Source organism: Nipponia nippon, unplaced genomic scaffold, assembly GCF_047370975.1.
Source record: "Nipponia nippon isolate SJK-2023a ecotype South Korea unplaced genomic scaffold, ASM4737097v1 scaffold_10, whole genome shotgun sequence".
In the NCBI taxonomy this organism is placed as follows: domain Eukaryota; kingdom Metazoa; phylum Chordata; class Aves; order Pelecaniformes; family Threskiornithidae; genus Nipponia; species Nipponia nippon.
Window position 1 is genome coordinate 17,325,205 of NW_028262291.1, and position 101,778 is coordinate 17,426,982.

At 48.8% G+C, this 101,778-nt stretch overlaps 3 protein-coding genes across 5 annotated transcripts; 2 read left to right on the forward strand and 1 right to left on the reverse strand.

Moving 5' to 3' along the window:
* Positions 1 to 4,794: 4,794 nt before the first annotated feature.
* On the reverse strand, positions 4,795 to 98,356 carry SLC67A1 (solute carrier family 67 member 1). Of its 3 annotated transcripts, XM_087745751.1 has the most exons (11): positions 98,247 to 98,356; positions 93,286 to 93,449; positions 76,043 to 76,140; positions 73,389 to 73,534; positions 72,516 to 72,648; positions 40,664 to 40,779; positions 40,063 to 40,173; positions 34,642 to 34,742; positions 24,784 to 24,885; positions 20,899 to 21,019; positions 15,480 to 15,768 (listed from the first exon to the last, which is right to left on the reverse strand). In XM_087745751.1, the coding sequence occupies exons 2-11, from the start codon at positions 93,316 to 93,318 to the stop codon at positions 15,581 to 15,583; spliced, it is 1,149 nt and encodes a 382-aa protein (XP_087601877.1). In that variant the 5' UTR covers positions 93,319 to 93,449; positions 98,247 to 98,356; the 3' UTR covers positions 15,480 to 15,580. The 3 variants fall into 3 exon arrangements, with proteins under 3 accessions (XP_087601876.1, XP_087601877.1, XP_009460859.1); XM_087745750.1 differs by lacking the exons at positions 15,480 to 15,768; positions 93,286 to 93,449; positions 98,247 to 98,356 and adding exons at positions 4,795 to 6,096; positions 78,176 to 78,695; XM_009462584.2 differs by lacking the exons at positions 93,286 to 93,449; positions 98,247 to 98,356 and adding an exon at positions 78,176 to 78,695.
* On the forward strand, positions 12,495 to 14,030 carry PHLDA2 (pleckstrin homology like domain family A member 2). Its single transcript, XM_087746746.1, has 2 exons — positions 12,495 to 13,071; positions 13,598 to 14,030. Exon 1 carries the CDS (start codon positions 12,638 to 12,640, stop codon positions 13,034 to 13,036), a length of 399 nt encoding a protein of 132 aa, XP_087602872.1. The 5' UTR covers positions 12,495 to 12,637; the 3' UTR covers positions 13,037 to 13,071; positions 13,598 to 14,030.
* Positions 97,923 to 99,744, forward strand: CDKN1C (cyclin dependent kinase inhibitor 1C). Its single transcript, XM_087745752.1, has 3 exons — positions 97,923 to 98,685; positions 98,765 to 98,891; positions 99,024 to 99,744. Exons 1-2 carry the CDS (start codon positions 98,232 to 98,234, stop codon positions 98,884 to 98,886), a joined length of 576 nt encoding a protein of 191 aa, XP_087601878.1. The 5' UTR covers positions 97,923 to 98,231; the 3' UTR covers positions 98,887 to 98,891; positions 99,024 to 99,744.
* The last annotated feature ends 2,034 nt before the right edge of the window (positions 99,745 to 101,778 follow it).

Here is a 101,778-nt window from a genome sequence, read left to right on the forward strand (position 1 = left end):
GTTTGGAGGGGCTCCCCCATCAACCCCCTGGGTGGACAGGGCTTTGCGGGGTCTCTGGGGTGACTGGTGGGAGCAGATCAAAGCCGGCTGCCTCCCGGCCACGCTGCTGGCACTTTCGGATCCTGCCCCGGCACCCCCGGGCAAGCTGCGATCGGCTTTTTTGGTGTCGGAGCCAGCACATCAAAGGAACAGTGAGCAGCTTAAAAAAACCTCAACCCCAAAAAAACCCTCCAAAGCCAAACCGAGCCTTCCCCACACACAGCACCAGTCAGAAACACCTCCTGGAAAAAATACTGGGTGGTTGTTGGCAGGGGGAGGAGCTGCTGCCGTGGGATGGGCGTCTGAAAGCAAAAGCAGAGCCACAATTAGGAGCTCAAAAAGTAATTATTTTATTTTATTTTATTTTATTTTATTTTATTTTATTTTATTTTATTTTATTTTATTATTTTATTTTATTTTATTATTTTATTTTATTTTATGCCAAGTAGTAGGCAGCCATATTCTGATAGAGACACCCTCCCCATGATCCCTCACAGCAAGCAACAAGGTGGGACTAATCCACCCAGCCCATGTGTGCACTTTTCCAGTAGGCACCACCTTGTCTGTCTGTCCTAATGCATGACCAGGGAGGGAAAAAATGGAGGCACGTGGTAGAAGTCTCCCTTGGGAAACAGGGATAATTGCAGGGGCCGAACTGCCAGCTTAGTCCCACGATGCCTCTGCATTTTATTGTGCTCTCTGGCAGCCTGGAGGCCAGAGGTTTGGCCTTGTCTCAGTCCCGTGTGCTCGGATGTCCTTCCTTCTCATGTTTCAATATGAAACGTAATTGCTTTACGACTTCCTCCCGCCAGAGATAAAAAAAGAAAAAAACCCGGCGTCTTTGCTGCTGCACCACACCCTTGGCATCTCCTCTGCTCCTGGCCGGTGCTGCTGGGCTTGCTCTCGGCTTGCAGGGGCAGGTGGCCCCAGGACCACCGAGCTGCCAGCCGGCTGCCCACGGCCCGGCTGGATGGCCAAGGCATGGCCACCCTGCAGAGCACCGGCCTCGGGCAGGCAGGGAGCCAGGGCTGCCGCCCGGCCGGTGCCACTCAAAGGAGTGCGGCTCCAGGGAGGGGAAGGGGGGGAGAAAAAAAGGAAAAAAAAAAAAAAAAAAAAAAAAAAAAGGGAAAGAAGGCAAGGTCCAAGTTCTTTCTGTGCAATGATTGATTCACCTGCTCGACAAATATAGCTGGGGCTGGATGGCAGGCTGCTGTGTGGGCGGGCTGAGTCACCCCACTGCTGCTGACAGACCGCCCCAGCCCTGTGCCAGATGGAAGAACAAGGCTGCCTTTAACCAGAGAGAAGTGAAACCTGCTTTTTTAAACACCCAGATGGGAGCAACATGCAAGAGCTGGGACGGGTTCATCAGTCAGCACTGAGCCAGCAGCCTCCTCCCTTTGAAGGTCGGGGCCGAGATCCCGCTCCAGGCTCCCTGCCAGCCCCCCACGGACACAAACCTCCTCCCTGCCTTCCCGCTCCCTTTGCCCCGGCGTCCCAGATGCGTGACAAAAACTCACCAGCCTCGACACCCTCAGCAATCATTGGTCACAGCCTGGCTTTGCAGAGGGGACTTTTTTGCGGTCGCCCACAACCTGTTGATGTCCCAGAGAAATGCAGTCCTGCTCCCGCAGGGATGGCTGCATCTCCATCAGTTCCCAGCTTTCTCACGAGGTTAAGGCCTTTTTCCCTCTTCACCCCTCTTTGCTGTCAGATGAGGAACCTCTTATGATTCAAGATGACTTGCAGCAACCATTTGTGGGGAATGAAGATAAAACCACCCTCCTGCATTTCAGGCTGGGGAGCAGGGTGCTGTGTGTTGGTGGCACTGAGCAGCTGCCCTCCCCTCAGGGCAGCCCCCTCCTCATCCTAATCCTCCTCCTCATCCTCACCCGTGCATGGCCATTATCTGTGACCGGTGTAGCGGAAGGTAGGCAAGGGGGTCCCAGGCTCCTGCCTTGGTACTCCATGTGCACAGTGCTGGTCTCTGCGCATATGCAATGTGTGCGTGCACAGAAATAAAAAAACCTTCGGGAGAAGACATGGCTGTAATAAACCTGGGGGGAAATATAAAATCTCCCCCCATTGCCCGTCATGGCGGCAGTGTGAGGCAGTGACTCACGGGGTATGCACCGCGCCTGGAAGAGTGTTTCTCCTCCATGGCAACACAACACCCCATACCTCCCGTGGGGCTGTGGTGCTCCTGAGCATCCCACCCCGACCTGGGGATCTCCCTTCCCTCCAGTGGAAAACACCCAAAGTTCCCAGCACCACACATCTGGGTGCTGTGTCTGGGTGTCCCCATTCCCAAACTGGGGGCAGCATGGGGATGAGGCACTGGACACCCGGAGATGCCTTTCGGGGGTTGGAAAAGATGCAATGACTTTGACCGCCTGAGACCTTGGTCACCTGGCGATGGCCTGTGGCATAAATAAGGGAGGATTTTTATTTTTAGTTAATAATAATGCCAATGCAATTGCCATTCAGTTCTGAGCAGGCGTAAAGCAAACTGTCCCATGGCACTCTTTACCTGTGACAGGAGCAGCAGAAGCAGCGAGCAAGGCACTGCAGGGCGATAAGCAATCGAATGACCGTGGCTAAAGGGGATTTCTGGGTGCAGGTGTGGTTGTGCTCCTCCTGCCCCGGTCAACACTTAAGAGCTTTCCCATGGAGGAGGCAACCAGCCCTTGACGTGCAAGTGAAGCAGGAGCAGCCATGAGTCATGAAAGATAAAGGCCAAGCTCCTTCTCTTATCAGCCACGGAAGAGGCCGGGCTGTGGGCTGGGCATACTGCAAAGAAATGTGCTCAGAGAGCAGCTGGAGCCAAAAATCCCAGCGCTGGGAAGATCTCCGCCAAGGGGACCAGCCCGGGTGATGCCAGGGGTGACCGCCTGGTTTTCTTCTTCCGTTGCCCGTTTCCCAGCAGCGTCCAATGATGATGATGGTTTTTGGTGGTGCTGTGAACTGAGTGGCGCCAACAGGGCGGTGAAATAAGCCGTGGGTGGTGAAGCACCCGTATGGCTCCCCACAGGGTGCTTGGCTGTTGTCACGCATTGCTGGAGTGGCTGCAGATAAGTCCCATCCCGAAGGGAAGGGAATGAGTGATCCTGGCAACGGCCGGGCAAACAATGGCCGGAGGAGAGGAAGGAAGAAAGGAGATGGACTCACTGAAATCAGACATTTCTGCTCCTGCTCTGACATAGCTTCGCACTTCAGGGTCTTGTAAGAAAGGCTAAGGATGGAGATGTGCCTGTGCGAGCCTGAAGAAGCTTTTAGAAAGATCTTGGCAATGAAACTGGGGTGGCAGTGTCCATGTCAGAAACTCCAGCCTCGTTTGCCACTATTTTGGCCAAATGCGTGATTTGCTGTTTCTGTTCATTGGTTTCTTTTTTGGAAAGCATGCACACTCACCGATGTGCATCTCCCTCCTGGAGCTGCCCTGCCCATGGCCCCACTGGCTGCTCACAGCCCACCACAGCTTTTGCTGCAGCCCTGGATCCCACGGTTCTGGCCAAGGGCTTCCAATTATGGGAAATATGTCCGGCTCCGTGACTTTGACTCCTGCTCCAGTAAGGCTGGAAGAATGACTTAGTCATCCCGGCTGCCTGCCAATGCATTTAACTCGTTTTGCTCCATTTGGAGGTTATTTCCTGGCTCCAAAGCTGGCTGGCCAGCAGGACTCAGTACTTTAAATATCCAATAGTCAATAAATAGATTGAGGAAACAAGGAATTTAAATCGTTTTATCCCTGCTGTAGCACCACCTCCAGAAAAGCTCAGATAAACCCATCCCAGGGTGGTAAATGTCAGTCAGTGCTACCTGTCTTTGCTTGCAGAAGGGACCCCTCTTCTAAAAGACACCAGTAATTTGGGGTTAATAGCTAAGCTTTTATGACATTTGGCCCAGTGAGCACTCAGCAATTACACCACAGTAAGGGGGTTTCTGTGTTTTCAGCTATTACACAGCATTAGGAGGGTTCCTGTGTTTTCACTTCAATGAAAATAACTTTTCCCCCCACAGCTGTTCCAGGCACCAGGCTGGAGCCCACTGAGCCAATGGAGGGCACGTGAAGGGGAAAGTGTTGGTGCCAGGCTCCCGAGGAAAGCTCCAGGAACGGGGGACAAAGCCACCCCCAGTAAAGCAGTGGAATGCCTTCAGGTGGGTGATACATCTCTGCCCCCTCTGATCCCCCGTGAGTGCCGTGGCTGCTCCCCCCCCCACGCTCGTCATGCAGGGACTTTAACCTGGGCGCTGGCTGCCCTGGATCCAGGGCAATTCATTTTTGGCTCGTCCCCAGGGAGCAGAGCCTGGCCAAGGTTACATGCTGAGTGCCCTTGTTTCCTCCCCTTAACTGCCTCCCTGCTTTATCACAAACTTTCTCACTTCATCTTTTTTTCCACTCATAAAAGCTGCAGTCACCGGTGCCTCCGGCAGCACCGGCACAGGCTGCCCCTGGGCCACCGGGCCACTGGACTGCCAGGCCACTGGGCTACCAGGCTCATGCCCATCTCCAAAAGTGCCAGCTTTTGCTCTCTGCACAACGCACACAGAGGTTTCTGCAAACCCATTTCTCCCTGCCACTGAAACGTAGTTTCTTTAACAGAGCGGAAAAAAAGCAAATCCTCAGCTTTTTATGACTTAGGATTTCACTTTCGCGCCTCCTGGTTCAGCCAAGCAACATGGGGACCGTCAGGAGGAGAATAACGGCATCACTGATGCTTGCTGCTTTCCCCAGCCTCAGCGCTCAGCCCAGCCCAAGTTACAGCGGGACAGCTGGGCTCGGCCACAGGACCCAAGGCTGGGACATGCCCTGAGCTACTTATTGCACATATTTGCTGAGGTGCGGCAGGGTGTTCGAACATGAGACAGGCTGAGTAACCGGCAGGAAAAAAGGAAGTTTGGCTTTTACTTGTTAGCCCCATCAGCAAATATTAACTCGGGCACTGCAGAGCAAATGGGCTGCCGCTATGCCCTGCTGTACGACGTAAAAGGCAAAGACAGGTACAAATTGCGTGGCACCTGGAGTTTATACACACCAAATTCTATGGCTCAGGGCTGTTGAACTCATGCCATACCGTTTTATTTGGTGGTTGGAGTGGGGAAATAAATCAGTGACAGGTTAGATTTGGGAAAGTAATTCAAAACACGAAAAATACACATTGCTGATTCCCCTTCTCCTTTTTATCCCATAGTTTTAGGATTTTTTTTTTTTGTTCCATGGTTTTTCGATTTCATTGAAGTACCTGAGGCTGATGTATGGAGAGTATTTTTGGGGTTTTTAATCCACTGTATCAGATAACCATTTCCTTCCAGCCTTCCTGGGCACTGCCAGCAAGGCAACGTGGCATCCTCAGCTCCCGCTGGTTGCAGCAGCGGAGCGCTCGCCACGGGCGTGGGTTTAGGGGGCAGCAGCAGGGTAATGGTAGCAGGTACAACAGTGGGAACATTGGCAAGGAGGCAGAAAGCCTCGGGAGAGGACAGCCAGTCCCAAAAACTGCTTCCCTTCACACCTGCCACAATGCGGTGTCCTGGCTTCAGAAAGAAAATTTGGCAACCAAAGGATGATGTGAAACACAACATCAGCACTACTGCCTGTCCTGCCACGCATGCCGGCTGCCCAGGAGGGAAAGGATGCTCTTCCCCTCCATCTCCTCCCCACAGCCTGGCCCTGGCTGCTGCAGGGAATGATGCGCTGGAGTTTTGTTTGTGATGGCTCTTCAGCCCACCTGGAGACAGGAAACGTCACAAATCTGGACAGTACCACGACCTCATCTTCCCCCCAGCTCCCTCAGGTTTGCTGATGTTGTGGTTAGGCAGTTCTGCAATGCCTTTCAGTGTTTACTCTTAAAGTTTACACACTATTAGTTAAGAAAAAAAAGGCGAAAAGCAGAAAGCAGGGCCAGGAGGATGCGCCAAGCAAGGAGCTCAATCATCTGCTGGCAGGACAGCCGGGATGGGATGCTGGGACACGCTCCATGTTGACGCCAGGCAGCACAGCCCAGTGATGTGCTCAGATGTGACGCAGGACGTCCCGCTCGTATGTGCTTGGCAGCGTTGGACCTGCCAGAATGTCCACACATAGATAAAAATGAGGAAAAGATAGTTAAAAGCCATTTTACTGATCTCTGCAGATTTCAAAAGGGCAGGTTATCCGGAGCGGTGACCTTCAGTTCGGCATGTGATGTCAGCATGTTACTACAAGGCCTGGCCCTTCATAATCTCTGGTAAATGTAGCACGCCAGAGTAATAAAAGGCTGGCTAGTAGCAGACAGGCAATGTCAAGATGAATGGCATGAGCTGTAATCACCGGAGACTTCATATGCAAAGAGCGCATCAGCATCAGTCAGGGCTGAGGTCTCAGACATTTATTACTGCTGCTGCAAAATAAAGATATCCCAAATATTTCTCCCAACAGACTTGGTTTGGGAAATTGAACGTATCGGAGGGGGAATGTCCATCATTTTAAAATCGTGAGCTGTAGCCTAAACCATCTCCTGAGTTCATTAGACATGAAAAAATGTTGATGGCATTCAAAGGGGCCAGTAAATAACCATGTAGTTCAGGGCAGCGCTTGGCAAGCTGCTGGTCTTCCCATGCTCTCGGCAGAAGTCTTTATTGAAGGGGAAGTACTGAGTCACCATGGGTCCCACGGCAGCCATGCGATGGGGCTCTCTCCTCCCCACTGACATAAGCCTCAAGGTATTCGTGGATCCCACCATGATGATCAGCAAGCCGTTTTGTGAAGACAATCATGAGAACAGGCTATATCCAGGTCTGCCAGTGTTTAGACAGCAGTCCTGGACCAAACCCAACCTGTTGGGTCAAAATCCTCCTTGCCCACATGAGGATGCATCCAGGCACCTCCGAGCAGGGAACCAAGCCGTGCCCAGCTACACACGGACCTTGCAGCAACTTTCTACCTCCTGGGGAAATATGGTAATTCTGCCATATGGACTTAAAATTTGGCCAAGAGGCTCAAAGATGTGTATATTAGGCGGGGGACCAGAGCAGGGAACTGCATGACCAACAGCTCAAAAGACCAGATAACACAAGCCTCTTTTTTCCTTCTTTTTTTTTTTGTAACCAAACTAAACACCTACACAATGTCCAAGAGTGGGGAACATACTACACACATGGTCATGCCCAGGCTGCTGGAGAGAGACAGAGCAAAACAGCCTCCCCCCCCCCTCCCCCAGTTTTTAATCCCAGTATTGAACTTAAGTGCCTGAAGTCCTTCTAAGCAGGTTTGGGTTGGCACATACCCGCCCTTATTTGGCTGTCTCCTTCAGAGCGCAACCAAGGACTGGCTTACTGGAAATGACTTTTTTTTTCCCCAGCCCCTTATGCCTGCGCCATGACTGTCTGCAGCAGTTTACAACATGTAATGGTAACACACTGAGTCAGTGGGATGAGACAATTCAAGCTTCTTAGGAAAAAAAGAGTCTTAGTCAGATAAATATTAGTAAATTGAGCAAGCAGGACTACGTGATATTGCTGATTAATGCATGGCTTGCGTACAGTACAAAAAAAATTCTCACAGATTGAGCAAAGATGTTTCCGCTGCTGCCCTTGTTTAAACTAACCCAAAAGCTCCAGCTTTGCTGTGTTTCATTTGCTGTAATCATTAAACAAACAACCTTGGTGGCCTTCATCTCCCTGGCTGAGACCTTTCTGAGTCAGCTGCCCCTAAAAGAAGAGCTTCTTCACCTGAACTTGGCCATATTGTAGTGAAGTACCTGAGCTCCATCTGCGCTCATGGAAAGACCTGAACACCCCCACAGTAAGACTGAGCCCCCTCACAGGGTGTCTCCATCTTGGGCAGCTGCTGCTGATGGGCTCCATGTCCCTCCAGGAGGTCCTGCCTGCCGAGGGACCGGCACCCACCACCTGACCAGTGGGGTTTGGGGGGACCCAATGGCACCAGTTTGTACCAGGACATTTCTGAAGGAGCAGAATAATAAGGAACTATACCAAAAACTTCCCAGAGATATTCTGTAATGGTCTAATAAAAAAAAATTATACATTTTAAAGAGTATGAAAATGTGAAAAAATGGAAAAAAAAATTTGAACAGCATGAAAAAACCCGCTGCTCCTCACAACCTTTCCGCAGTAGCAACCCACACCCTTCTCCTATGGCTATTCAGGGTTTGAGTACAAGTTTCCTAGGATACTCAGCGGTCACTATACTGAGCTCTAGCTATACGCACCTGTGGATACAGCTACGCCCTAATATAAGCTTGGAGGGCAACAATTTACAAAGCAAGAGCATGTGTTTCTCTGTTACTAATTGACTTCAGCTGGCAGGATTACAATATCAGTCCTGTAAACCAGCTTTTTTCCCTACAGATGTCATGTTTAAATCATTATAATAAAAGAAGTTATACGGCCTTGAGTCTCCACTTCCCTCTGCTGCTGAGGCGCCAGCGTAACATCAGAGAAATCAGGGATCCTTCTCCAGGGACAGACCCTTCAGAGACAAGATGCACATCTTCGGGATTACAGAACAACAACAGGAATAAAAACATGATGGCAGCAGGAACACCGGTACCCTGCAATGGCTGATAGCTGCAGCGTGAGCTCCCCCATCTCTTGGGAGGGAGATGTGATGTCGAGGCCAGCTGGAGACCTCGGCAGACTAAATACATTGCTAAACCCCTCAGGAAAGCTAGTAGGTCCCGCCGATGGGCACGTGGCACCTCCTCCCGCAGAGGAGGTAAATTGCCAAAACCCCATTTCTTTGCAGTTTTCCTCTGTGTGAGCCCTACCCATCCTCAGCCTTGACCTCAGACCATGGGCTCCTCCTGGCAGTGCCTGTGTGGCTCCTGTGCTGTTACCATGACTCACGTAGCTAAGGCAACCCGATGTTGCCAGCAGCATGGTACATGATGCCTCAGACTCCGGAATGACGATCAAATCCCTTCTCTGGAGCAGGCGCTCACTTAAGGGACATGTGCTGTGGCAGAGCAAGCAACCCACCCTCCAAAAGCTGGCACCACCAGCCCATCCATCTAGGCTGAGTGTAGCCGCCCCGTCCCACATCCATAAAAAAATGCAGCAGAGGGTGGTACTGGCATCCCCAGTGAGCACGGGAAGAGGGAGACGGCCACATGGGACGAGGCTCCAGTGAATGAATGTCAGTGCATTTTCCATCATCTCCCCCTGGTTAACACTCCCCACTGCGTTATTCCCCCCCCCCCCCTTCCTAAGAAGAGAGAAAAATGCCTAAATTTTCAAATTCCTGCAGATTTCTTGTATTCTGGGGGTAATGAAGGGCTGGTGCCTGATGACTTTTTTTAACGGCAGCCACAGTAATTGTATTTGGGAGCTCACACTCTGCCGAGGCACAGACATGGTGACGTAGTGCATTGCAAGAAAAAAAAAAAAAATCTCTTCTCTTGCTCTTGCTGGTAACACAACCAAATTAAACTAAACTGTCCCTTTAGGCAGCTACAGGTTTCTCCCAGCCACCAGTCCCAGCTTGGACAGAGACAGCAGCAGTCATCTGAACTGCAATCACCCAGAGCTCCTATTAGCTAAAGCTGGGTTGTGGCCCTTAATTATCAAAGCCACCCACTACCTACACGTACTCAAATTGCCCTGTGACACTCGGCCATCCCATGCTTGTTCGAAGCTTTGGTGCCAGGGTACAGTGCAGGGCTGCATCACATCTCTTACCCCTCTCCCCAAGCGCACTCTGCTGCCAGCTCTTCACCTAAGATATTAACCCTTATTATTTAAAAATATATCCATATTTTTTCTTTTTCTAAGCAAAGCTAGTGCTATATACTTGTAACAGTAGTGATCAGCTACCTTGGCATGCACTAAGATTAGGGCTGTGCTATTTACCTGTAAGCAATTGCCACATTTCCCAGGTCAGATTGCTCTGAGCTCCTTGAAGCTCTCTGTTCTTTCCCGAGATGCGTTCCCATAAGAGATTATGCATGATTTGACTTTGCTGCCCACTTTGGGGTCAGTTTACTCTCTCAGTAAAGGCAAATAGGCTTTAAAACCTACTTAATGGAATTTTTGTGTGGTCACAATGCCAGAGACCTAAAATTATGGTATTTTAATGCACTGGACTTTCCTTTTATGTGGTTATCCAATTAACAAGCCCATGCTACGTAAAAAAGTGGAGCCTTCTTACAATGGACATACACTGGAAACTAGGGTGCCAGTTCTGCAAGAACCTACCTTTTTCTATGCTGTGAGCAATTTTTTTCACATTCTTTACCTAATAATCCTATTTTTCTAGCAGTTTTCTAATTTGGCCAGTGCTAAGACAAGTTGACTGTGGTGAGAGCTGGGGGAGGCTTTGAATTTTTCAAAATGATGGATAAATGCATAAGAAAAATCACTCAGATGAAAGCAAAAGCAGGAAGACAGAGACCAAAGCAGGCTGCTGACCCCGCATCCACAGATGCAAGTTTCATTTAAAAGCGAATTCAGGGTTTTTTTACTGGACCTTTTGAAGCAAGGTGTGCACAAACATGCCAAGTCCTGCAGCCTTTCCACACCGGGAGCCTTCCTCCAGATGTTCCTTGTACGCTCCTGACTTGTTGCTTTGGTTTTTTTCTCTTTTTGAAGTGGTGTCCCATTTCCTGTGCACAAAGACTGTTCCGTGTTGTATTTTGGAGCCCAATTAAAAATATCATAATGATTTCTGCTTAAGATCCAGCTCTGCTCCTGGCTGGCTCCAGCTCCCTTATTCTTATGGGGCCTTTTGGGCAGGAACTTGCTGTTTTACAGAGCAGACCAGCATTTGTCCAGAAAATGTAGCTGTGCAGCCTGATGGTTACTCAATCAAAACAAACAATATCACACTAAAAAGTGAGCTATAGAGTTGACTTTCAGGGAAAAGTCTGCAGCTCTTCATGCCGGGACACAGCCACGTGTATGGTCCGCAGCCGCTCACCCACTCCATGAGCAGTGATGGCCCGCGTGGTCTTCCCAGAGCAGTCCCCAGCCCATCCCACCCTGAGAAGCTCAGCCGAACCATGCCCGGCTCATTCATCAACCCCAAGAGCATCGCACAGACCCCCATTTTGTTCTGGCCCTCCCCACAGATGTGCGCGCTGCCGTGAATTATCAAAGCACGGCCGTATACTCCAGCCAAGGAGTGATTTGCAGTGGAAACGGGTTTGGCTGTAGCTCTAATTTGTTCCTGGGGAATGGGATTCAGACCCTGCTGAAGTCCCTGGGAACGCTGCCAAACTCTTCAAAGGGGCCAGGCCTTGCTTTGTAAACTCACCTCTGGGGTTTGGCTTGCAAACACCTATAGAGGTGTTGGTCATTCAAGAAAAATGATGGAGGAGAACAGGACTCAAAGTCCAAAGGGTGATGCTGCATGAAGTACGTAGCCGAGCAAATACTGCTTTGGAAACAGCGTGCATAAGTTCATTAAGGCAGCCCTGCCCTTGGCTGCAGCATCAAGGCAACAGCTAGGAAGCTGGAGCAGCCTGGTGTCAGCTATCGTAAAAGGGTGACAAAATGAATGGCGTACAAGAGGAAGGGATGGCAGGCTTGCACATGCTTCTTAAATATCACCTCCAACCACCACAGCCTTTACTGATTTTCCCGTGGCGCTGGGCACTGGCCAGACTATAACAAACTGTGGTCCCCTTCCCTGGGGGAAGGCTGGAGGGGGAAGAAAATGGGATAAATCTGGTGATTGCAGGGGACAACAAAAAAGATAAGGGGGAGCAGTGTTAATGCAAAACTGGAGAGGTGGGGAAGGGCTGATGGTGATGGTGCAGAGCTGGCTGGATGCAGGGCCTCAAACGAAGCTGGTGGGCTTGGCCAGGTCCCGGCTGAGCCTCCTGGGGCAACCAGGGGCTGGGCCCCAAACCAAATGCCCATGGGGCGCCCGAGGGAGATGGCAGCGGCCTGCCACAGGCAGCGCACAGGCCCCTCTTCACCAGGTGGAGATGGTGCCAGGGCAGACCCAATGTGGCAGAGATGCCCGGCCCGGGACCACAGGGACCAATGTGGCAGAGATGCCCTGTGGTACACACAGAGACCTCGTGTACCCCAGAGTGGACCTGAGGTGCGGCAGGGAGTGCTCAGAGGGGCAAGATGGGGGTGCATCAGGTCACAGCAGCCCGCTCCTCACCGGGGGTCTGTCCCTGATGGACAGAGAAAACAAACGGGGGCGAAAGGGGGCAGAATTGGGGTCCCCTCCCGGGGCGGCCGCTGTCCCCCTGCCCACGGCGGCAGCTGAGATGGGGGCCCTCGGGGGGCACCCACCTCCCCACACCCAGCCCGCCGAGGCGGGGCAGCACCCAGCACCCTCTCCTTGGCCCCCGGGGTGCCCCCGCCGCGCCCCCTCCCCGCAGCCCCGCGCCGCCGGGCGGCGGCGGGCGGGGAGCGCGGCCCGGGGGGCGGGCGGGAGGCGGGGCGGCGAGGGGGCGGCGGGCCGGGCTCCCCGGGGGAGGCACCGGAAGGCGCCCGGCGCTGATTCATTGCAATAAATTGTTCCCGTCGCGGCGAGGCTCGGTCATCGCCGCCTGAGCCGGGGCTGGGGTCGCAGCTGGAGCCGCAGCGGAGCCGCCGCCGGAGCCACAGCCGCAGCCGGAGCCGCAGCCGGAGCCGCCCGGGAGGGAGGATGAAGATGCAAGCCGAGGTGATCCGCGAGGGCGAGCTGGAGAAGCGGAGCGACAGCCTTTTCCAGCTGTGGAAGAAGAAGCTGGTGGTGCTGACCAAGGACAGCCTCAGCCTCTTCCCCGACGGGCACAAGCGGGCCAAGGGCAAGGAGCTGGGCTTCGGCTCCATCCTCAAGGTGGACTGCGTGGAGCGCACGGGCAAGTACATCTACTTCACCATCGTCACCAAGGACCGCAAGGAGATTGACTTTCGGTGCCCGGACCAGAGCTGCTGGAACGCCTCCATCACCATGGCCCTCATCGACTTCCAGAACAAGCGGGCCATCCAGGACTTCAAGAGCCGCCAGGAGATGGAGCAGGCGGCGGGCGCCCAGGAGCGGCGGCTGGCCCGGGCGCCCTGAGCCGCCGCCGCCCGCCCCGGCCGGCCCGGCCCCAGGTGAGCCCCTCCGCGGCCCCCCGCCCGCTCCTGCCTGGGCTTTTAATTTTTTTTTTTTTTAATTTTTATTATTTCCCCCGCCCCCGCCTGCTTGGGGAAATCAGACGGGGAGGGGCGGCGGGGCTCCCCCGGCGCCGCTCACCCCCTTTTTTTTTTTTTCCCCGGAGGGACCCCGCGGCCGCCCCCCGCTCGCCGCCGGCCCGCGGGGGGCCCGGCCGCACCCCGAAAGCGGGGCGCGCTGCCCGGTCGCCTCTGCGCAGGAGCTTCGGGGCTCGCTCCCCCTTTCCCCGTGCGGCGCTGGGACTGTCTGGTGGGAGCCGGGCTCATGCAGGGCGCTGAGAACTGCGGCTATTGGGGAGGAAATAAGTGCTGGCACTTGGCAGTGCTTTCCTTACGGAATCTGCTAAAAATACGATAGCCGCGAAAATAAATGCTGAACGCTTATTCTCCCTTTAGAGCCCCCTCTTTTTTTTCTGCCTCGCTGTCCTGTTCGTTTAACTAACCTGCTTTCTCTTTCTGCCTTCAGAGCATACCACTGGATGATAAACCAGATCAAGTGTCTTGGACTGAAATGGGACAGGGTACCAATGAAGGAAAGCGAAGAAGAGAGCTGGAAGCAGCTTGGTTTTCTCCAAGCCGGTGGAGGCTGCTGAGCAAAGAGCCCTGAGCTTTGCCTGAGATGCATTTAAAGAAAAACCAAAGACTGTTCGTAAAGGACTTCTAGTGAAGCGGCCACGTGTTTTGAGTGGCACAGCTTTGCGAACGATTATCTTCTATTTATGAGACGCTAGGAAGATTCAACACTGACTGTGTTAAACACAATTTAAATTATTTGTAGTATCTATATTTGTATTTATTTTGATGAATGTCTTTCAGCAGTTACTGGTCTTAATATTGCTTTTGCATTAATATGTCCATTCCAAATAAATTACTTGAAATGTTCACTTTTTATTACTATACTCTGGGCTGCAGTAACTTTTGTTGATGCATGGTTGTGGAGCAGGCAGTGGCGTAGTGGCTTAAAAAGAGTGAGTGAGCTCAGCTTTTTGGTGCCCTGGACTGGGCAGTAGGAGGTGGAGAAAGCCCAGATAACCCATTTGCGTTTGACCTCGTCTCCCAGCCAGGGAGGGAAAGTGTGTTGAGGTCCAATTCTGGTCAGTGGTGGAAATAAAAAAGCCTGCTACGATTTGGATAAGCGCCGCTTTTGAAGCGCTTTCCCATATAATTGAGTAATGGGAGCTACAGAATGCACAAGAGCTCCCTGTGACTATAAAACGCTGCTGCCTGCTCGCGCCCCACATCCTTCCCCTGGCCCCCATAGCTCAGTGCTGTGCTAAGGCAGAAAACTGGATTCTTGATTTCGGAATAACCCAGTGCCAACGCTCCATGGGATTCCTCAGCTTTGCAACAAAGCAAGCTGAACTCCTCGCTCTCTCCTCTTCCTTCACCTCTGCAGTCTCTAGATCGAGTTAAATTTCTACAGGATAACTGGGAAGAACAGAGACAGTCTTTTTCTGATAACACCCGGACCAAGAAGCTTGGAGAAAAAAGCAGCTACTTTTCTTTGAATAAAACTACTGAAGTTTTATCTTGTGAGGCTCAATTATCACTAACTAACCTGGGCTTCCTCAAGAGCAATGCTGCAGCACATGAGTCAGCTCCGGCAGTCAGGACTACGAGCTTAGCAGGCAAAGTACTCGCTACTAATGCTCCAAACTTGGTAATTTCAATCAGGTAATTTCCTCCTCCTAATATCAGTGCAATTCCTGCAGGAGACTTTGTACTAGAGGAAGTTGCAAAGTATGTAATTACAGGCAGCCTATAGTAAGACCAAGACTCAGTACAGGGGGAAAAAAAACCTGGAAGGAGTGTTGGCCCCTGTTTCTGGAAGCAGCAGGCACTCTGGCACTGCAGCGTGCTACACCGCGGCTTTGCATCCTCCCTGCACGCTGCTGGCCGCCCGCCGGGCTCGTGCAGAGGCAGGGTTGCACATGATTGAGCTGTGGATGTAGCAAACGTTTGGCTGCAGCGTTCGAAAGCCTTTGGCCTCGATTCCCCTCTAGCACAAGAATGCCAGAGGTGCATTTAATGCAGCAAAATGACACTGAAAAGCAGATATGTTTTACCCTGATTTTCCTCGGTACCATTGCAGGGGGGTGAAATAAAAGGCCAAATCAGAGCAGAGGCACTAACTCCTAATCCCCTTAGTTTTGGTGAATCCAAGCAGGAACGCTGCCTGACAACAGCTGAGGATCTGGAGCTATTGCCTACAATGACAGCCACCGCTGTGGGGGGGAACCCAATAGCTCCCGGGGCCCCACAGCCGCCAGCTGCTCCAGCACGGCTCCAAGGCCTTTGCAAACCGATCTGTCCCTTACTCTAGATGCAAATGTTGACGAAAGGCAAGGTATTGTTCAAATGGTTTTATTCCAGGTTTATGGAATCAAAAATAAAACTCAAGAACATCTTTATTGCTATGGAAAAAGCGGGTTACTTTCTTGCAGCTGAATTATTGGCTTTTCATCTCTCTCAGCGGGATTTTACTCTTTAAGAGGTAAACAAACAAACCTATATTGACAATTAGCTGTAAATAGCCAAAGGAGGAGACTCCAAATTGTTTGTATAAGACTCCACCGATGGTGGGGCCCACTGTTCGGGTCAAGGGCTGCACCGAGGCGCAAATCCCGAGCATGGTACCTAGGAGAGATGGCAGAGACATGCAGATGGCAGGGTGAGAGCAAATCTTGGGATGGGAAAGCAGAGTAGAGTGTGCGGGAGCCCCTTCGTCCCTGGTGGCATTCCCCTGCAGTAGTAGCAAATCACTTCAAATAATTTTTTGCATTAATTTATAGAGGTCCAATTAGGGTTCGTTAAGGCTAAGGACTCCTGGAGGCATGGGGACTAGATTCCACCATGAGCCAGCTCAGCTCTTCACTGAGCGGTCCAGACAACCATAAACCTGCCCAAAAGGCAAGCCGGTGCTCACCACTGCCTTCACCAGGTTCCAAGGATGCCTTTGGCCCCAGAAGATGCTTCCGAATGTTGCACTCAACAGGGCTGGTAACTACTGCATGGGGTTAGGGATGGAGAGGTAATTTCTAGGGTTGTGTTCGAAGCTTCCAAGCAAATCACGGTTTCTTCCAATATCATAATTACCTGAGAGGGCCCCGTTCCACCCAAGCTGCTATTGCCATTTATTCTCTAGTGTGGGACAGAGGAACAGCTCTCTAGGGCTTAGCAGGAGTAAGACGCTTAGGTCTAACTAGGTCTTTAAGAATAAATAAATAAAGCCACAGATAAAGACTGAACCCCCTTGAGATACTCCCCCACCCCTCCTTGCAAAAAGAACGGATATTTCAATTTGGATGGAAATGCAAGCCCTTCACGTGGCTGGGCCAGTTCCCCCTCCAGCAGCTCTCCCATTTGCATCGTTAACAGGAACCTGGCGGACGGGGAAGCACCTCCAGTTTGGCAAAGGCAGGTTTTTTCCACGCGCAGACAGACGTCCAGGATGGCCCATGGGATGCAAAGACAGCCCCCATGCACCCGGCATGCTCTTTGACCTGCAGTCTTCGTGCAGAACAGCTATGATGCTCAGGGGAGCAGAAAATGCCTGGCCAGCCAGAAAATCATTAGCCCCCAACACTGGGAGGAAGGGCAAGCAGGCGATGTATGCATGAAACTTGTGCCCCGCTCTGAAATAATGTTTGCACATTTTTTTTTTAACATCGGTATGATTATTTGCGCTGTTGGCATCAATTTTCCACCAAGACATGCGTTGAGGCACCGCTGCTGCACAAGGCCAGCATTGTCTGGGAAGAGGAGGATGCTGTCCCACATGCAAGAAGATGTGGAGCCAAGCGCGATATTTAACGTGGGCAGCCACAGGGAAGCCATCCCCGGCTCAGGGAGAGAAGAGGCAGCCAGGTGTTCGCGTAATGCCGGCCAGTGACTGCTGGGCTTTTATCAGCATGCTTAAAATACTTGTGCAATGAGCCTGAGCCGAGGGCGTAGCTGTGCAGAGAGGGAAATCTCCCGGGAAGCGCTGCCGAGCGCTCCTCCCGCGCATGGGAACACAAAGGCGATGGGTGGGACCTCGCCTTGACCCTTTGCCAATGGGAACCATCCCACAACCACCAAACTTTCTGGGCAGGTTTTGCAATTATTTTTTCCCCTCTAGGTATTTGAATTAATCTAATTACTATGTACAATTGCCAAACTGGCTCTTATGATCGAGGAGGCGCTTTTTTTCCTTTCCTTTTTTTTTTTTTTTCTGGAGAAGAAATCCATCCTCTTAAAAGGCCAGGCTCTCCCTCTGCACTTCTGTAACATGTCGCTGAGAAAGATAATTTCTGTTTAATGGGCTTAAATTAGATCCCTCGTGTCAGACGCCCTCGAGCTTTGGGACCTTGTAAATCTCGGCTCTGCAGCATGGCCCTAGCTCTGTTGCAAAGCTGTACATCTGATGGATCTCATTTAAGGCAAGACCTTTAACTGGGACAGGTCACCACATCAGCAGAAAAATTCCTGCATCGCTTTGCACAGCTCTGCCAACGCACATGCTCACCTTCTTCGTCACGGCGATCTCGCTTTCTGAACCTTCCCTGCCATTTTTTCTCCCTCCCCAGCTTTTTTCCCCCCTTTTCCCATACCTGGCATGGCCCAGCCCGGCCAGGAGCCCATCCTCCCCTCTTGCCCCAGCCCTCCTCTCCTCCCGCAGGTTTCAGGGTTGGGTGCTTGAGGCTCCCCAAGCTGGGCGGCTCCATCCCTCCTCCCACCCTCTGCTGTGCCAGAGCGCCCCGGCTCGCCCTCCTTTCCAGCTCACATCCTGTTGCCGCGCTCAGATGATGGTGCTGGCCCGGATCAGCCACACGCCTGCGGGGCAATCGCAGGGCCTAATTTAACAATTAGGTCATCGCCACCAGCGGCCGCCTTCAAACCAGCAAAGCCCAAGCAAAGCTGGGGGGTTCAATGCGCCAAGCCCTGCCTGGCTGCAAGCTCTCCTCCTAAGGCTTCTTGTCAGACGAACAAATAAAATCAGAAAACGTGGGCCCGTTATGCAGGGAGGTTCTGCTGGGCTTCCTCCCTCCCTCCCCCAAGGGCGGAGGGCTCTGCGCAGAAACAAGACCTCCATTCTCGGGGAGGGACTGGGGTTGACAAGGAGTGCTTGTGCGGATGCAAGTCCCCCTGGGCTTGGGGCTGCCCTCCCACCAGCTCACACGCCCAGATGAACAGCGCATGCACGTGGGCCAGAATTTTCCCTTCCTGCCTTTGAAGATGAGGAGAGGGAAAAAAAAATATCAAAGGGAAATGAATGAAATCATTTCCGCTCTCTTTGCTTCCGTGCAAAGCCCCAGCCATAAGCAAAGAGCTAGTGGCAAACTCATCAGCCTTGGTAGGAAGTGACCTTGGATCGGTCCTGAAAGCAGGATGATGGGTGCAAGGGATGGTGCCATCCTACATCCCACTGTTCCCTTTCTGAGACACCTATTTAAAAGGCAAGGACGAGTGACTCAGTGCCTAGCAAGGGCGGACAGGTTATCCTCCTGCAACGCCCTATCCATTCCAGCCCTGCAATGAGATGGACACCTGAGCTCAGCCCAACCTCCAGCTCCTCAGAAAGCCTCTCCCTGGCCCAAAGAAAAATCTCCGTGGACTCTGCTGGCCCCAGGCTGTCAAAAACATCAGGAAAAGACAGCAGCAAGGCTCAAAAGTGATGTTTCCAAAGGCAAATTCCCAACATGTGATTTCCTTGCATTAACTAAAAGTTGTTGCAAGCTAGCACTCAGGTTTTTGACACGACGACAGCAAGGCTTTTTCATAAAGCCAGATTTCCATGCTTTTAGAAAAGTGGGGATTTCTAATGTGCCACCAAAATGGTTGCTTTGCAGAGCCGGTCTTGGGCTCACATAGGAAGGAGCGGCCTTTTAGCTGCCATACGGGTGGAGCAGCCGTCGTGGGGTGCCACCCACGGCCAGAGACGGGTGGCAGGCATTTTAATAGCCGCATTTCTCTGCAAGACACCCACGCCGTCACTGCCGCAGCTGCTACGGAGAGGCAGCTCGCCGGGACGTGGCTCTGCTGTGTCAGGCATTCCTGCCTTCGCCCCGGTCCTGGCCCGGGTGCGTCCAAAACAAGCACAAAACCATTAGATGCCTCTTCCCTTGGAAACACTCCAAGGAGGAAGCAGGGTTTGAAAGGCAAGGGCCAGGGTGGAGCAGTGGAGACAAGGTTTTCCCCCAGTACTGCAATCCTCTGTGCCAGCAGCATCCCTCCTTGGCATGCCCAGTTTGAGCCAGCTGTAACTCTGCAATTTGTAGTAGCACTTGGCATGGCATCAGCCCAGGATGGGCAGAAGAAAGCCCCGGATAGCCCGTGGCTCTCCCGACATCCCACGACCCCCTCCCAACTGTCCACGCCACCCCGCGGGCTGCCTCCGTCCTTCCTTGCCATCCTGCCCTGCCATGTGGACACTGTCCATCCCACTGAGGTGCAAGCTGACCTAACAACATACACAAGCAGGGAGCAGGGTGAGGCAACTAAACCCATTTTCCTCACTGACCGAAGCTTGCCTCCAGGCTTTAAAAGCCAAGCAATGTTCCAGTTTTCCTCACAAAGCCCCTTTGAGAAGAGCCTGGATGAATTCCAGCTTGGCTGTACATCCCAAAGCCACTTGGTGCCCTTCCCCCCCTGCTCTCCCTCCTTGCATGAACATCACTCCAACTCATGAAACAGCAGATTTTCTTCCCATCCGATCGCAGGGGCTGGGACATGCCCAGTCCTCACCTCCCCGGGAACTAAGTGGTCCTCCCAGGTAGAAGTATTGCACTCAGAAATTGTGGGCTCCCAGCATTGGTAGGAGATGCGGTGGTCAGCTCTACAAATAAACTACTGAAGTGACATTTGGGAAAGCTCTTCATCCAGAAGCATCTCAAAAGTGCTTTATAAACTTCACTAATGGGCTGCGCAAACTATAACTCCCATTCTCGGTAGGGTCTGTGCAGAGGTATCTGCTCAGAGGGCTGCTAGGGAAGACAAAGGGTGCAGGCTGGCATCCCAGAAAGGCTCAGCTAGAGCAGAGAAACTCTCAGGTACCTGGTGAACGCAGCTTGGGGAGCAAACCCTGAAAGAGCTTCAGCAAAAGACACCAAACTGGGTTAACCCAGCTCCATCCTGGGACAAACTCAGCAAGGCTCCCGTGACAATAATGTAGGTGTATTTCCTTTGTCGACAGAAGAAAAAAGCCCAGGTATAAAGATTTGTGTGTCTACCACTGCATTTCAGCCCCCTTATACAGAGAAATATAGTAACTCTTCGACTAAAACATGGCCAAAATGTAGAGCGGGGGGCAATTACTGCATCAGGCAAAACATGTTTCCAAAGAGCGATCCAGAATACCCTCCTGAGATGCCCTAAGTTAAAAGGCGTGAACAAACAGCCCCCTCAGTCACCCTCATGGTGGAAAAGGGGCTGTTTTTTTTTTTTCTTGAACATATCTTGCGTTCACATGGAAAGAAGAGTTTGGGAGAGGCTTCCCTTACTGCGTCTGGCACTATGGATGTCAGCAGGTGGCACAGGACCGGGAGCACTGGGTCGCAGGATGCTTGCTCAATGTTGTTCAAGCTCATCCTGTATTAGCCCCACCAGTCTCCATTCATCTGCTCTGCTGACACCCGCTGCACACAACTGCCAAGTCAGATTTGCTGGGGACCTGGACATTCGCCATGAATGTGCCCCAGCACTCGATAGCAGCGGTCTGAGCTGGGAAACACCTGATGGACTCAAAAATGAGAAAAGACTAGTCTGATCTTTTTTGATGAGTCTTACCAGTGTCAGAGGAGGGGACAGCCTTGGTGAGGATGCTGTCGGTGATGGTGCCCAGCATGCTGAAGGCGAACACCAGTGGCACCGCAACGATGCAGTAGTGCCACACGGTCCTCATCAGGGCCTAAGGGACAGACGACGGATCATTAAAGAACACAAGTGGTGACTTTGTGGCAAGAAACAACCTAGAAAAACATCACGAGCCAAACCTATGACTTAGGTAAATTGTGGGATCCACAACTGATACGTGATGGTGTGGCTTTGGCCATAGCAGGGTCTTTTATAGCCCACCATTTGTCTGCAGTGAATTATTCCAAGCACGCAACACAAGTAGCAAACGATACCCTACAATCTGGCAGCACGTTTCTCTGGCACTGCTGTCGGTATTTTTAGCGTCTGGGAATTAGTGACGTCCCTGCACCCTTCCCCCCTGTCTTCTGTCTCTTGTCCAACTCCCGAGGAAATGTTGAACAGCAGATGCATGTGGTGTACTTCAGGAAGCCTCCATTACTTATACAAAACAGCCTAGAGAAGGCATTTCAGTTCATTATCATAAATAATTAAAACTAAACTGGGCTTGTAAAAATAAATGAGCACAGTGCATTATGTAATGCCGTACCTTTGGGATTTCTAATCCTGTTCTGCTGCTTTCTTGCTAATAAATTCACTGAATTCAGTAATCTGGAATAGGTCTTCTGGCCATAAGTGCACATTAGTGAGCATAATTAGGGAGAGTAATGATTTTGTTATTGCACGTATTCTTAGTGGAGACATCCCTCCAGCTGTTTAATACTGAAACAAAAGCGGTGAAGCTCCCTAAGCCGTGGGGCTAGAGCAGCTCTTAGCTCATTCACAAGCCCTGCTGGTCAAATGAATGGATTTCTCTGGGGCATGGAAAGGAAATTCCCCCTTTCCTGCAAGTCTCCTGCCCTCACCCGTGTCTCAAGGTGTGTTATTGCGGCTAGAAAACATTTCTGTTGCTGGTTTAGCCAGAAGATTCTTTCTCTGGGGTTCTCTCTCCTAAGATCTGGTCCCTGCCTCTTGGCTACAGAAGATGGAGAAGCCCAGAGACATTGCTCACTAATCACTTGGAAATATTGAGGTTTATTCCTAGTTCCCCTTTAGACTCACACACAGGTTTCTCTCCTCGGAGGGGCTCTTTGCCTACGTTTTGGTTAAGATCTAGGCACTTTTGATTAAGGAACTGGAGAACAAAGACAGAGGAACAGGTATTTGGTACATAAACATTCAGATGGAGGAAGAATAATTCCTTGCTAGGGCAAATGTCATTGCAGGACAACATTGCAGAGCCCGTAGGAAAAAACAGCTTTAACCTTCCCCTGCCTTGTATGAATTCCCTCATGGGCCAAAGCAAGCCGTCAGAAAAGAGCTGAGCCACATCTGTGCCTCCTGTAAAACCAGGGAAAATGGCTCCTCGCTCCCCTGGGACTTGGAAAGGATGGAGCCAGACAGAGCCCGGTCTCTGTTACTCCTCAGCCAGGTAGGTAGCAGTCTTTTTGACCTAGGCAGATCTGAAGGCATTTTTCAGGTGAGAGGGGCAGAACCAGGAGTTTCAGCAGACAGGCTCAAAAAGCAAATGCCTGGGAAATGCAGGCAGCAAGGCAGGATGAGGCGCAGCCGTGCCTTCAGACAAAGAGAAAAACTTCCCCGTCGCAACCGCCAAGCCCTCCTACAGCCCTGCCCACGCGCTCCCGGCTTGTATCTGCAGATCAGACACCAGCTCTCCCCTCCTCTCCTTTTCCAGGTGTTATTGCTGAGCTCGCAGCCCACCCCACCCCTTCCCTTCTCCAGCTGCCGATTGCTGGGAACATCCTGCAGTCTCTTCCCAGCCTCACTGCCGTCTGTCTGTCTGCTGCCTCTGGTGCCCACCTTCCAAAAACACTTTAGCCCACCTCCCAGCGATATGAAGATGGGTTTCAGAGTGTCTTTTATTCACAGCTAGCTTTTCTCCTCACTTCCACCCTTTGGGTAGGGGATCTGCTTCGTTTGGAGGCCAGATACAGCAAGGGCACAGCAGGCAGGATGCTGCTCCACCAGCGGCTGTGCAGGATTAAAAGCTTCACGCATTAATCTCTGCATTCGGGGCCTGCCACTGTGACAGCACTCGTCCCCGCCAAGACGGAAAGCCACCCCAGAAACGGATGTTTTCTCGGCAGCCGCTCGAACAGAGCGCTTTTTAATAAGGCGGCCCCGGTGCAGAGGATCACAGCTGCGTTTGCCTATGAATAGTTCTCGTGGGAAGTCATTGCTGACCCTTGTCCCCAGGCCCGTGCTGTCAGGATGTCCACAGCCCTCCGGGCTTGGTGTAATTGCCAACTCTAAAATGAACTTCCAGCAGCGATTTCCCTTCCACACACAGCAGCCGTGAGCCTCCCCACACTGGGGCATTAGCCGCTGCAAGCTGTGCTGCCCTGTGTGCCCTTCCACTGCCATCGACGCTTTCTCTCCTACCTCCAGCGGCCTCCAGCCTTCCCTCTCAGTGAGACCTTGGTGCGCAAAAGCCATTTACTCCATGGTTGCCCCTCTGCCTGATTGCTGTGGGACTAGGCTCTGGCACGGGGAGCCAGTCCCAGCAGCACCCTGCCCTGCGCCAAGTGAGGGGTGCTCAGGTCTCCAGACGGGCCAGGTCCACCTTGGTCCCACCTAATTGCTCCCACCCATGACCAAAAAACAATTGCAAGACCTTCAAAGCCCTTCCCGGGCCATGCTCTGGAGCACCAAGCCCTGTGCAGATGTCCCAAGCTAAGGTGGCACATCGATGCCAGCCAAAAACCTGGCAACACCAGCCAGAAGGGACCCTTCCCAAGCATCCCACCACCCGGCAGCATCTCCGTGAGCCCTGAAATCCCAGAGAGGGGGACCGCACTCCATCTGCAGAGCCAACCTTTCGTCTGCATCCATTCTCCCTTCCTAGCTTCATCCTAGACGTGATTTAGCCTCAGATTAGCAAAGGTGTGTAGGTGCCTCATCTCATCCGTGCAGCTGGGAACCACGAGCCTCAATACCTTCCAGGATTTGGCCCTGACCTCCCTGTGGCTGCAGCACAGTTGTGGGAATGGCAACCATCCTACCCACGCCAGCGGGGGCAGTGGCACCCTGGCAGCAAGGCTTGAGGCCACATCCTGCAGGGAACATCAAAAGGCTGACGCAGCTCGACTGTCCTTTGGGCCCATTGGTGTTCACCCTTCCTACGTCCCCATCGCATGGGCAGATCTATCAGTTCCCCGAGCGTGGCTTATCTGAGCAAACACGATTACTGGCAGAGCTACCTACGTCAACTCAGTTTTCCAATTACGGTTTGAGATTGGCATCGAGTGTCGCCCATGCAGATACAACCAGCAACGGGTACCATCACTCATCCCAAAACGGAGGAACAAAATTATTGCCTTGCTACCTCCTTCCCCAAATGCTCTCAGCTTGGGGAAATTAGGCAAAAATAAAGCCCCAGAAGAAGAGCACACAACCTCTGCTTTCTCGCAGCAGCATACAACCACAATGATTTCCCCCCCCATAATCTTAATTTACTTTCTGGGTAGTTCAGGAAACACAGTCGCTGACAAGACCAAGGGCAGGATTTCTATGCAAATCCTGTGACTCAGGAGGGACTTAACAAGTTTCTGTGTGAGGTTAATTTGTTTTTTAATCCCTGTAACTATTACTCATGCGGCTCTTTATCGTTATTTGTCGTGGTTCTTACGTTGAGTGAGGCTCTGTTTGCACAGAGGCCCAGGAGAGCTGGTTTCCCCAGGACCACTCAGCGAAGCCAGTGGTGGCATTTCAAGGGGCAGAGCTTGCAGCCAGATCTCATGGACCTCATGCCGCCGCATCGTTAAAAGGCACCACGTATGATTTCATGCCAACTCTTACCATGCCTAGGCCCACGCCGGCGAAGACGAAGACGCTGAGCCTGAGTAGGGTCCTCTCCGTGCAGTGGTTAGTGAGTTTTCCAACAACCAGACCCTGGACAACCTGGGAAAGAAGCACGCGAGCACAGTTAAGCCCAATGAATAACAATTTAAACAAGCTCAAATGAAAAATGCTACAGTGCTTCAAGCAAACAAAAGGCAGCAAATGGGTTATTCCCTTGCTTTTTTTGGAGAAAAAGGGACATCATTGTCATGGTAAATGGCTGGAAGACATGGTCCATTATTTCAAGCATTTTGGACCCTAGGGATAGATCCATCTTATCAGCTGAAGGTCTTTACTCAAGGTGCACACCTGAGTTTACCATCACTGCCCACTCACCAGTAGTGACAGAAACTTTCTAAAGATGCTTGCAAATACAAATGAATTTTTCGAACTAACTCATTATGTGTTTGTGAAACACAATTAATACTAAGGTCTTCATTCTTGGCAAGTCCTTCCAAAGAAAAACTGCACATTTGTATGCAGAGGAGGAAAATGCCTCCTTTCCTGTACCTTCTCTTGCCATTATTTTAAACTATAAATATACAAATTGGGTGGTTCATCATTTTTAGACAGGAAACAAGTATGCCAGAGATGCTAATACCTAGCCCCAGCAGTACGTGCAGATGTGAGGGATGGGGAACTGGTTTTGCAGATTTTAAATAAAACCTGGGGAGAGAGAGAGGGAAGGAGAAGGAAAAAAAATTAAATCCCAGAAAGTATTTGGCTTTTGCAGTACTTTGCAAAGCAAAGATTCCCTCTTTTATTTCTCTGTTCAGCATCTCCCATACTTCAAGTGATGCTGGCCCAAGTGGACATGAGAGGACAGAGGCTGGAAGACATCAGTTTGAAAACAAACCCCAACCGACTGTGTTTCAGGGGAGGGACAGGTAGGAATCTACTGAGTTTTCCCTGCCTTGAAAGGGTTTGTTTGATCCAAGTGAAAATCCCTCTGACTTGAAAGAAAAGCTCTAGTTCAAAATGCTTTGCTTGGTGTGATGCCTTTGTTTCAATGGCAGTCCAGCCTGGAGAAAAACCTCGGTGCTCTGCTTGGACCTGGAACGATGCTATGCCATGCTTAACTTTGCTCCGTTAGTCCTAAGGGTGAAACCCAAACTCAACTGAAAGGAAATGAGTGCACAATGAATAAGAAAGATATTAAAAAGAAAGGAAATGTTAATCTATGACAAGCAGTCCAGACAAAGCAATTTAATTGCTAAAATAAAATAAAAAAACAAAAATAAAAAGCAATTGAGTGAAAATAAAATAAAGTTGACATAAAGAACAATAGCTACAAATAGAATATATTTCCAACAAGCTACAACTTAATGGAGAACATCAAAATTTGACTTTCACATTGCTTCAGAGCACAAACTATTTTTGACACGAGGGCACATCGCGCCAAGCAGACATTTTGGTTCCCAGTAAATGCTTTTCCTTCCTCCTTTTTGTCCCTGTCCCCACCCGCAGGCAGGGCTTGAGAGCTTGGCTCACATGTGCCTGTCCGCCATGTGACGGTGGCATGGGGCCCGTGTATCTCTCCTGGGCCGTGTCACCTGCCGAGTGGCCTCAGGGGCACTGGCAGACCTGCTGTGGTGCAATGTTCGGACGATGCATGGGGTGACCTGAATCATCCCGGCCGAAAGCCCTGCCATGGACACAGGAGGAGGCTGATACCAGCCCCGGCAGCTCTTACTCTGGGGTTGGGTGGAGAAGCCGCTGAGTAACGCTTCATTAAGCTGAGTGCTCCTAAAATGAAGAATCGTCATTAACTTTTTGCAACTTCCCAGTCCCTCCCACCGGCTCGCCCCAGCGGGGGCTGTGCTGAGTCACGCAGGACCGGGGCTGAGCCCTGTCACAGCGCATGGCTTGACTCAGCGGTGGCATCACCCGAACGACCGTTCAGCTCTGCTGAACCACTGGAGGAAAGGAAACGTTTCTCAATTTGCCCAGACTTGAACGACATATTTAATCAGGATACACCGTGCAAGTGCAGCCCGATCCCTGCCCTCCCTTGAGTCATCGCGCTAGATCATCAGCGACACCCCAGAGCAGTCTGGTCTGATGGCCATGGGAGTAGCATACCCAAAAACATCTCCATCGCTACATGTGAGCACCGAAGTGCAGGGAACAAGTGCCACTGCAGCAGAGCAGGCAGGACCTGAACACAGGCAAACTGGAGGCCACCAGGGTTGTCCCCAGAGTGAGTGGGGCAGGGCAGTGGTCCTTGTGGCAAGGCATTCAGCACGGGCTTCCCCATCACTCGGACTACGGCAATATGAGCAGAAGGCAAAACACCACTGCTGAACCAAACAACTCAGTGCTAGGACTATTTCCAAGGGCAAGCATCAGCCCAAGTCACCTGCTTTCCCTTCGGGGTTGAGCAGCCATCCTTGGGTTATACAGACTGCAGCCTCCCTGGTGGTTATCTGGGCTGCCAGACTCCCTCCCCACCATGGTGGTTGCCAATCCAGCCATGAGCCTCAGGCAGGCAAGGCCCATCATCTTAACTTTGGACACTATCAGACACCAGTGCCTTGATTTAGGCGCTGGATAATGTTTCCAGTCACCAGGAGGTCCAGCCTCACTTCCAGTCTGAATTGAGACCTGAAAACCGATTACTTCCAGCCTGCAATTCTCCCTGGGCACGCAGCCCCCTGGTTTGCATGAGCAGCAGCCGCCTGCACCAGGAAGGAGGCAGCAAAGGTGGTTCATATGCACTCTCCCATGTAAGGTTTTGGATGCATGCTGCCATTGTCAGGGGGTAGCAGAGTCATCCCAGATGATTTGGCCATCATCACTCCCATGGATAAGCCCTGGTGGCACCAAACAGGCAGCAATGGGATTTATCCTTATTTTTATTCCTGCTGGCACGTTCTGGGCTTTTCCCTTGCATGCAGCTTCTTATTGAGATCTCTGAGATGGGCCTTGCCCTTCTGCATTTCATTTTGCCTGGATGGTACTTGCCTTTGTAACCTGACCTCCTTTGAAGTCGGGGAAGAGCCAGTGTACCTGGATGGAATGCCTTCTGTCATCAATAAACAAAAGAGAGAGGAAATTGTTTGCAAGTGAAATAACAGGCACTGCCCCTGGCTGCGTACACATGTCACAGGATAAACCAACTCATCTTTTTTTTCCTTCTCCCCCTCCTTCTTTAAAGGCAAATAAGTCTCCCAATAAATGCATAAGAACAGCCAAATCTCTCCTTGTCGTTATGCTGGGTTTGCCAAACTGGGGATTCGTTACACTAGTTCAGCTGATTACGTAGAAAAATATTCTTTACCTCCATCACTGTATTTGATTTCTGGGAAGACGGCAGCTCCCATTTGCTCAGAAGAGCCAATTGCCCATTTTATTGTTAAGCTCATCAACAAATTTCAGAAATCCTTTGCAGGATGGAAAAGAAAGATGCCAGTTTGGAGCCGCTGCTGAGCAGGACTGGCACCCACAAGCAGCTAACCCTATCAGTGGAGGCTAGAGGAGTTATGCAGATGCTCGGCTGGTCCTCCATGCTCAGCAGACACAGGACTCTTTCTACAGATTCTTCCATGAGCACTGATCAAAAGCTTGACAGAGCCCAGCAACAAAATAAATTCCCTTTCACCCAACAGCCTGGAAATGAAAAGATGTGAGAAGGTCAGAGAGGCAGGTGCAGCAGGCCAGATAAGCTGGTACAGCCTAGCAGAGAAGATGCAGGGCCCCATCCCTGGCGCAGATAGCATGATTCAAATCAGAGGCAGCCTCCCACGCACTGGACCCATATCTCTCGCCTTTGAAACTATGCCCGGCTGGCAGTTCCCAGGGCGAGCGCAGTGCCGGCTGGGGTGGGACGCGTGGGTGGGCACTGGCTGGGGCAGACCGCAGTGGGCAACAGAAATCACGAGGCTTTTCTGCACAGGCTGAAGGTGGTGCAAAACCTTGAGTGGCGGAAAGGGGAGTTGTTTTACTGACAAGGCGATGCCAGAAGTAGTTCAGGTCTTGCAGAGGAGCAGGAGGGTGGTGGGACTGGAAGGAGAGCTGACGGTGAGGACCAAACTGCTGAAGGCAGCACTCTGTTGAAGAGGGGGAAGAGGACCCTATGTTTTGCAAACTCCTGCCTAATCGCTTTCTTTCCCCCTCCAACCTGCCCCCCTCCACAGATTTAAATCCTTCAAAGCCAGGAAACTGGAGAACTTTCTGTTTGTTGTTGCAAGGTCCTTTCACCAAGTGGGTTTTCCCCCTAGGCATACCTGGCTGTAATTAAATCCCTGGCTCTTTAATCATCTCTTTTGCTGTGCAGGGGAAAAAAAAAAAGCAAGAGGGACAGACTGGTGATAAGATGATACGCAATGTAAATCTCTCCTCCAGGAATCTTTCTCATCTTTTCGGGATCGCTCCGTACCAACTTGTCCCTCCAGAAGCTGCACAGCTAGAGGTGGAGTTTGTATAACAATACGAATTTAAACGCAGTAAATAGAACAGATGTCTTATGATTTCTTGATCCTCAGGGTAATAAATATCTACACCTTTGTCCCACCCAGAGTTTTTGTTTGGTGCATTTTGCTTTGTTTTTTTGGAGAAAAAGTTCTTAAAGGAAAGCTTCCCCCACCCCCTCCTGCGGTTTGGAATCTAAGCATCAGATGTGACTTTAGATATCAACCAGGGACTCCAGATATTTCACTCGCCTAATCCTCTGGCGGCATTTTCCGAGCCAGATACTATGCCTGGAAGTTCTCCGTGCTATTGTGCTTGCAACTCCAAAAAAAGCCGGAGTCTAGGCCCGCTTCTGCCCATTATGCAAAGTTAAATTATTTTAAATTATTATGAAATTAATTATTCTCTGGAGGGAGAGTGAATGGCATCTCACACTCCCAGGCATTCACTCTGAGGGAAATTTCGTTCGCATGTCTTCTGAGATGAGAGGACTCTGGAAGCCCAGCCCTGGAGGACAGACGGATTGCATCCCTGACGGGCTCTCACACCTCTTGCCTGGAGACCCACTGGCGATCAGATAAAGATGCTCCAAACATATCACAAGCAAGGGAATCTCTGCAACGCAAGATGCATGGTGCAGAGGTACCCCTCCCGCTGTCTGCCTTGCCCTCCTCATTTCGTTATCTCCCTCCCAACTCCTCCTCCTCAACTTATGCTGGCACAGTCCCAGCTCATCAGACAGCCCCACGCTGTCTGGGTGCTTCAAGTATCACTGCAGAGCCCTGGATCGCTCGAATTAACCCCCACTTGCTATTTTCAATTCCCCATGAGCCTGCTCCAGCCTCAGTCATATATCATTTTCCAAGAAACAACTTTGTTTCCTCATCAGACAGCTCTTTATCCCAATGCTATGACACCACCTTCCTGCACACCGTTCTCTGACCTTGTTTGGCTCTCCCGACCCAGAAGTGAGCCCCCTTCCCACCCTTACTGCCCCACACTTTGCAATATCCTCTGCTATTAGATGATGCTCTTTGCCTAACCACAAACAGTAAATTGGCACCAGCTCCTGCGCCAGTGCTTCATCCAGAGAGCCAGGAAGCCCCCATTCACCGTGAACAGGTAGTTCCATGGGAACTTTTACAACAATACATCAGCAGACGTTTGGGCCACTCGGGTCTCCATGGGACAGGCTGGGAGCAGCAGCAAGGCAGCCTATGTCCCTCCATGCAGGGGTACAAGTGGCAGCAAGGAGATGTACCACCAGTGCTGGGGTGAAGTGTGACCATGCTGTGGGCAGCCAACTTGGTGAAGGGAAGAGGGTGCCCCATGCCATGAGTGCTGGTCATTGGTGCTATATGCACGGTGTTGTGAGAACAAAACCCACCACCAGCACCAGCTGAGCCACTTCACTGCTGGCAAGTGCCATGAACCATTCCCATGTGGACAGAGATGATGCTCAGCAAGGGAGCAACCAAGAGAGGTGCTCTGGGGAGCAGCCAGACAAAGCTCATGAGGCTCCCGGGCTCCAAAAACCAGCCTGAATCTGCCTTCCAAAACCACAGGGATCCTCTCAGGCTGGGCACAGGGCAACCCCCCATATGTTGGGGTCCCGCAGGGCCATAAAGTGATGAGACTGGACCAAGCACAATGAGGTGAGGTTGAGGAGCTCCAGATGGGATCCCTCAGGTGCACTGCCTGAATTAGCTGGGCTGCTCACTAACATCCTTCATCTGCAAAGGTGGCAAACGCCTCACCTCCCGTGGGGTCGGTGTGTCTGTCCTGATCTCCCCATGCAAAGAGGTGTTTGAGATACTGACGACAAAGTACTTGAGTTGCCTACTGAACATGAGGTGGACTGACCCAAAGCCATTCAACACCTCCTCTCTACGTGCTCTGCAGCTGGCTTGAATGGGAGGAACAGTGAGAAACAGAGATGTTTACAGTGCATTGGCCGCTTCTCACCACAGTAGGTTAAATGAGGCTGAGAAGCTGAAAAATTAGATTAAGCAATTGGAGCATAATATCCTTGGGGCGGGAGAGGAAAGCGGGAAGAGACCATCGCTATTCGAGTCATCCTGGCACTACTGATAAGGCTGGGAAAGGAGGCTGCAACGTCATTTTCTGTGCTAGAAGAAGATGTTTGTTTTTAGAAGATCTCATTAAAAAAATAGGATCTACAGTAACACAAAGCAATAATACTACTAAAAATTGGCAGGAATTGGCAGACCAGGCAATGCTTTTCTTGGCACAAGACTTTTGGGGAAGAGTTGAGTAAAGGGCTCAGCTAAGCCTTGCTTGCTCTGCTGTTCCTGGTGTGCCTCTGAAGCTGCTTAGTGCATGCAAGGTCTGCTGGGAGCAGGCAAGACCCTGGGACATGGCACTGGGCGTATCAGCCAGCCGTGCTGTGCAACCGCCCAGGCACTGTGTTCAGTGTCTACAGGGAGGTTTAAAGTAAACAGGACATGGCTTGATTTTTATTTTCCCCTTCATTTCTTTGACGTCTGCTCCCATCTATAAAAGTCCTTAAGGGTGACCCATTTTCAGGTCCAGGGAGGGATGCAAACAGGAGGGGGACATTTCCTCTAACAGGAGGGCTCAGAGCAAGCCCAGGAGAATGAGAAAACCCCCACAATCTTTTATGGAAAGGCAAACTAAGGAATGAGAAATCAAAGCTGAGGATCTGTTTGATGAAATTCATTGAAAAGGACATTATATTCCTTAGGAATAAAGCTATAATTTACTCAGTGAAGTGGGGAAGCCAGTCAGCAGATATTAATCACCGTTCACCCATCCAGGCTGGTGGAATTTGCTTGCACCTTAATCTGCATTTATATCTCCAGCAACATCAATTCACTGTACAACAGAAACAAATGCATCTGAAATGCCAGCTGAGGCAAGATGAAGGCACACAAGCAGCTCTGGGGCTCGGCAGGACAGAGCCAGCACACGTTGCATTCCCTGCATACACCTTCCACTGGAGGAACCCCAGCAGCAAGCAGCCGTAGAACATTAATCTAGTCATTATCTGCAAGAGACACCTTTGGGCGGTTCCAGCCAGAGACTTGATTTGAAGGTAAAGACACAAATTCTAATGTTTTACAATAATTTAAAAGCCAGATGGTAAGAGTATCATTTGGACCCGTTGAGGATCTGGTCCTGCATAAACCAGAGCAGAGCTTGGAACTGCCACTGATAAAGTGGAAAGAACAAGCAACAAAGCAGAAAGCAGTGCTTTGCAAGCTCTTGGGCAAGATGGCTTTGCTGCCACCAGGAATCAGGTGTCCTGGGCTTTTAAAAAGAATAAAACACTTGTTTTTCCTTTCCTTTTTGGTGTTCTGACAGCAAACCCCAATGCGGCATCACGAAGAAGAGAAGTTTGTACCCTATGACTGCTTCACTCCTCCTGTATTTCTGATGTCGAGAATCATGTGCTGTAGAATATGCGTAGCAACATGGACAGAAACTGCACTGATAGATGAAAGAAAACTGCCTGGCTGACAAAAGCTAGTTTCTGTGCCAAATGTCCCGAGGCAAAGACTCCCCAGCAAAGCAGATGCTGCACCTGAGCCTGTAGGCCACTGCTGGATTAGAACGTGGTAATAGGTATGATGGGCCTCTGCGGGATGAAACCCTGTGACTATGGGAAGGGGCAGGTCCTTGGTTAGCACTGACATCTGATTATTCGTTAGGAAGCAGAGTGAACACTATAATTCCCATATCTTCCAGGGCAGTATCTATACATAGGGTGCACTGGCACAGCAGCACAGGTAACCCTATCTACGTAGTTTCAACCAAACTAACCTGGGAAACAATAGCAGTGAAGACAGACAGATATCCAGACTTAACAGCAGTGTCCTGAAGACAGATATCCAGGACCTAACAGCAGTGTCCAAGCTCCATCCAGCAACACGAAGCCACTCCTGCCCCAGCTGTACAAGTGCTGTTTTTACCTTCTGTGCTATTGCTGCCCACGTTAGCTGGCTCAAAACAAGCACACCATATCCATGCTGCAACTCCAAATTTGATTTCCAGGTAGACATACATAACAGGGATTTAACTGATAGGTCTAAGTTAAGAACATAGCTGTTGGGAAGTCCCTCTACATTCAGAGGGGGAAGCAGGTAGCAGCGGGTGACTCGGCCCCTCTAAAACCTAAGTGATTCCTGCAGATTCTGATCTAGGAGAGGGCATACAAAGACTAATGTAGGGTTAGCACTGTTAGCAGTGGAATCTGGATCAGAAGCATGCTTTGGAAAGCAGCTGCTTATCACCCCACTTGCCATGCTGTTTCCATGCTGTGGAGCAGGAAACTGGTCTTTCCGACAAGACTGGATGGGAGGGTGCATCCAGCTGGTAGCAAATGTTGAGCACATGGGACTGAGTGACAGCTAGTCCAAAGCTAGCCTCCCAGAATGGACATGGCAAAGGCACTAGCTCCTCAGCTCCAGCAGGTTTACTCTGCAGACTCCACTTGGTGATGTACGGCCCTGCTCATCAGCTGGTGTCCAAGATGCACAGATTTTGTAAGACCAGGTAAGAGCCAAGTGACTGATAACAATATGTCAAATCCAAATCACAAGGGAAGGAACTAAAGCTACCATTTCCCAGATGAGAAGTTCCTCCAGATCCCACAGGAACTCTGCGGCAATGCCCAGGAAATGAAGGCAGATTTAATAACAAGACCACCCTCCTTCAGGATATTGCTTAACTTACATTCCTACCTTGAGGCTTGCTTATAACCATCTGTTGCTCTTCCTGCAAAATTATTAGCCTCTTCCTCCAAAAGGGAAATTCTGCTGTAATACAGTATCTTATTTTTTTGGCCCTACTACTGTCTCATTCAGCTGACTTTTCCTTTTTACCCATTTCGCAAGTCTCCTAATCACGTACCATTGCCCATCTTTAATTTTTTTTTTTTTTGAAATTACAACCTTGCTGTGCTTGTTTCCACACAGCCGAAACGAGTCCTTCCTTGACACTGAAGGCATCTGTGAAAATGCCAGTAAGACTGTCTACTTACATAAATTTACAGGGTGCTAAGTAAATGTAAATCAGCTAACCTGCACCAGTGAAAACCTTAGCCAAGGCACGTCAGCTTCAATGTAATTTTTGTTACAAAAACCAGGACAACATGTCAGCGCAAGGAAATTTTAGCTCCACAACTTAAAGATCTGCAAAGAGGGACAAGGGAAAGACAGCTTTCAGGACACTCCTTGCTCTGATTTCTTCCCATTCCAAGGAACAGAAGAAATTTGGAGTCACTTCTCTTTTTTGAAGCCAAGTGCCACATGGCAGAGGTAGGATTTGCCCATCAATATTATGCCTGGATTTGGGAGAGCGTATGTCAAAAAGGTAGCAAATTAGATAGCAGTGTGGCAAGAGGGGCACTTCCACTTCACTTACCATTTGAAGGACACCAAAATATGACATCAGGTATCCAGACTCCACTGCTTCCAAGCCAAAGAAATCCATAGAGATGATGGAAAACATAATCAGGAACAGACCTAGAGGGAGGGTTAATGAAAAGCATACATCAATATACTTGCATTGCATATAGTGGCCAAGACCCTGCTCCCAGTCACCTCCAGTATGAGTCAGTAGCTCTCCCTAGAGTTACCAGGACTGGATATAAACAGGAGCAGAATCCTATTCAAAGTCAGTGTAGTAATTTAATCTTTAAATGTTAACTTTTTTATCCCCCTTACTTTCATCTTTAAAATAATGTGACTATGTAGGCTGTAGATTCAGCTGTTTATTATAAACTGGTAAATATTTTTATCACTAAAGCCAAACTAACTATTAAGGCAGCGAGAAAACATTTGTTCAGACAAGACTGTAACCATAAAAATAATCTGATTGGATTCCTCGTCCCTTTTGCCTAACTTTAGATTTTCCCCATGGGGAACACTGCCTGGGAAACAACCTGGTGACATCAGCTTAAATACAGCGTTTCACTGCACACTTCGGCAGTGACATCGGTGGCACGTGAAATCTCTTGCTCTCCTGGACCGGTAGCAGTTTTGACACAAGCAGTCAGGAAAGTATGGACAGAAACGTCACAGGCTGAGTCTGCTTTTCAATTAAGGCAATTTCTGGAAAGCATAACGGAAAATGCCCACTCACTTAATCTCACATGAAAATATAATAATGTGCATTTCCCCCAATGCCAAACATACACAAATACAGACACATGTACACACACTCCCATTGTACACAAAGAGCCATCAAATTAAAAATATTATGACAAAACATTGCTCTCAAAGAGCTGGTATGGGGTAGGAGGCTGCTGCCTCCCCTAATGTCTTGTGCACCTCAAATGGACCAAGACCGTAGGAAACTGGGGCTCTCTGTGCATGAACATCCCCACAACATGCCCGTTGGAGAGCACTGATCCTACTGGGGAGAGAAGAGAGCAGAGGACCTTTAGGGGTCCTGCCCTTCCTCATAGGATCCTCTGAGGTACAAAGACTGGGTAAATAGGGAGCGGTGGTCCTCTCTTTCCTGAAGAAAACAGAGGCCAGGAGGCAATGTGTGAGGACTGAGAAGACAGCTGGTGGCCTGGCAAAGTGAGTCACTAACCCCGCGGCATGGGAAAGATTTGCTGGCATTTCCCGGAAGCGTGCGGAGAGTGATCCCGAATTGCTGACTAAAACACCGTGGAGGACTTGCACCTTAACAAACCAGCAAAATTCCACCGCATCCAGCAGCCTGATGGTGCTGCTACCAGTGGAGCACCTGCAGCAACAAGGACCTCCCTCCAAGCACCCCAAGCCTTTGCCTGGAGGAACCACCACCCTCCCACCCCAGGACCTGCCACAAAGCCTTCCTGAACCCCACTGGAGACACCTCTTCCCCCCTTAATGGGGATAGCTGCACCCCAGCTGGCCCCATGGCGCTGTGGGAGAGAGATGGGGGGCAAGAAGGTTGCCCTGCTCTGCTACTCTCTGGATATTTGAAGAAGGTGCTGGGGAGCTGGGGCTCGTGAAGATTTATGGCTTCACCACACCCCTCTGTGGAGTGAACCCCGTCGTTATCCAGTTACTTTGAAATCGCTCTTAGCTCAAGCCAGCTTAAGGTAACATGCAAATAACAGTATTTACTCACAACATCCAAATCAGGCAACAGAGTTGCACATGTTCATAAAAGGCACACGCGAAGAAATGAAAGAAAAACCACACTTCGTTTCACTTGCAGTAAGATTAGATCGAAGCGGGTGCTCACCCTTCATCCTGCTACCCCGCTGCAGGTACCACCTAGGAGGGGTTCGACCTTCCTACATACCTGACACTTCTTCCTGGTACCACGCGTCAGCTTCTACAGCTCCTCTCCCCTTTGAAGTCCCTCACCAAGTTAAGGCAGATTTGGATCTTTCTCCTCCAAATGAGCTGATTTCTTTCGGAGCAGGAGGATAGGCTGTGGTCTTTAATTAGTGTTACACATTGCACAGCTCCCCTGGAGACGCAAAGGTCTCTTCTTTAGATGGGTGTCATCTCCCCCTGCCTGCACAGTCACTTAAAGCTACCTGGACAAGGGAGACCCGCCCCTGTTTCCTCTGCTTTCAGCAACTAAGGGGGTCTCTCCCACTGGCAACACATTTGTTGGTGAAACCCGCAGGGTGAGCCCTAGATGGAACTCAAAAGATTTTCTGCTCATCTGAACATGCATAAGCATTTCTTACAAAGACCTCAGCAGGTCCCACCTGAGTAGGCTGCAGGTTGGCTGAGCACAGCCATGTGAGTAATGTACCCCTGGGGACGGCTCTTCTGGGGACACCAAAACCCCACACAGAAGCTGCTGGAATAAACCTCAATCCACACTGCGAGGCTCAGGTTTTCAACAGGAAAAAAATGGAAAATAGCAAAAAATATCCTCAAAAACCTCGCCTTTTTTTGGGAGGTGGTTTAAATAAGGGGTGAACTCCTTAGAAAACCTGGCACTAGAGGGATGAGTAACTAGGGTTATGCAGCAGAAGGCAGGTAAATGGCTTGCAAGATGCGATAAAGACGAGGAAAAGCACCAAGGACAGACAGGAGTGCAAACTGTTTTTTCAAAAAAAAAGACATGACATTTCTAAAAGCAGCTCGTGGCTTTGGGAGGGCCAGCTTAGCAGCCCTTACCAAGAGCCAGTGTGCAAAGGCGAGCACGGCCTCAGGGAGCCCGTCTCAGCCCTCCAACATTGGATTGCAAACGCGATGGGATGCAGAGCCCCAGGGCCCACTGCAAAATCCTACTCTGCGTGTGAAAGAAAGTCCCTTTAAAAATGGGATGTGGGTGCTAAAGAGATCTTGTTAAAAACAGGTTTTCCAAAGGAATTAGGCAGCCAAAGATTCATACAAGCATCTATTTATCAGTATTTTCAAGGCCCTGGCGATTTTTGGTCAGTGAGAGGTATGTTTGACATTCTTATCCTCGTGTTTTCTTTTCTGTCTCTTATCTACCGCAATGCAATGAGACTTGCTTTTCCCAGGTCAGTTGAGGATGTAATTTGGCTGTGCGGGAGCAGTCTGCTGCCCATCCATCCCTTGGCAGCCACCTTCCTGCAAGCGGCACAGAGCCTGTCTCTCTGCTTTTATGCAACACAGGGAGGAGGTTCCTGGCCCTGCAGCCATCCCAGGGAGGCTCTTTCGGTCTCAAACAAGCTTATTTTAGACAACAATGAGATCCATAAGGAACAGAAGATTTTCTTCTGTGTATATCACAAACTTGTTTACAAAGTAAACAGAGAACGGTCTGTAATTTGGGCAATCTAATTAATTATACAGTTGCAGCCAGGAGATGAAAGGTAAATGAGCTCATGAGGAGCTCAGCCTCCAGCTGTGAGCTGCAGAGAAGTAGGTGATGGCCCAATCGCCCTTTCAGCTGCCATTGTACGGTCAGTAACCTGAAGAGAGACCTGCAAAGAGAAGTCATGAGGATTTTGATCACTCCTCACTGTAGTGCAAGCACTACACTTGTAGCAGGAGTGCCTCAGATGAACCCATTCCTACTCTCACTGAAATACTCCCAGCCATTTCAGTGACAGACTATCAGCCCACGTCCTGCCTTAACTCTCAGCTTCACTGTCTCTATCCTCTTTGCCTAGAAGTTCTGGGCAGGAGATGTTTATTTTGGTTGGGTGCGCTTTTTTGCTCTGTAACGGTAAAAGAAGAATGACTTCTGCAACAGGGAGGAATTTGCATTTCGGCAGGGATGACTAAAACAAAGTGCATCTCACCCGGCCTTTGGAAAAAGGAGAGTGCACAGGAAATTATTGTGCAGATTGCATATGGATGTGGTCTCGGGATGGCATTTTTAAACAGAGAAATGAATGCTACTTTAAGCTGAGAAATGAGCCAGAATCAGCAAAGAAAACCCTCTTAAAACATCACTTGACTATCTCATTCTGTGAAATGCTGTCATTCTATAAACGCTTTTAAAAATACAATTTAAAAATTTTAGTTTCAGAAGAACCTAAAAAGTGCACTAGAAGGGCAATCCACCAGTCCATCGAGACTGTATCCTGTCTCCAGTGGTGGTGGTAGGACCAACTGGCACTACTGATCTCAGCCAACGCCAACTACACACAAAAAGAAAAAAAAAATCAGAAGTCCTTTACTTCCCTACATGCTATTCTACAGCTCCAGTCAGACTTGTTCCCCCAGAGCCTTAGCAAGGAATAACAGACAAACCTGGCCAAGCCCAGAAATGCCATCCCCTTCCGATTCAGCCACTCTACAGCCAAATCTACTTGCATTTGTAAACTGAATTTACAGTTTACAAATTAGAATTTAATTTGTAAATTATGTTTCATGTTATTTAAACTTCAAGACACAGATGAATTAGAAAACGATGCAAAGTATAAAAATTAAGGTACCTTAAATCCTCTCTTAGGATCCTTGTTCGGAAGGGAATTGCCTTTGTTTAGATGCATGATATGCACATGTTTTGATGTGTACAAAATTCAATCCTTGAAACTGTAATCAAGAGAAACTGCACTTTTAGGTTTGACTGGAAAAAGAGCTGTGAAGGCGCTCCATGTGGAAGGGCAGAGAACATCACCCTTTCCTCACACCACCACTAACAAGGCTGACATGCTGGCTTGTCTCTAGACAAGCAGGGGGGAAAGAAGATAGAGGGTAGGCAAAATTAAAGATTATTAAACTGTGACCAAGGATATGTATAACCAGGCAAACTGGGAGACATGGACTTATGCCAGGACAGCAACTGACTCAAAGGGAGCAGGGAAACAGGCAGGTTTGGGATGGGTTTGAGGTAGCAGCAGGTTCCTACCATGACACAAAAAACCCGAGCAGAATATATAGAAGAGAAGAACAAGCACCACCATCAGCATGCAAGGGAAGAAACGTGCATGCAGCTGACAGTTAGAGCAGCCACAGCTTCTCATCCAGCAATAGTTTTTAGTTGTTGGGAAAAAGGTTAGGGTACGCTTACCCCTTGAAATCATTAAGTAAAATCAGGAAGGACCTCAGTGTTTCTGGCAGAGTACAAATGATTTCCCTCTGCTCTGAAAAGGTTACAGCCTAAACAGAAATGACAGACAAGAGGAAAAAAACATTTACATCCAGGGGGATGGGGTAGAGAGATTAAGCGATTTGCCAAAGCTGCAGCCTGTGGCAAGTAGTCTGTTTTACGTTAAGTCCCAGGTTTTTGACCCTATGTAGCTGAGAGCATTTGAAAGCATCCAGCATCAAGTTAGGAGCTGAATCCTCACTGCTCCATGATCAAATGCAATGTGCTTTCAGTAACTTGAGACAAGCCTGGACTACAGCGTATGTCATCTTATTTCAAATACATCAGCAATCACAGGTAATGGGTAAGATTTACCTATGGGAAGTCCAGCAAAGACCTTGACTATGAAAACTTCCATTACTCCCGGAAACTTCATCAGGCGTAGGATTTCTCTGATGCTAAACACGCTGCCAGACTGTGATGTGCCTACAGAAGATGACATTGATTAATACTCTATTTATACAAGTCAGAGGCAGGAAGCAAGAGACTCTGAGACTGTCTGCTCAAGTTCACCACCACCTTGCTGAAAAGGTGAGTATCTGCAGCACCAGCATTCTGCTGACAGCAGGAGGTTGGGAACTGATGCTGGGTCTGCATGCAGAGGACCCTTGTGTGACAGAGGGATGGCCTCCCATGTGGGGACAAACTAACCCCCAGTGAGGGGTCCATGTTCACCTTTTCTGAGATGTGCAGCAAGCACTGGGCTGGAAGCCTGCAATTCTGCACGGCAGAGTGGTCAGCAAGTAGAGAATAATATTCTTCCACAAGCACAGCTTAGGCATTAAAGTGTCAGCACTTCAAGGTTGGCACCTTTTTGCCCTTAAATGCAACCCCAAGTCCTTTAGCAGAGTCCTTACAGCATGTCAGTCCCCTGTCCCTATTCGTGTGCTATTTATTAGAAACACTGAATACTTACTGTTATCCGTCACACAATGGTCTGACTTTGGTTTAGCCTGCAAAGGGATCCAAACCATTGCTATCATGGTATTTATGAGATTTCCCACCAGCCCGACATACGTAGGAACAAAAACGCTGCAAACAGAAAAAATACAGGTAAGTAGACAAATAGCATAAACAAGACATTTATACCTCTTGTCCTGCAATGGCTTGGGCACTTGGATGAGGAACAATCCCCTTCAAGTTGCAGTACATAAGGCTGTAAAAGAGCTCACATCCTTTCATGGGGGCTTTGGATATGACCATGGTTTGAAATTTCACCAAAAGGTGCCTCTTGCCATCAAGACAGTTTATCATTTGTATTAATAGCAGGGTATAATACAATGCTTTCAATCTGTAAGTGTCAGGGGAAAAGAGCACCTCTTGGTTTAATGAAGCTTAGAAACCTTCCCACGGAAAGCACAGCAAATGCTTGTTAGGATTCATCTAATCCCCCATCTAATCCTCAGTTTTATTCATCTAAGTATCATCTCACTCCTTGAAATTTCTCAGCAAAATCAAATGAAGTTAAGGAAAGTGAAGAAAGTACTCAAGATGATATGGGATTGTAGAATACAGCCCAACCTACAACCAGAACTGAAAACAACAGAGACACAATGCCAGTTGAAAAGGAGCTGCTAAAAACAGCAAACACGATCTACAAAGCCTTCTGAAGAGGTGAGTAAACAGCACTTTGATTGACACACCTTTCTCCAAAGGTGCCCCAAACCAAATCAGCACCCCTTCAACTGCCCATCAGAGCCCCAAACATTGGATCTTTAACAGAAGTGGGGCCACATCTGTAGATGTAGACCCAGTGAACAGCAATTATTAACAGTAGTTTTACAATGATAAAACAGAACAATTACAACTTATCTAAAAAACTCAAACACAAACGACCTAAAAGTCAATGGAATCAATAATAAGTCCTCAATTATCACTGTCTTCTTAAAAGAGATTAGGAAATGACTCCTCCTAGGCTTTAAGGGCACGTGGGAAGATTTCAGACTGTGAAGGACTTTAACTCTGCCAAACACAGATGGAGCAAAGTCCAGGGCCGGAAGACTGAAACTCAGGAGAGTCGAGCTGAAAACAAAGGGAGAAGCATGTTTTGTTTTTAACAGTGAGAGCAATTAGCCACTAAACCAGCTCATTAAAAGTCTTCCCCAGCATGGGAACCCTACTAGTCAAAAAGTTTCATAAAACATGTGCTTAAAACCTACCGCAGGATGCAGGTTTGGGGTGGGAATACCCAGCAGAAACACCAAAGGCTGGTGTCATGGAGGGGACAAGACTAAGTGACCATCATGGTCTCTTTGGGGCATCGAAATTAAAGTACCTTGGACTTCAGCAAAACAATGCTTGGATTTCACCAGAGAAGGCTTTGGAACCACGCGAGTCCATGCAGACTCGGAGGTGACTGCACTGTCCCTGCATCCCCAGCAACCTGTGCTACAAAAACAGGATGCAAAAGCGAGCTGCGAGCCGCCAAACGATGCTCCCTGCGAACCTGCTGATAAAGGACTGCTCATTGCTTGACTTTTTATTACTGCTTTCTTTGTCAGACCATGGCGTATGTTTTTCATGGAATAACCAGCAGCGCTAATTGTAAAAGCCTCAGGTTTCCTCCGTGCTAGACAAAGGTGCGGTCTGAATAATTTCTAGAGTATTATTAAAGTCCCAGAGCAAAACAGTAAAGGATGGAGATGCAAACAACCGAGAAAAGCATCAAAGAGCAAATACATATATATACACACATGTATTCCCACTAATAGCAACGGCAAAAATCCCGGCTGAGTATTTTAATCCTCGTTAATTATTATTAATAACAACAAAGTCAGATAATATCTTCCTGCAAATGGACTTAGTGCAGTAATTTAGACCTGCTGCCTTCCATCCGCCAAGCTGTTCCGCTAATTCCCCTGGACCACAAAATTAATCATTTACTGGATCGGTATTTTTTATTTTTAGTGTACCAGATTGCCGCTTTCTAATTTAAAATTATCTGCCAAGTAGTTCCCAATCTACTGAAATCAACTTTGTGGACCCACATTTTTATCCAAGAAACCTGGAATTTCTACTTCGCATTGCAACATAAAGTAAATTTACTAACAAAATAGAAAGGATAAAATAACCAAAATAAGTAGCTGCAGGTGGCTTAATGTTTTCTGGGATTTCTATATTTCAGCTTTCATTCTGATATGGAAAAAACACATTGCAAAAATTTTTGTTGGACAGAAAAACTTCCTTTCCAGTCCTATCTTTTCCTGAGGTTTTCCAGACTCCCACATGCCATCATAAATATGTTTTACTCTTCAGATCCAAGAAGAATTACAGCAAGCAATGAGGGAAGGATCCTCCTATAAAACTAGCAAGCAAATGACGCACTACTTCACTGCAAGCATACGACTGATAATTCATTGCTGTGAAAGGGAGAGGAGGACCTTGACATTTTACATATTCGGGAAAACCTGGGCTTGCTGTAATGGATTTGTGGCATTTTGTACAGCTGGACTCTGAAGTCAGAGAAATCCAGTAAAATATAGAGCTCAAAATCACATTTCCCAGACAAGCCTGAAGCATTCAAAATCATCTGAAAATCCCTCTTCTTAGCCACAGCTTTCTGTAAGCGCTTCATCTTTTTCCACTTATTAAGCATTATCGTTTGTCGATGGAAAGGTGATGAAGGTACACCCTTGGGTTAGCTGCTCCGCTATCTTGTCCTACGTGGCAGGGACGAACTCTGGAATTGGAGATAACGCATCCGTGTCCAGGAAACCACCTCTCGCATTTGTTTGTTTGCTTGTTTAAGAAAGATGAAGTAAAACCAAGGGTCATAAAAAATGCCATATCAACACAGCAGGTCATTCATTTTTTTTCTGCTGTATCTTTATTTCTTTTTTTCTGATGTTTCCGTTAAACCCATGAATTACACACAACATCATCTGTGCTGCCCCTCTGGTACGGCATCAGCGGGATGCATCCTCCCACTCCTACAGTGAAAGTCAACTGTTTTACAAAGCAGCAGCGCAGGGCAGCTTTCTTGAAGCCGTGACACATCATCACCTCTGAACTCCCCATGATGTTTGCTTTGGGGCTTGGGTAGGTGAGAGACTGTAGACAACGTCTTTTCCTCTTATATGAAGACACAGAAATATTTACACTGTCATGTAAAGGGACACAAGTGCTAAAACCAGCATGCATGTGCTGAATCATCATTTCTGGCAGCAGGGAAGACAAACGCCACCAGGTTGAGCTGACAGTATTCTTGCAATGATGCTGAACAGGAGACTGGAGGCCAATGCATTTGCTGGGGAAACTGGTGAAGTTGCAATGATGCTGCCGGCTCCTCAGCTAGAGCTGCTCCATGTCACCAGCACCAGGGAAAACTCTACCCACACCCTTGGATGCTGCTGGGAGGGGAGCTGCAGCCCTGTGGAGGTGGGTGGGAAGGAGGCCGTGGTGGTTTGGAGGAGTCCAGCAAGCAGCAGGATGGCAGGGGAGGGTTTGCACCCCACGACAGCCCTGAGGAACAGCACTTTGGAATGGGGTACGGTGACGCTATTGCCACCAGCAGAGAAAACAGATGGAGGTTAGCACTGATAATCCCTCTGCTGTGCTCACTGGACCTTTTTCTGCACACTAGGGAAATGGAGGACCCAGGGCTAAGCTCTTGCTCTTATTCCTTACTGATCTGATGAGGAACAAGTGGTACAAACCAGAACAGCTAAGCTAAAAGTGAGACACCCTGACCCCTCAGCATAGCCGAAGGCTGGGAGTAGGAACAATTGCTGGGTTGGCAACTCCTGCTGTGCAAGACTTGGCTCGCGGGCACTCATCTCTTTTTTTAAGATTTAAGCATGAAATCTCATCTCTGCTGAAATCAAGTGGGAGTCCTTCTGCATTCAATTTTGCCTGTTTGGCTTATCAGGAGGAAGTTTCACCAGGAAGGGACACGGTAGCGCTATTAAGACAAATGAGGCACATTAAGCAGGTTGCTCCCGCAGGACCTTTTCCCATCCTCTTCCCCTTCCTGCCCTCCCTCCTGTCCCTCCTGGCTGTCCGCAAACCAGCCATGTGGAGCCAGAGCGAGCCCTGCCAAAACCAGCAGCAGAGCTCCTGAGCGGGCCGGAAGAACAAAGGACACGGGCAGGACTAATACAATTAAATTAAAGGGAGCAAAAGGGCACAGCAGCTTCAGCAGCTGAGATCATTATGCGGCCTCTTCCAGCTTCTTGCTGATTAATAGAGGTTAAGAGCCTTTACCATCCTGGGCTTTATGGTCAAAATAACTCAGGTAACTTTATCTGCGTACTTCAGCACATTACTTACAATTCCTTTGCTTCTCTTGCATCTGGAGAGAGAGTTCCTTGCTGACTTTTGTCAGCAGCCTTCCTTGGTCTTCCCTGGGCTTTTCCACTAGCAAAGTTCCTCTCAGGCTGCCAGGTAAGACTACAGCAGCCTGCTCTTCCTTGTGTATTTTCAGCCTTGCTGTGAAAGGGAGGAACAAAATGCATCGCCCTGTCCTGCACGGGACTGACGTGCCCCAAGGTCCTGCTGCCAGGAGGGCTCAGAGCAATCTTCTGCAGAGGGCAAACAGCCAAATTCAGAGGAGGACTAGTTTTTGCTAGTTTTTGCCAACAGGAGCAGCCTCAGCTTGCCCTGACTTAAAGCTTTCAGAGAAATAAGAAGAAAACATGAGTAGAGGGACCTGGAGGCCAGGAGCCCATAACATTAGCCAAACGCTGCTTAATAACATAACAAAAGCCTCTTCTTTTCATTTCCCAGAGGCCATTAGGCAAGTGTGGTGGATGCATTAAAAGCATCCATTAAAAGAGTTTTAAAGGGTTTAAAAAAGTGGGATGGTGAGCCCAGGGCACACTTGCCACAGGACTGATTGTGTGGCCAGGTACAAGGCTCACTTAGTAGCCTGTGGCCATGGATAAGGGATGTGGCTGACAGCTAGGATTGCCCATCTGGAAACTCCATCCTTAATGCTGGTGGGAAAGCAGAATTGATGGTGAAACCATTAATAGTAATGTCATGGTGAACAGATTAAACCCAAAGAAAATATTAGCATTCAAAGCCAGCTGGAGGAGGGTTGCATTTCTTCCCGACTAACGCTTAACCAGCCCCTGTATTTACTTGGAGGTAACTGTAAATCCCAATGTGCACCACGCTTCCCGGGTGAGGCGAAGCGAGGACATGCTCTACGTTACTTCGCAACCCGCTCCCATCAGGGTCAATTAGTACAAGGCAAACGAGCGCAAACAGGATTCGGTTTCTGAACCAAGACATGAGGCAGTAACACAGGTGACGGCAAGGGCTCCCAGAGGCTCCCCAGCTCCTGGAGTGATGTTTTGCAGCTCTGCCCCAAGTGTCGCATGCCCTTGAAGTCAGAAGTGGCACACATGAAACATCAGAAAAATCCGGTGGAGTTTATAGCAAACACAGATCTTGGAAATCAGGACCTGGCCAACCAAGTATGTGTGGGTGTATATACATACATATACATGTACAAACACACATGCAGAGCATTTCCCAGTAGCTTTGAAGCAAAACTTCCATGAAAAAAAGAAATCCCACAAAGGCGTGTGCACCATGCGGAGATCAGGCAGTGCCACAGGGGCGGGAGAGAGGCCACTGACCAGGCATTTGCAGGCAGGTAATATTTTCAGGTCGCAGACGAGGGCGTTTGAACAGAGTCCTCGCTGGTACCTGCCAGCCGCAACCCCCAGGCAGTGCCGAGGAGGGATGGGCGACGGAGCCTTGGAAAGCTACAGCAAACCAATACGGGACACAGTTTTGGGCTCCAACCCAAATTCCAGTACTTCCTCTGACCTTGCTGGAATACAATTCCCATCTTTGGTTTCCTGCCTGAAAAGGCTGGGACAGACCCATAAAGGTACCTAAGGGTTGCTGCCAGCCAGGAGGCTGCATTCAGGCTGTGTGTGCCGCGAGATAATATCAATTCTGATTAGCATTCCAGCCACAGAGCCCTGCTCTGCAAAGCCCAGGAGAAAAATGCGTGTATGTAATTGCACAATTAAATGTTGCGTCAATACAGCGATTCTTTCGAGGAGGAAGCAGTTCCCAACGATTCCCTGAGGATTAAAGGATCAATGTGTATTTCAGCAGTGAATGGGATTGTGTTTGTTTTCTTTCTTTTTTTCTTAATAAAGTCAAAGTTGAACATGGAGAGAGCACAAATTGTTTTTTAGTGACTCACTCCTACTTCAAAACAGCACTGCATAAAGCCGGCATTCATAGCGGGCCCAGATTCCTTAAAGAGCTCTGAAAGGACTCTCAAAATATTTCTTTGATTGCAGTCCGGCCACACTATCCACTCATCCACTCACCCTTAGAGGGGCAGCTATGGGTGAAAAACAGCTGGTGAGTTAAAAAGAAAAGCAAAAAACTGAGGTGAAAAACAAACTTCAGGTGAAACCATGACACCAAACCGTGCTTTCCAGTAAACAGCTTTGGGTCCATAAGAAAGCGAACAGTGGCCACTGTGTTCCTGATAACTTAGTGATACATAAACTTAATGTATAACATTTTAAATTAATGATGGTTTCATTCAAGGAATTTTCTTTTACTGCCTTGACAATGCTTGCTGAATGTATTTCATCTTTGACCCTTCATGGTGTAGTCTATGTTGTTGAGATTCCTCCTAAAGACAAAAAAAGCAAGCACAAAATTTCACCAAAGCTTCTGAAAGAAACAAAACCACAAAAGCCTCAATCAAAAATAGATATATTGAGCCTCAAAGAATTTCACACGGTTCCTAGGACGTCCATGCAAATGTACAGAGATAGTCCAGCTTCCACAGCCCAGGGCAAGAAATGGCAGAATAAGACAAATAAACCCAGACAGCCCAGTGCTCAGCAGGCTTCAAGGCAGCACTGCTGGTGAAGGGCAGCCAGTACCATCCATCACGTTATCCTGGCCTTTGAGAGGAAAACAAAAAAACCCCCAAACCTTTCTTTCCACAGTTCCTACTCCCTGTCCTCATGGAAGAAACATCACACAGAGGCATGAATAAGTGTGGCATAAGTCTTTCCCCCTGGCTCTCCTGTCCAAGCAAATGCCCATGTGAAAATGGTATGTGAAGCAAGGAGTGCAGGTTAATGCCAGCTGAAGGAGTGTTAAATCCTGAGTGGAAACAAACGCAGCCTCCAAGGGACATGTGCCAGAGAAAGATGCCCTTTCTCACTTGCTTTCTTGTGGCCAGGTAGAAGGTACTTCACAAGAGGTAGGACAAATCGCCTGGGATAAATCACTTGTATTTCACTGCAGTCCCTCAGTGGGACTCCTTTGGTTGCAATTTTCCCATTATTTCACTGGGAGCTTGGGATTTCTCCAGAGACAGAACGTAAAACCTGAGCAGACACCCATCCCCACCCATGCATCAGCAGGAAAAGGAGGGAGTTCACTGGCCTAATGCAACTGGAAACCATGACCAGGGTGTCCTTTTTGCCACATGTGTTTCAGATGAGGAGCAGCCCAAGTTGGCTGCTGCTTCAGGGAGAGCAGGAGGCTCTTTTTTACTCCAGTGAACTTGACATCATTACAGGCTGTCCAAGGAGGTGGTGAGATTTTGCATCCGCACCCTCTGCAGAGCCCCTCACAGGGCGAGAATGAGTCACCTACAGACAAGTGCTCATTCAACTGCTTATTTCTAGTGGCAGCCACATCTGGAAAATTCAGGTGGTGGGAAAGGAAGAAAAGATGAAGGAGGGTATGGGCATCCTGCATCACCCGTTTCCATCAGAACTAGGCAAGGGAGGGATGCTGGAGATTGGCACCAGTCCGTTAGCAGGGCAAAGAGCCAGGAGTACAACGACATAGGCACATCAGAGCTGCCGTGTGCTGGGGACGCCAGGCGTGGGATGGGGCCGAGAGTTCACAGCCATCCCCAAAGTCATCAGAGCTACCTGTGGCTTAACTTCCCTTAAGTGACATTTGCTCCTGTGTGTGTCACCGACCTAGCACAAGGAGGGTTGCTGGTGGGACTTGACACTCAACCTTGCAGAAAAAACACTTTAGGTCAGTGCAGGCAATTGAATAAAAACACTTGGGCTTCTTCCACAGTAAGCGGCGCTCTGTGTGAACGGATAAGGCTGGCTGTCAATCAGGGGCTCCGCAGCAACAAGGCTATCTGTCCTCCTGTGAGCGCCTGCTGCAGAGAAAATCCCAGCAACACAAAGCAGCTCCAACTAACTGGCCCCTGCCACAGCCCCAACTCAAGCACAGCAGATCCCGCTGCCGTGATATGAAGGGGACGGTTGTGGCAGGATGCTAATTCCCAGGCATCTGGAGCAGTCTGCCTGTGCCAGCCTGTCCTGCTGCCTGATCCAATGCAGCACTCTTCCAAGGAACTCGGCTAATTGCCAGAAGAGGCATATCAGTTACGCTTCAATAGGATGTGGGCGGATTTGCATGCTTTGCCCATAATCTGCCACTAATTTTGAGCTTCATTTATTCTCATATGTTTTTTTCTGGTAAAACACCCTATTTCAAAATACCGCACTTTGCTAATTCAAAGCTTGCACTTGTATGTGTGAGAATTGCTTTTCCCTATTGCATGGTGTAGACAGTCCCACTGGCATCCCGGTGCACTGAGCACCTGCACATTTACATGCATTTATAACGAATGCGGGAATAAGCTGCACTCCCCAAAAGATTTTAGCCAGCTGGCTGGCTAAGGCATTGCTTGCCTCACACTCTGCGGTATCACCCTGTACGTCTAGAAATGGAGGAGTCTAGACAAGGACCAGGTATGAGCTGCGCTCCCTAAATGGGGGCTTGCAACATCTGGCTTGGATCCCAGTGGTGCTAATACTGGATGAGCTGGGGCAGGTCAAGATAGGCATCAGAACAGAGAGTAGGTGTAAGCGGTCAGTTCTCACAACAGAGGCATCCCACCGGTGAGGCTGGGACATGTGCTGTTCGATCTATCTGTGAACGATCTGGAGCAGCAAGGAGGGAAGAAAGTTTGCTGAGGATACGCAACTAAAAGAGTGCTGGGGAAAAGAGCAGCCAGTGGGGAACTGCATATGGCCCTTACAAGGCTGAAGGACTGGGCAATAACATGGCAGCTGAAAGTCAGTGCAGATTAAATTTTCTAAGTGATGGATGCAGGGAAACCAAGTCTTAAATTCACATATGAAACGATGGCTTCTGAACTGCTTATTATTACTCAGGAGTGAGACCTTTGGACTATCAGAGACTGTTCCACAAAACCATCGGCTCAGTGCTCAGCTAATCAAACATTAGGGACTACCATGAAAGAAACAGCAAGCAAACACAGAAGAGAACGTCGTTAGACCAATGTATAACCTCCTCGTTTACCAGTACTTTGAATACCGCATGCAATCCTGGTCCTCTCCTCTCAAAAAGGTATCTAAGCAGCGGGACAGGCTCAAAGGACGGCAATAAAGACAATTCATGGTGACTGATTTTATGCCTGAGGAGGTTGAGAGCCTTCACTTTGGGAAGGAGATGTCCAAGGGACATCTAATAAAGGTCTACAAGTTTGTGAGGGACTTGGAGGAGGGGATTAGGAAGTGACTGGCATGGACATTTCCACCACAAGAACTGGGAAGCACCAAACAAAGCTGTCAGAGACTGGTTCAAAACAAAGAAAAAGGGCTAATTCTTCCCGCAACATGTAGAAGGTCGGTGGAGTTTGTTGCTACTGGTGTTGTGGAAGCAAAAGGTTTAGACAGGTACAAGGAGAAACTGGACAAGCACTTGGAAGAATAATCCATTGAAGGTTACTAAAGGGTCACAAACCACATTCATTCATGTCAGGAAATTCCCTGAGTTGAAAACAGTTGGAGGCTGGAAAAGTAACTGGTGAGGTATTATGCAAGTTTGTCCCACTCTTTCTCTTCCCTAGGCTTCTTACTATCATTTTTATTGGAGAAAGGATACCAGATCACATTGAGACGCAAGTGCAATTTCCTCCTCTGCAGCAGGAACGAAAACCGTGTTTCCCACCACCATCTCACAAACCAGACAGGCTCATTTTTGCTCATTCCCTGAAAAATGCTGCTTTTTTCTTACAATCTTTAAACATTCCTGATAATAAATAAGAATAACCACAACTCTCACTTTGCACTTGGGACACTCAGTTGGGAAAGGGTAATGCTACATTTCAGTCCAAGAAATCTTCATGTATCTTATCAAGTGCCTGTTTAATATAACACAACGATGCAATCCCCCATGTCTTAAACATGGATTTTTCCCAGTCTTTTTCTTGGATACTCCAACCATACAAAGTAATAATAGGTTTTTGGGGTCCCCCCCTACCTTCTTCTTCATGGTGGAAGTTTGTTCTCTAACGGGTGGCAAAACCTTTAAGTAATTTTTTTTTTTTTTTTTTTTAAATTAAGCAATGAAAACTGCTGTTCCAAACTCAGAATGTGGTAAATTATTAAAACGCTCGGTTTGGGTGTGTCGCAGGGTAAGGACTCCCACGCACAGACTGGTTAGAAGGTGAGCAGTGCTTGCTAGACTACCCGATGACTCACCACTGAACGCATCGTTAATCATATGTTACAGCATGTCTGACTTCATAGAGTACTGTAGGTGGTGTGAAATAATCTTTGAATGAGTTCAAGCTTTTTCTAGCTTTTATGAGGTTACAATGCTTCAGACTCCAAAAGACTCAGCCGGGCAGGAAACTGTTGAGGATTTGCTATGGTAACCTGGGCTGCACTCCCAGCATGTCAGGTCTCAGCTCATGGCAGTGGCTTTGGACGATCCTCAAATTTGGCATCAGCTGGAGTTGTTACCTCTCACTAATCATGATGCACTCGCTTACTCAGAGCTGGCTCAAAGCAATGTGTGGGCAGAGCTGAATTTTGCTGCCCAAGGATGAGGGGTGGGGTCCAGGTAGTTCCTGTGAGGGGAAGGGGTAGGATTTGGCTGGGAAAGAAAGCTCGAAGAGAGCTCTGGTGAGCCAGGACCACTGCCTTTGCTGGCACTAAGGAGACAGGCAGTGACTGCTACTTCCAAGAGTACCTCTCCCGCATTCCAAAACCAGACACAGACGCCAGATGCTCTGGGTTTCCTCAACGACCGTGCCTTCTTGCCACTCTGGCGCTGACAAGTGGACAACAGGACTATGGGCAGACAGTCCGACGCTGCAGGCAACTACCTATTTTGCCAATGCTTGGAGGTGTCCCAGCATTGGCCCACCAAAGGACTTGATCTTCTTCCTCTACAAGTCCTTTTTGTCAGTAAGGCACTGGCAAGGTTACTGCAATGATCCAAGAGCGCAATCCTTGTGTCACACAAAAGGAAGGGCTTCCTCCACACCCAAAGGCTAACGAGGTAAACAGCAAAGTCATTGGCTAGCCAAGCCTGACACTTAAATTTCATCTCTTACCAGGACCGCATTCACGTGAACGACATTTTTAAGCTACGTAATCCCTGGCAAAACAAGTTACTTCTTTACCTTGAGGTAAGTAACTGTAAATGCAGCATCCTACCAGAGGTACAGCACAGACTGATCTTGCCTTGGAACAAGTAGTGGCAGCCAACATCTCCTACCTTGAGGTGTGAAAAATCTTGCAGTGCTGCATCAAGGACTCCAGCACCTTTTGTCTAGTAAGACCTTTTAATGAAATAGGACACATTAGGGCTAATTTTGTATGGGAAGCAAGTTTGGAACACTAATACCCAAAAGTCACAAATAAAACATTTCACACATCAGGTGGAAGACTTCCCAGCATCTCACTCCAACCTCTTCAGTTGCACAACAGGCCCCTTGAAAACATCCCTTTCTCCAGCAAAGACAGAGCCTGAGGGCTGTGGTGGAGCTGATTTGATTTCATTAAGAGTTTGACCCCAGAAGGAGGCATCTGCCTGAGAAGAGTGAGTCACTACATTTCAATAATGGCAAAAACAGTAATTAAAGGTGCACAGTTTGCTTGCTTGGGCAGGCTTCCTATGCTCAAACCAGGAGTGGTCTCACTGTTACTGTATTTATTGAACTCCCCCAATTAAGTATTTTGTTTCCCTCACCCCATAACGACAATGGTTTCTGCATGCTGAATATATTCAGGAAGGAAGTTGTTCTGTGTTCCTTATTTGCAAATTGTAGTAGTTTTCTCCCCTACACAGGTTGTAGGACAAACACTAGCCAAGGAACAGCTAAGAAACTTTGCATTGAATGATGTATTTTCAACTACTTTGTTTAGCATAGTAAAAAATAATTTATTTGGGTTAAAAAGCACATTCAATATTAACTGAAGTTGCTTGCACTTTTTGGAGCAACAAATTGAAAACAGATTTAATGTACTTCATACCATTCAAATGTAATTGAAGGGTCTTCTATGCAGCTTGCATATTTCAGTGGATTCCAGCATTGCCAAAGCCCTGAACGAGAACATCCTTTACCTGCAGACCTGATGCAGCAGTTGCATTTCTGCCTAACACACCTTTGCTCTCAGTTGGAGGCGCTGCCCTTAGGGTGAAAAAGCCTTTCGTTCATTCTCCACCCCATTTCATCTTGGCCCCACTACTGAGACCACCTACAGGGATGCCAGTTAGTATCAGCTGCATTATGCTAAACTGGTATTTACAGGAGTGCTCGGTGGGAACCACATCTTAGGCAGCTTCATGGGCAGCCTCTCCACCCAGCCACACGCTTACGGCAGAAGCCTGCTCCATTCACCACCAAATGACGGCAACTGCAAGCTACCTGATGGACTCGCATGGAAAATTGCGAGCAGAGTGTTTACTGTATTTTTAGTTGTGTTTAATTGCAAATTAGCAGCTGGAAACAAGGAGGGGTGAGCACTGTGTGAGCAGCCAACTGTCTGCAGAGTTGTTTGGAAACCTCTGACTATACATTGCTGTAGCTCCAATGAGCGAAGCACTGGCCTGCTGCACACTTGGGGTTTGCTGTACCTAGAAGATTTACATTTCAAGCCATCTGGTGTTGCAAGAGCCAGAGGCCACATGCTTCTTTGGCAGGACATCTTAGGAAACACCTGTATTTTAGATGCTACAACCAGGTAACTCAAGGCAGCAATGGACCATGTTCTTTAGTGGCCAGCAGTGACAATGGTTTTAGACTGGTGCTTGTGATATCCTGGAGCCTTGCAGAAGCTGGCTGCTTTCAGTGCACCAAATACGTCCACATAAACAGACAAACTGGTTGATGAGGAAATTATTTACCTTTTGAGGTGACTAGTGGGTTGTTTTTTTCTTTTCAGTGCACAATGAAAAAGAATTGTGTGTTTTCATTTCACTTCAATTTTATTTTCAGCAGGGGAAAAACATGAAAATACAGACTTCAAAGCACTGCCAAGCCTGTTGGACGTACATCTGTAGAGCACCAGGGAAATACTGGGTTGTTCAGAGTACAAGGATCTCCAGACCTGGATCCACATCAGTCCTCATAATAGACCTTATATAAAGTTTTTCTTTCTTACATACAGAGACAGACCTAATGGAGTGGCAGCTGAAAAACTCACACTTTAAATCTCACAATTTATCTTTATAACATCTCCACATGGGTGACAGTGGTACAAACACCCCATATGTACTCATAGGGAAATGAAGCACAAAAAACCTAAGTGCCCCGGTAAGGTCCCATAAAGATCATGGTGGAAAAAAAGCTTTAAAAAGCAGGTCTCTCACATACAGGTTTAGTGCTCCAACCAGTGGACCACATTTTCTCTCTCCTCCTTCTTTTCCCTGGATCCCCCAGAAGCCTCTTCTGCTGCCCCAGCCACAACACTGATGCAACAGGAACTCACAACTTGCTGCATCTTGCGGCACCCTGACAACGCAACACCAGCACTGCATATTACAGCACCATTGATGGGAAAAGCACACATACGTAGATTTTGGAAGTGACATCCCTATTACTGTTTCAAGAATTCCTCCTGAGGGGCCTTGCCATCATGTGCTGGTGTCGGCTGGCCCAGCTCCATGGGAACCAGCTGGCCCAGAAACAGGCTTCGCCCTGGGGATGCATCCTGGAGCCCTGACTCAATTAAAGCACAAATTTGAGTCAGTGGAAACTTGTCTGAGGAAGGACTGAGTAAAAACCACAGGGTCAAAGTGAAACAAGCCACGCAGAGGAATTAGCGAGAAACGCTGCAATCCCGGCTGTACTGGGGGTGTCATGGAAAAGGGGTTGGAAAAGATCAACCAGGGGCATAATGGAAAAGATGCAAAATCAGTAAGAGCTGAAACTGGTTTACAGGATCAGGCCCAACATCAGCAGTGTAGATACGATGGTTCCCAAAACTCATCAAAATGGCAGCACCCAGTACAAAGAGCCCAGCCATAGAACAGAGATATGGTTTAGCAGCAGGAAAGGACTCAAATTTAATTTCTCTTTAGTAAGTCATCAGGTAGCAGCAGTTGAAGAATAAAGACAGTAAGGGTTCAGTACCAACATCTTTATCTTTAATCACTGCTTCAGACCAAGGCTAGTAGTTAAACTAGCCTCAGACAATGGCAATTTTTTACTAAATAACACAAACTAAGCACAACTTATTGTATTTACAGATATAGCCAAGAAACCGTGTATTTCGACTATACTAATAATGAGATTTCCTAAAAGCAACACACCACAGCATTTGAAGGCTTTAGGGATGTTCTTTTGGGGTTGCTTTAAGTCCGGTTAATATTTGCCTTTAATTTCTTCCACAGACCTATTTCTTGTAAAATCCAAACATGACCAAAAAAGAGAAGAGAGTACTGAAAGATCACTAAACATGTGGAAAAAATTATCCCAGAGGGAATATGAAAGTCATCTGCCTGAGACTCCCTCTGCACTCATCCTGCAGTCACAAACAGCAAGAGATTGATGCTCTGGTGGCGAACACAAATAAAGTGGCGAACCCTGGTCTTGGCTGGCATCAAAAGAAACCGCACATCCAGCTGTCCACAGAACTCGTTTAGCTAAGAGCATATTAGCCCCTAGGCTAGCCAAGACTTTATCAGTTGGAAAATCCCAATCATGAGTGCTTGCTGCAAGGGGGAAAAAAAAAAAAGAAAGAAAGAAATGGGAAGAGATCAGGCAGGACAAGCCTGAACATGTTCAGTTTGTCCTTCCTACGTTACAATTATATCCTCATTCCTCAGAGCAAAAGGCAGTTCAAAGAGACAATAAACCCCTTTTTAGTCTTACACTTTGCAGGAACTTCACTGAAATGGAACTGAAGTGGTTCCCAGAGATAAGACGACAAAAGAAACTAAACCCTTCCCTACATCTACCCTTTGGTAAAATATCAGCAGAAAAATAGAGGCACTGCTTCAGACATAACTACGGCATTCATCTGAGGAAATAGGACTTACCTTAGTGGTTTCAAACGGAGATTAATTTAGTATACTGCTCCTCAAACTCTGCAGCTGCTTCCTTTCTTTGCACTGCAGGACTATTAGCCTCTAAGGCTCATACTAACTTAATTTTATGGGATGGATATTATTTTATTATCAGGAAATGTGACTCCCTTTTGGGGTACAACTTAATAAATGCTTCAGTTTAGGTCCCAAGAAATCTGGGCTGAAGCACTGTAGACCATAGGATGGCTTTGGAGCAGACAAAGCATGAGGGATCTGTTAAAGCAGCCACCAAACCGGGGGTTTCGACCGCTTTTCTTTAACCCCCTCATTTGGGCACAAAAGATATAGGCCAACGGAGGGTCAGCTTAGTGTGACAAAGAAAAGAAATAGAGCTGCAAGGCAGCATGGAAAGGAGGGATCATGCTCGGGATGGACCTGGGAGGTCTCCGAGGGTACACCCACCCCATCCTGTCTCCCTCCCAAACCAAATGAAGAAAAACTGAAGGCACGGGGCATAACAATGCCACAGGGAGCAATTAAGTGGCAAGGGGAAAATAATTGGATTTGCAATTAAAAACATTAGACACTAAACAGCCCTAGACAGTGAAATGTTTGACAGCTGCAATCCTAGACATGGATGGGACAGGCAGAAACAAAAGGCTCCATCATCTATTATCAAACCACCCAGAAACCATCAAGTGCTTATGTTGAAAGATTACTATAAAGTGAAACAACAGCTTTTTTTTAAAATTAATTTTTAGTCTACTTCACCAAGGCTTTTATAGAGTATGGAAATCACCCTGCTCATCACCTCAGCTCTGAGGTCTCATTGCCAACGTACATTCGTGTAACGGTAACAAACTTCAACTCGGCGCAGGACAGACACCTTTTCTAACCATAACTGGGCTGCATGAGAATTTAATTACCCAACTGGAAAGCCATAAATACTTCAGACTGACTCTGTTGGGGTGCACAGGATTTTTTTCCTGCCTTTCACTGCATCAGGGAATTTCTTTCCACCCTACAGCCCTTAGGAAAGGGGCACATGGCTGGAGGAGTCAGCAGTCATGAATAATCAGGGAGGGACTTTTCCAGAACAAGACAGTAATGTGAAAAAGTCTTTCTTCTGGGGCGACATTTGCATGACCGAGGGATGACATAAGTTCGCAAACAAAAAAGGCTTTATACCCCCATGGCAGCTTGCGAAACCTCTCCGCGCTGGCTTGGTCCTTCCCTTCTGTGCAGAAGCATTGCATTTTGGAGGCAGGAATTCAAGCCCCCTCTGTACCAGGTCAATTGCCATCTCTGCAGCCGGGGCTTTATCTCATTCTTTCTGGCTAACGCAATCCTACGACTCATATTAATGATGTTATTTTACAGGGCACAACAACGTTTCACTGTAGGACTGAAGGGATTTATTTCTGCTCTGGTATGAGGGTATAAGAGCCAAGCAGAGCCCAGGGTGACAAACATGTTTGCATAGGAGATCCATCAACATACAGCTGGAGCCACTTCCGAGAGGCAAGGCCAGTGCCTAGACACCAGCTTGCAGTGATGGAGCAGAAAGAAAAGGTACAAACAGTATTGCCAGAGAGTGAAAAAAGCAGCAGCATGCCAAGGTACCACCCCTCCCACCAAAAAAAAAAAACCAAACCAAAAAACAAAAAACCAAGCCCCTATTAGACACTTGCAAGCTGCTGAAAGAGCCAAATTGAAAAGGAGCTGCTGAAGTGTAGCCAGAGGAGTTGTGTGCCAGGATGCATCCTTGTGAAGGCAGCCCAAGCACTGTGGGTACCGCTGAGGCACCGAACCGGTACTGGAAACCCAGCCAGTGTGTAAAAACATGGCACAGATGCTCAGACTGAGGCAGAACTAATGTTTCGTTTCCAGCATGGGCCATTTGCCAGATGTGGACCTCTGCTGAGAGTTAATTGAAATGCATTTGAAACTCTGGACAAAACCCTTTATTTTGCAGGTCATTTGTTTTTAAGGAGAGGGCTGAGTGGTGATCTAAGGAGTCAGAATCAGGTAACTCAGCAGCTCAGACCCCCGCAGAAAAGTGTCTGGGGACTTTCAGAGAGGTGAAGCAGGCACTAGAGGAATGATGGATGCTGGACCAAGCCCAGCCTCCCAAGCCTAAGGGGATTTGCTCACGCCGTTGGGAGCGGGGAAACCGTTTCTCACCAGTATAGGAAGTCAAGCACTTGGCAACAAGGGAGGCAGCTCTCCCACAACTCCAGTTACGCAAACAGCTGCCTTCTGCTGGGTTTCAACATGCTTTGCTGCTCCAAAAATAATTTCCTGCTTGATTTGATACCATTAGCAGGAGCACAGAGTGCAGCATGAACGGTCATGCTGCTTCACACTGGATCCAGCTACCACTGTTTTCTAGCAAAAGCCCTGATTTCTTTTTTTGGCAGCGGGGCATGATTACGCAGGAGGAAAAGGTAAGTGGGGTGATAGCATAAGCCCTCTCTCCTCTTCCTCCGTAAAGGGTTTTGACGCAGGCCTGGATGAAAGTACCTGCCACCTTCATGCTTCCGGGCCTCTTTCCAGAGCTGAGATTTCCCAGCCCTTACAGCTCGTAACACTTATGGCGTATAACCAACACTCAGCAGCCAAGCAGGAATCAATGCCAACATAAAGTTCAACGATGAAGTTGCTGCTTGCTGGGCAATCAGGAGCTGTGCCGGTCCTAGACAGAGTTGCTGGAGTTCCCCCACAGCACAGCCACCTGAAAGCTAATATTACACCTTCCTTACTTCCACACTGGATGACTTCGTGACCACTTTGGGGGCTTGTTGGAGTAATCCCAGTCCAGCCCAGTGCTTCGGGAACAGCAGCACTTTCCATTCTTAGCTGGACTGGAATTTGGATAGCAAATTTTGCCCTAAGGCGCATCTGATTTCCTGTTCCTCATTCCCAGCCCAGGCATCTGCATGCCCCTTCCCAAGGGCCTGCCCTAGGGGGGACTCTTCCAGGGCCCTTCACCAACAGTGCTTCAGAAACCTCAAGAAGTACAGAAAGATAAAGATGCCAAGGCCCAGCACATCACACTCCATAGCCTGTAGACCACCAACAGCACAGTACACCAACCCTCCCAACTCATGGCCTTATGCAGAGGTTAGGTGGTGTCCTCCAGATGAAGGCCAAGTAATGTTCAGCAAAGAAATGAAGCAGCAAAGTAAAACTCAATGTCACCCAGTAAAACAATGGCTGCCAAGTGGGATTCAGAAGCTGACAGCATGTCCATAAAATCAGTGTATTTTAAGGCAACACAGAGTGCACACTGATATGAAGGGGGACTCCCCAGCAGAGTCTGAAGGTCTGGTTTAACATCTGAGGAAGCTCTACAGTGTTTTCCAATACTACCTGACTTGGAAGCAGAAATCCTTGACAGCATCAGCCAAGTGATTTTGTGCTGCATTTCTCCTCCTCCTATACCTTGAAATCAAAGTTGTGCAGTGGCACTCATTTATGCTTTACGTTTTAAGTCCAAAGACACCACGAAGGACCATTTCATCTGATCCGCACCACACAAGCCTTACCAACCTTTTCTTTCCACAATCACTCTTTGAGCCACACAACAGGTTATGAAAGATACCCCTCAGCCATGATTAGAAGAATATAAGGGGTGATGAACTCACTACTGCTTTTGGGGAGCTTGGACAGAAACTAACCTTGGAAGGTAAAACCACAAAAAGAGAGGAAAGGTCCCATCAGCAGTCCCGCACAGGATATAACTCCAAGATAACACCCACAGCTTTCATACATGATGCAAAATATGCATCTGAGCTGACCCAAATGCCAGGTGGGGCCCCTCCTGTCACTGTCACAATAAAAGGGAATAACCCTGTGGAGAAGGTGGCTCCTCAGCTGCCGGAGGACCTGAGCCAGGCTGGAAGACAGGACTGGTGGGAAGAGTGTGCAAGCTGGTTTCCATGCTCAACTGACCCACGTCTGCAGCTGCTGCTGCTCCCACAGCCCAAGGGAGTGCAGATAAGCAGCAGTTCAGCTTTTCCAGACATAGCACAATTCCTGTTTACAGCCTCTGGGCTAGACTTTTCAAAAGAAGGAGCTAGGTGTCTATTCTTGCAGGAAACCAGGTGTGTAAACAGTTCAGTTAATATACGCAGCAAACTGTGCTCTAGCGCAGCAAAGAGGGCTAGTGGAAACAAGCCAAGAGCACAGGAGCCGAGGAAGGAAAATACTTTTAAAGAATATGCCTAATTAGAGATGGGCCTGGGCCAAAAGTTTGTATTTGAACACCTGGAATAGCCCTGAGGAGCAGAATTGTAACCTGAACCCAGATCCACATTTTGTAACTCACTCCTCTCCCAAATGAACTAAAACCCAGCTCCAGACTCAACCATCATGCAGTCTGAGCTTCAGTTCTCCAACAGCCAAAACCCTGGAGATCTGGCTTTCTACTCTCGACCAGGTTTTGGTCAAGCCCTTGCACTTGGCTGCTGGTGCCCTCCGTCCCTCTCACCCCACACAACCCAGAACTGGAGCTGTTGCTGCTTGGCAGCATGCTCCTGGATCACTGACTCGAGGCGGAGATGCCTGTTCGGTGTCTGATGGCACATCCCCATTTGCTCCAGCAACCACGGCATCCCCAGCACTGTGACCAAGCTCTACTTTTCACTGCACCACCTTCTCCCTGCCCTTGCATGCTACAGCTGCAGCTCCTGGACAAAGCAAGAAGCCTACCCCGACACAAAGCCAAGTGGTTCCACTCATGTCTGCAAGCCAAATATTGACAGCAATCCTCAGTTTTGTGCCAAAGCCGCAGAGTCAGAGCTTGTTCTGAAGGGCACAACCTCCATGGCAGAGAAAGCCCCCATGCCCTTTATAATTCCTTGCAGAAGTGGCAGACTCCCTTTTCTCCTTTACAGCTCAGCTCTCTAGGACAGAAAACCAAACTTCACCCACACCTTACCATCTCTTTTGAACGTACGTTTTCTTTATAGCAGAATCACATTTGGCAAAGAAAGGTCAGCCCCATCCCCATAAAACAGCCCTGTCACAGGCGCGTCACGCATTTCATACAGCTTGCAAGGTTGACTAAATATTTACTTTTGGATGGCTCATTTCCAAAGTCCAGAAATAGATCCTCGTCACAATAAAAGAGCGCCCGGGTGTGCCATCAGTTGGCTTCATTGCCCCATTACAGCATACCATTTGCATTCCTGCACTTTCCCTCTCATGGGGTGCCACCGCTGCCCGGCGCCAAGCTCACTGCCGCATCCCCCTCTCAGGGGAGACCTGCTGATAGGCAAGGCCTTATCTCCTAGCTGGATTATTCTTGGTAGGTATGGCAGTCATTTTTGCATCATCTGACCTCGGGTCCTGTTAGGCTGAGGTAGGTGACTAACGCATGTGGCTCTTGATTGCTTTCCCTTTCCTGGTGGGTACCCAGCCTCACCAGCACAGAATGGGATGAACTGGCACAGCTGGAGAAGGGCAAACAGGATTTGCTCACACTGGATGCTGTAATAGTCAAGGCAGTGTTTGTGTTTTGGAAACCTTTCAAACAATTTAGCTCCACTGTTATTCAGAGTAGCTTTGCGCAACGGATGTACTTTTCTAGCTATTGCAAATTCTTCCCTGCCACAGCTGAACCTCCATCCCCAAGAAATAAAACAAACAAACAAAAAAATCAGGCTTTATACAAAAGCACAGGGAAAACTTTATGAATCCTTCAAGGGCCAAGAGACTCCATCTGAAAAGTGCTTGCCACACAGCACCCAGGCAAAATCAAAATGATTCAACTTTTGGTAGGGTGGACAGATTACAATTGGGCAATTAGACATCCCAGACCATGTAATCGCATGCAATGAGAACACGTGTGGGTGTAGTGTGAGGCATGAGCCTGGTGTCACCAACCACAGGTTCCTCCAGTTACCCTAAAGGGTTCAACAAATGGTTTCAAAATTTCTTTTCTAAACATCAATAGGTCCATCTAGAAGTAGGTCTTCTTCTGTCATGAAAAGTAATTCCTGGAAGACTAGGAAACATCCAGGACTACACTGGAAAACATCAGCCAGAAGAATCAATCCATCATCTGTCTGATATCCAACTGTGTCCGGCCAGTCAGAAAGGGGAGGGGAAGAAACCCATCACACACAATACACATAATCTGTTAAACAGCTTTATATCAGGAAAGAGCCTTTCTAAGCTTCTGTAGGAAGTAAGCTTAAACATCTGACGCAAGAGCATTCTCAGCTTTAATAACCATTACTGCCTTTCATCCCCCGTTTTTTTAAAGTCTGAGAACAGCGTTTAAGACTCTGGCTTCCTGTAAGCATTGCTCAGATGCTCCCCAGATGGCTTTTCCAAGGGGATTTCTAATTATTTGCGTTTTTTAAAGAAATATCCTGCAGGAATCTTTTAGGTTTCTGGAGGTTTCCTTCCTTTACAAATTTCTTTACTCAGAGCTTGATTTAAAACCAAACTCGAAGGAAACACTTCCAATGACTTCAATACATCTCAGATTACATACCCTGGGGTTAAAGAGAAACGAACCAAATCCCATAAAAATGGTGCAGATTTCAAAAGGATTCACAGTGAAGTTTTGTAAAGAAGTAATTAATCCAAAAGTTTCAGCCTAGAATATCATGGAATAAAGGAACATTTAGTAAGACTGAGAAAGTTAATACTGCATACAGACCACAAAGGATTACATGTATAATTCCCTCTCCACCAAGAAAAATAAATTAAAATCGAAGCAACAATTGCTGTAATAACAAGTAAACAAGAAAACCTCGGATGCTCAAAAATATTCAAAGTTTTCAGATCCTGAACTACCTTAAATGGACCAGATTTCCAGAAGTGCTAAATTCCTATCCTCTGAAAATCCACGTTAGACATCCCCAAGTGGGAGACTGAAAGAAAACTACAGTCATTTCTGGAAAGCCTGATCATTGCACTTCTGCTTTAGAGGACAGCTGGAGAGCAGAGCAGAGCCCCTTACGCATTTGTAAAGCAAAGCAAATTACTCTAATGAGCATATAGGGTCCATGTCTCTCCCAGGCCATCCAGCCACCTCCCAAGCAATAGTTAATTACAATGAGTTATGCTACTCCTCCAAAGCTGCTGCCCCATATCCCCCCAGATGGAATACAACCCTATAGGGCATGTTGCCCTGCCTCCTGCAAACGCCAGCTGGGCAAACTGGGAGTGCTTCTGCATGTGCTATGGCACAGACCCGCTGCTGGCTCAACACACAGTGCTATGCCCTGTGCACTGGTAGACCCTCACCATGGTGTCCAGCCTCTCACATCACACTGTTAGCATTGCTCTCCTCTCTGCTTGCCAGTGATGCTTAAGGGCATTTACTGCACCACTTGGCACAGCACGAGGCTCAGCCCGAGCAGTCGGGAGGTTGCAATCTGAATGCTACAGAGAATGTTTCTGATGCTGGAAATACCTTCTCCCTTGGCTGTGATAACCCACGATTTGTCAGGTTAAAGAGACAAGCCCCAACAAGCACTCAGGTTAGCCTGGAGATGGCCGTTCAGAAACTCCTTTGCCCTCTGGCTGCATTCACTGCCTGGATGCTTCACATACTCTCAGCTCTCACCGGCTGGTGGAGTGGCTGTGAGCAGGGTTTCATAAAGAGACTGCAAGGAAACAAAAACCCAGGTGGGGCCGTGGAAGATGGTATAGTTCATGCAAAGGTCACACCCTTTTTATTTCCCTCTGAGCACCCCATCCAAGCAGCCTGGCCTTCACCCAGGGCCGTGGTGAACTAGCACCCCGTGACAACAGGGTGTTGCATCTCCCCATCCACCTGGCAGCCTCCTGCTCATCCCATCCATCCGGCAGCAATGGCCAAGAGAAGCGCCAGAGAGGGTTTAATACCCAACCCCAAACTCCTCCACAAGGGCTGCTTTTCCACCCATCCTTTACAGCAGCCATATTTCAGGCAGGAGTAAAATAGGGGAGAGCAGCAGCATTGGATGGGCTGTCCCCTTTCTTCCCCCATGGCAAATGAAGGTCCATTTTGGAAATACTACATCTAAAAGCACCAAGCCTTTCTCCTGCAGAGCTTCACTCCTCAGCTCCCCAAGTCTTAACTCCTCCCAGTCCACCCTTCACATGCCAAATCTGCACATTTCCGTTCATCCTGACCTTCCCTCCCTCCCTTGTCTGATAGTCCTTCCCACAGAAGCACCACATCCTTCCTGCCCTGACCTCACCACAAAGCTGGGTTCATTCACCAAAGCAGATCAGAATGAAACATAAGCATGACCCTTTGAATCTAAAGGATTAGGAGATGTAAAGGAGAGAGCTGGCCATATGAGCATGTGCAGGCATGAACGAAGGAAAGCTGTGGCACCCCACATTGCCCTCCAGGTCCCTCTGCTAGCTCTTGCTGGGCTCAGCTCTGCAGCCCTGCACTTCAGCCCCCAACCTCTGGGAGTCCCCCACTGAGCTCTATGGCTGGCTGAGCTTGTTTTTTTCTGCTGCTTTTCTGAAACAGCAAAAGGCTGAGACTTGCTTTTGATAAACAATTTAAAAAAAAAAAAAGAAACCAGCCCAAAAAATGGGATGGTAGCTGGGCTCAGACTCTGCCTGCCCAGGACACCAGGGGATGAAGAAGAGGATACATCCAGGAAAAACTGGATGCATTCCCCCAAGATAGTAGATGTTTGCATGAGCACACCTCGTGATAGAAAGAGTCTGCATTCCAAAGGCTGTATAATCTAAATAGCAATATTGTAAATGTATTGGGAAAGGGAAGGAAAAACCATCTCATTGCCCCATATTATGCACAAGGAACACCAGTGCAGAGGGACGGGATGACTTACTCGCATCACAGGAAAATCGCGGCAGAGCCAAGTCCCAAATCCCAATTCAGGGACTTAACCACAGCTTATTCTGTGCTTTCTATTTTCTCTTAACAAAGAAAACAGTATTTCCCCAGATTTTGATCCCCAGTGATACTGCTGGATTTGCTGCCCAGTTGTGAAATATTCCAGGAGTGGGAAGAGCAGATGAAGCTCCAGTGAGTCATGAGCAGACACTGCCTTATTGTGCAGCCTGCATGGTGAGGGTCATGTTCAGCCCTCCGACACTGCCTCTGCTAGTGAGGCCAGACCCAAAATACCTTGTGCCTTTCCATAAAATTCCAGGTTTGGGGGTTTGTTTTTTTCTTTTCTATTTAGTACTTGGGGCTGTTAAGCCAGGCTTGACAAGAAAAATCAGCCACCACATCAACCCAACCTTGCAGGAACACAGCTAACAACCAACCAAGCAGGGCACTGCGCCGCACAGAAACCCAGCACTTTCAAAGCACCAGCTGAGGGGAGCGGTGTTCAAACATCCATAATTGTTTAGCAGAGGTAACTTCACAAACACACACGCTTTTGATTGTGATCTAGCCACCACGCACACAAAACTGGGTTTCACTCACCCGCCGCCCCCTCACTTTCTGACTCCAGGCATGAGGCGGTGAGGCAGGGCAGCCTCCCCCAGCGCACAGGCGCGAAGAAAGCTGGAGAAGGCAGCAGGGAAATTTCCTTAGCTCCCCCATAGATATTTTTTCCCCGCCCTTTATTTCCTAACTGTCTGTCTGCTGGGGTAACCGCTGTCAACCCACAGAGGGACAGCAGGGAAACCACGCCAGAAGACCCTCTTCCCACAGCTCTGGTGCAAGTTAATTCCCAGCAGCCCCCAAACCTCAGCTCTTTGTCTAAGAAGCACAAACGAGCCACATGAGGAAGTTCTGGATACTTTCTCCCTTTATGTTTGGGGGGTTTTTTTTAATGCTTTTTCATCATGGTTTCCCTGGGAAGATGAAGCAGCTAACCCAAAAGGGCAGAGATGCCTGGGAGGAAGGAAGGTGCTGTGGGGAGAAGGGGCAGGTGGACATCCCCTGTGAGCTGGCACAGCTGTGCTCACAGCCCTTCCACCAAATCCCTACAGAAAGCTAAGTGGGCATGAGGGTTTTGAAGGAAAATGGGGAGCTCCTGACAAGGCTGAGGAAGGGGCTGCCAACCAGCACTCCGTTAGCTCAACCCAAGCCCAGCCCTCCTCAGCCACATCACATACCCTTGAGGGCAGCCACGAGGCATGGGATCTCCCTCCCATGAGCTGCTGGCTCCTGCCCTGAACCCCACTCTTCCTCCCTTGGGAAAGGGCCCCACCTATGGGTGAAGGACCAAAGAGGAGCTCTCAGCCCCATCACGCCTCCCCTCCACTGAAGTTCAGACCAGAGGTTCTAGGGAAGATGGAAGAGCCAGGTTTACTGAGGGTCTGCAAAGGGGGAACAAGGGCACCTTTGCAGTATCAGTGTGGAAAAAGCCAGTGGACCCAAATCCAAAATTGGTGGCCTAGAAGCGGTAGGTGGGGTAGAGGTTTGCAGGACGGAAGGGCTGGGGATGAGCTTAGTGCAGACCTGTCTGTTGGACGAAGGCAGCACAGACAGAGGAAACTGCTCAGGACCCACACCCTGGTGACTTCTGGTATGTTCACAATCCAGCATCAAACTCCAGGACTGTGACCGCAGGCACAATGTGCTGATGGCCAAAGCTAGCGTTTTGAGACTCGGGTGTTAAGCAACCAGAAAGCTTGCGAAGCAGTTTGTCCCCTGAGCTGTTTCAGGCCTGCTTCACGAGGAGGTAAATGGTGCTGTAGAAGTACCTGTGCCTCTCCATCAACCACACAGAGTCTGAACAGCAAATTTAGGTGTAGCTGTCTCCACTGTAGATGTCTAAGATTAGGTGAACTCCACCCAAAGTGCACTGAGGCATTTCTCAGGTTCAAGAATAGGTTAAACAAGTCATCAGAACTAGAAAGCTCTGGTGCTGGGAATAGAGGAGAGAAGTGTCCTAGACCTGAACTCTGAACCAAGAAGTTGTGGAGGGATTATGTGCATGATCCTCTATCCAGACCCAGTTAACACAGACAATCTTTGGGACCATGGCTTCCAAAACTAAGATTGTTGTCATGCAGGGTAAATGAGAAAAAGAACCTCTGGATCCTGTTTTGGTTTGATTTATTTTTCACAGAAGGCCACAACTGAGGTCCTCTGTATCTTCCCCAAACCACCAGCTCCTTCAGAAACAGCCCATTAGCTATTCCCTCCCCAGGCACCACAGAGCTCAACCAACGGTGACACCACATTGCAGCTTGTGGATGACTTGCTGGCAAGCAGACACCACTTCCCTCTCCCCAAAGTCTCTTGATACAAAGGACAAAGCATCGCCTGTACAAGCGTCGCCAATCCATGCTGCTTGGCCAATCGACATCATCCCAGGCAGAGAAATACCATGGTTTCTACTGGAAGGGAGCAAGAGCAGCTCCCAGCAGCAGAATGCCATGCTTTGTCCTGAAATGGAGTGCAACCCTCTCACCCTTTGCCATGTTCCCACCCGCCTTCCCAGCTCCCAACCTTCAGCCCTTTCAACACCCACAGTCTTTCCACTCTGCCACGAAGCGATGAGAAATTCCCTGCCAGAGGACATTGTTCAAATGGGTTACTGAAAAGAAATGCAGTTCCCTACTCCAGGCAAACAAGCTCCTTCTTTTCCCCTTGAGGAAGAAGGATAATAGCACAGCCAGGGAAAAAAAGAAAAACTATCCCCAAAGCCTGCTGTAATAATATTAAATAAGAGACCAAAGGGGTTTGGTCAGGAAAATCCCAAGTTCAAAAGAATAATTGCTCCAAGAGATTTAAGCCTACAGCTGAGTCACTAAAATGAAGAAACCTCTCCTTGTCCATAGAAAGCAAACAAATCTTGGGTCATGCAGCAAAGCTTCTGTATGTCCTTGTTAGAAAGAAAGAAGAAAGAAGCCAAATGCAATTAATCATAGTCCCAGAAGAAAGCATGAAATCTCTGTAATTAACTACCTAGGCTCATCTTTCCGCTTTTGAAGACTAATCCAGCCTTCTTTCACCCTTCACCCACAGAGCTGCCACAAAGTCTACTACAAATACCGTATCACTTCGCTCCAGGGGTACACACTCACCTGCAGCCTGTGGTCCCCTAACAGCTTTCTAGTAAGGGTACAGGTAGGGGGGAACATATGCAGAGAGCAAACAGAGCTCATTTTCTTAGTCACCTTTTGTGGATGAGCTGTGATGGAGTTTGCAGACTCTCCAAGAACCTGGAGACCTCAGCTGAACTACAGGAGTTCTTTTCAAGCCAGGTATTTTATATCCACAATCCTGATCCAACTGATCAATGACCACAAAACACCCGATTAAAAAAAAAAAGCATACAAACAGGAAAACACTTTCCAAATGGTTAAGATTACAACTGTTTGTGCTAATAAATTGGCTTATACCTGATCATCAGGTGGTGTAAGTTTGCCTGATCATCACCCTGCCCATAGAAAGAATGTTCTTCACAGTTGTACGCACTGCTTGTACAGAGCTGAGTGGAAAGGGCTATATATTAAAAGCAAGGTCTCCAGCAATTAAATTCAGCAGGGTGAAGCCAGCTGGCAAGCAGCTCCTTGATTTGCAAAAGGCAAGGCCACATTTCACAGATGAAACATGTCCAGATCTGACTAAAAGTCACAATTCCTTTGCTACAGCTTCTTTCAAAGTTTGGGAAAACATGGCAGAAAAATCTCCTTCATAGAGAGGAAGAGGAAGGGCTGGAGCTGGTGGCTCCAGCTGGAGCTTAGGAGCAGAGGTCAGGATTTGACATCCAAAAAAATCTTATGCAAATCAGAACAAGCCATTCAACTTCCCTGGGGCTCCCTTAATAAATAAGAGTCGACAAATATTATTCCAACAATGAAAACAACAACAGACCAGCTCTTTAGGTCAAGTACATCAATGGTAAACACAATACAGTGGAATAATACCAAAATGACATCAGCTGAGGAACCAAGACCGATTTCTACCCCCTCTCTTGTATACAAACCACTGCTAACATATGAATAACGCTGTCAACAACAGACGGGGAACGCTGGCCAGCTTTGTGGTGAGGGAGAGCAAAGAATGCAGAGTGGACAGAAATCTCCAGCTTTGCTCTTCCATGACACGGCAGAAATGCTTATTTTCAAAGGAAGGAGATCGGGTCCTTTTTCTGTGAAAAAAATGGAATTGATTACACAGCTCCAAGTACAGCTGTACAAATGTGGGAAACAGGGAGGGATGACTAACAGCCAGTCTGTGGGATATGGCAACAAGGCCAAGGAGCCTCAGGTATGTCCATAATGTGACACCCACTCCTTTCCCTCCAGGTCACTGCTGCAGACACAGCCAGAGGCACTGGGGATGCGCTGGGGGTGGTTTCATGGCACGGAGCTGTCTTCATCTGCTTACAGGGCTGAATTCCTGCTCACCACCAATATCAGCCAAAACACTAAAAATCAGCAGGTTGCTCCTCTGATCTTTGTGCAGAAATCTGGCAGAGGAGCTACGCATGGCATCAGGGCAAAGGTGGGATTTGGTTGCAGCAAAGGTGGCTACCAAACACCCAGAGCGGCCTCCCTGTGCAGCCCTTCAGCCTGGAGCTGCTGTTTATAAAATCAAACCAACTCTCTGCAGGTCAGGGTGGGCAGAAGGATGCTGCAAGCACACTGGGGTTTGTCCCTTGTTAATGGCAATTCCTCCCATCCTTCCAGGGGGATGCACAGATCCTCGTGGAGAAAACCCAATGCTGCCGGCCGGCAGACAGGCTGCTTGCCCCAGCCCCGCTACGAGCCGGCAGGAGCAGCCCCCAAACCGCTGCGAGGGGATGCTCCAGCGGCAGCATGCGAACTGCGAGCCGAAGCTGCCCTCCGCCGGATCCCAGGGAAACGCCACCCGGCGACGGGAAAGTCAAAAGCCATGTAGTTTTTCACGTGCAGGTCCCTTACTTTCCCATAATTACGGGCAACATTCCCTTTTCTGGGTGTTACACTGCAGGCACAAAACGTAAGGGCCAGAAGCTTCCAAAATAAGCAGCAACCTGGGGAGGCTGGAAGCATCCCGTTGTCCGACAGCACCAAGCCCTGACATCCAAACCCAGGCTGCACTCAAGTGTCCCTAACTGAAACAGTGTCCTTAACTGAAACAGGGGATTCTCTCCCACTGCTCATTTTTCTATAAACCAGCAACTGATGCACACGCTGGAAAGTCCAACCCCACAAATTTTTGCTAGACAAGAATGCTACTTGAATGTTGATGTTTAAATACGGGGATATAACCAAAGATGAAGCTGAGAACAGAGGTAGCCTTTGCTTTCAGACAGTTAACACGCAGAAAGGATACAATCACTGTATTTGATTAATACTTATTAAAACCCCACTCAACCATCAACATCTAGAAATACTTTCAAATCCTGAATTAGTTAATATTATGTACATCCCCAATTTTCATTTTATGTAACCATATAACAGCTACAAAATGAATCCTCCTAGCCAGCCTTGTGTCAATCGGCCAACACGGAGCAGGCACCAACCACAAAAGAATTAAGGAAAACCTTTTCAGGTTTCAGGCAAGAGGAAGAAAACTCCCGAGACTGCCTCCAGCCATTAATTTGCCCCAACACTGCCAAGGTACAGCAGCAAGCAGACTTTTCAGGGGCTACTCCCTAAGGCGGCGAGGTTAAAGTCAATTAACCTTTGCGAAGACTTGAGCCGCAAAGTAGCATCGCTGCAGCACCCGAATTCACACAACAGGGTTCAGGGACCACCGCGATGCCCGCCCGTCACCGTCACGGGGCGTTTGCCCCGTGCAAAACGCCCAGGTGACGTAGCACCACGCAGAGCCCGCAGTGCTTACGGCACCAGGAAAAGGATCATGAAAAAAAAAAACAAAACCAACCCGACGACGCGTGACGTGGCCGCCTGAAGCGCACGCAGGCCGATCGCTGCTGAGGCAGCCTCGCTGCGCAAGGGAGGGCAGGCGGGACCGGGCGGCGGGGACCGGGACGGGCAGCCGCGGGCAGCGCGCGGGCGGGCCGACGGCGACACCCAGCGGACACCGGCACTTGCCGGCGGCACCGCTCCCCTCCCGGACAAGCCCCAGTCCGCAAAACGACAGCTTCCCCCAGTGATTTTTAACCTCTGTCCTACGCCGTAGAGCAGCTATAATGCCCGCAAAGGTTGAAGAAAAAAGTTATTTCCATGCTAACCTGAATCTTCAGAAGCAAGTGCCCATAATAAAAGAAGTAGAGCGAAATAAACGCTCAAAAGTGCAAAAGGGATTTTTTTTTTTTCCCCCCCACCAGAGAAACACTGAGGAATCTTCCAGGAAGATTACGGCCAAATGCACTTCCCTGCCTCCAAAGTTCTCTGACACACCACACCTTTGGAGCTTCCCTTACTAATAACAAACAGATACCAGTAAATACAGTAAAATCAGGCATTTCTTTTCTATTGCAGCACATGCATCCTGGCTCGTACCAGGAATAGCATGGCCAGCAAGACCAAGGAGGTGATAGTGCTCCTGTACTCAGCACTGGTGAGGCCACACCTCAGGTACTGCGTGCAGTTTTGGGCCCCTCACTACAAGAAGGACATTGAGGTGCTGGAGCGTGTCCAGAGAAGGGCAACGAAGTTGGTGAAAGGTCTGGAGCACAAGTCTTACAAAGAGCAGCTGAGGGAGCTGGGGTTGTTTAGTTTAGAGAAGAGGGGGCTGAGGGGAGACCTTATGGCTCTCTACAACTACCTGAAAGGAGGGTGTAGCGAGGTGGGGGTCGGTCTCTTCTCCCCAGTAACAAGTGACAGGACAAGAGGAAATGGGCTCAAGTTGTGCCAGGGGAGATTTAGATTAGATGTTAGGAAAAATTTCTTCACGGAGAGAGTGGTTAGGCATTGGAACAGACTGCCCAGGGAAGTGATACAATCACAGTCCCTGGAAGTATTCAAAAAAATGTGTGGGTGTGGTGCTTAGGGACATGGTTTAGAGGTGGACCAGGCAGTTAGGTTAACAGGTTGGACTCAATGATCTTAAGACATCCTTTCCAACATGAATGATTCTAGGATTCTATAAGAGAAGGTGGCAGCTCACTACAACATGCCAGCCTGTGAAAAGCAAACAGGGAAGTGTCAGGTATGTGCTTCATCTTGCTGTGATAGGGCTAGACCTCCTCACTCTTTTCCCCCACTGTCCCAAGCTTGCTTTCCCCTTTCTCAAGGTCTTGCTCTATATCGAGCATCCCCCAAGCACACCAGTTTCTCCACGAGTTTCACACTGCTCCCAATTTCCATTTCTCAGTTGTTCAACACTTTCTTAAAAGCAAGTCATGCAATATGGGATGCTTTTCAGCACACTCAGCTCCTAAGACAAGACAACTGGGAGACAGACAGACTCCATTTCTCACTTTTTCTTCTTTTTAAATCAATTTAAGTACATGGAAGATGAGATTTTCAACAAGGTCCCCTTAAAAAGAGTGGGAGTAGTTCTTTGTAGCAGCATGGAAAGAAAATCTTGAGTTCTGGTACAATCCTCTACTGCCACCAGCAGTAAGATGATATCAAAAGCTAGGGGGGAAGCAAAATACTCCTTAGCAGCTCCCTCAATGGTTGCAACAAGGCCAACACAGAACAAGCGGACCACTCACCCAAATTTGGTGGAGAGGACACCTCCCAGGGCAGAGCCAATGATGATGCCTATTCCAAAGCAAAGACCCAGCTTCCCCAATGCATCAGCACGTTGGGAAGGAGTAGTCAGGTCTGTAATAACCTTCTGAGCACCTGCAGGGAAACAAATCCCTTGAAAGCAGCTTGTCACAGGGTCTGAGCAGTGGGTATAAATTTTTAGGCCACAGAAACAGCACCTGCCACAAAACAGTCCTTGCAACCTCAGGGCAAATACTTGTGCATACGGCTAAGCGGAACTGGTTCAGGCCATCAGTTGTAGGAAACAACACACTCAAACCACTTTACAAGTGGCAAGAAGAGACTTAACACCCTATCAACTTGAGTCCTCTTGCATGATTTACACAGACTTCTGGTAGCTAAAGGTTTTGTATGGTTTTTACTAGAAATACCTAGGAAAGGCCAACTAAAGCAGAACAGCTTGGTGAGTAATGGAAGATATTTTTGTAACTACATTTCATTTTGACTAATATGCTCATTTTACCAGGAGAAAGGGAAAAGCTTTCTTATAAAATATCCCAGTTACAAGAAGGCAACCGAGAAGTTTGGGATAGCACTGCTGCCAGCAAGTATTCATCACCCACATCTGAATGGTGAAGTCCAAGCAATTTGTTCAAGATCATACAGGAGAATGGACCTGGGATTAGAGGCTACCAGCCCTGCTTTCCATAACCAATACACCTGCTGCTTCATGTTCTCACCATTTCACCCCTGATAACTATCAAATGTTCCTCCTGCCTCTCTTCGTGCTGTTGACTTCCAGCAACATGAGCAAGAAGAGAGGAATCGGGCAATAAAAGCAATTTGGAAAGTCACTCAGCCCTAACCGACCTTACCTGGTAGCCCATGCATGAACACTGCTGGCAGCCTGGAGAGGAAGAGGAGCGGGATGCTGGTGGAGATGGACGTGAGCAGGAAAAATGCACTTCCAGACGCACAGGAGATGATTAAGGCGGCTCGGGTGCCAAATTGATCCGCAAACCTGGTACAGAAATGGTACAAGGTTGTCAGAAGTGGGACTGTGCAGGTCATTACAAGCATGATGCACCCACGTGGATGGAGCTGCACGGCCACCTCACTCTCATTTATCCACCACGGGAAGCGCTGATCAGATTCTCAGAAGTGCTCTGTTCCCAAAAGAGGGCTAGATATTCAGAGGAGATCAGCTCACTTGGTAACCTCTCTTCATTGCTGACTACTGGCAATACAAAACTTTGCCTTGCAAAAAAACCAAAAAACCAACAAAACAAGCCCCCCAAAACTGAAAGCCCTGCCTGGAGGAGGAGTGCAAGGACCAGTGCTGAAGCACCAGCTCCCCACCTGGGAAGGTGGGCACTGACACTTTGGTGTAACAGGGGAACATGCAGACAGCTGCCACCAATCGGCCTGTCTCCCGACCCCTTGTAAGCACAAGATAACATGCTTGCTTAAGTCCCTTCCACTGGCATTTCAATGAATAAACACGATTTATCTCAGAGCTGCTAAAGACCAGCCACAGACAGAGGCAGTTACAGCAGCTCAGCTCAGTAACTCATTCAATACTATCGCTTCAGAGCATATAGCGCCCTCAAATTTTCTTTTATGACTTAGAGTTGGTTCAGACCAGGGAATCAGGCTAGCTAATTTTTTAGTTCAGGTTCAACAGCAATAGAAATTATTCCAATGTCTTTCCAGAGGATGCTCAAAGCAACATTTCTCATTCAGCACCACTTAAAGAAAATAAATAGATAGCTTTCTATTTAGGTTCAATAAAGACTTCACAATAGTGACTCAAATTTGCTTCTATTTGAGGAAAAAAAAACCAAAACAGCCAGATGAGGTTTTAGTTCAGGTTTTATTCAACTCCAAGATATTTTAAAAAGCTAAGTTGGACAAAGTCCAAGAGTACCACAGAAAGGGTTCTGAGCAATTGGGACTAAGATGACCATAAAATAGGCCTTAGATAAAGTTTTTCACTCTAATTCCTCCTTCCTTCATTTTACTGAAGTTGCATATTACAGTTAGCAACGAATGTTACCTTGCACGAAATTAGTTGCGCTTACGCTAAAAGAAACAACCAAAACCAATGCCAAGACTGATCTACAAAGCTAAGCATAAGTAATTAAAAGGGTTTGTGTTGAGGAAGAGGTACAGGTCAAACAAAGCTTCTCTGTTTACATGAAAGCCAGGGAAGTTTATATTACCTGTTTGTAACCCAAAGACCATGATTAACCAGATAGCCCAGGGCTTTTTTGGTTTTGTTCCTTAAGAGTAAATTCAGTGCTTCGTCTTCTCATGGCCGTTTATCAGCATCAGGCAAGAAGAACAAAGAAAACTGAACTAAACTACACATTTTTCTCTCTCTTATCTCCTTCCTTCCCATTTTCCCTTTATCTACCTTCACACTAAGGTCAAAGTAGCCTCACATCTAAGAAAATCCTTTTTATCTCAAACCTACATTGCAAACTTTGGCTTCAATCTGGCAATATACACCTTCAGTCCCATCTACGTCAGTGGGAGTCCAGACCCAGACAGATTCTGGTTTGCCGTTTTCCTTCCCTTCAGCATCTCTTCTGAACATCAGTTATTAATACTGTTATTAATTTTGTGTATTATGGCAGTGTCCAAGGGCTTTTAGAGATCAGATCCTTGAAGTGCTACACACTGCGTACCAGAGGATCCTGTAGAGCTCACCATCTACATCAACCAGAATGGTAAATCCCATGCAGTAAAACTGAGGGACACACCACCAGTTCTGTATCCATTTATTACTTTGTTGATCAGAAGCAGACTAAGAAGAAAACCTAGATTTTCTCAGCGTCGTTTTAGTTTCCTATCCCTGGATTACACTGCTCTTTCAATTTTTTTCTGCTTTTCGGGAATGCATTCCCCCACCACTTGAATTTTTTTGGGGCTGTTTATATTTCATTAGGAACAGGAGCATGTGTCCCATGGGGTAGAGAGGCAGAAAACCTGAATCTTTTCCACTCTTGTCTTATTTTGATAGACAAGCTTATAGATGTATCAGTCCTTAAAGATTCATGCAAGTCTAGCTCTGTATTAAACACTGATGCAGATACAGCGAGAGTCAGCTGTAGAAATAACACAACCCTCAATTATTTTCATTGACAGCTCTACTTAACATCGATAAATACCCTCTTTTTTTAGGTTTCCCAGTCACAAGACATTTCTAAGGTTACACATGGCTGTAAAACATTTGCAGGATTAAGCCGTTAGGACCTGGGCTCTGAGGACACTGATGATTTAAGCCTGTTCCCAGTATATTGTTACGCTTAAACGTGTCTCATTAAAACATAGCTAAGCTAATATAAAGGCTGCTTCTATGTTGTGGTGTTTCTAATTATAGTATTTATTTCCCCTTGCCCATTTATGAAATCTTCAAACATTTCAACAGGACCATGAACCAGAACTAAATGGGTTTTTATTAAAATATAAAAATGCCTGGCCTTTTTCAGCTATGAAAAGGGTCATGAGAATTGTTCTCACTTACCTTCCAAAAATGGGACCTCCCACAAGCTGGAGGACACCAAAGGTTGTCTGGAGGTAGCCAAACCCCACTGAATCCAAACCTAGGCTCTTTGCCAAGTACTAAAAAAGAAAAAAACCACAACAGGTCAGTGGAAATGAAGTATACTGTATTTCTGAATAAAGAGCTTAATGCCTATGTGGAGAGGACTACAACTCCAAACAAGCACTTCCTTCAGTTCCCCATACCTACAGATAAAATCTTTAATAGGTCAGACACAGGCTACTTAATAAAGACCAAAAGCCTCCATGCGACACCATCTGCTAATGAAGATCAGCAGGATGTGATCAAAACCATCAATTTTGCACCAGGTGACAAATCTGAACCACCCTTCACCTTTGCAGTCCAACACAGCTGAACATATTCAGCTTCTGCTAAGGGGGATGAGATAGATTTTAAGTAGCCTTCCTGCCTCCAGACCACGCACCTGGGGCAGCCCAAGCACCACCCAGGAGATGACTGCGGTAAGGTCTTGGAGCTGTTGTTTAATTGAGCAAGCCTGAAAAAATGCAGGCAGAATATAGGCAAAATATTGCCTTTACTTATAATCTAGATGGTACACCCACAACCTGAGCTTGCAAAAAAACCCAGATGCACATCTTGAAGAGCCACAATCCTTTGGGGTTTTTTATTTAAAAATTGTATGCTCAAGGGACAGCTATTTCTGATTCATGTTTTTGTTTTGTGCCATTTGCTAAGAGTTGTTTAAAACTCTCAGCCAAGTTCAGCTCTCAGAAGGTGTGGAGGTGCCCCAATCTTGCCCGCTTCCCCAGTACATGCTGTGCACCCAGGTCCCCAAACCCCCTGTAATTGATCAGTGATCAACTACAGCAACCTCTCATAAATAAACTCTCTCTCAGCCTGCAGGCTCAGGGCAACACAGGCTGGTTTAGTCCCAGAAGGAGGGAGCAGTTTGCCTCTGGAGGCACAAAACCAGTGGGGAGATCTCCCAGAAGGCTTGGGCTCACCAGAGACGGGGGTGGACAGGCATACCACAGATCCAGGAGCTCACAAGAGCAGGAAAGCTGCCTGGTGGAAAAAGGACCTGAGGGTGTTGCTTGATAGCCAGCTGAATATGAGCCAGCAGTGTGCCCAGGTGGCCAAGAGGGCCAGTAGCATCCTGGCTTGTATGAGAAACAGTGTGGCCAGCAGGCCTAGGGAAGTGATCGTCCCCCTGTACTTGGCACTGGTGAGGCCGCACCTCGAGTACTGTGTTCAGCTTTGGGCCCTTCGCTACGAGAAAGACATTGAGGTGCTGGAGCATGTCCAGAGAAGGGCAACAAAGCTGGTGAAGGGTCTAGAGCATAAGTCTTATGAGGAGCGGCTAAGGGAGCTGGGGGTGTTTAGACTGGAGAAAAGGAGGCAGAGGGGAGACCTTATTGCTCTCTACAACTACCTGAAAGGAGGTTGTAGCAAGGTGGGGGTCGGTCTCTTCTCCCAAGTAGCAAGTTATAGGATGAAAGGAAAGGGCCTCAAGTTGTGCCAGGGAAGGTTTAGATTGGATATTAGGAAAAATTTCTTCACCGAAAGGTCAAGCATTGGAACAGGCTGCCCAAGGAAGTGGTTGAGTCCCCATCCCTGGAGGTATTTAAAAGCCATGTAGATGTGGTGCTTAGGGACATGGTTTAGTAGTAGACTTGGCAGTGTTAGGTTAACAGTTGAACTTGATGATCTTAAGGGTCTTTTCCAACCTAAATGATCCTCTGATTCTATGAAACCAGACAGAAGAGTCCAGTGAGAAGCAATGATTCCCACTCACAGCTGGTTTATTACACCCTCAGAAAAACCCACCTCTGATCTGAAACCTCTGATTTCTGCTGCCTGCTTGTTGGGTCACTCTCCCACTGCAAGCAAGAAGACACAAACTACATCAGCTTCACCCAGGGCCATCAGGCCAGGAAAGGGCTCTAGGTGCTACTACAGTAAAAATAATAAACCAGCTTTTACTGCCTGGGCATACCCTGAATGCAGTCACAGCTTGCCTGCTAGGTAGGAATACATTTTCTCCTGCTAGAAACTCTCTTCTGACTGCTGGAAAACTACATAGCCTGGCGTTGAAGGCAAGATGTGCTGTGAAGCAGGACAACTCATACTCACAGGCATGACTCCCATCTGCATGAAGAGGAAGGTCAGCTCTAGGGTTGCAATCAGGTAGGCAACAAGAATCACTTGTCCCCTCTTGACCTCTCCCAAGCGGCTGCTCTCCCCCAGGGTCTCACTCCTCATTCCTGAGGCTTCTTCCTCACCTCCAGAGCTGGCTTTTGCGCTCATAGCGCTCACGGAATGACTTACTGCAGGCTGACAGGCTGAAAACTGACACGAAGCTGCTTTCTAGCTGGGAACGGGAGCATAGGTAAGGTGAGAAGCTGTGTGTATAGTTCAAAGCTTACAATGTGAAAGGTGCTGAGTCAGCATACCAGGGATTAATTTTTTCTTTCTTTCTTTGTTTTTTGCCTCCCCTTCGCTTACTTGCCAGGCAGAATCAAAGGTAACCGTGCATCAAACCACAGATCTTGTTCTTCAGCCTTATCCCAGGTGGGCTTATTGTTTCAAGTACCATCACGATAAAGACCAGCTTGAGAGTCCCAGCGGGGTAAAAGCGGACATTGCGCCAGACAAGAGCACGTGACAAACTCTTCAACTCTTTAACTGTTTCACTTCTTTCACTTTTATTGCCTCTGGTGGCTTGGAAGAGATGACTCTTTTAATTCTTCAGGAAAGGCACTTTGATTTTATTTTTGGAGGTTGCAAGTGAAGCTTACAGCAGAACAGCTGTTTCCAAGACCTCGTGCTTCTTGCAGTAGATTTATACAGATCCTGGAAAAAGCACCAGCCTTACATGCAGTTAGAATTGCTTTTATCAACACCTCTAACTGAGCCATTTTCCCTTCTTCACCAGGTGCTGCAAATTTGTAGAGAGACTGAGCTAGCAAATGTTCACATGTGACTCCACTCGGACTCCAATTTACCAGCCAATGCCAAAAACATAAAAAAGTATTAAATCCACACAAATCATGAGGCTGACTGCAAACTGAGGAATTAAGTAAACAAGACTCATTTGTCCTTTGGGGGTTTTGTTTGTTTGCTTGCTTGTTTACTTAGGGGTTTATTTGTTTGTCTCCTTGCTTGCTTGCTTGGGGGTTTATTTGTTTGTTTCCTGACTTGTTGAAGCCTGGAAGTCTGGTTGAGCATTATCTTTATTTTAAAGAGAAAAAGAAAGCAGAGATCCCATTGCCCTGATTTTCTAGAATCACAGAACTTTTCGTAGGAAGGGTCCTCAGAAGATCTCATCCACCCTTCTATTTGAACACATCAACTCAGCTGTGGCTTTTTCTACACAAGCTTTGAAAATCTCCAAGAAAAGAGATTTGCCCCCTCCCTGAGTATCTGGGAAAGAAGTTTTTCCTAATGTCCAATCTGCATTTCTCAAGCTGCGGCTTGCAGCTGTTGTCCCTCATGGTATCAGCTGCTACTACCAAGAAGAGTCTGGCTGCATCATCTCTGGAGCTGCCCTTCAAGTAGTTGCAGGTGGCTGTTAGATCACCCCAGGCTCCTCTTTGCCAGGCTGAAAAAGCTCAATTCCCTCCACCTCTTTCAAAGATGATGTACTCTAGACCCCTGACCTTTTTGGTAGCCCTCCCCTAGGTCCAATCCAGTTTGTCCACAACCTGCTTGAACTGGGAGGCCCAACGCTGGGTCAGCCTCACCAGCACCAAGCAAAGGGGAATAATAACTTCCCTGGACATCCTGGCCATGCTCCTCTTCAAATGGCCCATTACATGGTTTGCCTTATTCCCGATAAGCATGCACCATTGGCCCACACAGCATTCCCATCACCACGGTCCTCATGCTACAGTTGCTATGTGTCCAGTTGGTCCCCAGCCAGCATTGATGCAGGTGGATATTCTGCCCCAGGCCTGGGGCAAATCATCGACACTTTCTACTTGTTGAAAACCTTGAGGTTTTGGTTGACCCAGCTCTCACATTTCATGCAGACTCTCCAGCCTGAGGCTCTGTCATTGACCATGTCAGCCAGTCCCTCTAATTTAGTAACACCTCCATTCAGAAACGGAGGCTTGACTCACCGCGAATGCTGACACAGACACATCAATACAGGGACATCCACAGACGTTTGCTGGCTTGGATCTGGAGTGGTTGTCAGGGCTCCCAGGTTTCCAACCAAGCCAAGGGAGAAGAAACTGTAAGATCTCCAGGCACGCCTTTTTATTCAACACATGTCGCTGCAGAGCCCCCGGATTTGGTGAGGGCTGCCAGGCTCTACCTCCTGGCAAAGGAGGGGGAAGACCAAAGGTTTAATGTTTCACCAGGGGCGGGTACCCTATCGCTGGAGGCTGCAAAGAAACAACCCTTCACAAAATCAGCCAGAGCATGAATAAAAAAGCACCTTTAAAGAATGACTTTCCTACAGCGATACCAGCGCTCAAACAGACCCAACTCGCAACGCCCTAGAAGTTGTATTTGTTACCGAAGAAGGAAGATTACCCAGCATGTATCCCAATTTAGCAAAGGATCGGTGCTCAACATTTGGTTCATCTCAGTGCAAAACAATGGATTTGCCTGCACTTTGAGTGTCCTGCAGCACAGCACCAACATCGTCACTCCCTGGTTTGTGCTGGTCAGGCACAATGTACAAATTACCAGCATTGAATAGAAGAGTAAAATTAATGACAGAACTTTGTTTATGGAGGCTTTGAGACAACCAAAAAAGCAACTCATGCAAATGCAATGTAAAACACTGCTTACGGGAAACTTGCTGACTTGGACTTGAAAAGCGTCAATATTTTGACTGGTGAGTTTGTCTCAGCAGCAACTGAAAACAGATCCCAGCAAGGCGACCGAGGGAAGCAATGACTTGCAGATGCAGCCACTTTCCACCAGATACGAGCCTCATCCTGCCCGGGGCATGCAGTGCAGACAGCTAACCAGCCACATGCTCTCACTCAGATTTAGCTTCTTTTTACTGGCATTGACAAGGGAAATGGAGTAAAAAAAACAAAAAACAAAAAACAAACCAAAAAATCCCAACAGAGTTTAATATTCAGCCTCTGGGGCAAAAGACACAGTTCTCAGAAGTGGGGACCTAAACTCGGTGCCTGGCATGGAGGTGATCATGGAGAATGAGCTACGATCACTGGACTCGGTTCCTGTGCATCACTGGATGTCTCTTGATGGATTAGTGCCCAAACCTGCTCATTAGCATCCCCGATCAGGCTGCAAGTAAGAACGAGCCCTGGGCCCAACTCAGCAATCCTCTTCTAGCAATAGTCTCTTTGGGCAGGATCATTTACCTCCCCATCCCTGCACTTTGGCATAGACAGGACAAAGGGAAGAGGGTAGCAGTTTTTAAGCCACGCTTACAAGCCATGAGCCAAGCCATGTCCATGCTGCCCTGGCCCCAAGGATGCAGGGATGAGCTGTATTCTCCAAACTTGGCCAAGATGTTGGCAGACCCAAATCATCTTGGTGTCTTCCCACAAGGTCTTCTGTACAGGAACTTGGACTTTCCTGACTTTCAGCGCCTGATTTTTTAAAATCTTTCCCCATGAATCAGTCGATCTAGGGGCTAAACATGGCAGCACGAGCAGTGATGGAAAAATAGCCAGTGTGACTGACACCAGGCAGATCCTCCTCCTCCCCCGAGTGAGAAGCCAGTCTGAAAATGTCTGCAGGAGCCAAAGAATGATGGAGATGAACTCCGTTCCCAGCTATGCCCTGCTGAACTGCATTTGTAGTCATCCAGCTAGGAGCCAGTTCAGCGATAATGTGCCATTAATGACAGATGGAATAGGCTGGCGGTGCATTTTTATCTAAAGGCTCCTTCTAGCTCAATTTTAGACTACAACACAGATAGCGCTCAGTCACAGACAAGCCATCTTTAAAAAATAAAGATTAATTTAAAAACTGGGGAGGAATAGGTTATGAATAGGGAACGAATTTTCCTGGGTAGGATAAATAAACTTTAAATGCACAGATATTCCAGGGAGACTATGGTGAAAGCAAGCAAGGAGATAAATGTCTTGTGATGAAACTGCAGATTAGGCCATTAGCTATGCATTAAGTCTTGACACTTATTCTCAACATTTTTGGAGTATTTATAGTTGCCTTCTCCGGTATATCTTTCCTGAAGCCTATTTATCTGGTGATCTCTGGAAAAACAGAGTGGGAAACCTGAGAAATCTTTAAAAAAAATTTATAAAGACTTACTGTTTATGTTACTTGGGCAGAAATCTTTTCTTAAATTACTGGAAATGGGAAGCAAGGCCAGCTCAAAGTGCATATGCATGGGGAGGGGAAATCCACCCACAGCAATACCAGCAGTTGAAAATGTTGGTTGAAAAAGGATAAACAGCAGGGAAATAAACCCCAAATCCTTCTCTCTACTTGTATTTTTTCACAGAGGAAGCTTAATAGGATTTGTAGCAACATGAGGTACTCTGGGTGGGATTCACCTGTCTGCAGAGGGTCAAAACAAGCTTCACAGCCTCAAAAGAGCCTTAAAGAGGGACAGAAGTGCAGACATGCTGCCCAGTGATGAAGGGCATCTCTCAGGCCTCAAATCCTTTATGAATGCGAGCTGGCAGGTCTCTCCAGCTATGCAAAAAAAACAGTAGGATGAACCAAATCCTGCTCCAACACAGATGACTGGCAAATCCCTGCCCTTGGGGGTATGCACCTAAACCTACGGCAGGCAGAAGAGCCAGCTGGGAATGCCAGACAGGGAATCGCTGCCTCTTGGATCCAGCAAAGCTTTCATTTCTCCTTGCAAAGAGAAACTGCGTTTCTATGGGCTGTGTGCTGGGGGGTGCCAGGAGGAACGTGAGGTGCGAGATGAATAGTTATAAGCATACCTTCTTCTCCTTGCAAGAGCATTGTGAGGCCATTGCACCAAAACCAGTGAGGCATGCAGATATTTGGGCAAGGGAACACATAAAAACACTTTACGGAGACACAGCTCTCAGGGACCTATCGTCCTGGTGATGCTTCTTACGCTTTGAAATACAAGAGAGGAAAGGGAAGAAATCTCCCAAAGCAATTTCCCAATAGTGGGAATGCTGAATTGCCATAATGAGGGAAACCGCTCAACACCAGCCATGGGCAGCGTGAGCTATCAGATCCACAGGATCTGGCTCAATCCCTCTCTTCCCCTGACCCTGAGGGAACCAGTCTCATTTGTAGTCTGGTGAGAGATTTATACAGTTAAGCAAATAAGAGCATAGATGGCCTGGTATTGCCAAAATTATGTCCCATGTTTGTTGACTGATTTATTTCTTTGTCTAATTGTGTTCACAAAAAAAGCAGCTCACTAATGAATGGAAAAAGACTCCACATGGCCAGCAAAAAAAGCCATGTTTAGTTTACAAAATAGCACAGTCTTCAGGGATTTTCATAAAAACTATGGAGACAGTCCAAATCGGCAATGAAATCAGATTCCCGGTGGCTGCTGAACTCTTTTGGCTCTTTCTATGTGTGTATTAAATTGCAAAAAGCAATTATTTATAATTTGTTTTCATAAAAATGCTGGTGCTCTTATTCTGCCTGGCAAATTATTTTGTGAAATGGAAAAGGCTATTGTTCATTCTTTTGGTAAAGTCTTTGTTACTTAGCATATTAAACCGCAAATCACATTTTATCTGAAATATGGCTGGTTATTATTAACTTTTTAATGGTAAAGCCCCAAATCTCTAACTAATATCAAGGCCCCGTTTGGTGCCCTGCAAACACAAAAAGAGGCTGAGACTCGGATGAGGGAAAAGAATTAGATCCTCCTTGTCTTGCAGATGGGAGCCTAACAGACAGAGGGGTTTAATGACTTGCCTGAAATCACAGAGGAAGTCTGTGGAAGAGGCTGGAGTCAGACTCCATCATTCTTTGGACGCCAGTCCTGTTGTTTAACCACAGGGCAGTTTCTCCTCTCTAATATTCTGGAAAAATTAAACCAAAAGAGAACATTTCTGAATGCTGGAATTTGACGACAAAATATGCAGATGTGGCAGAGACTGTGTCAATTGTAAAAGCATTTTGGAAAAATACCGTGGCCTGAATTCAGGAGAGTTACACCAAGAATAACATGACCAAATAGGAAGAAAAAGCTCAGCTCTTTGTACCCATCCAGTCTCATCGGCTCCAGCAGGACCTCGCCGGAGCAGCAGCCTCTTGTGTCTGCTCACACCGAGTGGCACCTTGCTTAGGATGTATTTCAGCTCAGCCAGAGCACCACCTCTGGAGTCATCTCCCAGGTGCTGCCATGGCTGTGGCCCACCTCTGCCCCAAAATCTCTCCTGGGCAAACAGAAACCCCTCCAGTTTCAATGAGCTGCTGCCATGTGGTGGAGAAGAGCTGCTGGGGCTGCCCAGAGAGCAGCCGCTGACCACCTTCTTCAAGTAAAGGCATCAAAAGCCAGCAAATGCCACCAGCCTCTAGTGGTCTGCTATGCTAGGACATTAATGAATCGGCAAGAAAAAAATGACTCTTCCCATAGTGAAAGCCCAGTTGGGTGAGCTCTCTCCTGGGCAAGGGATGATCTCCCCCAGACTTGCCATTCTTCTTCCCAATGCTCAAGCCACACTTGTTTTAAGCATGACATTGCCATCTATGTAGGAAACTGTGATTAAAGGAGTGGTTATACCATCTGCTGCTGAGCAGAGTCCAGGTGAAACTGTACACGCTAATGAGGGATGGTGAAGGCCCAGAAGCGATGGATACTTCTGCCATCTCTGTGGTTGCGTCTTCAGCTTACTGGCATGTTGGCGTGACCGACCTTCAGACAACTCGCTGCTGGATAACGGATGAAGCCCTGGGCTCCAAGATACACACAGTGCGTTGGAAGTCCGAGGTTCATAGCCAAAGAATATGCTAGATGTGACAAAAACGGATACACACACGCACACAAATAAAGCCTCATACTTAGCCTGCAATATGCAATATTTCATTCAGCTGGTATTATACAGCCACCTTCTGGAATCGCAGCAATGTCCGGAATGCAAAAGCTGTTTATCATTTAAATAACATTTAAGCCATTATAATTTATATGAGAATTGTAACTGATTGGGGCTGTATGGAGCTTCTTGTTGTGGTTTGCCGTAGGAATGCTGCAGATTTCCTCTGCACACATTACATTCAGCACACAATGGGAGCCCCAGACATTTTCAGCTAGTCTTGAGCCTCCTGCATTTACCAAAACATTTTCCTGTGTCAGAATCAAACAATTGCCTGATTTGTAACTCTTTAGCATTCAGGAGACCACCAGCAACACAATGTAACAAGAATCTCTCTGTCGGTTAGCCTTCTGATGAAGCTATACACAGAACAAACAAAATATGGATGTGTATTCATTGTTTCTGTTAATACATGTTTCTGCATAAAGCAATTAGAGAAGGGAAAAGCACGTGTCTGTAAAACCTTGCAGATCCCAGCCACGGCTTCCCCGCACAGAGGAGGGTCTGTGTCATCCTCAGACAAATCCTTACCTGCTCAGGGCCAGGGGAGACACGTGTACCCTCCCAGCCTTGCTCCATTTGGCTGGCTGGTTTCTCCACATGGACTCAGGACCTGCGTGGAGCCAATGTGGGACGTGGAGGGAAGGGGACAGCTGCTCCCGTGCCCAGCTGCCTCCATCCGCTACATGAGTGGGAGACAACCCTACGTTGCAGATATTTGCTGCCCTTGGATGGAAGAGGTGGGACAAAGATATCCATAGTCACACAGGGCTGGGTTTATCAGCAGCTCAGAGGTGGTGAAATCCCAAAGGTGGCTGGACACCTCTTGATATATCTGGACTCTAAATGCCTTTCAAAGCCTCACCCAAGGTCTTTATTTTTTCCCTCTCACAAACACCACTTGATTTCAGCTGAAATCTTGAATGGGATTTGTATGGTCAGAGCAAACCCCCGAGTTTGCACAGTTGTAAGTCTGAGCAGAGCACATACTCCTGCCTGTCATCCAACGCACCTGGGAAAAATGCAGTTTTTAAAGCTCTAGAAGACGCTAGCTCTTGGCAATATTTGCTCTGCCAGCCAGGTCTGCGTCCCCTGCATCAGCAATAAAGGCTGCAGCCAGGCCTACTTGGGGAGAACGATTACAATCTTGATTTTAGTTAGGAATACAAGAGGGATGGCAGTCCCAAGACTGCTGTTTTTTTGTTCAAACCACCAGAAGGCTTTGGAGACCCTTCACTGCTTCCTCCTGACCTTCCCATCTGCCCTTTGCTTGAATTCACCTGAGACAAAAAGAAATCAAACCTCCTTTGCTGGAGGCAGAATTCCCTCATGGGCTCCTTAGCGCTGAGGTTGTAGGGGGGACCCACTAATGGCTCTCAAGTGGGATATCAGGAATCTGCACAGTGGTTTGGGGAAAATTTTCAAGGTTATTCAGTTAAACCAGTGTTGAACACTGAATATAACTCTAGCATGGACAGATAGATAAGAGGAGGAAAAGTTTAGAAGACACATGCCTACAGTCAATCTACTGTTATCATATGAATAAGTCCCACTTCAAATACATCTGAAACTTCGCTGTTAAGAGGCCAGCACCTGCATGGTACCATTCGCTTCTCTTCTTGCCAGTTTAATCTCTATAGGCATGGCATTTCTTCAGAGCAAAGGATGATGACGCATTCCTAACATGTTGCAGGTACATCTGACACAAAAAAAAAATCCCCAAACCTGCTCAACTGTGTCTTTAAAGTGCTCTCTCAAAAGCACATTGCTTACAATAATTCTTCAGAATTATTTTGAAACAACACCAGGAGCTATGAACGAAATTTTTCTCTGTAAAGAATCAGAGCAAACTTTGCACACTGTTAGGATCCAGCTCTGGCATCAGAAGCAATTTAAAGTGGGACATGAGTGGCATACAGAGGTTTTCCTAAGACAAAATCCCTAAGAGCTATTTAGTTTTAAATAATATTTTAAAATCATTTTTAATGCTTGTCCCCAAGATGATCGCAGGCTCACAACCTCCCTGACTTTTTGTCATTGAGCAAAGGTATTAGCACTTGTTGTGGACTTGCCACTAGAGAAGGAGAGACCCAGACCCTTCTGCAAGGAGTAGCAAAAGCATTTATGCCCTGGAAAGAGCACGGAGAGGGAATTAGTGCTTCTAAACTTGCCAAAGGACAAGAGTTTGCCAGCCCCAACTGGAGCTGGCTGCTGCTCATGGGAGGGCTGGATGATGGCTCTGACCAGAATGCGCTAAACATTTTCTGTTGCAATATTTGTTTTTGAGGCTTTTTGCTTTGATATGGCTGCCTAATTCTAGGCCATTCCTAAGGCCAAATGCAAGTCTGGCATAAAACAGTAATGCCTGCATAGTCTTGGGCTGGACTTGCCACTGTAAGTACCATTTGGCATTCATTAATCTTTTCACACTCTGGAGAGGGTGGAAATAACCCAAGAAGAGCTCACTTGGAGCTCTGCTCCCTGCTTCACGTGTTCCATTTCTGGAACACACAACTCCCTACATCAAAGTCTCCATGCACTAAAACCAGGATCCATCATCTGGCTTCTCCAGAAATCAAGCAAGTCTTGCAAATTTTCAATCCAAACTGGCTGAGAACCAGTCCTGCCAAAGCAGCGATTAGATTCAAGGATTTTGCAAATAATTAAGATATTTGAAACAAAGAAAGAGAAAAAGTGCTGCTAGAAAAAGGGGTCTATCCCAGCTCATTTTCCTAATGCCCAACCAGACAGCAATGGGATTATCTCTGTCAAACTGCCCCAGGGACAGTGCTAGGAAGAAATTCCCCCTGGCTTCCTACATTGGCTGAGTCCTGGAGACACCTATTAAAACCAACACCCATCTATTCAGCAGCTCTGCCCAGGCTCTCTCCTCGTTACCTTCAAGATGAAAAAATGAGGATTTATGCCTTTTATTTATTGCCCAGCAGAGCCAGGGCAGCGGTGGGTTATATTCCTCCTGAGCCTCAGCAATTAAATCATTTGCCAAATTCAGCCAGCTCTGCACAGGTGAAGCGACAACTGCCTCGATTCCTGCCGGAGGCGCCCTCGGAAGCCACGGGACTGCAGGGGCAGGTCCGCGGAAAATCTTGCTTAATGGTTGTGGTGCATGAAAGGGAAAGGCTCTAGATTAAGTCTGCAGGCTGGCAGTTTAAAAAAAAGCCATTCTCCCATCTGCAAAGCAAGTGTATTTGATCTAGAAAGCAATGAGACTCCATAAACATAGCACCTCCAGATATATTTTTTCCTTCCAGAGCAAACTCACTACCACTTGGCCACTGTCAGCTTAAATGATTTCACCTGGTTTATATTTTCCCTTTGAATGCTAACGATGACCAACTGACTCATTTTTACTTTGAGAAGAGCTGCAAGATCTGGATTACTTGGTTCTAAGCTGAAACCCTGACCCCAATTCACTGGGAATTTTGCCTCTGATTTCCATGCTGCCAGGATTTAATCTTCAGGTCTTTCATCCAGCTCCTTTTCTGCTTTTACTGTGTTAGGAAAACATTTGTTTCAGACTCGTTTGGTCATGACTATGTTTGAGAATGTGGCTCATGGTTCACACTAGAAGAATTTGTACCATGTCATTTTGAAATGCCTTATTGTGTGACTGCATGCTCGTTGGGGGACAGTGAGATACCTGCTATCCTGTACGGCATCCAGGTGTGTCTTTAATTGCACCTTTATGAAATTAAAGTTTAATCGAGAAGCAGGTACAAGTGCATCTTCATGCCTGATCCTCCTGTCCTCACTCAGTTCAAAACTCACTCTACTTGAAACTCAGGGTTGGGCACCCGGAGATCACTGCCCTACAAACTTCTTTTAGCAATAGCTCCTGCAAGAAGTGGCAGAGCAGCTGGTAAGAGGAACTTTTAAGGCTACAGAATGACCTGATGATTTTTCAACCTTGTCACAGTGCAGGAAAAAACATAGCTTTCTCCTGGCCTCCACCATCTACCAAAGGACATTACAATCGTGGAATCAGAGTATTTAGCAACGTTTCTGACCGTGGCCCAAGGCAGCAGGTCCTTTCAGCTTTTGTCTAGAACTCGAGAACTGGCTCCTTAAGAAATTGCTATGTTGGTGGATATAATGCAAACCATTAAAAAACCTTTAAGTCAGTGTTAGCCATGGTCTTCCACCCTCTCTGCTCTGTTAGGGGATATGGCATTTGGTTTCTCTTTGGATCTGCGGGATGCTGAACCCTAGCAGGATTTGTTCTGATTGTTGTTGTGGGTGGCACATACAAATGCTTAAATGCTGCCCCATATATAACATAGGCTGAGCTCCCAGCAATGAGTCACAGAACTAATTGTTCTGCATGGCATAAACGTGTTTATAGTGTGCTGCTGGATCCAGGTACAATTAACTGCCTGCTCTGTAGGAATACATACCGTATTGCGGGCAGGGCAGCCTTATTATAGTTAAACTGGCTGTAAAACAAATGTGATGGACTCCCCCAAGGGAGCTCATCAAACCACTCCCTTCGCAGGTTCACCACTGGCTGAGTTATGTTTGGTCCACATTCAAAGTGTGCAGCACAATTAATGCTATGAATCTAGCAGAGAGATTATAAAATGATTACTCTTCAAGATTAAGAGCAAATAAAATTTTAGTGCTATGGCCTCAGAACGTTACTACGCTAAAAGCAAATTCAGAGCTGTAGGCAAGAAGATAAATTAATTAAAGAATACAAACAAGGAGCCAGGGGGTGGGGAGGGGGGAGAAATTATCTCATCGTGCTGCGTCATCGCATGGTATCTTGACACCCCATCGCAGGGAAAGGAGGGAGCAAACCCCGAGGGTGAGGCCAATAAGAGGAGGGAATCCAGCTTGGGGAGGGAGAGAAGTAACAGCCAGATCCCACAGCACCATATTACTTTGCCACCCGCTCCTAGGGAGGGAACCAGCCACAGAAGGATGTAGAGGAGACAAAGCTCCTGGGGCAACCCAAGGCATGCCAGCCCTGCACGACACCAGGTATGTGTCTCAAGGTCCACGTTGTCTACAACTGCATCTCCTTCTCTTGGACTTCCAGGGTTTGAGGTACCATTGAGCTAAGCCACTATCCATCATATTCGAAAAGTTGTGGCAGACTGGTGAAGTTCCCAGTGACTGGAAAAGGGCAAAGATAACCCCCATTTTTAAAAAGGGCAAAAAGAAAGACCCAGGGAACTACAGGCTGGCCAGTCTCACCTCTGTGCCCGGCAAGATCATGGAGCAGATCCTGGAAAACTATGCTAAGGCACATGGAAAACAGAGAGGTGATTGGTGACAGCCAACATGGCTTCACTAGGGGCAAATTGTGCCTGACAAATCTGGTAGTCTTCTATGATGGGGTTACAGCACTGATGGATAAGGGAAGAGCAACTGACGTCATCTACCTGGACTTGTCCAAAGCATTTGATACTGTCCTGCACATCACCTTTGTCTCTAAAATGGATTCGATGAGTGGACCACTAGGTGGATAAGGAATATGCTGGATGGTCGCACTCAAAGAGTTGCGGTCAATGTCTCAATGTCCAGGTGGAGACAAGTGACGAGTGGTGTCCCTCAGGGGGTCCGTACCGGGACCAGTATTATTTAACATCTTTGTCAGGGACATGGACGGTGCGACTGAGTGCACTCACAGCGAGTTTGCAGATGACACCAAGCTGAGTGGTGTCATTGATGCTCCAGAGGGAAGGGATGCCGTCCAGAAGGACCTTGACAGGCTGGAGAGGTGGGCCCATGCAAATCTCATGAAGTTCAACAAGGCCAAGTATGAGGTCTTGCACCTGGGTCAGGGCAATCCCAAGCATGGACACAGGCTGGGCGATGAGTGGATTGAGAGCAGCCCTGTGGAGAAGGACTTGGGGGTACTGGTGGATGAAAAATGGAATATGAGCCAGCAATGTGTTCTCGCAGCCCAGAAAGCCAACCATATCCTGGGCTGAATCAAAAGCAGCATGGCCAGCAGGTCAAGGGAGGTGATTCTCCCCTTCTACTCCGCTCTGGTGAGACCCCCACGTCGAGTACTGAGTTCAGCTCTGCGGCCTCCAGCATAAGAAAGACGTGGACCTGTGGGAGTGGGTCCAGAGGAGGGCCACAAAGATGATTGGGGGCTGGAGCACCTCTCCTATGAGGACAGGCTGAGAGAGTTGGGGTTGTTCAGCCTGGAGAAGAGAAGGCTCCAGGGAGACCTTATAGCAGCCTTCCAGTACTTAAAGGGGGCCTACAGGAAAGATGGGGAGGAACTCTTTTTCAGGGATTCTAGTGATAGGATGAGGAGTAACGGTTTTAAACTGAAAGAGGGTAGATTTGGATTAGATATTAGGAAGAAATTCTTTACTGTGAGGGTGGCGAGGCACTGAAACAGGTTGCCCAGAGGAGCTGTGGATGCCCCCTCCCTGGAAGTGTTGAAGGCCAGGTTGGATGGGGCTTTGAGCAACCTGGTCTAGTGGAAGGTGTCCCTGGCCATGGCAGGGGGGTTGGAACTAGGTGATCTTTCAGGTCCCTTCCAGCCCAAACCACTCCATGATTTCACCAAGGTAGATTCTGCCAAGGTATTCCTTAATCCTAATTTTCACAGAATAAAGTTAATGTATTCTTCTGTTCATAAATCTTGTCAAGGAATCATACGGACCCATAACAGCTTGAAAAATCTAGAGGATGGTGAATATAGCTACAATATACTTTATTACTCTAGAAGTACTGTGCATGCCACGTAGATTGAAAAGCCACACGCTTCAATAAGCGGCTCTCACTTGAGCTGCAAAGGGCTGTCTGCAGGCCGGTGGTGTGGAGAGCAGTCTCCCCGGGAAACCTTACCTAGAGCTCTGGGAGCGAGCTGGGAGAAAGTGGGCAGCGTCTTACTATTTACAGCCCTGCCGAGAGCCCCTGCGATGATGCATCCAGCGGCACCTGAAGTCCCGGGCTCAAACGCAGCCGTCGCCGGGAGCGGGATCACGGGAGCCTACGCCAACAAGCCCGGAGTCTGCGGGAAGACAACCGGCTGCAAATGCACGGGGGGTGGGGGGGGATCGTGCTGGAAACCCAGCCCTGCCGCGGGGCGGCGGCGAGGCGGCGCCGCGCTCCCCGGGGGCGAGCGGGGGCAGCGGGGCGAGGGCCCGCCGCTGCCGGGCCCAGCCGACATTAGAGGGCACCATTGCCCCACACATAGGGGACGGCCCGCGGGCAGCTCCGCCGCCGCCGCTCGGCCTCGAAGCCGCCCCCCGGCCCGGGGGGAGCGGCCGGGCAGGGGGCCGGGGCCAGGCCGTGCTTCTCCCTCATTTTGCAGCCGGGCCGGGCAGGCAGAGGCTGGCGGCGGGTGCGGAGGCGCCGGGGCTGCGGCTGGCCCCCAGCTCCCCTGCCCGCCCGCCCGGCAGAGCCGGGCCGCCCCGCCGGGCGGCGGAGGGACGAGGGGCAGAAACGGGCAGCAGCGGGCAGGGAGAGCAAGGCCGGAGCACAGACATTTACCGTCCGGGCCGGTGCTCAGTCAGCTCGGCGGCCCGCGGCGGGGCCGCACGCCCAGGGCTTCAGCGGGCAGGAGTAGGCGGCCGGGGGCCGGGAAGAGGACATGACTGGGGCAATTCGGACTTGGATTCGTTTACTCTCCCTTGAAACTGTTTTTAAGGTCTTGATCGTCAGGATTCTTTAGACACCCTCCACTTTTTGCAAGTCTGTCGCTTTCATAGTCAAATTTCAAGCATCTTCTAGTGTTTGGGTTTTTTTTCCTACTCTTAGATTTTGTTTCCTCTAGGCGTGCACTGGGATCCATCTGAAGATACTCCTGATGCACTTAACACTGCTCTTGGGCTTGTTTTTGGACCAGGCGCCTCCTCTCTGCAACATAAACAATCTCCTTCAGGACTTGTGCAGGACGATCAGCATTAAAAAGCCCCTGTTTACTTAAGAAACATGAAAGCCAAAATAAAACCTGTGTAATGGCCCCTTCACCACACCCCCCCTTACAGAAAGCAGAAATAACCTATGAAAAGCTACTCCAAAAATAATATTACCATGGATCAAGATGAAAGGCAAAGGGAATGTCAAGACAAGCAAAATGCAAACCTCTCGTTTGATACAAAGAGTGGCAATGAACAGTACCTATGAGCGTAGAGAATGCCTTTCGCAAAAATGATACCAACAGAAAAGCAGGGAGTATAAATAAATGGCATATTTAACTGCTGCTTGAATATGACTACACAGACAGTCAGCAAAAAAGAGCCACCCTCCATGGGTACGTACTGCGAGCCCAAAATGCTGTTTGGTACCCGCCATTCCCAGCCTGCTTTCCAAGTTAACAGCACGGTGTCGGTAAGCCTTGCCACACCGCGGTTCACGGAGAGCATCCTGCAAACCAGCCAGGCTTCCAATCAGTCACGACAGGCCAGATGGCGAGTGGACTTCATCTAGTAAAACAACATGATGGAAAGAGAAAAAGAAGATTGTGAAGAGAGAATGTGATGGCCCCCGGTGCACTGGCAGGTCCATCAATAGATTAAGCTAAATTCACTGCTACCTTTGTGCTACCCTAATGATGCACAGCAGCTGGACAGCAAGGCTAGCTCTTCTTTCAACAAGCAAGAACAGAAAGAATAATTAAAAAAAAATTAAAGGAAATTAAATGAAATAAAGCATTTTTCTGAGATGTTAGCTTTTGCAGATTTTTGACAATGCAAAAAAAAAGCAATTCAAATTGAATTAAGACTACCAGAATTTTTTCAGTGTTCTGTTCAGATTATCTTTTCCCATTTTAACCCCTGAACTAGTGTAGTTTTGCCTAGCTATCGAATCTAATAATTTGACTTTTTATGACTGTGTCAAGAAATGGAAAATTCTGAATGTACACGGGCTTTAATAATTCAAAGAGTTACTTTGCTGGTGAAAAAGCCTCGATGAGAAGTTTGGGCTGTCTGCGCTAGCTTGAACTTTAATTGCAATTGGTTTATTTAAGCAGGATTCCAAAGTACCATGCAAAATTGCCACTGGTACAAATGCAAAACTGCAAATTGCTTGTGATCACAAGCACAGTAAAAGAGAAGTGCATGGGAGATAAAGTACCGATGTTTATTGGTCTGTGTCTCTGCTAAAGCAATTATGGAATATAACATGTTCTGAAATAAAGCAATTCCATAGGGATCGCACAGCATTTGAAGAATCCCGAGTTAAACATTGTTGAGCGTATTCGATAATGGTGTATTAAAGGAAATGAGAAGGGAGCAAAGCACAAACCTTCAACCCTCAGGGGCCCAACAACGGGTTTGCTTGTCTGGCAGCACGCTGAGGACAATTCCTGCAGGAGGTGTTCACCCCGAGACTCTCCAGAAGACGGAGGAGCACTCCCCTGTGGCATCATGTCATCGGGACCCATTCACCTCCACACACAAATGTCTCACCAGGCCCTCTGTGCTGCAGAAGTTACCCCGGAGCTCCACAGCAACCAGCCCCATCAGAACCACAGCGCTGAGGCTCTCTCTTTTATTACCTTCATAACTCCTTATCAAATTTCCTTGGTTACTCTTTGCTTGGTTTACAGTGCAAGGACCTTTCTTCCCCAATCTTCCAAGCTATCAGACTCAGCCCTGGCTCTGACGGTCAGCCTGGACTCTTTCCAAACAGGAACAGTCAAATGCAATAAACCTCCTGCAATCACAGTCCCTTTGCAATGATGCACAAGCCATAAAGGAGATTGCTTTCCCTCTCCTCACCCTTTTGAAGCAGAGCAGCCAGCAGGAATACACGCTAAAGTCATTGTTTTTTCTGACATAAGCAGATATAACTTTGATATTTTAAGCAAAAATGTTTCATTCTTATGGGGCATTGTTCTAACCATAGCGGTAATTACTCCGCTCCGTGTTCTGGAGCAGGAATTTCTAAAGAAGCCAATGGGCTTGGTGGTAGGAGCTTATGGGTAAGATTTTGTGGCTCGTGTTAGGCAAACTGCTGGTTTAGAGGATCATAACATACCCCTCTGGCCTTAGAGTTCACGGATTCACTAAATTAAAAACATCTCTCCATGCAGGCAGTATTTCCCCCTCAAATGGGCTGGATGCTCTCTATCTCCACACAGAAGAGAAGCACGGACACTGCTACAACTGGCAACTGTGAGCAGAAAGTCCCCAGCATTATCACCACCAGCTTAACACATAAGTGTATAATGGGATAAAAAAAACAGGTCAAAGAGATGGGCAGCATTGGCCCAAGACGAGCTAAAAAAAAAGAGCTGGTAACCTCAAACTTGAGCTGCTTTACCTCCCAAGTGAGCTGGAAGGTGAAGCAGCCTCAAACACGAGCAACCCCTAAAAATACTTTCCCGTTCAAACCATGGTTCCTAGCATCCCTCAAGCGCTGCGTAAATATTGGCTAACCTCTGCAAACGGTTTGGAAGGACCACGATGTGGATTTTGTAGAGGGCACGCCCACATCTTGCAAATAGCAGGGAGGTTTGCTCGCTCGGCTTGCGTCGCAGGAATGTATAAAACCGAGGAGGCAGAAAACAGGAAAGGCGGCCGCTGGCCTCTCCTGGCGCTGGGGGAGGACGGCAGCAGGTTCGCGAGGACTCTTCACAAAGAGCCCCTGTCTGCGGGGACCCGGCCATTGCCATTTGGCTCACGTCTTGAATAGAGGGCACTTTTTCAGCAGGTTTCTCGGGGAACTTGAGGCAATTTCTCCACATAGCTCATTTATTTCTAAAACCACCCCATCCTACATCCTGAGAGGTGTGTCTGATGGCTGCTGAAAGAAGTCCCAGCTGAACACTGTGCCATGTTCAACATGTTCCCCCATCGTCCCAGCTTGGCCCAGGATCCACCCCTTCTCTCCCTGGCCGAAACCTTGCTAACTGATGCTCACCTCCAGCTTTTTAAGATGATGTGCTTTTAGTGGTGAGGAACCAGGAGAGTCTTCCCGTGACCTGCTCACCAAATTACATCCTTTGGGCCAGGAGACCTCCGCATGGCCACCCTCAAGGGCTATTTTGGGAAGGAAAGGACAGTGTGGTGGTATTTACCTAAAATAGCCACATTGGTAGGTTGTGGTCCAGCTCACACGGGAAACCAAGAATACCTGTTGAGAACACCACATCTAAACTGGTATTTTTTTTAAACAAAGCCTTCATATATCCTAAAATACCTGTGCTACCACTGTTCGTGAAATGAGAGCGGTGTGTCTGTACCGTCAGCCGGCAAAGTCTTCTGCCAGGTGTGACTCTATGCCTGCCGGGGAACCAAGCAGGGATCTGCACCCTGAAGACATTTGCTGTGAGGTCTTCTCTCGACTGCAAAGCTACAGACCTTTCCTGCTGAGCAGCCCACCTGCCCCCACGGACATCAGAAAATGATTTCAGGAGATCAAAACTGCTGCGGTATCTTGCTGCTCATCAGCCAGGGCATGGAAAGACCCTTCCCATGCTGTAAGCCAGGCTGTAACCTCCTCTCTGCACCTCTGCACCAGCCATGGCCAAGCCCAGGTCCACGGGTCCGAAACCACGGGCGCTGCTGGTCTCTCCTGGCGTGGCCGGTCTTTGGGAGCACCACTGAAGGTGCAGTACCTGGCAGCCTGCGGGAGCTGTGCTGGCTGCCCAGGCTCCTCACCAGCATGGCAAGGGCCGGAGCGAGTGCCCTCAGCGGTGCTGGAGGGCTGCGCCGTCACAGACGTGGGCTGACTGTGGAAACAGCATGGAGGAAGATGACTGACTTTGGCCCCGCTGGGGAAAAGGAAGGGCTTTCCGTGGGTGCAAAGACTATTGCCCCTCTTGAAGCTGACACCTGCCTGTGGTCACCATTGCCCTAAGGCACCTAAAGCTGTGACCTCTCCGGCCCTGCAGTTAAGGCGGCACCTAGGTAGTCTCTGCACACCCAGCACCACCCTAGGATTTAAAATTAATTTTATTCTCTCTAGGGAATAAAACCAGGCAACTTGTCTTTGCTCGAGGGTTCAAGTTTCCCAGAGGCAAGAGCCGTAGGTACAGGGAGAGCCAGGGTGTCCCCAAATGCGCAGGGTGTCCCCAAATGTGCAAAGAGCGATAAAGGTCCATCTTTTCCCTTGTTGTTTGCAGATGAAAAGCTCACTGTGGTAACAAGCCTCCGAGGCGCGCATCAAAATTACGATGATGTTCTGGGCCCAATTTTAACACCGTGTCAGTTATGCCCCCCCCCCCCTTTCTTTTCCTACTCCCCCATCCCAAAACAACAAAAGGCAATGATTGCAGTGACCTGCAGAAAATGTAAAGCACAAGCCAGCTGATCCCTGGCAACACAATAGCGAGATTAGTTCATCTGCAGTGAACAAACGCGTATTATGTGGGTTTTAAAGTTAGGAGAGGAAAATGCTGTGGTTTTCATGTATTTCTATTCAGTAAGGCTGCAACTTATTACTTCCATGCAGCTGAGAAGCCCTATTTTTAAAAATAGCCTTCAGCTTGTTTTGAAATCTGCAAGCATCTCGCTTTGTTTTGCAGCAGCGTCATAAAAAACCCCGAGCCAGGAACGATCCCGGTTTCCTCCACACGCATCACCTCCCCCGCCCCAAACCCCCGCGCCCCACGGATGCTGAAAAACCTCCCGGCGACACCCCTCGGGAAAAGTAACACTAATAATAAAAATAATACTAATACTAATAGCCCCCCACGCACCCCTGCATGCTCAAAAGGCAACACGGAGGGGGAAAAACCCAGCCCCGAGAGCTGCCGGGGAGGAAGCAGCGGCGGAGCCGCGGCCGCCGGCAGACAAAGGCAGCGGGGCCGGCGGCGGGCGGGGAGCGCCGCGGCCGCCCCCCGGGGCCGGGCCAGCGCCGGGGCCGCCCCCCCCCGTCCGCGGCGGGGCCGGGCCGGGCCAATGCGGCCGGCGGCGGCGCGGCGCTGCCCGGCGCAGCCAATGGAGGGCGCGGGCAGGAGGGCTGCCGCCGGGGGCCGGGGGGCGGCGGGGGGGTCCCCGCCAATCGCGGCGGGCGGATGGCAGGGAAATACTCTTATGCTAATGGTTGTTTTGCTCGCACTCGCGGGGAGCGGGGTTTAAAAGCCAGGCGGCCGGGGGCAGGGGCTCAGAAGCGGGAGGCAGGGCCGGCCGGATCGCGGAGAGGACGGCAGGCGAGGAGCGGCGGGGGGGCACCCACCCCTTCCCAGCCCACCGCGCCCCAGCCCACCCCACCCGCCCCGCGTCCTCCCCACCCGCCCCGCGTCCTCCCCGGCGGCGATGTCCAACGTGCACCTCTCCGGCGCCGCCGCCCTGGAGCGCCTCTCCGCCCGGCGAGCCCTGGCCGGGCACGGCCGCAGCCCCGTCTGCAGGAGCCTCTTCGGGCCGGTGGACCACGAGGAGCTGGGCCGGGAGCTGCGGAACCGCCTGCGGGAGATGGGGGAGGACGACCAGCGCCGCTGGGACTACAACTTCCACACCGACACGCCGCTGCCGGGGCCCGGCCGCCTGCGCTGGGAGGAGGTGGAGGGCGGCGCCGTCCCCGCTTTCTACCGGGAGACGCTGCAGGTGGGGCGGCGCCGCGTCCCCCTCCGCCGGGCGCCCCCCTCCCCGCCGCCGCCGCCCCCCGCCGCCGGCAAGGGGCCCGCGGGGCGGCTGAGCCGGGAGAACCGCGCCGCGCCCCGCCGCCGCGGCATGCGGCTCCGCCGGAGGGGCACGACGGCCCGCATCACAGGTGCGTGGGGGGGCGTGGGGGGCGGCGGGCGTCCCGCCGCAGCGGCTGACGGACCCCCCCCTCTCCGCCCCCCATCCAGATTTCTTCGCGAGGAGAAAAAGGCCGGCGGAGCCCAAGGCGGCGGGGGAGCGCCCCGCCGGCTGCCCGCCGCCCCCCGCCGCCGTGCCGGCTGAGCAGACCCCCCGCAAGCGGCTCCGGTGAGCCAGGTGAGGCCAGCCCCGGGGGCGGGCGGGGGTGTCCGGGCGCGTTCTGTGTCGCTCTTTTATTCCCCACCACCACCACCTTTTTTCTTTTCTTCTGATGATTTTTTTTTTCTCCTCCTTTTTGTTCCCCCCTAGACTTTTGCACTACGGCACCCACGGGAGAGGCGCGCCGCCCCCGGAGGCAAGGCGCCTCGGAGGCGCGGGGGGCCGGGGCGGGCGGCGCGGCGAGCCGGGACCCCCCCGCGCCCACCGGGACCCGGAGCCGGAGCCGGAGCGCCTGCCCGCCGGCCGCGGCCGCGCACGGAGCAGTGTTAACGTACAACTGTGCAATGTATTACGTTTTATATAGAAATGTATTATGCCTAATGTGAGTACACTGGCCAGAAGTGTAAAGCTTTAAAAGTCATTTATATGAAATGTTTAATCTCTGCTGATCTCTCAGTGCAAAAAAAAAAAAAAAAAAAAAAAAAAAGGAAGAAGAAAGAAAAAGGAAAAAAGCAAGTGTATATTTGTACAAAACTTTTTTTAAGAGTTATACTAACTTATATTTTCTATTTATGTCAGAAATGTGGATAACTTTGACATCCAATAGTCTTTTTTTTTTTCTTTTGGTTAAGCCAAAGGGCACTATATTTGCTTTTGTTATTTACAAAATGTAAATTTATTTTTATAGTGGGATTTTTTTTTTTTTTGCATTCACAAGATGTAGCTATGAATCAAAATATTTTTTAGACTTTACTTGAAGACAAATCTGTTTCAATGGTTCCTGAGCCGGTCTGTACCACTGCCATTGCAAATAACGCCACAATTTCAATAATAATAAATAATAAAAAAAAAAAATCCAGGAAACCCCTGCGAGGCTGCTTGGTGTGTGCTGTGCAGGCGCCCTCGGGGGGGCGGGTGGGAGGCCGACGGGGGCTGGGGCAGCCCCGGAGGCCGGGGCGGTGGAGCCAAGCCCGGCTCTGCGGCTTTCGGGGGCTCCTCCCCGGCGGCGGGGCAGCAGCCGGGGCCGGGGCCGGAGCCGGACCCCGCCGCCGCGGGACGGCGCGTCCACTTCCGCGCGGCGCAAAGCTTGCGTGCAGTTCGGCGGGGAAAGGAGTTTTCCCTTAAAAACAAGTGTTTCTGAGTACTGCTGGAGTTAACCAAGTGTGAGAGGGACGCACACCCTTCATCCTACCCTGAAGTCGGCCTTTCAGCACGTTTTATGAGTGTTTATTTTTAACCGTTTCCCTCTTTTCTTACTTAAGCTGTATCTGACCCCCCTCGAGGACCGGACTGCATCGGGGCTGGGGCTGCTGCCTCCCTCACTCGGGGACAGCCTGGGGGTGACTGGTGTGTGCAGACCACAGCCCTGCAGTGCCCTCAGTGGGCTCAGCACTGGGGAAACCCCCCTTGCCTTGGGGGGCTGTGCAAAGCTCCCCTCACCCCCCGAGCCATGGGCCCTCAGACCCCAACCCAGAGCTCGAAGCGTGGCTACTGCAGGGAAACATTTCCTGGTAGCCCTCGCCCAAGCCCACCAATGATTTACAGGGCAAAGGCACAGCGGTGCTGGGAAAGCACAGCTCGCCATAAAAAAGGGGAAAAAAGAAAAACAACAAACAGACAAAATAAACCCTCCCAACAGACAAAATACCCAGCATTTCAGCATTAACGCTTCAGTGGCAGTGCTGTCACAACCACGCATCCCCAGGCTGTTTGCGGGGGGCACCCTATCCCCTTGGCCCCGCAGCAGGTTAAAGCCATGGGATCTGCACACAGCCTGCTCAGGGTCCCAAACCCTGCGCTGCTCAGGGAGGGGGGACCAGACCAGGTCTGGTCCCAGGTGCAGGTGGCACAAGGATTGGGGTGCTGGGGAGCAGGGATGCGGTAGGGGGAGCGGGGTCCTAGAGGCGCAGGGACCAGCTTGACAGATTTGTCCCTTTCAGATCCCACTCCCTGCCCTGTCACCTCCCTGGAGCGCTGCACCCTCTTGCTGGACCTGGCGGGGGGATGGGATGAGGGCATCGCTCCCCGGCCCTGTGAGCTCTGCAAAGATGCTCTATCACGGAGGGGGGAGGGAGCGGAGAGAATAAGGCTCAGGGTGAATAAGGCTTGGGTTTATCCACATCGTCTTCCCCCAGCCCCCGCAGCGCTCCTCTCGGCCCCCCCCACCCCCGTCACGGCCGCCAAACGCTCCTGGCTGTAAAAGTAACATTGATTACCTCCAGCTCCATGATCGCTTAATCAGAAGGGGATTATTTTACGCACCCGCATCAGTGGCCGCTGACTCAATACGATTTTCCCCCCCTTTGAAAAGAAAAATAGCTTTTCCCTTTCCTTATGAAAGCCAACAATACCCGGAGTGAGGCAGCTGGATCCTCCAGGATTTATGGGCTTTTCTCTTGCTTTCATGAAAGCAGGTGCCTTTGGGACCTCCATTGTCTCAGCCCCCAACTAATAATAGGACTTTCTGCAATGAAAGATCCCTGCTCCGAGCTCCCAAATACCTCGGCCAGAGAAGCCGCTGCCTGCCCCGAGGTGTGCCCAGTCCATCCCGGGAGGAAAGCTCTCACCCCGGGGAGAGTTTAGGCAGGGCGCTCTTTATTAAAGTAAATAATTCCAGCTCTTGGGCATCGCCGGAGAGGAGCCAGCGGGTTTCCAGCCCGCTGCGGGGAGGGCCGCGTCCCGCAGCCCCCTGGGCTCTGCTCTCCTCGAGGGCCGGGGTGCGGGAAGGTGTGCGCCCGCCCGCCGCCCCCGCGCCCTGCCCCACCCAGCCCGGCCGGCCCTCCTCGCCCGGCACAAAGCACACTGCCCCTATTCTTTCGGCCTTTGTAGCCATATGGCAAATCCATGTAGACACAGCCAACATCCATTTATTCAGGCACATAATGTCCCGCAACAGGGAACAATT

Excerpts from the sequence above, each read along its gene's own strand:
- PHLDA2 (XM_087746746.1), top strand. The coding sequence starts at position 12,638 with ATGAAGATGCAAGCCGAGGTGATCCGCGAGGGCGAGCTGGAGAAGCGG.
- SLC67A1 (XM_009462584.2), bottom strand. The coding sequence starts at position 78,349 with ATGAGCGCAAAAGCCAGCTCTGGAGGTGAGGAAGAAGCCTCAGGAATG. Across the intron at positions 76,141-78,175 it reads TGCAGATGGGAGTCATGCCT|TACTTGGCAAAGAGCCTAGG; the intron begins GTGAGTATGAGT and ends TTTCTTTTTTAG. Across the intron at positions 72,649-73,388 it reads GTTCATGCATGGGCTACCAG|GTGCTCAGAAGGTTATTACA; the intron begins GTAAGGTCGGTT and ends GTTTCCCTGCAG.
- CDKN1C (XM_087745752.1), top strand. The coding sequence starts at position 98,232 with ATGTCCAACGTGCACCTCTCCGGCGCCGCCGCCCTGGAGCGCCTCTCC. Across the intron at positions 98,686-98,764 it reads CACGACGGCCCGCATCACAG|ATTTCTTCGCGAGGAGAAAA; the intron begins GTGCGTGGGGGG and ends CCCCCCATCCAG.